Genomic DNA, 144,179 nt, shown 5'->3' with positions numbered 1-144,179 from the left:
AGGCTTGGGATGGTTTTGGAAACCTCTGGAATATTCTGATGGTAGCAGCACCCTTTCTTGTTAGGGTTTTCTCACAAATGTTAGAATATGGTTTCTAATTGGGCCAACTGGGTTTTGTTTGTGTATGGGTCAATGTAATTTAGGAAATGAGCGTGGGTTTGTTTTAAATGTAATTCTTGGGTTTATGATTGTAATCGGGTATAATGGGGTTGTTTGAAATTATGAGTGCAAAGGTGTTGTAAATCTTGTAACATGGGTCGAATGGACTCTAATGGACCTTTATTGTATGGACTTGAATATGGATATTTAAATGGGTATTTAATTTGGATTTGGTTTAAATGAAAAAGGTTAAAAATATGTGGGACAAAATGAAAATGTTCAAAATTTCTTAAAGCCTGTGATTAATATCCCACTCATGCCGCCAAAGATTAATCGATTCAATTTGACGCTCTTGCGCAAATAACCTTCAAACCACATTTAAATGTTTTCAATCCTATTTGATCGCCCCAAAAATTTTTTCAAACACCTGGACAAAATTAGGGTATTATACTTAAGATGTTTCCAGGTTATATACCGTTGGTACAACATCCAACTAGCATTTAAAGTGTCCAATCACTAGATTGGGTATATATGGATAATCCTTATTCTATCACACAATCGTCATACAAGTGACTCGGGTGTCTTCGTCGTTTCCCGATCATCATACAAAGGCATAAGTCTTATGTAATCTTAAATAGTTAAGATCTTATGTTATCACGTAATTTATTAAGGTTCTCACTTGTAAGCTTATTAAAAGGTTTCCCTCAACCCAAGACCGCTTTTTCATCTATCCAAGTCAAGTCAAGTTAGGTTTATGGCCCCAAGAATTCACGATGGTACTGATACTCCCTCATGGTATCGGTATTCCCCTTCCAAGGTATCAATACTTCCCCGAGTATTGATACTCTCATGAGTATCAGAACCAAAATTGTATTCAATGTTTTTTAAAAATACCTTGGTATAAATACCCCTACTGGAGTATCAATACCAAAATTGCCTACCAGAATCTAACCCTTGAGTATCAATACTAGGCTTCCAAGTATCGATACTTCATTACTAGTATTTGTACTTCTTGAACATATATCAATACTTCTCTCCTAAAACCCTTTGAATTTGTCCATCTGATACGAACAATATATCGATACCCTTAGCCCAAAAATCTTTGTTTCTCTTGAGTAAAGACCCCCCAAATCACTCTTAAAGTATACCTAAGACCCTAAACCAATGTTTAAAACTTATTTAAGGTTAAAGGGTCATGAAAGGTTAATTATGTCTGCATGAACAACATAAAATACCCATTTTCATGTTATTAACCCAAATGCACCCCAAATGCCTTATACACACATACAAGCATCTAAACTATACATGTTGATATACAAGCAGTTTATGTTACCTTACATTTAGAAGATGAAGAATCAACCCAAGGCTCACCCAAGCACCACTTTCTCTTTTCCTTTGCTTTTGGAGTCTTCACCCACTTCTCTCATTAGAATAATGAAATGAGTTATTGGCTCATCTAAAAACTTAAAAAAATGTAAAAATGAAATTTCTAAAGGTTAGGGATGATTTAGAGTCACTCACAAGCTCTAAACACCAAAACCCTTCATAAACCCAACTATAGCCAAACTCTAAGTTCGGGTGCTTAAAATGAAGTTTAGAGGATGGAGATTACTAAACGTATCTCTAGAAATTCGGACTAGGAATGGGCACCAACAAAGTCTTCACCTTCTTTTTATAATACCAAGAAAGAAAGAAGAAAATTTGGATGAGGAATGAGACAAATGGTGAAGAAAAAGAGATATGAGAGTGTTACCCTTGTTTTTATGTTTTTTGCCCCTTCCGTGACCTCACCATTCATAAAAGGAAATCAACCTTTGCAACTATCAAGGGGAAATTTGTAGCTTTGGTCCTTACTAGTTAAACCCAAATCAAAAATACCTTTTTTATAACTATTTGGGCCCAACCCAAGCCTAAATCACTTCATAATTGGGCACAACCTGGCTGAAAAGTTCTTTGAAATCTTGCCTAGGGACCTGATAGCATCCCTTAGCAACCAAGCGAGCCTTATACATTTGAATCGTCCCATCAAAATTACGTTTTATTTTGGATAGCCATTTGCAACCGACAGTGGACCGTCCCTCAAGCAGATTTACAAAAGACCATGTACCGTTATTTTGAAGTGTAGTGAGCTCAACACGAATAACTTCTTCCCATTCCTTGGATTTCATGGCTTCATCGATAGTAGCAAGAAGAGACTCATCCAACGAACTAATAAATAACTTGGGTTTGAATATCACACATTTGCTTCTTGTAAGCATATGATGTTGATTTCCAGAAGGTACATTCTGCTCGGTGCAAGTTTGCACATCAACAATACTTGAATTTTCAGGCACTTCAGTATGCAACTGTGGGAATGGACACTCAAAAACATTAACATCAGTTGCACTATCTTCCGTAGCAGAACCAATACCACCTTGCATGGTAGAACCAACATGTTCTTCATGAGCATGCGACGAGGTGCTAGGGTGAGTTGAGGAACCAGACACAACACCTGTTCTTACAAGCTCAAGAATGACCTGGAAATGAGCTGACCACCATGTACGACTATTATGTGCACTTTTAGGATGATGCATATCTGCAAAAGGTAACACATCCTCATCAAAAACATGTCTCGAGATAAAAATACGACCATCTGCACCAAGACACTAAAAACCTCAATGTTGTGAGCTATAACCCAAGAAAACATAGGGCGTGGATCGAAACATCAACTTATGTTGCTGAAAGGGCCATAAATGAGGAAAGCAACGACACCCAAAAACCCGTAGCGTATTGTAGTCAGGCTTTATACCAAACAACTTTTCAAACGGCGACACCATGGTTGGAAGCTGATTTATTAAATGTACAGTTGTAGCAACTGCATATGACCAAAACCGGAATGAAAGAGCAACCTGAGCCAACAACACGAGAGCTAACTCAACCAAATGATGATGTTTATTTTCTACAACTCCATTTTTCTCGAAAGTATGAGGAAATGTGACTCGATGGAAAATGCCTGCACGAGTCAGCTCACGAGACAAACTCTTGTATTCGTTTCCCCAATCGCTCTGAACAGACTTGATAGATAAGGAAAATTGGGTGACAAGCATGCTTTGGAACAAATGAAATGCGTCAAGGTCCTGAGACTTATCTTTTACCATATATACCCAGGTATGGCGTGTACAAGCGTCAACAAACGATATACAATAACGATAACCTCAAGAAGAGATATGAGCAGCACCCCAGAGATCGGTAAAAACAAGTTGAAAAAGAACATCATACACAGTGGAAAAAACAATCAAAGGGTAACTTGTGGCTTTTTCCCATGTAACAAGCAACACAAGTTGTATTCATACTCTTGGAAATATTAACATCGATTGAATGAAAACCAACTTTCAAGATATAAAAAGTAGGATGGCCTAACCTCCTATGCTAAAGGTCAAACGTACTATAACCAACAACAATATTGACCTCAGCTTTACTACAAGAAGAAAACCTAGAATCCATAGCAACCTTAGAATCCATAGCAAATGTATAAAGGTCATCACGTTGTTGCCCTTGAAGAATCACATTATCGGTCACCTCGTCACGAACACAATATTCATCAGCATGAAATTCAAAGAATATATTGTTGTCCCTAGCAAGCTTTGAAACCAAAAGCAAATATTTTGTTATTTTTGGCACATGCAATAGACCACTTAGCAATAAGGTTTGAGAAGAATAGTGTAATACATATTTACCAATCAAATTCACTCCTAGTGACACACCATTACCTACTAGGAGGTTACTTGGACCAGTAAAGTCAGTAGGAAGAAACACGTTGGAGGCATCTGGAGTTACGTGAAGAGATACATCTGAATCAATAACCCAATGTTCACCCGAAGTCACATGTTCTAGTGGTTGACTAGAAGAACATGCATCAGTCTTAGTACTGCAACAAGAACACCCTAAAGATTCAAAGGTGGCACAATTTGCAGTACCATATTCATCCTGAGATTGTGTCGAACCAGAAGATGCATTGACACCAGAAAACTCACGATCAAACCGAAACCAACATCGATTAACAGAGTGATCATTCTTATCACATAACTGACACTGAAGTCAAGCACGACCATGACCTCGTCCTCCAGATCAACCACCACGATTTTAACCAGTCGAGCCATCCATTGATCTTCCTTAAACAATATGAGCACTCATTGAAAGATTCTCAAGTTGAGAGTCAAACCCAACAATCTGTGTTTCAACATCAACAAGCATAGAATAAGCCCGATCTAGCGAAAGAGATTCACGCGTAGTAGTAATCACTACCATGAACGGCTGATACTCCCACGGTAAACCTTTGAGAATACTCACAATATGTTCAACCTAAGAAACTGGACTTATGCAAGAAGCAAGAGCGTCATAGATTTCTTTAACACGAGTTAGGTAATCCTTCACATAATCATCGCCTTTCTTCATTGATTGAAGTTTGTAATGTAAATTCATAACCGCAGTTGTCGATCAATTTGCAAAAAATTACAAAACCGTATTTCAAACAACAGCAGCTGACTCAGCACCAACGAACTGTGGTAATAGCGGAGCACTGATCGTGGATAGAAGCCAAGACGCGAGAGCACTATCTTGTGCGACAAAATCTTCATAAGCTTAATTAATAACTATTTCACGATGCTCATCAACAACCGTCTCCGACGGAACTGGCTTGGAACCATTTAGTAACCGTTCAAGACGATGGCTACGAACAGTAAGAAGAATTTGTTGCTTCCATAAGAGGAAGTTCATCTCAGCAAGCACCACATTTACAGGCTTGTTGGTAAACATTCGGGCTTGTGAGGAAGAACAATCACCAAATAGAGTCATCACAACTAGCAAAAAAACTCCAGGACTGAAAGCGAAAGACACCATGTTGAATAATGTAGAAAGAATGAAGAAAATATAATAAAGAACGAAAAAAATATATTCTTTATTCAACTAAGAAAACTTACTTCAAGTACAACCTATGACATGATTTTATAGAACTCAATGACAACATATTCAGCTACTCATAACATCCTAACAACCTAGCTGTTAAGAAGCTGTTGAGAAGTTGTTAAGAATTCAAGGCTAACAATCTAGGCTAACAGACTAACTTCTAGAACACCCTTATGCATGAACCTTCATGTGTACAATAACATATATCATCTTTCAACAAATAGATTTTGTAATTTGATTTAAATACCACATATGGCATTAGGTTAAAAGCACATTTAAATCAGATATAGTTACCATATATATTAACATTTTCATGTTTTTGCAATTAATTGAAAGAAATATTTTAAATAATTTTTTGGAGGCAATAAAAATATATTTATTTAAGTGTTTAAAAATAATGTTAATAATATCTTCATTCAAAAAGTTATAATAAGCTTGTTCATTTGTTTGATTCACAATCAAATTAGATGTGATATAAAATCTAGCGATCTGCATTAGATGATGGATCTATAATTCCATCATATGTTTGCCAAGAATCTCTCTCGGAAGATATTAGATGAAGAAATCCATATCAATTATATATGGTTATAAAAATCATTTAAATTAAAACCAAATAATATTATAAATATTTATAATTAAATTTTAATAGAAACTCAAAATTCAATTTAACTGGAAAAATATTCAAGTCAACTTCGAGTTATAAAATAGAGCTCGTCAACTCGAATAACTCAAAAAAATTTTACTTGACTCAATCAGTAGCTCACCTCTCATTTGTGGCATTTATAAGACACTTAATCAAAGTGACACAGGTGGGCTCATAACCCATAGGTCCCGGATTGAAACTTGGATTTGATAATTTTTATGAGAAGGCTTCCTTTAGTTTTTGTGATTTTCATTTCACTAGATTTCACCGGAGCTATATAAGGAGAGGGAGGGGCTCTTGTCCATCTCAAAAATTTTACTTTAATAGTATTTTAGGTCCTTATCAATTTAAATTTAATTAAAATTAGACTTTTTCTCCTTTAAATTTTTAGATTAAATATATAATAAGTCTTTATTATTTTAAAATTAAGTATGTTGTATAATCGGGTAAAGAAAAATGGAATGAATACAAGAATTTTAACGAGGTTCAGCAATGTGCTTACATCCTCGGTGCCATAGGCGACGCTAGAATTTTTTATTCATATAAAAAATGTCTCATAGGTTTAGGTTACATCTCCTTTTATAATAAATAAACTCAGGTACATACTTACAAAAATAACCATATACCGTACCGCGAGGGCGCACCCCCAACCCACATAATTGTAACCCCCACTACAAGACTTTCTTTGTAAGGACATATGATGTTCTCTTTGCTCACTCCATCCTTTTTCCTCTTTACCGATATATTTATGAGTCATACCTAACAAATCTTACCTTGGTTAATATCCTTTCCCTTAGAAAACATTCAATGTGGGTTGGGTTACCTTACTTATTTAACAACTCGAAACATTCAACAAGTCCAAGCAATGCATGAACTTATCTGTTGTAACTAGCTTAGTGAACATATCAGCGGCATTCTCATCAGTATGTACCTTCTGAAAAAAAATCTCTCCAGATGCAACCAACTCTCTGATCTTTTGAAACCTTACATCAATATGCTCAGTTTTAGCACGATATATATGATCATTAGCCAAGTAAATAGTACTTTGATTGTCACAAAACAACTGAACTCCACCTTGCTGAACACCCAACTCCTTCACTAAACCAGTAATCCATAAAGCTTCTTTTGCAGCTTCAGCCGCTGCCATGTATTCAACTTCAGTTGTAGATAATGCCACAACAGATTGAACAATAGACTTCCAACAAATAGGCCCTTCACCAAGAGTAAAGACATACCTTGTCGTAGATATTCTATTATTCAAGCCACTTGCATAGTCTGAATCCACATATCCTATAACCAAAGGACTATCTCGCTGACTACCAAAAATAATTCCATGTCCCACAGTACCTTTTAAGTACCTAAAGATCCACTTGACTACTTCCCAATGTTGCTTACCAAGTTTAGACATGTACTTACAAACTTGACTAATAACATGAGCTAAATCAGGACGAGTACATACCATTGCATACATCAAGCAACCAACAGCATTAGAATACAGAACCTTTTCCATATCTTCAGCTTCCTTATCTGTCTTTGGGCACTGTTCTGATGAGAGCTTAAAGTGATTCACCAATGGAGTGCTCACTGGTTTTTCACTGCTTATTGCAAACCTTTCTAGAATTTTCTCAACATAACCTCGTTGAGATAGCCATAATTTCCTTGAGTCTTTGTCCCTGCAAATTTCCAATCCAAGAATTTTCTTTACAGCACCTAAATATTTCATATCAAATTCCTGACTCAATAAAGTTTTCAAACCGATAACATCATCCATGTTCTTCGTATCAATTAACTTATCATCAACATACAATAACTGAAAAATAAAAGAACCATCATCAAGGCTCTTAACATAGACACAACAATCATACTCACATCGCTTGTAGCCAATCTTGATCATATAGGAGTCAAACCATTTGTACTATTGCCTTGGAGATTGTTTCAACCCGTACAACGATTTCTTCAATCTACAAACTAAATGCTCGTTTCTAGGTTGAGTGAAACCTTCAAGATGCTGCATGTAGATCTGCTCCTCTAAATCACCATGCAAAAAGTAGTTTTCATATCCATCTACTCTAAATGCAAATCCCAACTAGCCACCAATGCAAATACTGCTCGGATTGAAGTGTGCCTGACCACAGGAGAAAAAATTTCATCATAATTAACTCATTTCTGCTGTGAAAAACCTTTGCTACCAAACGAGCCTTGAACTTCTCCCCTTCTTTTTCTGTTACTGCTGGTTTCTTCTTATACACCCATTTGCAACCAATAGGCTTCTTACCCTCAGGAAGGCGAACTAACTCTAATGTGCGATTGTGTTTCAAAAACTCCATCTCCTCAACCATGGCAGCCATCCACTTGTCGTTTTCCTGACTAGTAACAGCATCATGAAAAGTAACTGGATCATAACTGCTAACAATAAGTGTAAAAGAGACCAAGTCTTCAAAACCCAATCTGTTTGAAGGCTTTATATTCGTTCGTCTCACCTTGTCTCTAGCGAGACTATAATCTTGCAAATAAACCGTAGAGGAACCACCAGAAGTCAGTTGAGAAGTTTTTGTTTTCTCAACTGGAAACTGCTCGAAATCCACCATCGTCGTGTCTTTCTTCTGCTGCAACATGGGTTGTTTATCAAAAATAACATCTATACTTATCACAATTTTCTTCACAACTGGATCCCAGAACTTGAATTCTTTGACACCTGTCTTGTAACCCAAAAAAATACGCTCCTTTGATTTTGGATCTCTCATCAGTATGTACATACACATAAGCAGGACAACCAAAAATCCGTAAGTGATCAAAAGTAACATCATGACCAGTCTATACCTATTCTGCAACTTTCCCAGCCAATGATGCCCTTAGCGATCTATTTATAAGATAACATGCCATGTTAACAGCCTCATCCCAGAAGTGTTTAGGAAACCTTGCGTTCAACCGCAAACATCTGGCTTTTTCATTTAACGACCTGTTCATCTGTTCCGTAACACCATTCTGTTGTGGTGTCTTACGCACTGTAAAATGCCTCTTAATCTCATGCTCCTTACAGAAGTTTAGAAACTTTGAATCTGTGTACTTCGTACCATTTTCAGACCACAAACCCTTGATTTTTCATCCTGTTTGGTTTTTTACCTCAACTTTCCACAGCTTGAACTTCTAAAAAATGCCAGACTTCTGTTTCAAAAAATACACCCAAACTTTCCATGAAAAATCGTCAATAAAAGTAACATAATACCTAGATCCACCCAAAGACGATGTCATAGAAGGCCCCTATACATCAGAATGCACATAATCAAGAATCCCTTCAGTTGTGTGCTTCCCAGTCTTGAAACAAACTTTAGTCTGTTTACCAAGAACACAATACTTGCAAAAATCGAGCTTACAACTTTTAATACCATGCAACAGATTTCTTTTATGTAATTCAACCATACCATGTTCACTATGATGAGCAAGACACATATGCCACGATTTGGTAGTAACATCACATGACTCAACAGAATAAACTCCACCTACAACGGTACTCCCTAACAATTTGTAAATATTCCCTGCAGTCATATTTCCTTTCATCACAGTTAAAGCTCCTTTAACAATCCGAATGGTTTCCCTATCCTCATAAGGTTTATGGATAAAATTATTCTTGTGCAAAGTGCCCAAAGAAATCAAATTCTTCTTCAAATCCGAGATATACCAAACACCACACAACATCCGAACAGAACCATCATACATCTTAATTCTGACATCACCATTACCAACAATATTGCAACATCAATCATCACCCAAATAAACATAACCAGAATTAACAGACATGTATGTCGAAAATCATTCCCTATTTGGCGTGATGTCATAAGAACATCCAGAATCAAGAATTCAAGCATCTTTCAATTGATTCATTAAAATAGAGAGCATATCACCCTCACTGCAATCAGAATTGTCATCCTCGACCACATTCACAGACTTGGATGAGTAATCACGTTTCTCATCAGTCTGCTTTTTCAACTTCGGACAGTCTCGCTTCATATGTCCCACCTCCTTTCACTTGTAATAGTGAATTGTCTTCTTATCCCTAGATTTGGATCTAAAATTTTGCTTCCCAGACCCTGCCTTCTCTGGCTTCCATCCACGGTCTCGATTACCCTTGACATATAAGCTATCAGCTTGAGAGCTGTCCCCTGCATTCTACTTCCACTGGTTATGAGCCAACAAGGCTACAATAATCTCCTCGACTTTGATAGTCTCTTTCCCATATATAAGAGTAGTCAACATGTGTTCGTAAGAGAGAGGCAACGAACACAACAGAATCATCGCTTTGTCTTCATCCTCAATTTTCACATCAATCCAAGCCTAATCAGAAACAATTTGATTGAAGACATTCACGTGTTGCACCAAATCATGATCATCATGTATCTTCAGCCCATACATCCGCTGCTTTAGATACAGTTTAGTCATTAAGGATTTGGACATAAACTGACTTTCCAACTTATTCCAAATTTCATCTAGAGACTACAGATGCATGACGTGATACATTACCTCGTCCGCTAAACATAATCGTATGGTTCTTGTCGCTCGCTGCTGCAATTCTTCCCAATCTTCCTCCTCCATCGATGTCGGCTTTGTAGGTCGCAAAGCCTTCAGGATCCCTTGTTGCACCAACAGATCCTTCACCCTTGTTTGCCATAATCTGAAGTTACCCTGACCATCGAATTTTGCATCTTCGAATTTGGCTCCTGACATCTGATACCAATTGTTGTATAATCGGGTAAAGAAAAACGGAAAGAACACAAGAATTTTAACGAGGTTCAACAATGTACTTATGTCCTCGGTGCCCTAGGTGGCGCTAGAATTTTTTATTCAATTAAAAAATGTCTCATAGGTTTAAGTTACATCTCCTTTTATAATAAATAAACTCTGGTATATATTTACAAAAAAATAACCCTATATCGTCCGCACCCCCAACCCACATAATTATAATCCCCACTACAAGACTTTCTTTGTAAGGACAGATGATGTTCACTTCGCTCACTCCATCCTCTTTATCGGTATATTTATGAGCCATACCTAACAAAGTACTTTTCCACTCCCAATATTTGATCATGGTTCCATCCCTATTCACCGGTTAACTTCTCTTGTGTATTTGGCATTGTATTTTTCACTGTATGTAACATGCAGAAAGCCATCTGCATCGTTCTTTTCACCCTGCATGGTTCACAAGTCAACAAAAATATACAATAAAGTAATACAATCTAATAGTTCATCCATTAATATATAACAGAATAACAAAATCCAACAACTTAAATCGATGCGATTGATTACAGAAATATTTTAGTTTTTATAATCTACAATTTATTATTGCAAATTAAAGTAGAAGAGCAACTTCTCAACTTCATTAGTACAGTGATAAATTTCAGAATTAGACCATATTATGTTTTTATAAAATACAATAAAAATTGTTGGTAATTTCTAAACAATTCATTAGAGTGGTGTAACGGAAGCATGGTGGACTCATAACCCATAGGTCCAGGATCGAAATCTGGTCAAATAAATTCTGATAAATTTTAATTTGTATTTAAAAATAAATAAGATTTAAAGTGACTATTTATTTAAATATTTGGGGACTTCTTTCATCGATGCATTTAGCATCCACCATTGGTACGATGTTAGAGGGTTATCATTCCGACATCGGGTTGCATGCACATTTGTGAGTTACATTTTAGTTTTTATAATGAACAATTTATTATTGCAAATTAGAGTAGAAGACCAACTTCTCAACTTCATTAGTACAATGATAAATTACAGAATTATACCATATTATGCTTTTACAAAATACAATTATAATTGTTGGTAAAATTTGATCGACTAATCAGAGTGGCGTAGTGGAAGTGTCATGGCTCCATGACCCACAGTTCTCAGGATTGAAACTTGGCTCTGATAAGTTTAGATAAGTTTTAATTTGTATTTAAAAATAAATAAGAATTAGAGTGATTATTTAGTCAAATATTTAGGGGCTTATTTCATCGTTACATTTAGCATCTACTATCGGTACGACGTTTCAATCTTCTTAAACTTTGATATTTTACAATTTCATTTTATTATAAAATATTTTAAGGGCCTCATTTTTAAAAAATAATACATAACCCACATATCTTTTGGGAAGAACCTATTACAATGTGGACACATGAATTGACACTTCATGTCACTATAATATGCTTCATGTGTCGATACACATATAAATTGAAAAATAACTTTTCATCATTTAAACGTTATTTTTCAAGAGATTTATATGTAAAGGTTATTAGGATATCAAAATAGAGATATATTGTAATACCTAAAAAAATTGCAAATAAAACGACGAGAAGAGAAACGACTCCATAAGAAACTATTTTATAACTATTGAGAGATGAAAATAAGAGTCGGTTATATGGAGATGATGAGCTAATAATATTCAAGTGTGATGCGTATTGAGTTTTGTATTGTTGAACTTCTAGGACATTTTTAATCTATTATTGCATTAAAATTATGCACAATGTTAGGTGGTGATATTACTTGCCAATTGTGTAGAAAAAGAAAAAAAAAAGTAAACTATCTAGTAGTCCCATTTGTTTTTGGTCTGGCCGACTTCATCGTTTTTTTTAATTAAGTGCGCTTGATCCCTTACGTTATTGGTTCGTCCGATTTAAGTCACTCGGTCGTTAACTTTCGTTAACTCATTAACAAAAATATAAGTTGGCAATTAAAAAATAAATAAATAATCAAAATAACTCATGTGTCTTCTTCTTCTTCTCCTCGTCAACACACTTACTCTTTCCTCCTCTTCTTCTCATAAAAAAACCCACGTGTCTTCCTATTCTTCTTCTACTTCTTATTTTTCTTCTTCTTCTCCTCTTTTTCAAATCAACACCCATACCTTTTTCACGTAAAAAGTCACGTGTTTCTTCTTCTTCATTTTCCTTCATAAACCTGACAAAAAGGATAATAGACAATTAAGCAGCCACCAACTTAGATGTAACTAGCTGTTACCGAAAACTTAAACAAAAAGTTGAACAAACACAGAAACTCAAGCGACATATACATTGTAACACCCGACCCGTATCCGACCTGAATACGAATTTGAGGTGCCACATTGACTTTTCAAATCTTTTAGTTTTTAACAAACAGTTGACAATAAAAATTTTCTTTTGAACAATAGAACATTTTTTTTATAAAAGATATAGAGTACAACTTTCCAATTCAACTGAAAACATCTAATAATTCATCATTTACATAAACACCATAAAATTTACAATTACAAAAACTGATCAGAGCATTTTTATTTTAAGCAGGGATACATGCCAACAAAATGTACAAAACTTAATAACCTACTATTTCAAATGTTCTGATATGATCTTCACTGCTTATGCTGCCCTCTCCTACTCTTCACTCTTCTGATCTCTTTGAACCTACGTGGGAAACAATCCACACGCTAAGTCTTTGACTTAGTGAGGCAATAAATAACATACAACATCTCAAAAACGTTTTCCACTTGAATATATAAAACCTTTAATACTTGAATGAAATTTGGTTTCTAAACTTTCATTAAATAACTCTTTATTTACCTTACAACTTTATTCTCTTAGCCCAATGTATAACACTGAGAATTTAGGATATCTGAGTACACTGAGGTTGGCACAATTGCTGTCACTACAGCTCATACAATTTGCACTGAAGTGCCACGTAGAATTTGTCCCGAAGGACCACGTAGAATTTGTCCCTAAGGACCACGTAGAAATATCCCGAAGGATCACATAGGTTGTCCCGAAAGACCGCGTAGAACCCTCGACTCTTGGTATGCCAGCTATACCCCTAGTTCTCACATATACACCTTGGGCTTTCACTTATAATTATTTTAATTTTCACCATTTAAAGTGTATCTTATTTGCATACAGAGCATTCTCGTAGATAATTTACACGTAGCCATTTCGCATTTACATATCACATGTTCATATTCAAAATAATTAACCATAAAACTTACTTTAACATATAATTGAATAAAACATCATAAAATATTGCATAAAAGAATTAAAAATAGTTTTCGATCGAAAACTTTGAAGTTGGCTTATCACAAGCCATCCTCAAATCCACTATAAAACAATTTAATTGCCCTCATTTTTGTCTCACTAAAGTCCTTTACTCTTATGTTCGAAACTTGTAATATCGAGTTGTCCGAAGGTTGATTTTGTTCAACGTCCACACAAAACAATCAAAAAATAAATATCAGAATTTGAATCACTTATCATAAATCATAATAACTTAATCTGCAAGAAATACTAAATTTTCTCATTTTATACTTGGTAGTATCGGTACTCCCTCAACAGTACCGACATTTCCCTTTGTTGGCATATACCCCCTTTGGTACCGATACCATTTTTACATACTGGAATTTAGCTCCTAAATGGCATAGATACCTTACTCTTGGTATCAATACTCCCCTTACGGTATCGGTACCCCAACAATCAGTACCGATACTGATTCTTAATCAATTTAGCCTTGAAGTATCGGTACTGTTCTTGTAGTACCGATACCCTTGCCCATATTTCATTTTTTTCCACTTCAAATTTATCCCAAAAATCATCTAAATCCTTTACTTTTAACTCTAATCATTTCCTTAATATCACTAATACTCATACTAATCACTTATCTTCAATAATCCTCTTATAACATCCCAATTTTTCAATAATATTCTTAAAACTAAGAATCATAGTTTCTCTTCTTTTCCAAGCTTTCTTAATCTTCTGTACCTCTTATAGCTTCAATATAAACCCATAAATTAAAGAAATTATCTACTTACTATAACTTACCTTAAACCAAGAAGTCACGAGCCCAAGAAGAAAAATAAGAGAAAAATAGCCGAGTCTTCAAAATAGTTCTTATCTCTCCCTTATCCACTTAATATATCTTAATATAATATGGATAAAAATCCATATGCTGTAAAAGACCATATTGCCCTTCTTCTCTTCCTTCTTTGAAATTAACTCCTAACACAAACTATCCAACCATTAGTCCTTGAACTTATCACTTATTCCAATTACACTACTAAAATTTAAATTTCTTAAATTTCGATCAATGACCCGATGTTTGAGGTATTACAATTCTCCCCTTAAATAAAATTCGCCTTCGAATTTTCACTGAACAAAGAAATGAGGAAACTATCGTTTCATGTCCTCTTTACTTTCCCATGTTGTCTTTTCTACATTATGATTTCTCCATAATACTTTAACCAATGAAATCCTCTTACTCCTCAGTTGCTTGGCTTCCTGTGCCAAAATTTGTATTGGTTCCTCATCATAGGTCAAATCATCTTGGACTTCTATTTTATCAGAAGATTTGATATGCGAAGGATCTGATATATATCTCCTCAGCATAGATACATGAAAGACATTATGAATCTTCTCTAGTTTTGGAGGCAAAGCCAACTGATATGCCACAGGTCCAACCCACCTTAAAACTTCATAAGGTCCTATAAATTAAGAGGCGTTTTACACTTCCTTCCATATAACGCTTCATGCGGTGCCATTTTAATACTTGCTTGATAATTATAATTATATGAAAATTCTACAAGCGGTAAATATTTTTCCCATTATCCATTAAAATCAATTGCACATGCTCTTAACATATCTTCCAGCACTTGAATCCTCTGTTCTGATTGACCATCGGTTTGAGGGTGAAAGGCAGTACTAAAATTCAGTTTAGTGCCCAAAGCTCCATGCAAAGATTTCCAAAATCTTGAAGTAAATCTTGGATCTCTATCGGATATTATTGAGACTGTCACTCCATGTAATCGAACTATCTCCTTGAGGTATAAAGTCGTATACTTATCCATCGAATAATCTTTTCTGACTGGAAGAAAATGAGCGGTCTTAGTCAATCTATTTACAATAACCCAAATTGAATCCTTCTTGCTAGGTGTCAAAGGCAATCCAGTTACGAAATCCATGGTAACTTTTTCACATTTCCATTGAGGAATAGAAATCGGTTGCACAAGTCCCGAAGGCACCTGATGCTCAGCTTTCACTTGTTAACAAGTAAGACACTTTAACACAAACTCCGTCACGGCTCTTTACATGCCTGGCCACCAAAAACGCTCTTTCAAATCTTGGTACATCTTGTTTCCCCATGGATGCATAGTTAATGGACTATAATGTGCTTCAGAAAATATATCTCGCCTTAAATCCTCATCATTGGGAATACAAACTTGATTTCTGAAATATAAACATTCATTTGACTTAACTTCAAAGTTCTTGCTTTCACCATTTTGAATTTGCTTGAACCAAAGTAAACATTTATCATCATTCATTTGTAAATCTTGTATTCTCTATAATAATAACGGACTTAAGTTCAATTCAGCCAGTAGAGCACCATTACTTTTCAACACAATTTAAGCATTTAAGGCACGTAAAGCGGCAAAAGTCTTCCGACTCAGAGCATCCACTACAATATTAACTTTCCTGGAATAATAGTCTATAATCGCATCATAATCCTTAAGTAGCTCTATCCATCCTCTTTGCCTTAATTTAAGCTCATTTTGAGTCAACAAAAACTTCAAACTTTTGTGATCAGTAAAGATGAAACACCGCTCACCATATAAATAGTGGCGCCAAATCTTCAGTGCAAAGACTACTGCTGCTAACTCTAGATCATGAGTCAGATAATTATTCTCATGAGGATTAAGTTGTCTGGAAGTATAAGCAATTACATTTCCATCTTGCATCAAAACACATCCCAAACCATTTAGAGAAGCGTCACTATAAATCGTAAATTCTTTGCATGCTTCTAGTTGCACTAGCATTGGAGCCTCAATAAGAATCTTCTTTAAAGTTTCGAAACTCTCCTAACATCTACTTGTCAATGCGAAAATCACATCTTTCCTTACAACTTGGTCAAAGGGGAGGAAATAAACAAAAATTTCTTTAAGAACCTTCGATAATATCCCGCCAAACCCAAGAAAATTTGCACTTCTGAAATATTCCTTGGAACTTCCTAATCTAAGGTAACTTTTATTTTTAAGGGATCTACCCGAATCCCATTTGCAGAAATCACATGTCCTAAGAAAGCTACTTCTGATAACCAAAACTCACACTTAGAAAGTTTAGCATACAGCTTCTTGCCACACAATGTCTGAAGAATCACACAAAGATGAGCCTTATGATCATCCGTATACTTTGAATATACTAGAATATCATCAATAAAAACTACCACGAACTGATTAAGATAGGGTTGAAAAACTCTATTCATCAGATCTATAAACGCTGCAGGGGGCATTCGTTAATCCAAATGCATTACTATAAATTCATAATGGCCATATCGAGTCCTAAATGCCATTTTTGATATATCTTTATCTTGAATCTTCAATTGGTGATAGACTGAGCGTAGATCAATTTTAGAAAACACAACAGCTCCCTTAAGTTGATAAAATAAAATTATCGATTCTCGGGAGAGGATATCTATTCTTTATAGTCACCTTGTTGAGTTATCGATAATCAATACAGAGGCGCATCGGCCCATTCTTCTTCTTTATGAATAATATCGACGCACCCCACAGTGATACACTAGGTCTGATAAATCCTTTATTCAAAAGCTCTTGTAAATAAACTTTAACTCTTTTAGTTCCTTCGGGGCCATCCTGTAAGGGGTCATAGAAATAGGTGTTGTTCCCGTCATAACTTCAATTTGAAATTTTACCTCCCTATCTGGAGGTAACCTTGGTAATTCCTCTGGAAATACTTTTGGAAATTCTCGAAGAACAGGAATATCTTCTAATCTTCTATCCTTAACTCGATCATCAATTACGTTTGCAATAAAAACTGGACATCCTTGTAGTATCAATTTCTTGGATGACATTACGGATGTTAAATTTGCTAAAGGATTGAATCTTTCACTAATTACCACATCAGATCCCTCAGGACTTGTCAAAATTACTCGCTTCAATCGGCAATCGACATTGGCATGATACCGATATAATCTACCCATCCCCAAAATGATCTTAAACTCATCAAAGGGTAATTGTATCAGATTAATAGAGAATTCAATTCCCTGAATCTTTATGGGACACCCTTGACACAACTGATTTACCCGAGCACTATGCCCCAATGGGTTAGACACTAGCACCTCATTGCTTATAGTTTCTAATGGAAGTTTCAGTTTTTTAACCAAATTACTACAGATATAAGAATAGGTTGATCCTGGGTCAATCAAAACCAAAAAGGTTTATCACATAACTGAAAAGTACCTGCAATGATCTCCGGATCATCGCGATCTTAATTAGTCTTGAGGTTGTATACCTAAGCAGTTGAATGAATTTCAGGTTTACTGATCAATTCAGACTGATTCCTCCCGCTACCTCATCCTCTGCCTCTTTGAGATATAGCAGCAGATCTCTCAGATGATGCAATTTCTCTAGTCATTAATGGGCAGTCCTGGATAAAATGTATCGTATCTCCACACTGAAAACATGCTCCATAAGCCACTATATAAATGCCACTATGTTGTTTGCCACAATACTGACATTGACTTGCTCTTCCTGCTCCGGATTCCACTGATTGATTCTGTCTAGCTCTTCCCGAATTAGATCCTCTACCTGAGGATGTAGCTGACTCAGATCTTTTTCTGGGTCTAAAACCTGACCCTCGTCTTTTCTTTGATTGCAACACACTTGATGAGGCACCGGTTCTCTTTTTCCACCTGGTCTTTTGTTCCTCGATTCTTTCATTCTAAGCTCGCTCCAAAGCTTTAGCTCTATTCACCACTTCTTGAAATGTAGAAAGACTCAAAGCTAACATCAATTCTTTCAATCTAGGGCATAACCCTTCCACAAACCAGTCACAAGAATCTTTTTCTGATAGAACCAACTCGAAGGAAATTAACTTAGCTTATTAAATTCACACTCGTACTCATACACCATACGAATCCCTTATTTCAAGCTCACGAACTCTTGTTTCATCTGGCGAATAAATTGATCCCCAATATACTTATTCTTGAACTTCACCAGGAAAAATGGCCATGTCAATTGATCCCTCGTAGCTCTCATCGACACATTTTTCCATCATATCCGAGCTTTTCCTCTTAGTAACGATACAAATCCATCTAACTTCTCCACTTCAGAATAGTGGAGACCCTCCAACATGATCTTTATATCATTCAGCCAAAGGACTGCAGCCACATGACCTTCATCAACTTTACCTTTGAACTCCGATGCTCCTAATCCTTTCAATTTCTTGGCCACATTTATCTTAGGAGTTCAATAAGCAGAATGTTGGAAATGCTTCAGAATAGCGTCCAACTTTCTGAAAAACACTCCCTGATCTTGCACAAGGACCCCTTGAGACGCATGTTCTCCACCTTGCCTAACTGGGGCAGGCGAATTACTACTTCCTTCTTGACCTTCTCTCGCTTCACTTCGGGAGCCCTTAAAATCCGACATCTAATAAGAGGGAATTACTATTTTATCAGTGAGGACAACATAATAATTTACCTTATCATATCTTAAAATTTTTCTTCTAGTTGGCATGTACACTGTTTTAAAACAAAACTACTTCATTTCAAACTTGATACCAATAAATGTAACACCCCAACCCATTTTCGACCCGAATACGAATTTGAGGTGTCACATTAACTTTTCAAATCTTTTAGTTTTTAACAAATAGTTAACAATAAAATTTTTCTAGAATATTTTTTATAAAAGATATAGAGTACAACTTTCCAATTCAACTGAAAACATCTAATTCATCATTTACATAAAAACCATAAAATTTACAATTACAAAAACTTATCAAAGCATTTTCATTTTAAGCAGGGACACATGCCAACAAAATGTACAAAACTTAATAACCTACTATTTCAAATGATTCTGATCTGATCTTCACTGCTTATGCTGCCCTCTCCTACTCTTCACTCTTCTGATCTCTTTGAACCTACGTGGGAAACAATCCACACACTAAGTCTTTGACTTAGTGAGACAATAAATAACATAAAACATCTCATAAACATTTTCCACTTGAATATATAAAATCTTTAATACTTGAATGAAATTTGGTTTCTAAACTTTCATTAAATAACTCTTTATTCAGCTTACAACTTTATTCTCTTAGCCCAATGTATAACACTGAGAATTCAGGATATCTGAGTACACTAAGGTTGTGCACAATTGTTGTCACCACAGCTCATAAAATTTGCACTGAAGTGCCACGTAGAATTTGTCCCAAAGGACTACGTAGAATTTTCCCTAAGGACCACGTAGAATTTATCCCTAAGGACCACGTAGAAATATCCCGAAGGATCACATAGGTTGTCTCGAAGGACCGCGTAAAAACCCTCGACCTTGGCATGCCATTTTTACCCCTAATTCTCATATATACACCTTGGGCTTTTACTTATAATTATTTTAAGTTTCACCATTTAAAGTGTATTTTATTTGCATATAGAGTATTCTCGTAGATAATTTACACATAGGCATTTTGCATTCACATATCACATGTTCATATTCAAAACAATTAACCATAAAACTTACTTTAACATATAATTGAATAAAAAGTCATAAAATATTGCATAAAAGAATTGAAAATAGTTTTCGATCGAAAACTTTAAAGTTGGCTTATCGTAAGCCGTCCTCAATTCCAGTATAAAACAATTTGATTGCCCTCACCTTTGCCTCACTAAAGTCATTTACTCTTATGTTCGAAACTTGTAATATCGAGTTGTCCGAAGGTTGATTTTGTTCAACGTCTACACAAAACAATCGAAAAATAAATATCGGAATTTAAATCAGTTATCCTAAAGCATAATAACTAATCTGCAAGAAACACTAAATTTTATCATTTCATACTTAGTAGTATCGGTACTCCCTCAATAGTGCCGATATTTCCTTTAGTTGGTATCGATACCCCCTTTGGTACCAATACCATTTTTACATACTGGAATTTCAGCTTCAAAATGGTATCGATACTCCCCTTACAGTATCAGTACCCCAACAATCAGTATCAATTCAGATTCTTGATTCTTGATTCTTAATCAATTTAGCCTTGAAGTATCGGTACTGTTCTTGTAGTACCGATACGCTTGCCCATATTTCATTTTCTTTCACTTCAAATTTATCAAAAAAAAACATCTAAATCCTTTGCTTTTAACTCTAATCATTTCCTTAAACTCACTAATACTCATACTAACCACTTATATTCACTAATCCTCTTCTAACATCCCAATTTCTCAATAATATTCTTAAAACTAAGAATCTTAGCATTTTATCAAACATGATATAATTTATTTCTAACACATTAAATCTCTTAGCTAGGACTTTGACAAGTCAATTCTACCTTTAGAATCCATTTATCAACCAATTTATAAATTTTCACTTCCAAACCCAAATTATTCATTCCCTAATAACTTCTTATTAACTTAGTTTCTCTTCTTTTCCAAGTTTTCTTAATCTTCTCTACCTCTTATAGCTTCAATATAAACCCATAAATTAAAGAAATCATCTACTTACTATAACTTACCTTAAACCAATAAGTCACGAGCCCAAGAAGAAAAATAAGAGAAAAATAGCTAAGTCTTAAAAATAGTTCTTATCTCTCCCTTATCCACTTAATATATCTTAATATAATATGGATAAAAATTCATATGCTAAAAAAGACCATCTTGCCCTTCTTCTCTTCCTTATTTGAAATTAACTCCTAACACAAAATATACAATCATTAGTCCTTAAACTTATCACTTATTCCAATTACACTACTAAATTTTAAATTTCTTACATTTCAATCATTGACCCGATGTTTGGGGTATTACATACATAATCAATGAGTAATTTGTTTTCCTTTTTCATGTTTTACAAAGTATAAAGCTCATACATTGATGGGGTGATTTGTTTATCTATATAACACCCATTACCTGTATACGTCCCCGTATACGAGTTAGAGATGTCACATCAATCGTATAAAACATCTACTTTGCATAAACCGATGAAATTTTATTTCTAAAAAAAGTTCCAAATCCGCCTATTTATTTTGAAACTACTAAATTGTGCAAAATCATAATTTAGTATTTTAACATCAAAATTGGATCCCATTTTAGGCAGCAACTAGACATTTCACTATTGTTTAATACATAACCAAAACTTCCAAATTTAAACTTAACTAATTAGCATTTAAAACATAATTTATAAAAAACTATTCATTTTTACTACTAATACTTCATATTATCATATTTAAATAGTACTATTTTTTACATATCAAAACCATATTTATAATCTTCATATCAGAGCAGCTTAAACATCTATAATATGCATGCCACTATATAGTAAAAAAACAACATCGTAAGATGTTTTTATTGATACTGGTCAGGTGTGATCCACAAGAAGTTATGCTCGCTTATTTGTACCTATGTGTGAAACAATCACACGCTAAGTTTTCACTTATTGAGGCAATCAGAGTAACTAATAAAACATTTTTGTAATATTGTATAAAACATGTTTCATAATATAAAACATCGTATAACAACTTTAATAAAATAAGTAAATTTTATCAAAATTATTTTCATATACGAGTAATTCAACTTTTCTTTTGTAAACCATTCAATGTCAAATAAACTTTGCAATAAAAGCTTTACTTTAAAAATTTTAATGAAACACATATTGTTTATTCTTATGTATTGTTCCTTTTTCTTGTAACAATCCTTTTCAGTTCATGTTATAGCCCAACCTATTTTAACTGGAGATATCAGGTACGTGAGTCTCGCCGAGTGCTAAACATAAGTATAGGTATTGTAGAACACAATATCACTATACTAGATATCGGGATGGTAGTACATGACGTGAAAACACCATGAACCCCATAATTATACACGTAGTGTTAGGAGTACACGAATGTACTAAATAGAAGAATATCCAATGGTACTAATATATGAGTGTTGAAAGCACTAATACAGGAGTGCATGAATGCACTAGTCAAGATTGATCTATAACACTCCATCTCATGGCTTGTCAATTGTACCTTAATCCTCAATACACATACACTGGGTTTTCACGTCAAAAATCATATATCAATCGTGTCACAAGAGTATTCAAAGATACTAGCATATGTTCATATCACATAAAAGTGAAGTAGCAAATCATATCTAAAATCATTCCAACATCATTTCATAAAATGATAGGAAAATGTATGCAAATACGATTTCAAGACTTTTCTTTTCAAATCGCTCGAGGTTGATTCATAGCAAGTCTTCCTCATCATATATAAAATAAGTAAAATGCACTCACCCGATGCCTTACTTTGTCCTTCCTTTTAACTCGCTTTGATCTTGTTTTCGGTCACAACCTACACGAGAATCATTTACCCGACATATCAAATTTCAAAATGTATGTTTGTATTCTAACTAACATAATTGGAACATATTCGTATAAAAATTCTAAAAATAGGAACACATATTCAATACTAATTTGTTCCACCTAATTAAAACTAACTTTAACTTCTTCAAAATAACATTCCAAGTCCTCGTAATAATAATTTTTAACAATCAATCACTTAACTTTTCATAATTTCACATTTAGCCCACCAATAAACCTTTCTTTAAAATTTATCCCAATGCTTCGAAAACTTCTAAAATGATCTCTTGTCATTCACTTAATTCCACATCAATCACCATGTTTAACATTCTTACAATATTTTCAAACTAGTACCTCAACCTTTACTTAATTATAATTTAATTCCCAATTTCTCCATGACTTGTGTTTTGGTCCCCAAACTTATACAACCTTCCAAAATGATCCAATTGACCCTTCTAACATTAAATTTTAGTATAGTACATCAAATTTTAAGAAAATACACTTGAACTCGCAAAATTTTCCAAATTATGTGAATTGGTCCCTATAGTTTCACCAAGTTTCAAATTGGTCCAAATATTTTTTTCAAAGAATGTAGAATCTTTCTTAGATAATTTCTAACCCTTGTATAATTTGTAACACCCACAGACTGATGTGAGTGACCCAATCCGATCTGAGGTGTCATATTAGGGTTATCGAAGTGACCCATGGTAAAAATCCCAGAAAAATTTAAAATTTCTGTTAAAACGCTTAAAATCATAAAACAGTTTATAATTAAAATCCAAGTTCAAAAAACCATTAATATATCATAAACATAATTAAAATCGTACAAGTTTCATATCAGTATAAAAATCAAATGTGACCTATATGCCCCTAGTTACTCTCGTACCGTACTCTTCAACCCAAGCCAAAAGAACTCCCATTATAGATGTCAATAGTTCCACTGGGTCAATTCTTATAGCCTGGAATGGAGAGTAAAAGAGTGAGCTTTGGGAAGCTCAGTAATACAGAACTACTAAGTGATGTTGAAGAACATGCAAATAATAGGCAAGTATAAACATTTCCTTATCAATTCAAACGTCTACATGTTTTTGGGATGAGCTATAATTCCACTGATATTTCTTCAAGTAAAGACATGAGATTTCAGTTCAGAGGAAACATTCAGAGGACCAAATTTAGGAGATTGGAATATGATGTCTAGTGTGTTCCAATAAAACAAAGTAATGTATATAGATCCTTTAAAAACATTAGTAGTTTAAAACATATTTTAAAACCACAATAATACCCTTCAACAGAACACCTTTATGTAGTTTCCCCATAATTGTATCCATAAGGACTTACCCTAAGCACATAACAAATAGGCCACCCAAAGGTAATACCTTGGGGCCTATGTGCCTACCCAAGGGTCTCCTTAGGTCCGAAATGAATTACCAGCTTGATCAGAGCTGAACCTTCATACTCTAAAATCCTACTCATACAGTATCCAGTAGAAATTAGATTCAACGGTAAAGAGTAATATCAGGATCGTGAACCAGTAAAATCTCGTAATAGTGATAATGAAATAAACCACTTAACTGCCCTTCACCCGTACACCATATGCAGACCCATGATTTACCCAAAGGAGTGCCTTGGGGCCTCAAATCCTACCTAAGAAAGTTTCTCGGGGCCTCGGAGCTTACCCAAGGGTCACCTTAGGTCCGTAAGGAATTACTAGCTTGATCAAAGCTGAACCTCTATACTTCAGCCTACCCAAATAATACCCCAGTAATCAGTTCATACAATAAACAATATATTCCATGATCCATAAATCATGAACGATTATATTTTTCAGTGAAAACATATAATCATAGAACAATATCATGTTGCCATAGTTCCTTAACGGTAAATCAAAACATCAACAAATTCAAAATTTCAAAAAATCACATTTTTAAAACAGGTAAAATAATTACATGTCACATAGGGAACACACTAGAGGATCTAGTTATTCTTCGGAGGTACTTGGTATTTATCAAGTAGGGTACCATGAAACTTTGGTAACTTAATAGGATTTTAGAATCAAGATCCCTATAAAAAAGGGGTTTGATAGCTAACTGATTCATCAATCATTCAGAAAGTGATTATCAAGATCATATAGTATTTAGATATTTTTCAGAGACAACTGATCGTTATCAAGAAGGAAAACGTATAACTTCTGTAGATTGGACGAAATTTAGAATCGAGGTCCTTGTAAAAAGGGTTCGTTCATTAATAGATCTAATCAACTTTCCGAAATTGATGTTTCAAAAATCATTTAAGATTCGAGTGTATATATATAAAAAGTACTCAGAAACCTTTACATCAGAATTTTTTAAAGACCTAAAGATAACATGAGTGTTTCCATTTTTCAGGCAATCAGGGGTATTTCGAACATTTAAATTTCTGATGACTTCTGTGATCACCATTTTTCAAATCTACCCTATATTATTATTATTATTATTATTATTATATTAAATATTATTATTATTTACAAACCAATAACCTATTTACAAATGGACCCAACCGATCAACCCAACCTGAGACCCAATCAGAAAATAAAACCCAACCGATATCCAACCTAAAACTCTACCAGAGAATAAACCAACCCCCACTTGGAATCCTAAACCTAACCCTACCTTTCTCTGCCCCAATTGAAGAGGAAGCTTTGCATGCACGTCATACTCCACGCAACCTGTAGAAGACACAGAGCAAGAAAAAACTTGTAATAATTTACTTTTCTGTGATGGGTATAAAATCCCAAGCATAAGCAATGTATGGGGGTTCAGATTTTTTGAGCAAATAAGAGAAAACTGTTTCAAACGTATTTTTTTAATTTTTTTCTGGTTCTTTTTAAGATTCGAATAACAAACTAAAAAAAGGGTTCTCTTTCAATTTCGAGCAATAACAAAAATAACCTTTTTTCAGTTTTTGTATAATCGGTAACAACAAGAAAACCCCCTTTTAGTTTCGAGAGTCAGCAAACAAAACATTTTAGTTCCAAAAAACGACAGAAAAATGTTTTTTTAGGTTTCTAATTAACACAACATCCAAGGTTATTTTTACAATTAAAAAAAACAAAAATTAAAGGGTTAAACAGATCGAGGCTTACTTGGGTCATCGAAGGCATCGTCGGAGTCCGAGAAGCCCAAGGGTTTTGGGGGATTTTCGGGGTAATTTTAGGTTGTTTTCGGTGTTTTTCCCCCTAAATAAGACCTAGGTTAGTAGATGTCGATTTTTCGAGCCTTTTGGGTTAGTTTGGGAATTCCTGCCACCGTGTACGGTGACCAGACGGTAGTCGAAGGCAGGGCGAGGCTGCCGGCAGTGGTCAACCGAGGGGAGAGGGGAGAGCTTCTCCCCTTTTTTCTGTGTTTTACGTTAAAATGAAAAAAAAAAGAAAAAAAAAAGAAATGTTGTATATATAGAGCAAGTTTGGAGAAAAATCATGCTAAGGTCCCCCAACGTTCAGCGCGTTTTTGCAAAGTAGTCCTGTGTAGGGACATGTTTCGTGATTTTCCCACTTCTATTTGCTATGTTTTTTTGGTATATTTACTGTTTAGTCCCTGAATTCACACATGTTTTGCATATTAATCACATGTAGGGACTGATTTTATGATTTATCCTTTTTATGCATGATATATATTTTTTGGTAAAATTATTTTTTAGTCCCTGTAAATTAAGTGTGTTTTTACACTTATTTTTTAGGCTTAAATAAATTAGAAAATTGCCATTAGGTCCCTTTACTTTTTTATATTTTGTTTAGATTTAGGCCTTACATTTTAATTTGTTTTAATTTATTCCCTTATTATATGTTTCATTTATTTATTTATTTTGAGCTTGTAATTAGATATCCATGCAATTAGGTCCTCATATTTATGTTTATTTATTTTATTTTATGTTTTTTTTTACTTTTTTATTAGTTGTTATTTTATTTTTTTAAAATTAGGTTTATTAAATGTTTAAATATTTCATAGTTTAAATTCTTAGATTTAATTTTAAATTAGATTAACATTCGAATCAAGATTAGAAATTAGGACAACACATTAGTTATTAATTAGGGAGCAATTCGAGTCGAGTTTTCGCATAAGATGCCCGATTACTCGAATCGATTGCTTAAACTTTAGAGTTCTCACATTTTATTCCTTAAACTTTTCTTTAGAATTTTTTCAATCAACATAATCTATTAGGGTAACAATTAGAGCCTACACATTAAGTTTAGGGTCTGTTTGTTTAGCTGTAATTGGTTTTCCAGAAAATGAATTACTAGAATTTGAATTACTGGAAAATGAATTACTGGAATTTGAATTCTGGAAAATGAATTACATTTCTGTAAAATGAATTACATTTCTGGAAAATGAATTACATTTCTGGAAAACATCTGGAAAACGTTTTATGATGTTTGGAAGATGTTATTTAAACATTTTTTCGGTATATTTTAGTGAAATAAAATTTTATAAATTATATTAATTATTTATTAAAGTAATAGTACTATATTATATTTTAAAAATATTAATTAGTATATTTTAATATCTTTACTAAAATATTATTGAAATATATAAATAATATTATTCATTATTAAATATATAAAAAATTTATTATATATTATTAAAATAAAAATATAATATCTTATATTATTATAATATAATTGATTATTTTATATAATATTAAAAATATAATATTATATTATTATAAATATTAATAAATATATTTTAAATATTTTAATAATTAATATTTTGATGAAAATGATATTAAAATATTTTATTAATATTAAATTCATAAAATAAAATTATTTTGAGTATTTTTGCTTTGAAGTGAAAAGTTCGGAAAATGACTTACGGAAAATGAATCCGTAAGTCATTTTACAGAAAACACAAAGGAAATTCTGTTACTAGGAAAATAAATTACATTCCGGAAAACGAATTACGTGAAACAAACACGGGAAAACGTTTTCCGGAAAACGAATTACGTGAAACAAACACGGGAAAACATTTTCCGGAAAACGAATTACGTGAAACAAACACGGGAATTCGGGGAAAACCAATTCCGTAATTCCAATTACGGGAAACAAAACAGACCCTTAATTTCATCTTAGTCCATTACTTAGGTGATGATTCAATTTGAGTTTTCACAATAAAATGCTCTATTGCTCAAATCAATTATCCGATTCAATAATTGGTTGATAAAATCAATTAGGGTTAATATTAAAGACTCATTTTAGGATTAGTCCTCTATATTCTGTAATTATAATTTGACAACTTTAGGTAGGAAATCTCTTAAATTACTCATATAGTAAAATTAGGAATTTAAATCGATTGTTTGATTACATTTAAAAAAAACCTATGACAATGTTCACTTATTAATGAGTTAATTATATATCCCCACAAGTATGCTCAAGGGATGACTACTGGTGATTTCCGAAGTTGGTTGACATCCTTTTGAAGACTGCATCATGATTTCTTAAATTCCAAGACAATGTTCGATTATTGGACATGATAATTGATCTCCCATATTCATGCTATGGGTCGAATATTATTGGTTTAAATAATCAAACATCATTTTCAACTGTACATCCATAGTGAATTTTTTATTAAATAAAATTTGAAATCAAAATTTACAAATTTCAAAATAAAGTAATCAACTAGATACCAATTTTTGGGCACTGTAAGGGTGCTAACCCTTCCCAACACATAACTGACTTTCGAGCCTAATTTTTGGATTTTCATAGACCCTCAAACTCAATATTTTAATAAAATAAAATATTTATTAAAATCATCAAATTTTTATAGTGTTCTAATCGTACCTTAAATGATTGATGACAACTTCTCACATTTCAAAAAAATTTCAAAGATAAATCTCTAAGTCGCATTAATTTTTTCCCACCCGGGCAAAAAAAATGGTGATGACAGTCCTATCCTAAAATCAAATCATCACGGCTGTCGTCACTCACAACTGGAAATCCTCTCGAAAATACCAAATCCCATTCCCTCAGATGGCACGTAGAATGCACCTTCAAAATCTTATCCAATGAACTACATCTGCATTTCTGATGAACCCATGTTTTATTTTAGTTTTACCATGTTGGATACATATTCAATCGTATTATATTCTTTACACTTTTGGAAGGGGGATGTGGAAGGTGAAATTTCAGGGCCGCATGTTGATACATATTTTCTTTGATTTCGAAATTTGTTAATAGGAAATATTTACCTAAGCTCTTTTCCCTGGCTCGACGCAATTTCTTTAGTTCCTTTGCTATTGCTTTTCTCTTGGAATCTTTCTCTGCCTGTGTACAATATATAAAGTCATCAGACTCGACTCAACAGAGAATATAAAAAATTTCACATTAAGGACCTAAGTTACCAAAGGACAGCAACAACCAAAGATATTTAAATGATAGGGTGTCCCACAAAAGAGATGAAAAGTAATTTTGAAAGAATAAATTCTAAGAAAGTTGGATAAAATAATTCCCACAAAATCTTTCTTTGATGAAGTTCGTGTGCATGGGTGAACGAGAGAAAAGAGTGGAAAAGAGTTGGATAAAATAATACCAAGCAAGATATGGCAAGCATTAAACATTTGAATCACAAAAAATGTGCTTCTATAGACTTTGAAAAGTTCATGATTGACAACTATGCGAATGCTTCATAAGAAAGATAGTTATTTCCAAGAAGTATATGTTTTTTATAGTGAGAAAGAATCTCAAGATCGATAGTTAAGCAAAAACTTTTACCTTTATAGGAAGAAAGAAATATACATACTCAGCCTGCTTAATCGATAACTACTTATATAATTTGAACCATTATCTATCTTATTTTATAAATCAGAGGTTAAGCAAATCAGGTCTCGATAAATTCTTGGTGAACAGTCTGATACACGACCAAGGAAGGAAAATAAAAATACCTGCTTGGCAGCTTAAGATTCCTCCATTTCTTTAGTTAAGGCACTAGGTACTTTAGCAGAACTCCAATCCCACTTCTCAAGGTTTGCTGCCATGAACCGTCTAAACATATTCCTAACTTCTTTTTCACTGGCTAGCATATATGGGGTTCGTCCTCTTTGGTCTTTAATACAGGGATCTAAACCTTGCACCAGGAGTTCCATAACCTTTTGAGCATCTCCAGATTGTGCAGCTTCATGCAAAGGTGTTGAGGAACAAACAACTTCACTATCACTCTCGCTTGATATAGTATCTGCTTTTACATTGTTTGGAGGAATTTTGGAAGCATCGTTACCACTCAAGTTGTCCTCTAATTCCACTTTGCAGGAGTCTAGGTTGCCATTATTATTGGTGCTACTACTTAACATATCTTCTTTGATGCCTGGTGGAATTTCCTTCTCCACTTCATACGAAACTTCTGTAAGTTGGCTGTATATTCGCTTGGCCTCCTTTAAGGTGGGCCTATGAATAGTTAATGGAACGTTCCGAACAGCACAGAACCGATGACTAAAACAAGGTTTATCCCATTGAAGAACACATTTCGATTGCTCGAAGGAGCATGAATAAAAACACATGAGGAAGCTTCAAAATAAGACTTCCAAGAAGCAAGCAACTCTTGAATTTCCTAAATATCTATAATAAGACATGAATTAGTCAACATTTGGAACACAAAAAAAACATAAGAGTAACACAAATAAAACAATGTTACTGAATTAAAACCATGGCGGAGTTCAAAGCACCACCAGAACACTGCTAGGTGATCTTTTGCATGTTTACCTGCAGTTCAAGACAGTAGCATAACACCATGGACGTAATAAAGAAAACAATAATTCAATACCTTCTTCAATGCAAGTTCATTATGCCACCGGAGTGCAGCTTCAGCAGAAAGCAGTCTTCCCGGTTGCATCTTTGGATGACTGTTTCTTACAAGCCTTGGCCCTCCCAACATATCTAAAAAACATCAAATGAGATTACGCCAATCGCTCACTATGACTATGATTCTAACACTAACAGATATATATATATATATGCAGACCTGTGGAATGTTTTGCGAGCCACCACTGAGTTACCGTGAAACACACATCCAGCAAAGTGCCCACCACTCGAAAGCAGCACAATCCTGAAACTTACATTATCCTTGGGCTCTTGAATCAAAGTTCTCAATCTCTCAATCACCTCATTTTCTCTCAAGCACCTGGGATTGTTGGTCCACACTCTTTTATCATTCTCATATAGAACGGTTTCAGATTCGTTCAAAATTAAAGATTTCTAAATTGAAACTCTCTCTCCTATTTGAAGAAGTATAAACAACTTCTTCCTAATATTTTCAATCAATCCCTTATGTACATAATTGTGAGGATAAGCTCCCTTATCAGCTTCATCCTCGGACCCTGAAATACTCGAAACCTCGAAGTCTTTGTAAGAATCCATGGACTCGTCAAAACCTTCCTCCTTTACAGCATCCTTACTAGCAATGCTTAATTTTACCTAATATTAAATAAAACGGGGAAATTAAAAAATCATAGCTTCAATTCATATGCAAATTTTTCAGTGAAATGAAATAAAGCAAATTGAAAAGAAACAATGTGAAAATTTACATTTAAACGATGAATGTCGGATTTGAAGTGGGAGCGCTGGTCCTGGAGGGAGTCAAACTCAGCCTTGAAGGTATTGCAAGTCCATCTAGGCAAAGCGACGCCGGTTTTGGTGCTCCTCTCTTCAATGTTTTCGATATTATTAGGGTTTTCTGAAGAAGAATTCTCAGAGATTGAGAGGGGCTGGAAGAGTGAAGTTAAATAAGGAGAAAGTAAACGACACGAATCGAAGAAGTTGACGTGGAGGTCGAATATCGAACGGTGTCGATTTTCGGGAGGAGTGGCGGCGGCGGCGGGCGGAAGAGGTTCACTCGCCATGGCTGTCGTTTGGTTTGGTTTCCTTTGGTACATCGAAACGATGATTATACCACGTCAACACAACATAATGCTTAGTATTTTACTTTTTTTTTTTATCAATCTCGGTAAGTGTAAGTATTATATCTACAAGCTCAAATCTTTAATATTTATGATTTTCGAATTCAAAACTCAAAAGAATAATATTAATTCTTTTATTATAGGTCACTTAATTTATGCATACTTAGTATTTTATAAATTTTTGATAATTAGCAATTCCTTTGGTTTGATTTCTTTTAGTATAGCAAATATAAATTTATTGTGTCGTAATAAAATAATATCATGTTATTTTTAAAAAAATAAAAAATATCATATCAATAATTTTATTTATTTATTTTTGTTGTCTTCTCAATTTTATGGCTTTATTTTAACTAATCTGAATCGATCCACATTACACACTTGATTTTAGTATGTGAGTCTTTAAGAGGAAATTTTATGTATATATAAGGACTTGAGCTCGACTTGCATAAGTGATATTAAGTTGCTTACAATTGATCTAATATGGTGACTAAAACATAATGTTAAACGTGATTTTGATTAAAAAAAAAAGACATATTGTTAAAATTATTCTCTAACGTTTATTAAAATGATTATTTTGACACATGTTATTTTTTTAAGCATTTTGGCCTATAACATTTTCTTTTGCAGTAAAAAGGTTTCTATATGAATGGAAATTATTAATTAACAAATGATTAATGCTTTAAAATATTTTTTTTTTCACTGTAAGCTATAATGACAAAAATAGTCCTTAATGTTTACTGAAATGACCATTTTGTCTCATATTCTTTTTTTTTAGAGAATTTTAGCTCCCAATATTTCAATTATTTGTCAAAACAATCATTGCTGAATGAAAATTGTTAATTGACTAATGGTCAACACATGTTGATGTGATCTTTTTACATATGTTAAATTACTGATGTGACACGTGTTATATCACCTAAAGTGATGATATAATATGTGTCACATTACTTAAAGTGATGATGTGACACAAATCATATAATCCAAATGATTACGTGACATATGCTACATCACCATTCAAGCACGTGAAAACGTCACATCAACATGTGTTGATCATTAGTCAACTAAAGTTTCAATACAATAAGGTTTGTTTTAACCAAAAATTAAAACATTAAGAGTTAAAATGCTAAAGAAAATAATATATGACAAAATAATCTTTTGTGCAAACGTTGAGGATCAATTGTCATTATGCCTTACCTTAAAATGAATATTGAGGGTCAAAATACTTATGCATAAGGATCAAAGTGGCTACGATTAAACTTTATGGGGGGTTTTACCTTAAAATGAAATGTTAGGGGTAGAAATAAAATGCTTCAAGAAAATAATAGAGGCTAAATGATAAAATTTGATAAATATTGAAGAGTAATTTTGGTATCATATAAAACAATAATTGAGTAACTAAAACAAAACCAAAACCAAAACAATAATTGAATGACTAAATAAATAGTTTACCCTAATAATAATAAGGCTTAAAGTAAAAATAAGTACTAAAACTATGCATTATTTTTTGCTTTAAGTACTTAAACTATTTTTTGGTCAAACTAAGTCATTCAACTATTATATTTGATCATTTTATGTCCTATATTTTTTTAGTTAGAAAAAGATTTTTGGACCAATAAGATGTTGACGTGTCATATACAATTAAATACTTGTTTTGATTAAAACTATAGTTTAGGGGCTTAAAGCAAAAGAGAATAATAGTTTAGGGACTTATTTTGACTAAAAAGTAGTTTAGGTACTTTAAGTGGTTACATGTAATAATTTAATAACTTAATTTGATCAAAAAATAGTTTAAGTACTTAAATAAAAAAATAACATAGTTTGAGTATTTTTTTCACTTTAAGCCTAATAATAATGTAAACTATACATGAAAAGGGTGGAATATTTTAGGGGAAACAACACTAATGGTCATTAATATTTTAGTAAGTTTTCATTTTCTCTATTGAAGTTTTAAAAATGACAAATTGATCGCTAGCGTTATTGATTTGTAACAAAATGGTCACTTCTTTTTCATTTTTTATACATACTTTTTCATTTTATTTTTTCAAGATGAGAGATCGAGATTGTTACTAAAAGAACACAATAAACTACAAATTACAGTATTGTTAAAACAAATGAAGTCAATGCATCTATTTTACTTAATCAAAGAGACTAATAGAATAAAAAAAAAGCAAACAATGGAGCTTCAAAATTTGTTGAAGAAGTTGAAGATTGATAATAATGCATGAAAGAAAGAAGCGTGCCAAAACGAAGTGATGCTTGTGTCTCAAAACAATAAGTTGAAAACACAACAAGAGCAAGAAGCTGCCACAATAGAGTCGACGATCAGAATCATGATGAGAGGTGAAGATCAACAACAACAACAAGAACAATAATGATTTACAAACATTGTGATACTCCAAGTGTTTGCGTTTGTAAGAGAACAAAACTTGTTTTTCTTATCTTAATAATTGTCATTTGAGCTTATTTAATGTTTTATGTAACATTGCATTGAGTGAATGAAAATTATGAAACTTGAAGTTGTGTTAATAATCTTTGAATATTACTAAATCACTAAACTATAACCAAATTTAAGAAAACAACAACAAAAAAATATAAGAGTAGCTATGATTATAATTATGTACATTTTTTTTGTTCTTTTCATGCTTACTCGAGTGATTAACAAGCAACAGGGCATACAATTGGTGGTTTGATAGGAAGTACCATGTAGGTAACTGTAAGTCTGAAACTAGTAGTAGTTAATTTTAAATTAACAAGGCAACCATGGACTATACAATAAAGTAGAAAATACCAACATAGAAATGTCATAGCGCATAAAATGAGCTAAATAATTTAACCCAAAACGACCAATAAACGAAAATATTTGAGTTAGTGATTGATGTAACGTGTTACTAATTTTCATTATGATTATTTGTTAACTTAACCATATAATTAGCTCTTGTAGAGTTCAAAACACAAACATTTGGAGTGACTTAGCGTTTGTAAATCATTGGCGTTCTTGTTCTTTCTTTGCCTTGTTGATCTTTAATTTCACACCATGATTCTGCATCGTCGACTCTATTGTTTGCAACTACTTGTTCTCTTATTTTTTTCAGCTTATTGTTTTAAGACACAACCATCACTTTGCTCTCACGCTCCACTTTTGCCATGCATTTTTATCCATCTCCAACTTCTTCAACATGTTTTGAATATCCATTGTTTTGTTTGTTTGTTTTTTTTTTGTATCTCTTGATCTCTTTGATTAAGTAAAATAGATACATTTGACTCCATTTATTTTAACAATATTGCAATTTATCATTTGTTGCTTTTTGTATCTCTTTATCATTGTTTTGTTTGTTGTTCTTGCAGTAACAATTTCAACCTCTCATTCTAAAAAAATAAAAATGAGAAGGTATATATAAAAAAAAATATTTTTTTAATATTCAATTTTTTTTATTATTTTGTAAGGAAGGTGGTTTAAATATAATGGAGGAGGTGGGATATTTCAAAAAATTTGAAATTAGAAAGTTTTAGGGCAAATTAAATATAAAATCATTGTTCAATGACTTATTTGATGTTTTAGCTATAGTTTAGGAGTAAAAATAAATATTAATCATTTTTTCAACATTGCCACATCATCATTTTAACGGAGATGAAGGTAGAATGATCATTTTGTTACAAATCGATAATATTAGTAACTATTTTGTTATAAATTGATAACGTTAGTAACCAATTTGTCACTTTTAAAACTTAATTGGGGTAAACGAAAGCTTACTCAAATATTAGTCATTGTTGCTATAGTTTAGCCAATATTTTATCCACTAACAGTGTTCCACGGAACAATACAAGTAGAAAAGTGTGAAAATGGATTGCAGTGGAATGACACATACATTTTCAACTAGCAGAATGACCCGAACCTGACAGGGAAACCAGAAACCGGTCAAGTTCGGATTGGGTCGGGTTTGAATGATATCGGGGCGGGTCGGGTATCGAGGATTTTTTTGGGTCGGGTTCGGGGACAGGGCAAGGTATCCCCGCCCCGCCCCGATTATATATATATATATATAATATTTTATATTTTTTTATATTAATTATATATATATTTTTATATTTTTTATATTAATTATATATATAATATTTCGGGTTCGGGTTTGAGTATAATATTTCGGGTAGGTTCGGGGACGGGGCAAAAAAATTCCCGACGAGGTGCCCCGATAGAAAACCTGACAGGGATCGAGTCAGGGTCAGGAATGGATATTCATTTTGAATTCGGGTACGGGGCGAGCAAAACTCACCCAAACCCACCCCGTTGCCATTCCTATTTTCAACCCCTACATGCTCCCCAATCACATCCTTTCCATAATTTCACCTAAATTTATCTCACTTTACATCTGTGCTAACTTTCATATAAAATAATAAAAAAGTTAAAACGTCCACAAATTATTAATTTCATTCTAAATTAATTCCAATCTTTTTATGGTTCCACTTTTATCTTTAAATTATCAATATATATACTAATCACGTCTCAGATTAAACAAACCATTGTAAATTTATTAATTATCATATAATTAATTATATATATTATATGATAATATGATGTGATACAAATAATAATTAATATTAAGTTTAAATAAAATAATGAATTAATCTTGAAATGTATAAATAATTATAAATAGACGGAGAGAGAAAAATAACAGCAAATGAACCTTTTAATTTCATTATAAATAATGATTTAGGACGTGATACACGATTAGTTATCTTTTATGACACATTATATTATTACATATTATATATATGTGTGTGTGTGTGTTTACATGACAACTAATTTTTTTTTAATGATTTTATTAACAGGGACTAGCATATATTGATAACCTAGGAAGAAAACAAAATGTTCAAAAGTTTATGGATCAATTTAGAACGAGGGTTTTCGTTTAGAAATGAAATTGGAATGCTCAAAAGTTAGGAGACTAATTTAATATAAGACATAACTTAGGGATGAAATTGATATATTCAAGAATTTGAAGATAAATTTAAAGTAAAGATAATAGTTTAGATATGTGTGGTGTAATTAACTCGTAATGAAATGTGTTGGACATTTGACCGGTTGATCAAATTACTTATTTTTGTTATCTTATATTTCGTTAGGTAATGAGTTTTAGACCCAATAAGTGTAGTTTTCTTTTTTTCTTCTAGAGTCTTCTTCTCCTTTCCCTATAGGTAATATTAGATTGGGTCGGTTTGAGATGCTTATGGAAATAAAAAAGTGATTTTACATCCTATAAATAATGTTAAACACTCAAAAAATTAATTTAAAAGCATGGCTGGAAAAGAGATTTTCAACTTAACCTCAAAAACTCAAATTTTTAAATTTTTATATGAAAAATCCCTTTTCGATTGAAATTATATTTGTCCTTAAATACTATTTTTTTCAATTTACAATATAATATATAAAAAAAATATTTTATATTTTCAAAATTACTTTTTAACAACAATATTTATACAGTTAAATTTTAAATTGTACCTTTTAAAAATAATTTTTAAAAAACTTTTCACAATAATTTTTTAAATCACTTTTCAAAAGTAATATTGACTTGTTTTATTATCTTATTATTAATAAGTATTAATTTATTAAGGTAAATTATATATTTAGTACCTAAACTATCAATTTTGATCTATTTTATTATCTAAATTTTTGATTTTTTTTAAAATCATACATAAAGTTTAATTTTTGTTTCATTTTAGTACTCCGTTCAAAATTCAACATTAAGTTTTAAAAAATAAAATTTTAGGTACAAAAACAGATCAAAACTAATAGTTTAGGTACTAAGAGTGTTAAGTTTTTGACGGAGGATATTAAAATGAAATAAAAACTAAATATTAGGTATGATTTTAAAAATATTGAAAGTTTAGATACTAAATGCATAGTTTACCCAATTTATTAAGGGATTAAGTGACTAAAATACAAGCACTTTAAAAAGTTAGGGATTACCAGTACTATTTACTCTAATTATAGACCGTGAAGAAAAAGGACAGGAACACGACTGACAGGAATCTTAGGTACGGTTGTTCTGATTCACGAACTCACTGAGTCACTTCTTCCACTTCCTTCTCTTCAACAAAACGAAAACCAAGAGATCTTCAGTGAACCATTGAGAATTGAAATTCAATCTCATCAAAGATCCAAACAAAACCATGGGTCACCTAAATCTACCTCCATCCAAACGAAACCATCGCCACTGGAAGCTTCTGGACTTCATCTCCGCCCTCTTCTTTGCCTTGGTACTCTTATTCTTCTTGTTAGTCTTCACCCCTCTCGGCGACTCCATGGCCGCCTCCGGCAGGCAAGCTCTGTTGGTTTCCACTTCGGATCCCATGCAACGGCACCGTTTGGTGGCGCTGTTGGAGCTCGGCCACCACCATCAGCCCATCGAAGCTTGTCCTGCTGATTCCGTCGATCATATGCCGTGCGAGGATCCCAGGCGGAACAGTCAGCTGAGTAGGGAAATGAATTTTTATCAGGAAAGGCAGTGCCCCTTGCCTGATGAGATGCCTCTTTGCTTGATCCCTCCTCCTCCTGGGTATAAGATTCCTGTTCAGTGGCCTGAAAGCTTGCACAATGTATGGTTTTGTTGGGTTTTCATTATAGATAATTGAACACTAAAATTTGCTATGAAATTTTGTTAGCAATGAACTCTTGAACATTACTTCAATGGATCAGTTACTCTGCTACAAATTTTTAAAGTCAATATTGTAAAGATCTGTGTATATAATAAATATATTCATAAACATAATCATAGTATGTATGCATATATGATCTTTTAGTATATGTGTAATATAAATCTGTATAATATATTCCTATATTTATGATCTTAGATATATGTCAAAGCTATTAAAAAAAGGAATAAATCATAATGAGTAATAACAACAAATGCCCCCTAACATTAGATTAAATAGTCACTCTGGCCTATACCTTTTGAGCATTTTGGTCCTAACTTTTCGTTTTAGGGAAAAAAGGCCCCTCTATTTCAAAATAGGTACATTTTTCCTTAAAATGAAACGTTGGGTGTCAAAATGCTAAAAAAAAAAGAATAAGGCCTAAAGTGACTATTTACTTATTTAGTCAAACATCAAGGGCATTTTTTGCCTTAAAATGAAATGTTGGTGGTCAAATTGCTCCAAAAAGAAGAATAGGAGACAAAATAACTATTTAGTCAAACGTTAGCGATATTTTTCTAGAATTTTGCCTAAAAAAGTACATCAAACACTATAATGGGTAAAATAGTAATTTTAAGACTTGGCCGAGCGGAGCACAGAAACATTTACTAACATTGTATTGCTCCACCACCTGCATTCACTTCTGTTGAAAGAACTTGCCTATTCAGAGTGGATCCCCAACGAAATCCATGAAGCGGTTCGGTTATTGCCATTCCTAAAATTGCTCCCTTCATGCTACCATAATATATGTTTTTCAAAGGAATTCCATTAGAGATCATTAAACACAATTTGCTATAAAATTGATCCTTTGTTATTTCATTTAAAGTAGTATAGTTTATTGTTCTTTTAGAAATAGAAGTAAATTGTTGGTGTTACTTAAAACAGTTCCAATTGTTTAATGGTTAGATATGGCATTCTAATATGCCACACAACAAAATTGCTGATAGGAAAGGTCACCAAGGATGGATGAAAGAGCAAGGTCCTTATTTTATTTTCCCTGGCGGTGGAACAATGTTTCCTGATGGAGCTGCACCATATATAGAAAAACTTGGACAATACATTCCTATAACCGGTGGAACGATTAGGACGGCTCTCGATATGGGCTGTGGAGTAAGTTGATACTTAAGTTTGATTGTATCAATATCATACTCATTATTCCTTTTGCAGGTTGCAAGTTTTGGGGGTTCGTTGTTATCTGAAGGCATTTTGACACTCTCCTTTGCTCCAAGAGATTCGCACAAAGCACAAATACAATTCGCTTTGGAAAGAGGGGTACCGGCCTTTGTTCTAATGCTCTCAGACTCCCATTTCCTGCTTTTGAATTCGACTTCATTCACTCCTCTCGCTGCCTGATCCCTTTTACAGCTTATAGTAGGGTTTTCTTTTTTGAGTGTGTGGAGTGATTTTCTTATGTTCTTATTCTATATTCTTCACCTTCTCTTTGGTCGTAATGTGAAGGAATACGGTTTTTGCAGATGCAACGTATTTCATTGAAGTGGATCGGTTGCTTCGTCCGGGTGGATATTTAGTCATCTCCGGACCCCCTGTGCAGTGGCCTAAGCAAGACAAGGAGTGGGCAGACCTCCAGGCTGTGGCAAGAGCATTGTGTTATGACCTTATTGCTGTGGATGGAAATACAGTCATTTGGAAAAAGCCTGATTCGTGCATACCAAACCAAAATGAATTTGGTATTGAGCTATGTGATGAATCAGATGACCCAAGTTATGCATGGTAATTGTCATGGAGATCCTTAGTTTCAAAGAATTCAAAATTCTAATAGGATTTTCCTTTTATCCTCGGAAAATTCCATCGAGAATTTGACGAAATTTTCTACTTAATTTAGCTGCACGTTGGATAGTTTCCAGATTTTGTTTCCAACTTTTACTAAGTTCAGTCATTGTTTCTAGAGAAGAAACATGGTGTTGCTCTAAGTTTCTCTTCTTTTTTGTTTGTAGGTACTTTAAATTAAAAAGGTGTGTGACTAAAACATCATCTGTGAATGGAGAATATGCTATTGGGACAATTCCCAAGTGGCCTGACAGGCTAAAAACGGCTCCTTCAAGGGCCCTGGTCTTGAAAAATGGGATCGATTTGTTTGAGGTGGACACAAGGCGGTGGGCAAGGAGAGTTGCCTATTATAAGAATACTTTGAATGTGAAGCTTGGGACTCCCGCAATACGTAATGTCATGGACATGAATTCTTTATTTGGAGGGTTTGCAGCAGCACTCAAATCTGATCCAGTATGGGTGATGAATGTTGTACCTGCTAAGAAGCCATTAACTCTTGATGTTATATATGATAGAGGCCTTATTGGTGTAAACCATGATTGGTGAGTTACCATAACATTCTAGCCTTACTTTACTGAAACAATTGTGCCTTGTAAAAGCATGCGGACACCTAATTGAAAGCGAATACATGTAAAGGTGAAATGCTATCTGTTTTGGTGGTTGGTCCACTCAGGGAGCTGATTGTTCCTAAAAATTTGATGCCGTTTTATAAACAACAGTATAATACAGTACCTAGTCTTTTAATTTGTTTGATAAACTTCCACATGGAAATACCATGTTTGTTCCTTTCTGCTAAAAGCAAACCTCCTATGTCTTATTCCCCGTTGATTGAATTTCCCATGGAAAACTATACCAGCATAGGATTTAGGTGATGTCGTTAGATGAGTGAATTTAGTAGTGTTTTAACTTTCAAACAAGATCCCTGGTGAACCCTTATCCTTGAATCTTTTTTATGGTTGCTTAACTTCTGGATTCCTCAATTCTGTTCTTAAGATGGTTTGATGCAAGAATGTTCTTATATTGAAACTCTCTCTGGTTATCTGATCTTGATTGCTGGTTGCAGGTGTGAGCCTTTCTCGACATACCCCCGAACGTATGACCTCGTCCATGTATCTGGCATTGAATCACTGATTAAGGTCCCAGGTTCAAGCAAGAACAGGTAGATACAACCGCTAAATTCATCCTTCCGTTCCATCTTTGGCTTTTCTTGAATTTTCTTAGCACGTGTGAGCAGCACAAGTTTTCTTTCTCCTATTGTTTCAGTTATGCGATAAATTCATCATCGTCTTTAAGCTATTCCACATCACTACTTTTTATGTGCTTAAAATAGCACTATCATTTTATTCTCCATTTTAAGCTTCACCTCGTAAACACAGTGCAACATTACTGCATGGATCATTCTGTTGGTTTACTCTTCAAGTTATCGTCAACTCTAATGTCCCTGCAGGTGTAATCTTGTGGATCTAATGGTGGAGATAGATCGGATGCTGCGTCCAGAAGGAACAGTCGTGATTAGAGATTCTCCTGAAGTAATAGAGAAAGTGGCTCGGATAGCTCATGCGGTCAGGTGGGTGGCTACCATAAACAACAAGGAACCCGAATCACATGGAAGAGAGAACATTCTGGTCGCAACCAAATCCTTTTGGCGGCTAACTTCATCAGCCTCATGAGACGACCATTGTTTTTCCTTCTATGGGTATTCTTCTTTTTTGTTTCATTTCTATTACGATCCGAAGCCAAGTTGTCTTCTCCTTGCATCAAAAAGGTGCATTCTTGTTTCTTGTTCCTTATTTGGTATTCTTTATCATCAAGAAACTAGATTTAGAAAGCATAAGAATCAAAAGACTGCAACTTTATTGTAGTAAACACATAGATTGCAGTGAGAATTTGATGCCATAGATTGTTACTAGGTGCTGTTCTGAAATTACTATTGTGATCCATTCGTGTGCGGTTCGAGTAGTTATCGAGGAAACTTTTAGTTACCAGTAGACGTACCGATCCCGTACATACATGTTTATTAAATTTGTCGTGCTCATATCATGGTCCATAATTATCAGATCTAGCTACTACCAGATTGCCAATGATGTGTTGACAGAGTTGGTATGGTTGAGGAATAGGAATTTCGTGGTTTCATGTTCGAGTTTCACTGATTTGAGGTTTCGTGTAATCGTGTTCGAGTTTCACCGTGTTCGAGTTTCACTATGTGTAAATTATATGTTCTTATTCCTTCGTATGCGAGTAATCTCTAAGATATATCATGGTTCGAGTCGAGAATGCTGTAATGTTTGGTTGAAGTTATAGGATGTTTTACTTACGATTCGATAGATTTTAGCTCGATTCGAAATGCTTAAGTTTTTAATGAAATTCGGAAAGGGTCAAGTTTTTTCTTAATATTGTTCAGGTCAGGTCGAGTGTTTTCCCCCTCAATAAGGGTTCATCAACATTTTTTCCCTCAAGAAGGGTTCATGTTAATGAGAACCTGCCCATCATAAGATAATTACGAATCTACCCTTTTTATGCATCTATACGCTATTAATTAGATTTTGATAATAATATATGAAAAATTAGCATATAGGGCTAGAATTATGGCATTAAATTAAAATATACTTTATCGTACGTTATTAAACTGAATAAACTAGTATTTATTCAATTTTTTGTATTTTGTCAAAAATTATGTTCAATCGAATCAGATCCGATTTCTAAATATTTCTTTTTTCTTTTGAGTTGGATTTGAAATGAATGTAAAGTATTTTTAAAAGTATTTTTTAATTTAAAAATGAAAAAATAGTATATATATTTTTTGAATTGGGTATCATGTAATTTGTGAATCCTTAAAGCTTGAATCGAATTCAAACTTAAAATCGAGCTCATCTAATTTGAATATTAACCAAATTCTAACTATATCTAAATCAAATAACTCATATCTATATCATCGTGACTCTACTTCAATGCACTTGCAAGTTTTCGTTGGAAAGGTGGTGGGCTGCCAACTAAAGATTTTGGTGTGGGATATGCTAAGATCTTTCATGTCATTTCCATCATGCCTCCCATGTACTTCATCATTATCATTTCACATTCATGGACCTTATAATTTAAAAGTTATTACTACCATAATTATATATTTGGGTCCATCCGTGTCGTACATTTAATTTTAGTGTGTGAATCTTTTTGTGAAAATTTTTACGTACACAAACTCGAATCCGTGAGTTATTTAAACGATATCAAATTAGTTATCACTTGAATCAATCCGTTAGTTATATATTTTATCATTTTTTGTGTCTCTAAAAATTTGAATTCCAATTAAATCTTTTTAATTTATTTTAAAGTTGAATTAATATTTAATTAATTTGAATTCAAATGATTTGATGGGTCGAAATTATTGTTTTCTTTGTCAAACAATTCGTGTGAATCGTATGATATTCGAACAAGTATTCAAAGCTTTAATTAAATTTCATAGTTTAATTAATTGATTTTATTTTTAACGTGGCCTAATTATTATATTTTCCTTTTCAAGATTGAAAATATATGTTCACATAGTTTATCTTTGTTATTATATTTGTTTTGGTTAAAATTAGTATATGAGTTAATTTTTTATTAATCTAGATAATTATAAGATTTATTAAGATTTAAATATAAAACTAATAACTTTTCAAAAAGTTAATATATATATATATATATATATATATAATTTATACATTTATATTTTTACATAAAAACATTTTTTTATCATATTTGAATAATTTTCGACATGATCTTAATTAATTAAAGGGTAAAGTATATAAATGGTCCCCTAACTATAGGGGTACTGTTTTATTAAGTACATCTACTATTAAAAGTTATAAAATGGTATTCTAATTATAGAATGTTGCTTTTTTAAGTCATTTGACTATTAAAAGTTATAAAATAGCCACCCGATTATTCATTATGTTCCAAACTCATCATTTTTCGTTAAAAAATTAGCGGTTGTCTAAGTTGAACATTAACATAATGACTGATATATAATAGTCATTTGAGATTCTGTGATTAGATTTTATCATATCACAATCAACAAGTTAATGTTCAACTCAGAGTATCGTTAATTTTTTAACGTAAAAGGATATGTTTGGAATATAATGAATAGTCGAATGACCATTTTGTAACTTTTAATAGTCAAAGGACTTATCAAATAACATTTTATAGTCAAAGGACTATTTTATAACTTTTAATAGTAAATAGACTTAATAAAAAGTATCTTATATTAGGGGATCATTTGTATACTTTACCCTTAATTAAAATTAAGAAGTTTAATTAGTCAAACTTCTGGATTCAAAAAGGTCAAAGGCTGGTCAAAGCTCCCCCGAATATTCCGCGAGGAATATATGTCTTAAAAGTCAAAATCCTCCATGTCTCCGTAAATACTGACTTTATAAAAGGATATTTTAGTCAAAACAAAAGATACCCTCATTTAAGACCATTGGATCTCTCAATGATCAAGAATCGACGGATAGGATCCAATGTTTGACTGCAAGTACAACTTGGCTTTGATCCAGCTTTGACCAAAATGGCTTTAATTAAGGGTGTTTGGATCTAATCAGATCCAAAAAAAAAAAACTGAAAACCGATCTAAAAAATCGATAACCGAAAAAAATCGAAACCGATTTAGTGTGTTTGGTTTTTTTTAAAAACCGATCGGTTCGGTTTCGATTTGAAAATCTGGAAATGATCCAAACCGAACCGATAGTATTTTACAATGAATGGCTATCTCCCTGTGCAGAATGATATCGTTTCAAGTTCAATAAAAAATGCTTTGATATTTTGTCTCCCACCACCGTCCAGGAAGCAATATTTCGAGTGGTTGCTGTAATTTTGCATCTTGGCAATATTGAATTTACAAAAGGGAAAGAAATGAACTCATCTATGTCCAAAGATGAAAAATCTTGGTTCCATCTACAAACTGCTGCTAAAATATTAATGTGAGCAAACTTCACAAGTTTGTATTTGTTAAAATATATATTCTTTTGCTTTTGTTATACATATGTTGTTTTTTATGAAAAAATTCAAGAATTATTTTGAAAAATTAGAATAAAAAAATCGCACAAATTCAAACCGAATCAAGTCGCACTTAATTAGATCAGATCGGATTTTTTTTGGAAACATCCAAACCGATCCAAACCGCCAATATTTATACTTTCGGATTGGATGAATTTTTAACTAAAAACCGATCCAAACTGATCACGAACACCACTAGCTTTAATGGAAGACAGAGAAAATTTATTTGGGAGGAGAAGTTTTCATTTTCATTTCATTTCATTTCCCATTGAAATTATTTTGGCTTATATATATAGAGAGAAAGGATCTCTTATACAATGTAAAGCTTTTCTTTTAGTTTTACATATATTTAAAACTGTCGATCACTGAAAATAAATGATTGAGATTATAAGTATTAAATATGAAGATATTGTATTTTTCCTCTTAGTTGAAACACCTTTCGAGGAAAAGAGGAATGTCATTGTTAGCTGAAATCGTTTCCATTCTGCTTCGATGCTTTTGTTTAGTTTCTGAATTATGTGTTACATGTTTTCTACAACATTGATTGTGCCCATCAATGTGGGTTGATCTCTTGTTTTTTTTATTGAGAATATCCTAATTTTAAGTATATGTTTGTGTGAGGATAATTTCCGGTTCTTGCTATATTATATATGTTTAAGCATTGCTCTTGAAATAGCTCGAGTTGGAAAGAGTCTGTTTTAAAATTATTCTGATTTTTTTTTTTCATTTTATCCAAAATCCAAAAACTCTGTTTTCTTGGCCTTTAGCTTTGTTTGCCAAACCATGATTTTAACAGCAAAAGTCGAAATTTTGAATCTATTTAGCACCACCAATTACCATGATGGTCATAGGTTAAGTGTAGGTTTAGATTATATGTTCATCGAGTTACCACGATGGTGGTTGATGGTAAACTGTGTTTTAGTAGTGTATTTTTTGGTTATGTTGGTGAGAGGGTAATGTGTCAAATCACTGTATAATGGTTCTAAACAAACATCTTTTCCTTGGGATGAATGTGTTTCTGCAGATTTGTTGCATACCTAAATTGTTTTGTTCTTGAAATGTTGATGAGTGATGGATCTAGAAAATTTTTTAAGAGTGGGTACACACATATTAATAATATAATTTTTTTATATTTAGATGGATATGATAAAATTACGGGATGGACATCTTAAAATTTAAGCATGGACACACATATATTAATAAAAAATTTAAACTTTAAAAAAATCGAATTTTATAAATTTCAAAATGTACATTGGCCACTGATGTTGACCCTAACATTAATGTACATCAGTCACTGATGTTGACTGCAGTACGTAATAATGGATCGAATTCTACAAAGTAAAGGAAATTGAATAATTACATTTGACCCTCTACACTGTTTCTTACCCTTTTCCACCGTTACACCTACTGGAGAGTAATTGATCAAATCCACAACTAAAATTGCCGTATACCACTTACTTAGAGCTTCGACGTCTTAAAGTTCAGGTTGGTCCTCTCTTTGTTTTTAGCCTATTTGTTTATCTTCCCTAAACTCAATTGTAATGGATATGGGTTACATAACAAAATGATCCACATAATCTTATGCTAGTGATGGAGGCAGTTTGAATGAGGAGGCTGAAGTGAATGTTGATTTGTAACTTGGGATACTTGACTGTGTCTGTTTGCATATTATTTATGCGATCTGAATTATATTTTTATCATTAGGGTGGGGATACTAGCTCCAAGAGGGCAAAGGTTGATCAAGAATCAAGTAGGGGTCACAGAGAATTGAGTTTAGTTAAAAGGAGTACCACTGATCTAGATCAGAATATGACTTCCACGTCATGGGAAACAGTTGCAAGCACATCCATGGCTAACTTTGTTACTAGACAAGAAAAATTAGGTGTTGATCAGCTCCCTCATGAAATGCATGAAATGAGAATTAGAGACGAGAAATCTGCCAACCATGATTACAAGGTGATTTTTGTTATTTTCTCTTCAAAATATATCTATTTATACATGTTTATTTTTTCTCCAAAAATCTTGTCTTCATTTATGCACACAAACATTCAGACACATGTGTTTATATGCTGGTTTGAGGTTCTTGGGTTATTAATCTAGCTTCTTTGGTTAGTTCTAATATTAGTGTTTTTGGAATGTAACTCACAGGATATGGAGGCTACTGTTATTAGCGGAAACGATACAGAAACAGGACAGAAAATTTCAACTATTGTTAGTGGTCGAAATGGACAACCGAAATAGGTGATTTGTTTTTTAGTTGACTTCTAGTTTTGTATGATTAACTTGTCATTTAAATTGTAAACTATGCTCACCAATCTATATGTGAGCTCATGTTTCTTTATTCCTGTTTTAATTTAGTGTTTTCAATCTTTTTTCCTTCTTGGTAGAATGGGAATAGTTTTTTTCCCTTTCGGAGACCATGTGTTGTAGTTGCTATTTAAAAATGAGTCATGTCGTAACCGATTTTCGTCCGGGCACGAAATATTTATTTGGCGGGAAAAATGATGTGAATAAATGGTTTTGAAAATAATTTGGGAGTTGCCATCGGCCTTTTGGGTCAGGTAGGTCGAATACCTAAAAAATATCTTTTAAAAGAGTTTTTAATAAAACATCAATTAAAAGATAAACTGATCTGCGTTTTAACCAAAAATTCGTTCTTTTTGATAATAAAAAGGGATTCGTGGTGGGTTACGTTTAGGGAAGGATTAGCACCCCTACAACGCCCAAAATTGGTACTTTTTTAATTATAAATTGTCTCTATTATTAGAAATTTAAAAATTCAAAATATATTTAATTTATAATCCTATTATTTCAAAATTATAATTATAAAAAAAATAATTTATATATATTTATAAATAAAATATTTATTTATTTAGAAATATCAGAAAAGGACTTCTAGGTGTCTTAAGACAACTCTTTTCTTCGATATTAATAAATATTAATATAATAATTTAAATAAAATTAAATTATAATTTTTTTATAATATTTAATTTTAAAATACCAGAATAGGACATCCAGTTGTATTAAGACTGCCCTTTTCTTCGATATTGAAAAATAAATAAATAAACATTAAAATATGATAAAAAATAATTTATGTAAAAAATATAAATTATTATTTATATATATTTATATGACTATATAATAATAATAAAAATAATATTTAAATATATAAACAAGTAAAATTAAAACAATAAAAATACAATTAGAACTATATATTTAAAAGCAGTAAAATAAATGAAAATATTTAAAATTAGTGACTAAATTATAATAAAATTAAAATTAAATACCTAATTCATAATTAATTATTTAAAATTATAGGGATTAAACATGCCATTTTCCTTATTTATTAATTTGGTGACTAAAATAAAATTATATAAAATTCAAATATCATATTAAAATAAATTAAAAATATATACTCAGGATTAAAATATTATTTATTAAAACTAAAGGACTAAATACGTATTTTATCTAAAATATTTATAATTACGGTTAAGGGCTAAAATATAAATAAATAAAATTGAGAGACCAAATTAAAAGGATTATAAATTTGATTTAGTGACTAAATTATAAGAATTACAAGTTAAGGGACTGCGGACGGGATTTAACCCTTAGTTAATTACACAAATAGCCCTCCCCGAAACGACGTCGTTCGGGAAGGGCTATTTAAAGCCCGAAACCGGCTGGCCCGAAGGGCCAGCTCTCATTTCCTTTCTTTCCTCTCTCTCTCTTCTGAGAGAATTCAAAATTCTCTCTCGCTTCTCTCTAAAACAGAGAGAAGCACATCGGCCGGCAGCCGTTCGCCGGTGTTGACCCCGCCTTCGGTGGCCGGAAAATTTTTTTTTACACTAAAACGTAGATCGGACCGTCCTAATGACGATTTCGATGTTCTTTTCTTTTAAACAGCTCCCGATCGGAGCAAATCTAAAAAAGTACCTTCGATTTTCGAAGGTTTTTGGTGACGTTTGAAGAGGTCCGACGGTCGTGGCTTCCTCGGTAAGCTTCTCTCCTTTCTTTTCTTTTGTTTTTGGTTGCTGTGTTGCGGGTTTGCTCTGCTTTGTTGGGGGTTTTTTTTGTTCTCCGTTCTTCCTCCTTTTTTTTGTTGGCAGGGGGCTCGGTGGCTTTTATAGCCACCACCGGTGATAGCTTCGGACCGGTCCAAAAGGGGTTCTTCGGTGAGTCACCGGACTTCCAGTGGTGACTCACCGTTTGGGGGAGACGTGTGCGGCTGGAGTGGCTCTTCTAGAAGCCTTCGACGAGACGTGGCAGCGGTGGAGATGATGGGAGCAGCTGCGGCGGCCGCGTGGCCCTAGGGTATCATACCCTAGAGTTTGCATCTGGATGAGTGTGGTCCGTTGGATCTCTCAGATCCAACGGCTGAGATGATGAGGCTGCGGCTAGAGCTAGGGTTTAGAAACCCTAGCTGAAACCATAAATGTTTAAGGTTGGGTTTGGGCTGGTTCTGGTTGGGCCTGGGATTTGGGCTTGTAACTATTATTTTTTTAATAATAATAATAATATATATTATAATAATAATTATAATAATAATAATAATAATAATAAATAAAAATGGGTAAAAAAGTTAGTATCTTCAGCTGCCCCTCTTTGCTCATTCTTGTGTTAACAAGAATAGGGCAAAGACGAAAAGATAATAATTTTTTTATCCATTTGGCTTTACTTGATTATGATGGAGATGTTGAATAAATTCTTCTCTTTCTTCAGATGAGTTTTTCTCATTATGAACTTTCCGATGGGGATGAAGTTGACCTATTTCCTTCTGTGATAGAGTCATTCAAAAGGTTGAATAAGCTCTTCTCATTGTGAACTTCTTCTTCTTCAGATGAGTTCTTCTCATTATGAACTTTCTATGGAAAGGTTGATGCTAATCTATCTCTTTCTGTAATAGAAATATGCAAAAGGTTGAACAAGCTCTTCTCATTGTGAACTTCTTCTTCTTCAGATGAGTTCTTCTCATTATGAACTTCTTCTTCTTCAGATGAGTTCTTCTCATTATGAACTTCTTCTTCTTCAGATGAGTTCTTCTCATTATGAACTTCTTTTTTAGATGAGTTCTTCTCATTATGAACTTCTCTGGAAAAGCTGATCATCAAGTGATGGATTTGAGCAAAAAAGTTGAACAAATTCTTCTCATTATAAAGTTCTTCTTCTTCAGATGACGAGTTCTTCTCATTATGAACTCTACCTAGCAATGTTAATCCATCAAATGATGAATTTAAACAAAAGGTTGAACAAATTCTTCTCATTATGAACTTCTTCTTCCTTCTTCAGATGAGTTCTTCTTATTATGAACTCGAACTGGTAATGTTGATCCATTGAATGATGAATTTAAGCAAAAAGTTGAACAAGTTCTTCTCATTATGAACTTCTTCTTCCTTCTTCAGATGAGTTCTTCTTATTATGAACTCGAACTGGTAATGCTGATCCATTGAATGATGAATTTAAGCAAAAAGTTGAACAAGTTCTTCTCATTATGAACTTCTTCTTCCTTCTTCAGATGAGTTCTTCTCATTATGAACTTTCTGGTAATGCTGATCCATCAAATGATGGATTTGAATCTTTGCTAAAATCTTTGAAATTCCTGTCAAAATTCAACATGGATGAGAATGAATGCAAATGCACCTATTTTTGCAAATGCCTAAATATGATGCATGAATGTTAAGTTATTTGATTTCAAATTGGTGAACTGAGTATTTCTTCAGTTGTAGAAACCCAATAAATCTTTCTTCTTCAAACCAGAGAATCTATCATCTTTGACAAATGTAGATGTAGATATAATGTCACAAAATCTCTTGAGAATAAAACTCAATAGTATAGGCTCTTGAAAAGCTTGCATTCATGCAACATGTTGATTCTGATAACAACTCATCTGATTATGAAGTGATCTTTCAAGATGATTTCACAGATATCGATAGTTCTTTTAATATCGAGAAAATCTTGAATTCTGATTCTGATGAGGAGAGTAAACTGTTATACTTGAAAAGAAATAGGATTCTCAGAGGCCGAGGCTTCAATAGCCATGAAGAGATGTGGTTCAGATTCATCAATTACAAATTTGACAGATTTTATATGTGCTGCTCAAATGGCTAAGGCTGCTAACGCACTTATTCCGGTAAAAGATAGGAAGCCATTATGCAATGATCCCAATTACAAGAAAAGGCGAAACTTGGGCTATGATTTTTGGGAAAGAAATAAGCAGAAGAAGCTTGAAAAGAAGCTTCTTAATGAAAACAATCATGCAGTTCATCTTTTAATTCCAATGATTGGTTCTGTGGTTCCTACCAAACTAGGTCAGATAACTCAAAGAACACTTCCAGAATATGCTATTGGGTCTTCTTATTTCTACTATGAGCACATTCATATTTCAAATCCAATGATTGGTTTTTGGGGTTCATACCAAACCAAATCAGATAACTCAAAGAACACTTCCAAAGATGCTATTGGGTCTTCTTATTTCTACTATGAGCACATTCATCTTGCTCCAATTAATGTTTGGACTGGAATATCATAGTACTTTATTCGATGTAGAGCCAGAATTTGTAGATTCGAAGCATTTTCATGCTACTACACTGAAAATAGGCTATATTCATAATCTGCCAATTGAGAACATATTTCCTCTTATCTTGTTTTCTCCACGCACTATACATGATATTTTTCCACTGACAAAGAAATGATGGCCTTCCTGGGATCCAAGAACAAAGTTGAACTATTTACAAACATGTACAGGAAGTGCCAAATTGACAGAAAGGATATGTAAGGCTCTTGAAGCTTATGACGATGAGCCACCTTCGAGTGTCTAGAAGTATGTTCTTGATGAGTGCTGAAAATGGAATCTGGTATGGGTTGGAAGGAATAAAGTTACTATACTTGAACCTGATGAGGTGGAAATGCTTCTAGGTTTCCCTAAAAACCATACATGAGGATCTGTATAGAGACATGTTCCATGGTGGTATCAATGTCCTGTCTCTTTTCTCTGGGATCAATGATGCAGAGGTTGCCTTTTACTGTCTTGGCATACTTTTGAAAACAGATGTGCAAGAACTAAATGATGATCGGTTGGAGCAATTGATGAGTAGTTTTAACGGACTCGACCTTGTTGGTGGTGGCATCCAGCGTAACAACCTTACTGGAAGGAATAAACATCATTGTGATGGGCTTAAAGATTTTTGTTGGTGCATTTACTTGCAATGATTACTACAACAAACTGTCTCTTATGCTGCTCCAATATATCCCACTTTTTTCGAATCATGGAACGGTTTAGTTGACAGTAAAACTTGTCATCTTCAACTTTTGGAATACTGTAACCAATGTTACCCTATATAACCAGAGTGCAGATAATGACTTGTTCATGGCTTTATGATGGTGATAATTTGCTTATTTTGTATTCCATGCCTTTAAAAGTATTAACATAAAGTGATATTCAGAAATCTTTAACTTATTTCAAAATTATGTTAATCCATAAAAGAATAAATTGAATTTTCGAAAATAAATTGAATCTCAAATAAATTGAACTTGGAATTTATTAATAGATAGAATTGTATTCAAAGTTATGGCAAGCACAAGAATGATAAAAATTCAAATGACTCAACAAATTATTAGCATGAGTATTTCTAAATTAATCAAATCGACACGATTTAGAGCAATGATGTAAGCTTTTGTCTGGAAGATCTCAAACGTTATCAAAATGCTTGTAGATGTGAAGTTTCTCTCAAACTGTCAAAATCTTAAGAGGGTTCAATTGCCAGATGCCTAATATCAATAAGCATTTGAGCCGCCCATTCAGGTTTTCAACTCAAATCCTTCATTTGGTTACAAGATGCCCTTTTCGAGTTTTCATCTTGACCCCTTTTTCTTTTTTTCTTTTCTTTTTTTTTTCTTTTTTCTTTTTTTTGTTCTTTTTCCTTTTTTCGTTCTTTTTTTCTTCAAGCATAATATTTCTTGACAGAATCCGAGTTTATTGGATTTCTCAGAATTTTTCCATCAATTTCTGCCAAGATCAACGCTCCTCCGGAAAAGGCCTTTTTTACAACGTATGGCCCTTCCCAATTAGGCATCCATTTCCCACGGAAATCTTTATGTATAGGCAAGATCTTTTTTAGTACTAGATCACCTTCTTGGAATTCTCTTGGATGTACTTTTTTGTCATGAGACTTCATCATCCGTTTCTGATACATCTGTCCATGGCAAATAGCTTTCAATCTTTTCTCCTCAATAAGGTTCAATTGATCAAATCTAGCTTGGATCCATTCGGATTCATCCAATTTTGTTTCTCTCAACATTCGAAGCGATGGAATCTCAACTTCAATTGGTAAGACTGCTTCCATCCCGTAGACTAAAGAAAAAGGTGTTGCCCTAGTAGATGTTCGAACAGTAGTTCGGTATGTATATAAAGCAAAAGGTAACTTCTCGTGCCAATCTTTGTAAGTTTCAGTGGTCTTTGTAATGATTCTCTTGATGTTCTTATTTGCTGCTTCAACTGCCCCATTCATCTTTGGACGATATGCCACTGAGTTTGCATGTTTGATCTTAAACTGTGCCAAAGTTCGGTCATCATTTTGTTGTTCAGGTTCAGAGCATTATCTATAATGATCCTTTCTGGTAGGCCATACCGGCAAACTATCTCTTTCTTTATGAATTTGCAGACTGTGGACCTCTTAATATTGGCATATGAAGCAGCTTCAACCCATTTGGTAAAATAATCAATTGCCACAAGGATGAAGCAATGTCCATTCGATGCTTTTGGTGTGATTGCACCAATGACATCTATTCCCCACATAGAAAATGGCCAGGGTGCTGTCATTACGTGTAAAGGAGATGGGGGTACATGAATCTTGTCTGCATATATATGGCATTTATGACATTTCCTTGCATAATCAATGCAATCTGTGTGCATGGTAGCCCAATAGTATCCATATCTCATTATTTTTCTGGCCATGGAAAGACCATTTGCATGTGTTCCGCATATTCCACTGTGTACTTCTTCAATGATGCTTCTGGCTTCACTGGCATTTAAACATCTCAATAGCATTTGATCATTGCTTCTTCTATACATAATCTCGCTATCAAGAGAATATCCAGCATCCATTCTTCTCAAGGTTCTTTTATCAATTTCAGATGCATTTTGTGGATAATTTTGATTTTTGATATATTGCAGGATATCATGATACCATGGTTTACCATCTACCTCTTCCTCCACATTATAAAAATGTGCAGGAATTTCATATACTTGCATTTTGATTGGCATCATATCAACTTTCTTAGTTGCCTGAAACATAGCAGCTAATGTAGCCAAAGCATCTGCCATTTGATTTTCTTCTCGAGGGAGATAATTGAAGGTGACTTTCTCAAATCCTTTCACTAATTTGAGGGTAAAATTTCGGTATTCCAACAATTTGGGATCTTTTGTTTCCCATTCTCCTCGTAATTGATACACCACTAACGATGAATCTCCATATATTTTGAGACATTTGATTTTTCTTTCTATAGCTGCTTTCAATCCCATGACACAAGCTTCGTATTCCGCCATGTTATTGGTGCAAAAGAACTCCAGTCTACTTGTAAAGGGATAATAAATATTTTCTGGAGAAATTAACACTGCCCTGATTCCTCATCCCAAGGCGTTGGATGCTCCGTCAAAGTAAAGCTTCCAAGATGCAGATGCACCATTTGTTCCGACTTCTTCATTCATGGATATGCACAACAAATCTTCATCTGGAAAATTGAAACTCAAAGGCTGATAATCATTTGATACATGACTGGCTAGAAAATCAGCTATGACACTTCCTTTTATCGCTTTTTGGTTGACATATACAATATCAAACTCAGATAATAACATTTGCCATCTAGCCATTCTACCTGTCAAAGCTGGCGATTCCATTAAGAATTTCAAAGGATCAAGTTTGGATATTAACCAAGTAGTATGGTATAACATATATTGTCTGAGTCTTCGAGTAGCCCACACCAAGGAACAACATAATTTTTGTATTGGTGGATATCCAATTTCACAATCAGTAAATTTCTTGCTCAGATAATAAATAGCTTTTTCTTTTCTTCCAGATTCATCATGCTGTCCTAGTACACATCCCATCGAATTTTCAAAGACCGTCAAGTAGAGAATTAACGGTCTATCAGGCATTGGTGATACTAAAATGGGGGCATTGGATAAATATTTCTTAATAATATCCAAAGTTTCTTGACATTCATCATTCCAGACTTCAGGATTGTTCTTTCAAAGTAATTTGAACACTGGATCACATTTGTCAGTTAATTGAGAAATAAACCGAGATATATAATTTAATCTTCCCAAAAAGCCTCGAACTTCTTTTTTTGTATTGGGTGGTGGAAGATCTTGAATTGCTTTTACTTTATCTGGATCAATCTCGATTCCTTTTTTGCTGACCAAAAATCCCAAAAGTTTCCTGGAAGTTACCCCAAAAGTGCATTTAGCGGGGTTGAGCTTTAATTGATACTTCATCAATCTCTGGAAAAGCTTTCTCAGATTTTGAATATGTTCTTATTCAGTTCGGGATTTGGCAATCATGTCATCTACATATACTTCAATCTCTTTGTGCATCATGTCATGAAACAAAGTTACCATGGCTCTTTGATACGTTGCCCCTGCATTTTTCAATCCAAATGGCATCACTTTATAGCAGAATGTGCCCCACATGGTTACAAATGTTGTTTTTTCCATGTCTTCAGGATTCATTTTTATCTGATTATATCCTGAAAAGCCATCCATAAATGAAAACCATGCGTGTCCTGTAGTATTGTCTACCAAGGTGTCTATGTGGGGTAATGGAAAGCTATCTTTCGGACTAGCTTTGTTGAGATCTCTGTAATCCACACACATTCGAACTTTCCCATTTTTCTTTGGTACGGGAACAATGTTGGCTACCCATTCTGAGTATTTGGCTGCCTGTAGGAAACCTGCATTAATCTGTTTCATCACTTCCTCTTTGATCTGTAACAATATTTCTGGCCTCATTCGCCTGAGCTTTTGTTGGACCGGTTTATATTCTGGATTGATTGGAAGCTTGTGCATTACTATATCTGTACTCAAACCAGGCATATCTTGATAAGACCAGGCGAATATATCTTTGAACTCTTGAAGAAGATTTATCAATTCTTGTTTTATCTTGATTGTCATAGTAGTACAAATTTTCACCTCTTTCATTTCTTCATCTGTTCCCAGATTTACAGTTTCAATCTCTTCTTTGTGAGGTAGAATTTGTTTATCTTCTTTTTCTACCACTCTTAATAATTCAGTAGGAACATCACATTCCAGTTCATCCTCACACCCATTGATTTCTTCCAGACATATGGGCTGCTCTAAATTTATCTCTCGATTAAATTTAGGAATAAACATGCTATTAACATTGTGACACCTGCAAATTTAAGTCTGACATATTTCCGAAAGAATATAGTAAATTTATGAAATAAATGTAAAATGTAAGAAAATGTAAAAAATGATTGCCATCTGAAAATTTTAAAGAAAATTTCTTATATTTAATATTAGGTTAACATAATTTCCTTTACAAGATAACAAAAAGTTTTCATACTTTTGAGCTAAACATAAAGATTAGTTATGAATATTACTCTGTGTTAATATTAAAAACTATATGAAGGTCTTCAGTGGTCTAATTGTTGAGTGTTTCTCCAGGAAAACATGGGCGAATCCTATCCAAATATTTGCCAGTCTTGTTGTCATTCATGATCATGTTGATAAATAATCCATTCATAGCTTCTTCAACTATGCTTTGATCTTTCATCAACTTTTCTTCTTTAAAGGCCTCAACAAGCTATTGTTCTACATTAATTGTTCCTCCTGATCTGAATGTGGTCTTCAACTGTGGGAAAAACATGTGTTCCCAAAGGATTTCTTTTCCTTTCAACCTTGCCTTTCTGTCTTCACACCTTCTTTTCATCTCTTTGTTCTTTTGCTGAAAATTGGGCTTAAATCCAAGCCCAAAACGATCTTTCTTCATCTTTATACTTACATGAACTGAAATCCGTTGAAGATTCTTTCCTAAACCTTTCCCAGCTTTAGCTCCGATGCCTAAAGTTTGTCGTACCGTCATCTTGGTGCAATCAGATAATCTGGGATATGGAATTTTGCTTCCTTCTGCAATAAAGGTTGCATTGACAAATTCAAGAGCTCGGAAAGAGCATTCAAGAGCATCATCATTGGTTTCAATATATGGAACATCACTTGTTATAGACGCAATGATTTCTTCTTCAGCTCCTACGCATATTAGTTGTCCATCAACAACAAATTTCAATTTCTGATGTAATGAAGAAGGAACGGCTCCTGCTGAATAAATCCATGGCCTCCCTAATAAACAATTATATGTAGGGTGGATGTCCATCACCACAAAGTCAATATTGTACACGACTGGTTCGATTAACAACGGTATTTCCATTTTCCCAAGCACCTCTTTTTGAGTACCATCAAAGGCTCGTACTACATTCTGATAACTCTTCATGTGTGATTTATCCACAGGCATTCTTTGAAGTGTGACTAGAGGCATCAAGTTGAGAGCGGATCCATTGTCAATCAATACTCCTGGCAAAACATGACCATGACAATGTGTAGTGATATTCAAAGCTTTTACTGACCCCATTCCGCCTTCAGGTATTTCATCATCCGTGAACGTTATGTAATTGTCAGCGGCTATATGTCCCATAATTCTGTCAAGTTTATTGAGGGATATATCTTCAGGGATAAAGGTTTGATTAAGCATTCTCATCAAAGCATTTCTATGTGCTTCTGAATTCATCAATAGATCAAGAATAGAAATTCTCGCTTGTTGTTTGTGTAGTTGTTCAACCACACTATACTCACTATGTTTCAGGAATTTCAAAAATTCTTGCGCTTGTTTTTCTGTTACAGGCTCATTGAATGCTGGAGGGGATTCATCATTAAATACCTTTTGGGGTATTACCATGGTTTTTCCTTTTGTTTTCACTTGTTCCGAGGCATTGGATGTTTCGGGAGAGTAACATCTCCCACTTCTTGTAAAGAATCCGACTTCACTCACTGCTTCAGATGTCGAACCCAGACTCTGTATTTTCTCTTCTGTTTTTTCTAGAGAAACAGATCCTCCTACCATTGAAACATTGGTAGTATAATTCCAAGGTACCCTACGGGTATCCTTGTATGGAAATGGTAAAGGAGTTGTGATAACTACTTTCGGTTTTGTTGGTACAGGAATTACTGTAGATGATTTCACATTAATGATCACAGGATCATTTGTTCTTTGACTAGGTTTAGAATCTTCTGATGAGCAAACATCATCTTCTTTTTCCCTGGTTCTTCTTCAAAGAATTCTATCTCTCTGCTATTCATCAAATTTTGCACCAAATCCCTAAACTCAGGACATAGTTGAATTTTATGCCCCTTCTCTTGATGATATTCACAATAATTCTTGCCTTCATTATGCTTTGGCCTGAATTGTTGTGGAATTATACCAGCTAAAGAGAGTTGTTGAAATACCCAAACAAAAGGAGATTTAATTTCAGAAATGTCAGTTTTTGCTTTCTTTCTGTTCTCTTCCTAAATTGCATTCACGTTTTTATCTCCATGATTTGGCAATGGATAATTTGATGTAGATGGTGAATTGAATTCCAACTTTCCAGTGTTGATCAAATTTTGAACCACCCTTTTGAATGCCAAACAGTTTTCAATAGAATGACCCGTAATTCCTTCATGGTAAACACAGTGTGCCTTTACATCATACCATGGAGGGAATGGTGGTTGCATGGGAACCAAAGGATAGGGCCGTATGACATCTGCTTTTAACAGCGAATCATAGATTTCAGCATATGGTACTGGTAAAGGTGTAAAAGACAACCTTTCATTTTCCTTTCGAGATCCTCTGGACTCTACTCGAGTAGTGTTTGTTTCTTCTTTCTTAACCCTTGGCTGGGTTATTGTAACACTTTTCGATGAATCCTTGTTGTAAGAATTTGCATTGTTGACTTCATTCTCTTTTTTCTGGTACATAGGTCTTTTGGAACTACACCCCTCATTTGATTCAATTTTTCCACTTTTCAAGACATTTTCAATGAGTTCTCCAGAAATGACCAAATCTGCAAAATTTCTGGTTGCATTCCCCATTAGATGATTTAAATAAGGAGCTTTCAATGTATGGACAAATATTACTGTGGCCTCTTTTTCTGACAAAGGTGGTTGAACTTGGGCTGCCGTGTCACACCATCTCTGAGCATACCATCTGAACGTTTCGTTATTCTTTTTCTCCAAATTTTGGAGAGTCCATCTATCAGGGACCATGTCTGTTACGTGGCGGTACTGTTCTAGGAATACTTTAGCCAGATCTTTCCAAGATCTAATGTTAGCTTTGGTCAATTGAGTATACCATTTTAAGGCTGGTCCTGTCAAACTATCTTGAAAGCAGTGAATTAACAATTTCTCGTCTTTCACATATCCTGCCATTATGCGACAAAACATAGTAATGTGGGATGAAGGGCATGTGGTACCGTCATATCTATCAAATTCGGGAGCTTTGAACTTGATGGGGAGGATTAGGTCTGGAACCAAACTCAACTCACTAGCGTCAAACCCATAGAATGATTCAGTTATTTCCACGGATTTCATTCGTTCTTCTAAGCTCTTGATCTTTCTGGTCAATTCTTCATTTACTTTTTCTTTCTCATTCAGCTCATTCAAATCTGGGATTAAATGCTCAGCATTAAAATCCCCTATTTTCACATCTGATATAAGTGGATTTTTGCTTGAAGATGCAGGATCCACTTGTCGATTTTCATGTGGTTTGGCTTCTTGAAATGTTGATGTGCGAGCATTGATTTGTATAGGTGTAGTACCAGAGTGATAAATTGGTTCTGGTGGAAAACCTAAAGGATACATAGGTTCTTGGTCGAAAGATACAGGATTTTCATACATTTTTCCAATGATAGCATGCTTTTTAAACATGTCTTCTATTTTCTGCATCATGCTGTCTTGTGAATTTGCAATACTGGCTTCAATTTTCTCTAGCTTCATTCTCATTTCTGCTTGTTCTTTATTATGTTGTTCCTCAATACGTTGTATTTTATCCTCCATAATTCTCTTAGTAGCTTGTCTAGTACCGTAGTGATGTTGTATTTCTCTTTTGGCCAGAATAACTGCGATTGAAAAATCTTCTGATATTATTATATTTTTTTTCAAATTTTAATTAATGAATTTTATCTTAATAATAAAAATTTTACATAAAGAAAATCATGAAATGAATAATGAATGTAAGCAAAATGTATGTATGCAAAAAGGTATTGATCCCAAAAAGTTAACTGTCATAGAACAACTTTCATCGGCATACAAAAGTTTCTTTATAATAGTTCATAACTACAGATAAGGCTTAGCTTTCCTATTAAGCTCTATAATTTCTTTCATTAACCATGACACATTCTTTCCGAACTTAGAAACTGGATCAACGTGATGCTCAATTATTTTAGCTTCAACAGCTAGTTCCCCAACATATCTAGCAACTTCGTTCATTTGTACCATGGCTTCGAATACCATATTACTTCTTTCTTCACTTCTTTCTACATAGAAATCAGTTGACTTTTGCCATTGTTCATTAGTTCCTTCAAGAGTTTGCTCTAACTCAGTGATTCTGACTTGATAATTGTACAGAGTTTTTTCAAGATCTCTAATGCGTCTTCGCAGTGAAGCACTTTCCTCATTACTTTCTTTGAGATCATTAGGTCCTAGATGAACCTTTTCTTGAAATAATGACTCTTCAAGTTGCAAAATGTAAGCGTTAAACTCTGAGTTTTTGTTTCTAGACCGATCCAGATCTTCTTCAAATTTTGTTCATGCTTCTTGCGTTCTTTGATTAAGCTTCTGGATTTGAACATTCTTGTTTCTGCATCTTTGCATCCAATTGCTAGCCATTTCTTGCTCTACCTCAAGTTTGGTGTTGAAATTCTTTCTTTCCAGCTCCCATTTTTCTTTTTCAATATTGAACTCTTCAATCTTTTGGCCTCTGACTTCAAGTTTGGCAATCAGCTGGTTCATTTCAGATTCAAATCCCTTGAACATGATATTTTTCTCATCTTCAAATTTATCAAAGATGTCATTCTTCATCTCCTCTAAATCTTTGGCTCGATCCCTTTCTCTTTGCATTTCATTCATGATCTCGCGATGTTCAGCTTTGTGTTTTATAATTCGCTCTCTTCTGTCAACCTCAAAATCTTCCATTTTTCTTTAATGCTCTAAATTCACCATCAACTTTTTCTTTGTTTTCTCTCAACATTGCACATTGTGATGAATGAAAGTCAATGTCAACACCCAACATAGCTTTATCTCGTCTCATTTGCTCTAATTTTCTCGACCAGCCTTCTCTTTCTGCTTCAAACTCAGCTCTCAGGATTTCAATCTCTGATGGAACCACCTTAATGCGATCTTCCATAGAGATATCCTCATTTTGATCTGGTAGATGAATATTTTCATTTTTCCTGACAGATCTCCATTCCTCATAATCAGGAGTTAGCATTTCTTTTGCTGCTTTAGCTCGGATACAAAAAGTTGTTTTCCAAGCTGTAAAAGCGTCCATAATATTTATTTTATAATTTTTGCTGTGGAATACGAACTCAGACGAATGTAATCCAACAGTGACAGGTACAAATTGACGACCTTCATACTGTCTTATGACCAAAAGTGGTGCATATCCAATTCCTCCCCACAATCCGAGCATCATTATCCAATTGTAATCACCACATTTGTAAAAGAATTCTCTTTGGATTTTCCATGGGGCTCGCCAAACAATGTCATTGCTTTGCATATTTCGAAAGGCATTAATCCACATATCTTCTTAATTTCTTTCGGCCATTCTTGCTCCAGAAATTCTTTTAGTGGTGAGTAATCCGTATTAAAGCGCCGGTATGAAACCTTTTCTATTCTCCAAAAATGGCTACGGATCCAAACATATAACAATTGGGTACACCCTGAGAATCGTCCACCTCCTAGCTTTCTACAAGCATTTAACGATCTGAAAGTCTCTGCTAGAATTGCAGAAGAAGGATTAATCTTTTTTGGTAGTTGCTCAAACAAATCTACTACTGCAGCTTCAATATATCCCAATACTTTTGGGAAGATGACCACACCATACATACCCAGAGCAAATAGATCGAATCGTACTTTAGTGTTTGGATGACTCTGAATAAGTTCTTTAATGTTAGTCCAAGCAATGCCTTTGCTTTCGCCTTTTTGTTTTGTACGGGATGCCACCCATTCTTCTCGTACTCCGGCAATCTTTGCTAATTTAACTCGAAAGGGTTGAGTTTTAATTGACTTTGAATAAATTTGCTTCTCCAAAGCCCCTTCTATATGTAACAAAGTTGTGTATTCTTCAATAGTAGGGACCAAGTCCTCTTTATTGAGAGTGAAGCAATTGTACCCGGGATTCCAGAATTGAATTAGGGCTCGAAGTAAGTCATCATCAACTTCAACATAGAGCAAATATGGGATGTCTCCGTAAGTCTGATAAAACTGCAACTTTTTATTTGAGTCCCAACTTTCCCAAATGCTTCACAAATCTTGCATATCATTTCTTTTTAGCGAAACTGGAGCATAACTGGCCAAGTCCGATACATAGTCATCTTGCAGACTGTCTCCTCCTTGTCTTTGTAAGTCCTCAGCCCACTGTCTTACTTCTGAGTTTAGAATTATTTGATTTGAACACTTTTTATCCATGGATGAAGGCTTTCCAATGAGACAATTAACACGAGGATCAATGTCTTTTATCCTGTAGGATGCTATGCAAACAGAAGAAATAAAGAACACACAAACAGAAATGAATTAGTTTACATAATAAAGAAATTTAATAATAATGTCTACCTAAATATCCTTATTTAAACATGCTTTTTTCATAATTTAAATTCACATGTAATTTAATCAGTAAGAAAATAAATAAATAAATTAAAAGGAAAGTTAGAATTCATTTCTCCTGTGTGTACACCTATTTTGGACAAAATTTCGGCATGGCTTCAGATCGGAAGAGTTTCTAAGGTTTATTATATGCAGGGTTTCAGATCTAAGAATAAAGGTACCCGAACTGTCTTTGTTGATGCCCCCTTGGGCTATCAAACCCTCAATCCTAGTCCATTACAGACTTTAAACGAATCGAGTTCAATTCGAGGTGACACATTTCTCTATGCCTGACACGGAGAATAAATTCTCACGAAGACATAGAGCATATGAATCATGAAAGTTACTTGCTAGGTCTGACACGGAGAATAAATTCTCACGAAGACGTCTCTTTCACTCCCACTTAAAAGGGACAAACTCAATTATAGAGCTTTATGTTATGCAATGCAAGTGTTGTGTGTGAGGAGAAATGTTCAAACCTTTGACAGAAAAATAAATAATAAAATAAAATACTTGCAAATAAAATGAAATATTAATAAGAAAATATATAAATGCTATGAAAATAATAAGTATATAAAAAAATTTGAAAAGAAAGAATTATAAATCAAATATATGAATTTTTAATTTATAATTAATAGAGACAATTTATAATTGATTTTAAAAGTTTGACCAGTCCCCAGCGGAGTCGCCAAGCTGTCGTAACCGGTTTTCGTCCGGGCACGAAATATTTATTTGGCAGGAAAAATGATGTGAATAAATGGTTTTGAAAATAATTTGGGAGTCGCCATCGGCCTTTTGGGTCAGGTAGGTCGAATACCTAAAAAAATATCTTTTAAAGGAGTTTTTAATAAAACATCAATTAAAAGATAAACTGATCTGCGTTTTAACCAAAAATTTGTTCTTTTTGATAATAAAAAGGGATTCGTGGTCGGTTACGTTTAGGGAAGGATTAGCACCCCTACAACGCCCAAAATTGGCACTTTTTTAATTATAAATTGTCTCTATTATTAAAAATTTAAAAATTAAAAATATATTTAATTTATAATCCTATTATTTCAAAATTATAATTATAAAAAAAATAATTTATATATATTTATAAATAAAATATTTATTTATTTAGAAATATCAGAAAAGGACTTCTAGGTGTCTTAAGACAGCTCTTTTCTTCGATATTAATAAATATTAATATAATAATTTAAATAAAATTAAATTATAATTTTTTTATAATATTTAATTTTAAAATACAAGAATAGGATATCCAGTTGTATTAAGAATGCCCTTTTCTTCGATATTGAAAAATAAATAAATAAACATTAAAATATGATAAAAATAATTTATGTAAAAAATATAAATTATTATTTATTATATATATATTTATATGACTATATAATAATAATAAAAATAATATTTAAATATATAAACAAGTAAAATTAAAACAATAAAAATACAATTAGAACTATATATTTAAGAGCGGTAAAATAAATGAAAATATTTAAAATTAGTGACTAAATTATAATAAAATTAAAATTAAATACCTAATTCATAATTAATTATTTAAAATTATAGGGATTAAACATGCCATTTTCCTTATTTATTAATTTGGTGACTAAAATAAAATTATATAAAATTCGAATATCAGATTAAAATAAATTAAAAATATATACTCATGATTAAAATATTATTTATTAAAACTAAAGGACTAAATACGTATTTTATCTAAAATATTTATAATTACGGTTAAGGGCTAAAATATAAATAAATAAAATTGAGAGACCAAATTAAAAGGATTATAAATTTGATTTAGTGACTAAATTATAAGAATTACAAGTTAAGGGACTGCGGACGGGATTTAACCCTTAGTTAATTACACAAATAGCCCTCCCCGAAACGACATCGTTCGGGAAGGGCTATTTAAAGCCCGAAACCGGCAAGCCCTAAGGGCCAGCTCTCATTTCCTTTCTTTCCTCTCTCTCTCTTCTGAGAGAATTCAAATTCTCTCTCGCTTCTCTCTAAAACAGAGAGAAGCACATCGGCCGACAGCCGTTCCGATGTTCTTTTCTTTTAAACAGCTCCCGATCGGAGCAAATCTAAAAAAGTACCTTCGATTTTCGAAGGTTTTTGGTGACGTTTGAAGAGGTCCGGCGGTCGTGGCTTCCTTGGTAAGCTTCTCTCCTTTCTTTTCTTTTGTTTTTGGTTGCTGTGTTGTGGGTTTGCTCTGCTTTGTTGGGGTTTTTTTTTGTTCTCTGTTCTTTTTCCTTTTTTTTGTTGGCAGGGGGCTCGGTGGCTTTTATAGCCACCACCGGTGATAGCTTCAGACCGGTCTAAAAGGGGTTCTTCGGTGAGTCACTGGACTTCCAGTGGTGACTCACCGTTTGGGGGAGACGTGTGCGACTGGAGTGGCTCTTCTGGAAGCCTTCGACGAGACGTGGCAGCGGTGGAGATGATGGGAGCAGCTGCGGCGGCCGCGTGGCCCTAGGGTATCATACCCTAGGGTTTGCATCTGGATGAGTGTGGGCCGTTGGATCTCTCAGATCCAACGGCTGAGATGATGAGGCGGCGGCTAGAGCTAGGGTTTAGAAACCCTAGTTAAAACCACAAATATTTAGGGTTGGGTTTAGGCTGGTTCTGGTTGGGCCTGGGATTTGGGCTTGTAACTATTATTTTTTAATAATAATAATAATATATATTATAATAATTATAATTATAATAATAATAATTATAATAATAATAATAATAAATAAAAATGGGTAAAAAAGTTAGTATCTTCAAGTCCAATTACATGCATGGTATATGGATGGTATATGGTTTCTCTCTTATTATAAATGTATGGTTGAGTAGTGAAAAATATTTAACAATACATTTTTTTCTTGTGTCTTACTGTCTCAGACAATCTCATATATGGTGGAGCATGTTGTTGGTACCGATTCATTTGGTGTTGTCTTTCAGGTACAAAGTTATCATGATGTAGCAATCTTCATGTCTATTTTCTCTTGGTGTTTTCATTTATTCAAAGTTTTTAACAACCTTGCCTCCCGCCCCTGCCCTTCGAGTTTTAGTAACATTTTATGTTATGATGTAGGTTAAGTGGTTGGAGACAGGTGAATCTGTTGCAATAAAGAAGGTTTTGCAGGACAAAAGATACAAGAACAGGGAACTCTAGATTATATGTATACTTGACCATCCTAATGTCATCCAGCTGAAGCACTATTTTTTTCAACCACAGAAAAAGATGAGCTCTATCTTAACCTTGTTCTGGAGTATGTTCGAGAAACCATTCATAGAGTTTCAAAATACCACTACAGAATCAACATATGCCCATTGTTTACGTGCAACTGTATACGTACCAGGTAACCTTGATCCTTTCTTGCTCTAACTAATCGTAGTGGATTACAAAAGTCTAGTGATTTAAGATTTTAACACTTTTGAGTTTATATTCTTAGGGCATGCTGTGACGATTTATATTGCTTCCTTTTTTTTTTTGTAGATTTTCTGTGCTCTAAATTATTTACATAATGTGGTTGGTGTATGTCATTGTGATATTAAACCGTAGAATATACTAGTAAGTCATTTTTACATTTTTTTTAAATAAGTTGGAGGTTGATGCTAAGAATTTTTCTTGAATATCTTGTTTAAAGGATGTTACTCATCAACTTGACAATTTCTCGACGTTTTTGAGTATGCTGATGTTATAATGTGGTTTTTTTCTGCAAAATTTGGTTTGCTTTAACTTGTCTTTGCTTCTATTCTTCTTCTTGTTCTGTTAATTGTTTGAATATTGAATGCCAAGGCATATTGGAGCTAACGTCATGAGATATTCACAGGTAAATCCCACAGTCACTAGGTGAAGATATGCGATTTCGGCAGCGCAAAGAAGTTGGTATGTTCAGCTTTTTACGAAATTCGGAAGTCTTTCCTTTTCTTGTTTGTAAAACTTACGAGATTTCTCTACAATCTTTAGGTCCCAGGTGAACCCAACATATCATATATATGCTCACGATACTATAGGGCTCCGGAGCTTATATTCGGGGTGACGGAATATACAACTGCTATTGATATGTGGTCTGTTGGTTGTGTGGTGGTTGAGCTTCTGCTTGGACATGCGAGTTTATACAAACAGATATCCGATGCAGCTTCGATGTCGATCTATTATTTTTCCGAATGTATTAACATTCATGATAAGTGTCATTGTTATTTTTGCTTTCGGCATCTATTTCTGCACCATGCAAGGATACAAGGTGTAGACACTAATTTTTTGTCCATTCTTTTTATTATTCTTTTTTATTATTATTATTATTAAATAATAATAATTACAAATAAATATTACAGGCCCAATTGATAACAAACCCGGAGGCCCAACAGAAACAAAATACAAAGTCCAGACCCGATTCGGCCCAGACCACTCAGTAGGACCCAAACCTGATTAGGGTTTGCATCATCTTCTCCAGCACCCGCCAGCTCTATCAATAGTTGGATCTGGTGGGATCCAACGGTCTAGATGCATACAACAGAAACCCTAGGGTTTCATTACACCCTAGGGTCTATTCCGGCTATCGCCTCCACGCTCTACTCCAGCCGCTGCCACGCCTCCGTCGACTCAACAGAAGCCTCCAGAAGATGTAAGGACGGCCGCACACCTCACAACCCTAGGGTGAGTCACCACCGTAGCTCTAGTGACTCACCGAGGGCCACTCATTAACCGGTCCGAAGGGAGTTCCATGGTGGCCTATAAAAGGCCACCGAACCTGCAAAAGAAAGAGGACACGAGCAAGAGACAACCCACATCAGCCAAACAACAAACCGAAAGAAGGAAAAAGAGAGAAACTTACCCATGATTGTCGGAGATTCCAAGCGTCGTCGGAGAACCGAAATACCGAGGTATAAACTTAGATCTAGGAAGTTTTAGGGCTTTTTAGGAGAAAATGAGGTCGGATTCGAGTTTAGGAGATCTTGGCCTTCAATTTGGTGTATTTTGATATTTTTCGGCCACCGTGATTGGTGGTCGACGGTGGCGATCGATGACGGTAGAGGTTACCGGCCGGTGACCAATTTTCCTCTGGCGAGGGAATTTTTAGAGAGAATGGAGATCTTTTAAGCAAAAAAGAAAAATAAAGGGAAATGGCCCTTAGGGCTGGTTTTTGGATTTAAATACCCCTCCCCGAATGGCGTCGTTTTGGGGAAGGGTCTGTGTGTAATTTGGGAATAGACAAACACGTCTATAGTCCCTCCGAATTTGTAACCTTTACGTTTTAGTCACTGGAATTGATTTTATGTGTCTTTTAATTCGATATTCGCATTTTATTTTATTTATAATTTAGTCACTGCCTGTATGTTTAAATATTTAGGATAAATACCAGATCTAGTCCCTTAGGTTTTAATAATTTTTATTTTAATCCCATATAATTATTTATGGTTAAATTACACTAATAGTACTTATATTTCATAATATTTTGAATTAGGGATATTAATTTATATATTTTGCAATTTAATCCTATAGTTTTTTATTTTGGTCACTGTTTAATTGCAATTTTATTTTATTTTTATTATTACCCTTTATGTTTCAATATTTTAGATTTAGTAATTTAATTATTACTTATTTTATTTTAGTCATATGAATATATATACATGAAAGACTCATAGGTATAATTTGACTGATTTTATAATTTAATAAAAGGATAATATTTATTTATTTTTAAATATTAAGAAAGGATTGTCTTAAAGTAACTAGATATTCTATTTTGATATTTTAAAATAAATAAATATCCTATTTATAAAACCTAAAAGATCAAATATATCTATTTTAGTCTAAAAAAGTTATTTTAATCTTAAACGTTTGGGGAAAATATTATATTATTTCAGTTGAAAAGAGAAATATTCATCCTAAAGTAATTTAGGGATTATTTTCTCTTCAATTGGAAATATTGGAATATTTTCTATTTTCCTTAAAATTCTCTTTAAATAAAATTAGGCAATAGAATCTGGAATAATAGGATCGTAAATTAAATTTATATTCGAATTCATAGATTTCCACTAATAGAGACAATTTATAATCAATGAGTACCAATTTTGGGCGTTGTGGGGTGCTAATCCTTCCCCAAATCTAATCGATCCCGAATCCCTTTATTACTAAAAAGAATGAACTTTTGGTTATACGCAGATTGATTTATCTTTTAAATGATGTTTTCTTAAAAGATGATTTTTAGGTATTCGACCAAAAAATGATGATTTGTATCTGGAATGACAAAGGTGTGACTTTTGAAGTCATGCATATGGTGGAAGGTAGTGTTATAAACAAATCAACTCTACCCGAGAAGATAAACATATGGATTTGATGTCTCAAAAACAGGTAGAGGCATTACTTCAGAGTCTCAGATAAATGTAAGGTCAAAATTTGGTTTTGGTAAGAACCAAGAATAGATCATGTAATTGTATTTCTGGCGTTGTATGAGATATGAGAGGTATAATTTTACCACTTGCAAAAGATATATAATTCTTGAAAAATTAAAAGAATATTTAATTGACTTGATATTCAAAAAATATTCAAGATTAAAATTTGATTCCTTGCTCATAACCTTAAAAAGTAGCATAAGTTTATTTAAATATCCTTACAAAAAGAAAGACGAGAAAGAACAAAAAAAAACAAGTTCAAACAAAAAGCTTGAAAATGAGATAAAACACTATGACTGATGAAATGATCTCTTCTTTGATTAGGATGCCCTATATTCCTAGAATGTTGGGTTTATAGTTGGACTAGAGTCTTTGTCCTTGACAATTGTCGTTTCGGTGTCAAATAAAATTCTTTCTTCTTGGACAATAAATAAGGAAATTCGCAGTATAGAGAAGTAAGGGTCGAATCCACAGGGACTTAGAAAATTATAAACTTTTGTTCGGTTTGTTTACACCAGGCGTGAAAGTATTAAATGGGGGGGTTGGTAAAAAGATATTTAAATAAAAAATGATTAAATAAATAAAAGCAATTTAAATAAAAATAAGAGAATAAAGATTGTGAATAAATACGGTAAAATAGCCTCATGCCTTGCTTTGTCTCAATTTTATTTTGATAATCGAATTAGATTTTCCCTTCGGGATTCAAGTAGATTATTTTATCTACAAGGGCAATCCCCGTGACTCTATCTTGTATACAGAATACCCAAGGAAATCTTTGATTTCGGGTTCGAAAATTGATCTAATCAACATCAATTGTCCTATATCAATTACTGTTTAAGTTCGTGGTGACCGACTCGGATTGTTGCTTCAATAATCGTCAATTCCGATCTCAATTCCCTCTTGGCGAAGCCATCTCGCCAAGTGTGTTCCAGGAAGTCGAATTACTTTCTATAAGCCGAATCTTCCTCCCACACATTTAATCGCAACAACCTCTTTACCAAAGTCAATCTTTGATTTTGAAAACTGTTTTGATTTTGAAAAATAAGTGCAGAGATTGAGAGAGAAATTTCGAAGATATTAAGGGCCTGTTTCAATTCTCCCGTTGGAATTGAGTCATCGCGTCAGCTCTCGGCTTATGAAAAATTTAGCTAAGCATGACAAAAGTCATACTTAGCATATTAAAAACAAACTTGAAAATAAAAGAAAAATAAAAAGAACTTGAAAATAAAAGAAAAATGAAAAGAACTTGAAAAGTAAAAAGAGAAAGCTTTTATAAAACCAGAGAGAAAAGAAGATTGTAATTTCAGTGATAAGTTTAGGCTTACCCCAAGTGGGTATTTATAGCCTCTCAAAACTTAAGGATAAACAAAGAAAATAAAATAAAATAATCCTAAAGATAATTGTTTTTTAATTTAAATTCAAACTTAAAACTAGTCTCCTAATGCAACTCTGCTCGTCCATCTTCCAGAAGGCGTGCAGAGGAAGTCTTCTAGAAACCGTCACTGACTGGACCTTCTAGAAACCGCCACGTCAGATCGCGTCGTGCCAAGAGTCGTGCCCATGTCTCCAACCGTGACCTAATAATAAAAAAATGCAGAATGAGCCCGTTTTTTCACTAATTCTGGAAAGTAATGACCTGGACAAAAACAAACATAACACGACCAAATCAGCAACAATAATTCCACAAAATCGAAGAAATAACGAGAAAATATTAACGATTCTGAAAACTCATCAAATTCCCCCTCTCTTATCTCATGCTTGTCCTCAAGTATGATATAATCAAATTTGTCAAAACACCATTTATCGTTCTTTGTCAAGTTTCACATTCAAGGGAAGCAAGATAGAGACCACAAGAAATATTCAAGTCGAGGCATCAATCAATTGAATATCACCAACTGGAACAAGTCAAGTGCAATTGTAATATCTATTCATTTATTAATCTCAATGCTTATAACTCAATACCTTACCGGGATTCACTCAAATCACTCAATGTGTTTAGGGTAAAGAAACGCTCAACGTCAGAATTGACACGATATTACCATAGGCCTACAAGTAAATCAAATCTCCACTACTAATAAGAACAAGATGCATAAATCAAAGGGTCTTTTATTGGTTGTAACGGGGCTTAGGTAAAGGTGGGGAAAAGGCTAAATATATGGCTAAATATTCAAGGCAAGGAACTAACAAATAATAATTTCAACTCCATCAAAACAAACATTAAGTGCAACAAGATAAAAAGACAACCTATCAAACAACAAATTTCTTTTCGAAACACTAAATTTTTTTCTTGTTGTTTTGTTCTCCATTCTTTTTCACGTCTTTTTTTCTTTCTTTTTTCGAACATCTTTTTTTGAACTGCTGTTTTTCTTTTTTTTTTGCTTCGATAGAGCATACAATGGATTAACGGTTCATTTTCCCTGAAATAGGTAGAAAAGAGGGACAAAATAAAATACTCGATTTTATAAATATGGTGAAAACAAAGAAGCGGGAATAGGCTCAAACGTGGTAAACTAGGGGGAAAATGTATGGGTAGGCAATTTAGTGGGGAAACAGAATGGTTAATCCTAAGGTGCCCAAATCATTTTTAAACATCATGTTCATGTGTAATCTCGACAGTATTTAACATGCATGTTCTAGAATACCAAGGTCAAATTCGACACACTCAATCCAACAAAATGAGAGCGAAAATGATATGCTCTTAAAGGCTCAAATCTCACCAAATTATTTTCATGCATTGAGCTAAGCACATTTCAACCAACAAAATCATGGAATATCACAAAAATACCAACTTGATCACAATTCATGTTATTCGCTATCAAGAACATACTAACTTAAACAATCATGTGTTCTCAAACAAGCATATCATTCCAAAAATTCTCAACAAGACAAAGAAATTCAATGAAATTTCCGACAAATCCAATCAACACATACTAGCATCAAAGCATAAAGATAAGCGAAGGGAAATTTAATCCTACACTCTACTCCCCATCACTTAAAGCGTTTTGCCTCAAAACGTAAAATTAAAGTGCAAGAGAAGGAATAAAGTACTCCATGGATTTTGCTAACGTGTGTCGGTCTCCTTAGAAGTGTGCTAACGTGCGTCGTGCTCCCTTAGGGGTTTTGCTAACGTATGTCGTTTAATGAGATGGTGTGCACGGCTGTGGCATTATTTTTTTCTGCTTTGTTCGACTGTTCACTGCTTAGTAGTCTCCAAAATTAGCACTGCTCGAGTCATAATTTCGTAAACCTTCTTCATTTAAGTTTGAAAAAAAATATTCAGTTCTTGCAAAATAAAAATAAAAATTAAATAAAACATGCTCAATTGAAAAAAATAAAAATAAATCAAAGATAAAAATAAAAATGTAACGGAATTAAAAATAATGAGTTGCCTCCCATGAAGCGCTTTTGTTTAACATCGTTAGTTCGACCACCTGATTCAGACTACAGGTTCCATGACAAACACTTCCACTTCATTCGCTTTTTCCAACTAAGAAATTCCTTATGAGAAATTCGAAAACTCTTATAAAGACTTCTTCAAATATTTCCCAATTTAAAAATCTTGTCGAAAAGAATGCCCGTTAAAACATCTTTTTAACCAAAAATTAATTTCCCAAACGATTCCTCGATGGGTTCGACTTAATTTTTGGTGCCTGAAAAATAGAAGGAAGAACTTTAAACTTATAAAGAATCAATTTTAAATCGGCACAATCTGAAAATATATTTTTCAATTTCCTGATTTCCTCATCATGATCTTCTAACTCCCTGCATAGATTAAAAGAAAAATCAGTTTCTACAAACTCATTTTCCAAAGGATCAATAATACCGACATAATTTATGCTCGCCACTTTGTCTGGGTGTTTCATTTTCTTATATACATCAAATGTAACAATCTCACCATCAAATTCCATGGTTAAAGTCTCGCTTCGTACGTCAATCTTTGTGTGTGTAGTACTTAGAAAGGGATGCCCCAATAGAATATCGGAAGAAGTACTACTGTGATAACTCTCCATGTCAATTACATAAAAATCAGTAGGAAATATTAAGTTGTTTACCTCCACTAGCGCATTTTCCAAGAGTCCTTCCGGATAGATTACAGATCTGTCGGTAAGTTGAATTGATATCCTTGTATCCTTCAAAGGCTCGTTAGAAATCATATTGTAAACAGAGAGAGGCATTACATTAATAAAAGCGCCAAGATTACACATGGCTCTTTTTATCCCAACTTTACCAATTTTACATGGTATTGCGAACATACCTTGGTCTTTTAATTTCGGTGGTAACTTTTGTTGGAATACAGCTGAGACATGTTCGCCTATATTTACATTCTCATTCCCGGTAAGCTTCCTCTTTGTTGTACAAAGATCCTTAAAACATAAGCATATCTTGGAACCTTTCGAATAACCTCAAGGAGAGGTATATTGATTTGCACCTTTCGAAATACGTCTAGTATTTCATTTTCCTCAGCTTGTTTATCCCTTTTAATTAATCTTGATGGAAAAGGTGATGGCACATCATAGGGAGATGGCGTTGGATCGTCTATTTGTTCTTTATCATTCTTTTCCTGGGATCCTAAATCATCAATTTTCTTCCCTGATTGTTTCATCTTTTGGAACAGGTGATGTCACTACTATACCACTCCGAAGAGTGATGACGCTAACATTTTCCATTGGATTTACCTCGATTTGGGATGGAAGTTTACCTCATGATTCCAAGCGGCCTATGGTTTGTGTCAGTTTGCTTATCTGTTTGTCCATTTCTTGGAAGTGGACTTCAGTACAAGTCTGGAAATTTTCCTGAGAAAGTGCTAACCTCTCGATAATTGACTCTAGTGATGTCTTCCGTGGTTGTTGTGGTGGTGAAGGTGGTCTCGCTTGATAACCTTGATTTGGTCTTGAGTTCTCAGCATAACTGAAGTTCGGATGATCCCTCCATCATAGGTTGTATGTATTACCGTAGGGATTATAAGTTCTTTAGGGAGGTCCCAGAAAGTTCCCGACTGCATTAACTTGAGCTTCCGTGTCATCTTAAATCAGTGGATAACCGTCTGTCGGATGATCAGGTAATGCACATATTCCACATAATCTATTTGGTCCTATCTTTCCTGCAACAAAAGAGTTGACGACTTCAGTTAGTTTATTTATCTTATTTTCTAAGGAAGTTGAACTTATCTCATGAACCCTTTGAAAATGTTCATTATTTGTGCGGAATTGTTGGGAATTTAAAGCCATTGTGGAAATTAAATCCCTAGCCTCAGTAGGAGTCATATTCACCAAGGCTCCACCGCTGGCATCATCGATCATCTTCATTTCCAGGGGAGTTAATCCTTCATAGAAGTATTGAAGGAGTGTTTGTTTAGTTAACCCATGTTGTGGGCAACTAGAACATAACTTCTTAAACTACTCCCAGTAGTCGTAAAGTGACTCTCCATCAAGATGCTTCATTACAAGTATTTTTTTTTTGTAGTTCACTTACTTTCGCCGCAGAGAAAAACCTATCAAGAAAAAGACGAGTCATATGAGCCCATGTAGTAATATAATTAGGGGGAAGATAAAATAACCCCTCATTAGCTGAAACGGCTAAGGAAAAAATAAAAGCTCTAAGTTTGATTTGATCCTCGGTTACTCCCTGTGGTCTCATACTGGTACAGACCATATGAAATTCCATGAGATGTTTGTGTGGATTCTCGTTTGGCAACCCGCGGAATGTAGGGAAGAGATGAATAAGTCCAGTTTTCAACTGGTATAGAGTTTCTCCTTGTGAAAAATCAATGCACAAAGGCTCTTGCTCAGTGGGTGCCGCGGCTAACTCCCGGATAGTAGGATCGACCATCAGAATTGTATTAACGGATTCACCTGAATTTGATTCTTCTTCTGGATTTAATTATTGTTTCCTTCTTTTCCGAAGCGTATGTGCGTGGAGTCTCCTAGCTCTGGCTTCGATCTCCGGGTCATACTCCACTAATGTGCCCAGATTAGTCCTAGTCATAAATCAAAAGCAAATAAAAAATTAGTAACTTTGGCGAAGTCCCCGGCAACGGCGCCAATTTGACAACTGTCGTTTCGGTGTCAAATAAAATTCTTTCTTCTTGGACAATAAATAAGGAAATTCGTAGTATAGAGAAGTAAGGGTCGAATCCACAGGGACTTAGAAAATTATAAACTTTTGTTCGGTTTGTTTACACCAGGCGTGAAAGTAGTAAATGGGGGGTTTGGTAAAAAGATATTTAAATAAAAAAATGATTAAATAAATAAAAACAATTTAAATAAAAATAAGAGAATAAAGATTATGAATAAATACGGTAAAATAGCCTCAAGCATTGCTTTGACTCAATTTCCTTTTGATCATCAAATTAGATTTTCCCTTCGGGATTTACGTTGGTTACTTTGTCTACAAGGGCAATCCCTGTGACTATATCTTGTATACCGAACACCCAAGGCAATATTTGATTTCGGCTTCAGAAATTGATATAATCAGCATCAATTATTGTAGATCAATTACCGTTTAAGTTCGTGGCGACCGACTCGGATTGTTGCTTCAATAACCGTCAATTTTGATCTCAGTTCCCTCTTAGCGAAGCCATCTCGCCAAGTGTGTTCCCAGTAAATCGAATTGCTTTCTATAAGCCATATCTTCCTCTCATACATTTAATCACAACAACCTCTTGACCAAAGTCAATCTTTGATTTTGAAAACTGTTTTGATTTTGAAAAATAAGCACAAAGATTGAGAAAGAAATTTTGAAGATATTAAGGGCCTGTTTCAATTATCCCGTTGGAATTGAGTCATTGCGTCAGCTCTCGGCTTATGAAAATTTTAGCTAAGCATGACAAAAGTCATACTTAACATATTAAAAAAACCTTGAAAATAAAAGAAAAATGAAAAGAACTTGAAAAGTAAAAAGAGAAAGCTTTTATAAAATCAGAGAGAAAAGAAGATTGTAATTTCAGTGACGAGTTTAGGCTTACCCCAAGTGGGTATTTATAGCCTCTCAAAGCCTAAGGATAAACAAAGAAAATAAAATAAAATAATCCTAAAGATAATTGTTTTTTAATTTAAATTCAAACTTAAAACTAGTCTCCTAATGCAACTCTGTTCGTCCATCTTCCAGAAGGCGTTCGAAAAAGTCTTCTAGAAACTGTCGCTGACTGGACCTTCTAGAAACCGCCACATCAGATTGTGTCGTTCCCAGAGTCGTGCCCATGTCTCCGGCTATGACCAAATAATAAAAAAGTGCAGAATGAGCTCGTTTTTTTTCACTAATTCTGGAAAGTAAGGACATGCACGAAAACAAGCATAACACGACCAAATCAGCAGCAATAATTCCAAAAAATTGAAGAAATAACGAGCAAGAATTAACGATTCTGAACACTCATCATTCCTCATTTGCCCCCCATTTTTTGATCATTTCTCTTATCCAAGCTGATTGCAGCTGTGATTGGCGTAGTATTCGTCATGTTCTCTAAACTGCCCAAAGCCTCATCTGTCCCCAGGAAGTCTGATATGGGTGTTTGAGATGTTTTCATGATGGCATCTTCCCAGTTTATTTTTAAACCTATGGGTCAATTTCGGATTACATCCATGGGAGCCATTTTACTTTGATTTCCTTTCCCATTTTCTTGTGACCGATATTCTTCACAGGATTTGATCACATTAGTCTCCATTGAGGTGACTATTTCTGAGTATTAAACCTTAACCCCTTCTTTTACCTTGCACTTTTGAATTGCTTGCTCTAAAGGATCTTGGAACTTCCCCTCAAGGTTAATAGAAACCTTGGCTGAACAATCTGGAGTTCCAATCTGGTTTATCCAAGGAACCTCCTTATAGGTCTATTTCTCATTTAGAGGCCACTGTGGCTGGATAAATTGTGGAGTTGTTAATCCGGCTGAGAGCATTTTTAATGCAATTTTCACCCGAAAAGTGGAAATGAGTAAATTGAAAACCCTGCACATTCTTTTTCTTCTTGATTAGCCTTCGCCCCTTTTCTATGCCCCTCTTCTTTGAGTAAAGCTTAGCTCTCACAAGGGTACCTTTATCTCTCATCACTTCTTCATTCATTGTTGATCCAGTGGGACCCTTTACGACCATATCTGATTTTTAGATCTGGCTTGAGCTATCTTGCTTCTTAATAGGTCGTTGATCACCTATTACTGTTATTTTGACTTCACTATTGACATTCATAATCCCATTCAAATCCTTTACAACAGGATCTTCTGAGGGTTTTTCTCCATGGATCATAATAGTCATCATATGCATCAATTTAGACATTCGTTCTCTTGACTCGTCTTGGAATTTATTTGTTTGATCAGTCATTTCTTGTTGAATCTTGATAAGTTGCTCTTGGAGTTTCTTGATTCTACCAACCCTTGCTAAAATCTCATTCATGGCTCTTATCATTCTCTAGGAAGACCAAGTTAGCTCCAATTTGATTTTGAAAATTCTGTCATGGAATCTTCCACGAATTATTCCCATATTTTCGTGATTTAATGCATGTAATAATTTGAAACAAAATGCAATTAAATGTAAAAAATGCAAATGCAAACATAAAAAATGAAAAGGTGAGAATGTAAATGTGAGAATGCAAAATGAAAATGCAAATGCAACGAAGGTGTTGATTCCAAATTAATTGTCATAAAAAAACTTCCAAAAAATACACAATGTCTCAATAAACTGAGGCAAACGGAAACTATAAATTACATCACACTGCTCGACTTCTTCAATTTTGATCGAATATGTAAGAAAACAATCTTCTTTTATCCTTGGCTTGATGGAAAAATCCAACGCTTTGACTTCTTTTCCAGAAACGCATTTGTTGAGCAACTATATGCGACTGCATCATCCATTGTCTTGTGCTGGTTATCGTTGTTGCTTGATGGCCTCAAACATATTATTTCTTTTTGGCTAGTTGTATCAACATCATCTTAGCACCATTTAGAAGCTCGTTTTACTACATCATTTGAGCTTCATCTATTGATGTACCTCTTCAGCTGCTTCTTGGAGCATCATTATGGACCAATGATGTATTTTTGCAGTCCTATTCTACCTCTTAGAGTGACATTTGTCGTATTGAAAGCCTTTTAATGAGACTATTAACTTGGGGATCAATACCTTCTATGACATGACATGTATGAAACATGTGTTAATCTAAGGTAATTATCCTAGAACAACTTTCAAAGAACTCACGACGTCCCAATATGTCAAAGTAGATAAAAATAAATACCCCTTCGTTTGGTGTTGTCGTTTTAAAAACCTTCTAATTTTGATAAATAACTTGGATATTAACAACATGTTTATGCACAAAATAAAACAACAAGATAAGGAAAATATGTTAGCAAAAATAATATTCAAAGAGAGAAAATGTGTTAGTGAAATATGAAAATATTAAATTCAAGTGATAAATAAACCATAAAATACAGTGAATAAAACACACATAGGAAAATAAAACCCTAACCGTATAATTTCTAGTTCTCTTATGGTATCCGCATGGCTCTAGAGAGGCAGACTTGCTATATTCTCTATATGATGTTTGGTTCTAGAAGTAAATGTACTCGAATTGTCCTTGTCGGTGCCCCTTGGGTGAGCCAGACCCTCAAACAACAAATCGGTTACGACACAAGGTATGTGCTAATGCATATTCGCTATTATACCATTGGCAACCAATGTTTTCCGGCGAAAGCGGAGTTGACCAGCTAGTGGAAATCATTAAGTTATGTATCTCTGGTTTTTCTGTTCTCGAGATTTTTTGTTTTCTCTGTTTACTCGTCTCTTAACTTCCGTTTTCTTTTTCATATCAGATACTGGGAACGCCGACGAGAGAAGAAATTAAATGTATGAATTCGAATTACACCGAGTTCAAATTCCCTCAGATTAAAGCTCATCCATGGCATAAGGTATACTCTGATTGGATCAGCTCCTAATTGCCTTATATGGTATAACGAAAAATGGAAATCTTACGCTCCGTATGTTTTTTAGTTATTTCACAAGTGAATGCCCCAGAAGCAGTGGATCTTGTGTCTAGGCTGCTCCAGTACTCACCGAAACTTCGTTGTACAGCGGTAAGAATCTTTCTCATTGTTGTTTTCAATTTAGTTGCATATGCACTCGTGCTCATGTAGTAACGATTGAGTCATGACCGTGTTCTTCTTGTTGCATCTAACCTGTGCATCGCTTTCTTGCTTTCAGTTGGAGGCGTTAGCGCACCTCTTATTCGATGATTTGAGAGACCCCAATGTGAGCCTGCCAAATGGACGAACACTACATTCTCTATTCAATTTCACAGCTCAAGGTAGAGCTACTTCAATGTTTTTGCATCCTTTTTCCCCTTGAAATTGTTATGGTCCACAATTACTCATGTCAATGGCTATGCAGAATTGGCTGGCGCGCCTGATAAACTACGGCAACGTCTTATCCCCGAACACTCAAGAACATAAGATCCTATGAGATGGCATCTGTAGGCATTGTAAATTGGTTTTGTGGTCTGCCATTAGCGACGAGCTACACCGCAGACTAGTTCGGGTCCGAATATGATAATCTTTGTTCGTTGATTTAATGGTTACAAGCAATGAGACCCGCAAGCGCCAGTCTCGGAGGGTTATCCAGTCAAGCAGTCGTTAAATGGATACGCCGGAGAAGGTTTTAGGTGGATAGCCATGGGGTCTTGGGATTTTTCTTTTTAAGTTTTATTTATATATTATTTACGATGTAATGTGTTATTTACAAAATAAGCCATTATGAAAAAATCTAATTTAATTTGTTTTATTTATAATGTCAATATTCAAATTCTTAATTTTATTTAGAAGATATAAGATTAACTAGTAATTGAATATTAAGAGAGCAATGGAGAAGCAAAGTAGTAATAAAATTACCAATGAACCTTAGTATCATCCTACAATGCATCATCATGCAACACACAATGATAGTATCCGGTGTCGCAAAGACGTAGATACCATCACACAAACAATGAGTAGGCATCATGGTGTAGTCGGAGGGTCACTTAGCATCTCAGGACTCACACCCCTCTATCCTACCAAAGGTACCCTAGATAAGACCCGGGTCCCTTAACATCTGAATCCTCATCTAGAAGGGCCCTCATTTCCTAGTACCTAGGATGCCTCTGGGTCACAAAGCATCGAAGCCTACGTCCTACTAGATTACTAGGACGCCTCCAGGTTACACAACATCGAAACCTATGTTGTGCTAGTTTACTTCTCAAAGTACTTAGGACGATTCTGAGTCACACAACATCGGAGCCTACGTCCAACTAGCGACTGAAGTGTTGTCGCACTGACTCGGATATATCCTGAAATTCTATACACACAAGACAATCGTCATACTATTAAAGTAACTCAGGTATCCTTTTTATTTCCCGAGCGTCATGCAAAGGCTAGTCTTATGGAATCTTACCTCATAAGATCATTATGATTATCACACAAGTAATATTATTATCACATGGTTATCTTGTCGTTATTATCAATTACAACACAAGAAGGTGAGATCGCTCTCTCACTTACTACTATTTCATTCGTTCTCTCTCCTAGAACATTATGCAAGAGTTTAATAGTACTTTAGTGTTTTATGCTCTTTAAGGCAATTCATTTTCATTGCTACCCTCTTAGTATATTTCAATTAGCCTAACAATTGATTCGGGTATAGTTCATTAACAACTACTCCTTAGTCGTACTCGTCGCACTTTCCATCGGTTCTCCTTTGAACTAGTAGGACAACTCCCTCATCTTTGATTATCGGTATCATGTAGTATTCACCTTCCATTATCACTCTAGTCACGTCGTTCATCGTCTCACTCGCTAGCATATATTTCGGAACGATCATCCGTTCACTATTAATCAATACGTGTTCGATTGAAGAAACTCAAAGGAATTATGCTTGGTATGGTTACTTCGATTGTAACCCACTTCTATGAGTGTTTATGGGCCCCTTTGGCCATTTACGTCCTTCACGGACTAAGTTATACTATTATGAATCATCATTCACTCTTACGGGCCTTAAGGAGATCAAAACTAACCATCCAAAGTAGGTAGTATCGATACTCTACGTGATACCCCTATGAGTATCAGTACCAAAAATATCTTTGATGTCCTGAAAAATAGCCTAGTATCGATACCAGACACCCTTAGTATTGATACTATAGGGGCAATATCGATACTCTCCCCAACAATATCGATACTCCCTGCTATAAAACCCTAAAATTCATCCCAATTCATCTAATATCGATATTCAAACCCTAAAATATCTTATTTAGGTTCAAAAACACTAAAAACAATTCTCCCAAACACTTTAGTTTGGTCCCAAATCAACTTCTAAAGCTTAAGGGATTTATTTAGGGTCATTTAGCACTATAAAAAAGCTTTACACTAAGAACGTCATCCACAGTAAGATCAAGTAAAACCTCCAAATATGCTTAAATACCTAAATTCCCAACAAGATATCATGTTTAGGAGTTTCATAACATAACACAGGATTATAAATACACTTCCTTAACTTAGGAATCCAAAATGAAGTTCCTTCCTTCAACAACTCTTGTTTTTTTCTTCCCCATTTGTATTTGAGCACTTTAAACCCATTTTCTCTTGCAAAATAAGAAACTCAAAGCTAGAATCCTTAAAACAAGGTTGATGGAATGATCATGGACGAATTTGAAGTATGAGAAAGGCTCAAACTTACATTTGAGCTATGAAATTTGGAGAGGAAGAAGGAATAAATGAGAAAAAGAAAATGAAGAGAATGAGACGAAGGAGGATATAAAACTCTTATCTTTCCATAAGTAGAAAAATTACACTTTAGTCATTCACATTTTTCCATGTATTTAAAAATCCCTTTTTTATAATCCTTTTGGGCTCAATTCCAAATCCAATTTTGCCCAACTTGGCCCAATGACTTTAATTATGAACTTTACAAGGTCCACAAGTCTCTCGGGTAAACTTGAAACTACTAACCCGAAATTTGGGGTGTTAAACTAAGTCCTTGGTGCGAGGAATTTAATCGTTAAGACGGATGCGAAGTGGACAGTTGATTCCATCAACAGAGAGAAGACGAATGACGCAGATCGTTTGAAGTTGAAAAATGAGGGATGGATAACCAGTGACGGATCCATAAATATTTTTTAGGGTGGATACATATGTACTTATAGTAGAAAATTTTGTATGAGGTTGGCACCAATAAAATTTTAGGTGGGCACATTCAGTAAAATGAACAATAAATATAAAAAATTTCATATTTCAGAGTGGACACAATAAAATTTCAAGATATACACAATCAGTAAAACGAACAACAAACATAAAGAAATTCAAATTTTAAGGTGGACATATACACACCATGAAATATACATGCATCCGCCGTTGTGGATAACAAAAAAAACCAGGAACATTTGGAGAGAGGGTAACCGTTGTGCCGACCGATTAACTAATTTGACACTTGGGATGGAAGAGGGAACACAGTTTCTGTCTGAACCCCACCAGATCTGATTCCCCTTTTACAGACGGACGCGAATGGAGAAACAACTTTAAGATTATAATCTATCAAACGCAGTCATTTCACGTTCCTTTGTACCAAAAAAAAAAGATTAACTAGTAATTTGATATTGTTATCGTTTTAATAATTTATTTAAATATAAGGGAATAATTTATTTAGTTCTACGTTGATTTAATTTATTAAATGAACATAAATTAAGTTGAGATTAAAAATTGAAAAGAAGAGATTTTTATGCATAAAAATGGTTGATAATTTTTAGATCATAATCCTTAACTATATTCTTTAAAATATACCATTATTATATATATTTCATTCTTTAAATATTCTCTAAATATGAAAAGTAATATAAATTTTATTATTTACACTCTAATATTATATATCTAATTTTCATATGATATAGTCATCGTATTAAAAACATCATAAAATTAAAAAAAAAATCAACATTAGAATTCAAATCCGGTCTGTATTTTGAAATGACCTAATTTGCCCCCCCCCCAATCTTTTTAGGGTAAATTACGCATTTAATATATAAACTATTAGTTTTTGTTCGATTTAATACTTAAACTTTCATTTTTTTCAAACCGTACCTAAACCTTGGTTTTTGTTTCATTTTAGTATCCCGTTCAAAATTTAACATTAACTTTTGAAACCATCTCGAAAGTTTAGGTACTAAAACGAACCAAAATTGACAGTTTAGGTACTAATCGCGTTAAGTTTTTAAAGATGGGTACTAAAATGAATCAAAAACTAAAAGTTAGGTATTATTTTAAAAAATTAAAAGTTTAAATGCTAAAATGGATCAAAACTGACAGTTTAAGTACTAAATGCGTAATTTATACTATTTTTTAATATAAAACTTTTATCCAAACTCTTTCTAACATAGATCGGCCTTTGGACTTAGACGAAAAATGTAGAACTTGAATAGATCTACCTTTTGAATATGAATGAGAATGGTAGATTTGGCCAAACCCACCAACATCTATCCTAGACGATAACTTTGTAAATTTGGACCAACTTGGCTCAAATTACTTATGTTACGGATACATGTTGGGATTGTTCAACTTTGAATCCAAAATGGCAACCAAAACTTGTAAGGAACACATGTATTAAATGCTATAAATAGGTCACTCAATTAATCAATTGTCACAACATGTTACTTTATCGTCAAGTGTATTATAAACATTAATCTTTCAACTATGATTGAGTGATCTGACAATTGATAAATTGAGTGATTTGATTTTTACAACCTATAATTTAAACGACTTTGATTATTACTAAAAGTTAAATGTTCGTTTTATTTTGGTTTAAGGGTCACTTTTGTCTCTGTAGTAGATCTAATTTATCATTTTCGTCCATTTTATATTTCTGCATCAATTTTGTCCTCGAATTTGCTCAATTGCATCAATGTTTAAAATAGCTACTATTATTTAGGGTTTTAAGTTAGGGTTTAAGGTTAATGGTTAATGGTTTAGGATATAGAGGTTAAGGGATGTGGTTTAGGGTTTAAGATATATAATTTAGGGTTTTGAGTTAGAGTTAGGGTATACGATGATGAAATTAAACAACTTTGAAGGCTGAATTGATGCAAAAATACTATGGGAGCGAAAATGATAAATTGAGTCTATTACAGGGGCAAAAGTGACCCTTAAGCCTTTTATTTTTAATTGTAAAGTGAACTATTTGTAACAATCAATTAATTCAATGATACATTTATAATCTTATTAATAAATGAATGGCATTTTATGCATTCATTGTTAATTGGTTAAAAAAGTTCTGAACAAATGTTACATTGTAATCACCCTAAACTAATCAGTTTTTTATTTAAAACAAATCCACAAAACATTATAAGACATAGTTGAAAAGAGAAAAAAATGGGTCTCCATCCATGAACAAATCTAATCATGTACCATTACCACCAACTCTAAATAGCAAACATTATTCTCTCATTCTCATTCATCCAAAATTTAACCATGAAGTAGTCAAAGAAACACAAACCTTATTTCTCTCAAATTCAAAATAATTTCATCCACATTTAGGTATCTCCATCAATCACCAGCCCAAAACAAAGTAACCCTTTTGCAATATGAGTTAAAACAAAGCAATGTTCCCAATATGTTGTGATTATTAAGTGATAATTAAAACAAAGCATTTTCAAAAGAGTTTTATTTGGGGTTTAAAGAAATAATGTCATTCTCGGGAACATTAGACAAATGCAAGGCTTGTGATAAGACTGTTTATGTGGTGGATTTGTTGACTCTCGAAGGAGTTCCATACCATAAAACTTGCTTCAAATGCACCCATTGCAAGGGTAACCTTGTGGTAATTCATGATTCTTTTCACTTTTTCCCCTTCAAAATTTCATTTCATGTTCTAAACTTTTAATTTGTTTTCAGACACTGATATGCGTTTGATAAAGATATTCTTGATCTTTTTAGTTGAGTTAGGATTCTTACATATATATATATATATATATATAGGATTCATCGTAAAATTTTGGGTAAACTACACGTTTAATATATTGATTATCACTTTTGTTTTGTTTTGACCATCTAACTATTTTTTAAAAGATCATATCTAATGTTAAATTTTGCTTTTATTTTGGTCACCCACAATTAAAAAAATAACAAAACTACTGAAGTAACATTTAAAAAAAATTCTCAATGATGATGTGGCATTACCTTATGATGACACATCAGCATCACCGTTAATTCTTTAACGGAAATTGACCAAAATGAAGCAAAAATTAAACATTAGGTATGATTTTGAAAAAAATAGTTGGGTGACCAAAACTGAACAAAAATGATAGTTGGGATACTAAACTTGTAGTTTACCCTAATTTTTTTTGAAGGGTTGAAATTGAATTATAAATTCTTGAAGGGGTCAATTACCTAAATTTGAATATGTTAATTAATGGTATTTTTTTGACAGATGAGTAATTATTCCTCCATGGATGGAGTCCTCTATTGCAAAACTCATTTTGAGCAACTTTTCAAGGAATCTGGGAATTACAACAAGAATTTTCAATCAGGTCTGAAGCATATTGCTCATGTTTTACTTAATTCACAATTTAGCCTTTTAGTATATTAAATTTTCACTTTATACCTTATATTATTTTTTGTTTCATTTTGATCCCTAAAGATCACTTATTTCTCATTTTACACCCTGAATCAATTTAGACCAATCAAAACATGTCACGTGCAATGAGTTGATTGGCCATATTGTTCTAGAGTGTAAAATGGAAAAATAAATATACTTTAAGGGTCAAAATGACCAAAAAGGTTCAAGGTGCAAAGTGGAAATACAAAAATGCTTTGAGGAGATTTATGAATCAAGTTTTTTGGTCTCTATTTTAGCTTCTAAAGCATACCCCTTTTTTCTATTTACACACTAGAGCAATTTAGACCAATATAAACACGACATGTGTCGTATGAAAAAAAAAATCCAATTGTCACGTGACATGAACTGATTGACCAAATTGCTCTATGATGCAAAATAAGAAAATAAATATACTTTAAGGGTCAAAATGAAAAAAAATTAAGGTGCAAAGGGGAAATGAAAGTATATTTGGAGGACTAATTTATGAATTAAGCTTAATTATAAAGATAGGAGATTGTATAATTTTGTTGACACATTTTTAATTTCTTCTTGTGACCACTTTTGCAGCAAAAGAGAAGCAAAATGACTTGGTACGTCTCGAATATTTATCGGATATATATTTAAATCTAACATTCAATTTCGTGTAATAAACATATTTTCGATCATATTACGTTTATCGGACTATAAAAATAATAAATATTTACAGAATATATTTACAGAATAAGACTCCCAGCAAACTTTCATCCATGTTCTCTGGACACAAGATAAATGTGCTGCTTGCCAGAAGACGGTATACCCATTAGAGAAGGTAAATACATTTTACCATCTTAGTTAGTTTGCATTATTATAATATTATGTGATGCATATGTTAATTACATATACAAATCCAAATTAAATAATTTTAATATTCACATTTTAACTTTTAATTATTTTCTGTTAAATAATAAAATTATAAAATATAATTTTTTAATTTATATACATTTTTAAAAATTCATAGAGATTGCACGAACCAATTTATCTCAGTGGTTAAAGGAATGATTGTTATTCCTAGAGGTTTCAAGTTCGAGCACCAGATCAGATTGCAGAGGGTATTTGAATATTCATTGTTAAATAATTGAGAGTTTTTAGAATAAATAATAACACTTGTAAGCACCCTATAGTAATAGAAAAAAATATCATACATATAGGTTAAGGATCGTTTCGACGTAAATAAAACACATTTATATAATATTTTAAAATCGTATATAACATATATACTATGAATTGCACTCTTAATAAAATAGTGTCCTCATGTCACGAGTTAAAAAATAATAATTTAATCAGAAAAATGTCAAAATAATCAAATTTGGATAATAATGTAGAAAATGAAGATAATGTATAAACGTAATTCAATATTTTAGGTTAAAATACATTAAGTGATTTCAGTAGTAAAAGAATGTGTTATTTTTTTATAAGTCTCAGGTTCGAGCAATTGCATTTGTAAAATATACACACGTTGTCAATAATTAAGAAAATTTTTGAACATATAATATTTTATAATCATCCCATACTATTATTTAAAATAACTATAATTTATAATATTTGTGGGTTGACATATAAGTTATCGCATGCATCGTGGAAAAAATGTAATTTAATCAATTTTTTTTATTACAAATACAATAATTTAAATAAAATTTAAAAATCAAATTTAGCTTCTAAAATTATTATCAAATTGACCCAATATATAAATTTAAAATATATCATTAAATATCAAACCAATAAAAGCACCATTAAAACATCAAACTACGGTTGTTATTTATAACTTCTTTTATACAATGTCTGGATCATCTTGACAATTTTAGTTTAAAATCTGTATGTTTTCGAATTGATTTGACCTCAATTTTATATTTTTTGAGTCGATTCGAATTCTACTCAATTTGTTTACAGCCCTAAGTAGGTGCAGGGATGGACCCAGAGGTGGTTGAGGATTGTCGTCCTTCTAAACATTTTATATTATTATATATTTTAAATATATTTTTATTGATAATTTATTTCCATCCAATTAGAATTTTATAAATTCTTTCCTAAAATTCTAATTTTTTTTGGGTAAAATCTAATCTCCGTCCTAATTAGGTGTCCATGGAAGGTGAATGTTTCCACAAATCATGCTTCAAATGTGCTCATGGAGGTTGTCACTTAACACTCTTCATACGCTGCTTTAAATGGAGTCCTTTACTGCAAGCACCATTTTGCTCAACTCTTCATGGTCAAAGGCAGCTACAACCACGTTCTCGAGGCCGCTAATAAGAAAACCAACTTGAAGACATCGGCCGAACCCGCCAAGAACGGAGCGGAAGAGGGTCCGGTGGCTCAAGAAAACGACTCATAAGAAAAGAAATTATACGACACCGATACGATATTGTTCTCCCAATTTTCTCGCTTTTATGTTTTTTTTTTGGTATCTTTCTATTATTATTTTTTCAACACAACTTGATTGAGTGGCAGACAATCTCAGCAAAGATGAATCTATTTTGTTCACATCTTGTTTATGTAATTCATACAAACTCATTATCTGAATTATATTACATTGAATTGTTTCAACTAGCAACAAGTAATAAGTATTGTCAAAAAACAGTTTGCATTGAAATAATTAGGTTGAAAAATGATTTTTTATTGACGTAATATTAAAAAATACTCCTAAAATTTGACTAAATAATCACTTTGATCCCTTTTCTTTTAGCATCTTGGTCCTATTCTTTTTTAAAACAATTATGAAACATTATAGAAATCTAATTGTTTTTTAAAAGCTATAAAAGCTAAAATTTATTTCAAGTACTCTTAAACAAATTAAACTTTTTAGAAGGTCATGAATTTAATTTTCATGACCATCAAAATATATTATTTTTTAATTAGTAGAGTTAACAACACATTAACACATGATGAAAATGAAATGATACGGATAGTTTGAAGACCGTTACATAACTTTTTACATTTTTAGGAATTAATTTAAAATAAAATCATAATTTAAAGATTGATATAGAATATTTTAATGCTTGGTGAGTGTTTTAACTTGCATTTATTTTGTTGATAAATATTCCTCGTTGTTTATTTCATGCTACTGATTTCGGTTGTTTTGGTTTATTTTTGTGTATGAGCTTATTTTCCAGAAAACAACACTAAAAGTGATGATTCTGTAGTTTTTATTGTCGACAATCGTTTTTATCCATACATTATTATTATTAATATTAATATTATTAATATTAATATTAATATTAATAATATTAATATTATTAATATTTTTATTTACAGGTTACATAACCCAACAACCCAAAGTGGATCCAAATACAAACCAGCAAGCCCACAACCAGGCCCAATTACAATAGGGCCCAATTGGCCTAATGCAAACTCTATCCAATTAGGGTTTTTGAAACCCTAATCTAACACATCCATCACCAGTCGCCGCCGCCACTCTCACACCAAGAACCTGTCGTGCCGCTGTCAATTCGGCCAAACTCATGACCTCCAACGTCATCAGTTCTCTGCCAAGAGTCACCCAACACTCAAGAAGTAGAGAAATGAGGACAAATAACAAAACAACAAAAAGGGAAATCATTTTCCTTACCTATCAAACCCGTGATGGTCTCTGCAAAACTTCCCCAAACACGCAAATATGAAGCATAACGTGCAACAAATCTAACATAAAAGGAGACATGTTAGAGAAGAAAAAGGGAGTATTCGGAGTTTGTAAGAAAAAATATAGAAAAAGAAAACAAAAGCGGGTTCGGAAAAAACAAAAAGAAACAGAAAGAGCTTTCAAGGTTTTGAAAAAACAAAAGAGGAAAAACAGAGAATAAAATTGAAAAGGAAAAAAAGAGAGCAATAAAAAAAGGAGAGGAAGATAAGACTTACCTTGTTTAAATGTTCACTGGGAGGCTAATCGTTCGTCGGAATACCCAAGCACCGTTGAATTTCAAGGTTACCCAAGGTTAACTCTTTAGATCTAGGATTTTTCATTTGGTTTTAGTTTAAAATAGGGAGGCAATCATGTTATGGGTTGAAGGATGAGTGTTTTTGGGGTTTGAGGTGAACTACAACCACCGTTAGTGGCTGTTGGCGGCGCCGTCAGACGTCTTCTTTTTTTTCGTTCGAATGAGAAAAAGTTAAAAGGGGAGAGAGAGATTAAATACGATTAGAAGTTGAAATAGGGAAGAGTTCAGCCAAAAATCATATAAGAGGGGGTATTTAAACCCCTTAAAATGATGTTATTTAGGGGTTTAGGGTTTTTTTGATTCATGCACAGGGGTTAATCACGTAACAGGTCACCCAATGTTTGTAACCTTTTCAATTTAGTCATTAAATGCAACTTTTTGTTTTTTATTTCGAGCTCCTTATTTTATGCATGTTCTATTTTAGCCATGTTTCATGATTTATGAAGTTTTTGATTTTGTCTCCTAATTTTACTCATGTTGTATTTTACTTAAATTTTGGTAACGCATACCGCAAATTTGTTGTTTTAATTAAAATGAATGTCTTTTTAAAATGACAAATACTTTTTTGGTGTCCAATCACACTCTAATCAAAGATTGGTGGCGACTCCTCGAATCACGCTTTATCGTTAACTAGTCATCAAGAGTTATTTTAAAACGAGACCCCCTTTCTTTTTAGAAAATTATTTTGACAGATTGGTGACTCCGCTGGGGACTTTTTTTAAAGAGTCAGGCCATTAGTCGACTAATTAATTATCTTTGCAAATAAAAATTACAAGTCCGTTCTAATTTTATTTTTTGATCCCTTGTGTGGTTTGAATAGATTTTTGTTTACAGTTTGATTAACCACTAAATAGTTGTACTAATTTGTTTGCTAATGTTTTCAGAGTAAATAATTGTTCAAAATTTTGAGTTTTCTGTTTGGTGTTGCTTGCTTTGTTTTCACTTTTCCTCACACACTGCACAACTACATTTGCATAACATGAGCTAAAACCCCGCTCTGTCCTATTTAAGTAGGAGTAAGAAACTACTCCCTCGTGTGGTTTTCACCTCCATATGGGATAGTGAATCTCTCCTGGGGCTCACGTCTTATAGTCCTCGTGATGGTTTTCACCTCCGTATGGACATAAGGAGGTGTGTCCCCTTGAATTGAACTCGATCCAAAATCCTGTGATGGGTCAGGATTAAGGGTTCGATAGCCTAAGAGGGCACCGACAAGGAGAATTCAAGAACCTCTTATTTTAGAATCGAACCCAACATATAGTGAACCTAGAATCTAGATAGAGCCTTACCCATACCTTAAGAATCCCGTAAGGAGAGTACACAAGGAAAAGCCTTTTTGAGTATTTTAATTTTTGTAGTGTAATTTTAATTTTTGAATAAATTTATGCGAACTAGAGATCATACGGCTAAATTCATTTTTTTCAAACAAGCATGTGAACTAGATGGCATGAGGTTAGGATTTATATGCAGGGGGGTAGAAAACATGTCTGGATAGAATTATTATAAAAGTATGTCAGAGTTGATACCATGTCGGGTAGGATCTTTTTCTTCTGTTTTAAAATTTCTTTTGTTTTATCTTATTTTTGTCTGTCTTATGTTTGCATTTGTATTTTCACATCATAACCAAACAAGGCATTAATTCGCAAGTGATTGACTAAGTAAAGATATTGTTCATAATGAAACAAGAAATTATTAGCCATGCAGTCAAAAATAGGAGATCCAAGGATGTTCTATGGTGGTCGCTTTTGGGAATTAACACCTTGAGTATTTGTTTTTGCATTTGCATTCTCGTTTTGTATTATCTTATTAATTTATTTATTTTTTTATTTTCTTCTATAGTTCTTTTCATTTTGTTGTCTTATTTGTACTAACTTGTTTTTATGTTGCTTTTTTTCTTCTTACATCGCATGATCATGACATAATCATGGTGTTGATTTGTGAGTGGTCATCAGAGTAAAAGGTTTTCATAATGGACATAGGGTTTCATGATCAAGTAAACTATAATACAGCTAGGGAATGGCATATTGAGGAAACTCCAAGAATAGTAGAGAGTTATGCACCCAAGGATCGTGTATCTGAAAAAGAGCAAAAAGAGATAAGAGAGCAAATGTCTAAGATAAAGGATAGAATAGATGCTTTGGCCAAAGGAAAAGAGACTTCTGCAAAAGAAAGGGAAAAACTCGGTGAAAATGATCCTACGATGTCAAGTACACAAAGGACTACTTTAGAACAAGCTAATCCTAGCCAATCTGAGAAATCACACATAATCACCATTCGTATCAACAAGTTGTCTGAGACACCAAGGAAATGGTGACAACTGTAGAAGTGAAGAAAGAGGAAAAGAAGCCATGCAATCAAAACTCGTGGTTATTTCAAAGTATACTTCCAACATTAGGGGAAATAAGCCTGAAAACTCCAATTCAATCCAAGCCGAGAGGTGGCTCTCATTTTGATCCTATCCCTTTATCATATAAGGAATTGTATGATAAGTTTTTAGAAGCTTGAGAGGTGGCCCCACATTATGTGAAACCTTTGCAGACTCCATATCCAAATTGGTATGACATCAATGTTCGTTGTGAATATCATGTCAGAGCTCAAGGACATCACATTGAGAATTGCACCGTATTCAAGCATCGATTCCAACATTTTTTGGATCATGGAATCTTGGAGTTCGAGATGAAAGGTCGACCTAGTTTGGTAACTGATTATCCTGTTAGGTTAGAGCCAAAAGTGTTCAAAGGTAAGGATATCAGTGGGGGTATCCAAGAGGAATAAGATTTTCTAAAGTACGAAGCTCAAGTTCGTCATTTGAGAAATGAAAACTATAAACTGAATAGAAAGATGAAAGCCATACATGATGATTTTCATATGATCAGTCAAGCCTTTAAAAATGCTGGTATACGAAATACCCATGAGGAGTGAATAACAGGGGTCACTAAACTGAAAAACGATGCTAAACACTGGAGATACAATTGTAAGACTCATGAAGGTTGAGCCAATAAGTTTTCTTATGATTTATATATTGCAGAAAAAGGCGAAATATATATGTTAATGATTTGGGAAGATGTAAAGTAGAAAATCAGTTATTGAATATGTTCATAGCCAACATAGAAGCTTCATATCAGTGCCACAAGCGTAAGATTGATGCTAAGCTAGAATCCACTAGAGCCAGGAACAAGACATTGATGAGGATTATAGATTATTATGGAGATATTGCATAAGAGTTTCATAATAATGAAGACTTTCTTACGAGGAAAAATGAACAACTTTGTTTATAGCTCCGATAATTGACACATAAGATGGAGGAAAAAGATGACGACATGAAAAAAGCTATGATCCAAGCAAGCAATGTCGCTCACAAGTTGATTGATTTAGCTGGCTTTGTAAGAGAATTGAAGCATATTGACAACTCAAAACTCGATTATGAGTGGAAGTTAACTTGGATTTTTAGAGAGATATAGAAGTTAGAAGTTAAAGCTATTCCTTATATGTAAAGTTGTTTGATGTATCAAAACCTTTGTGTTCAATGAAAGTTGTTTAAGATGGTCACTCTGGAATAACACCTTTTGCATACATGCATTTGCATCACATTTGTTTATTTAAGCATTTTACATGCATTGGTTATGAAAACATGAAAATAATTTATGGAGGGTTATGTGACAGTAATACCAAGATCATTCATTCATACTACTTCCTCATCATCATGAACAAAAAATAAACAATGGAGAAATCTCAGGAATGATCACAAGATCGGTTGCAAGAGTAGTTGGTCGGGTTACAACAAAATATAAGGAATCAAGCATCAGTTCTCTGCAATATGTACCAAATCAGATAATCAAGGTGATGGAAACCCAAGGCTACTAATAGAGAGAAGATAGTTGATAAAGGATATACGTGTTATCAGACTAATATGTCGAGAATGATAACCTAACTTGGAGTATCCCACTCACACCTAGGGAAGAGCCTCATTATTCATGAGCAATTTGAAGATAAATTTAAGCAGTTGAAATAAGTAATTGAAGCTATTAAAAATGTTAATGCCTCCTACAAACAACTAAAAGCGAGAGAACTCAGCTTGGTCCTGGATTTGGTCATCCTATATGAATTTAGGGTGCCTAATTTTGAGAAATATGATGGCAACAGTTGTCCCCTAATCCACCTGAAAATGTTTTGCAGAAAGATGAAAGAGTGCTTAAATGTTGATAATTTTCTGATTCATTACTTCCATGATAGTCTTGTTGGGCCAGCTATAGGATGGTATAACCGTTTGGACCAAGAAAAAATCAAGAGGTGGGTTGATCTAGCTGACACCTTTATGGGGTAATATCAATATGTTAAAGGCTTAACCCTAAAACATTAAGATCTTCAAGAAATAAGGAAGAAAGCCACTGAAAGCTTTAAAGAATATGCCCTAAGATAGAGAGGAGTGGCAACACAAGTTCAACCTCCCATGTTAGAAGAAGAAATATTATATACATTTTATAATTCTCTCACAGATCCTTTCTTTAAGTTAATATTGGCAAACTCAATAGGGGACTTCAAGGATCATGTGACAGATGGGGTATTAATTGAAAATGCAATCAGCAAAGTAAACTTAAAAGTCGCTTCCAAAAGCTCAACTGATCAAAAAGAGAAAGCTGATGATGTAAATGAATGTCGCATCCAAATCCCCCATAGCCGTAAAAGAAAAGGAGCAGCTAATCGTTCGGACCGACCAAAGAAAGTCTCACGATTAAGAAATACTTTGAAGGTATTCCAAGCTTCTATCTCAGATCTATACCCCATTTGATTAAAGGTCAATACCTCACATCGAAGACAATGAAAGTGCCACCAAACTCTTCTGCCTACAGCTATGATCAAGATAGTGTCTGTGATTTCCACTTGGGGGCATCTGGGCATTCTACGGGGAATTGTAGGCCGCTGTTAAAGGAAATAGAGATGCATATTGAAAATGGGATGTTGACACAAGAATTGGTGGAACAGCGGATGACGAACTCTAGTAGGGCATCAAAGCATAATATGTAGCATCCGATTGAGTCAAGTATCACTGCATTAGATGAGTAATGTGGTATCATAATTAGGAAGAGATAATTTTATCTGTCATGGAGCTTCATTCCATTTTCAACATCTTGTTTGAATTTTTTTTTGTCATTTCTCAGTTTTTTATAGGGATATTTAAATGACCTTGTGTTACTTTAAAGATAGTGAGCATTGAATCAAATTTGCAACCTAGAAGTTCTTTGAATATCAACTAAATTAAAAACTCTTTAAATGATTAAAATTATGGGTCTTTGACAAAGTGACAAGATTAAAAATTGATAAAACAAGAACCCTGTACCTTGCCTTAGAAGATACACTCAAACACCATACCCTTCTCTAGCATGGACCAATATAGCCTTCTCATCTTGTAAGGAAATGAACAAGAGGCTTGGTATTTTGGTATGCATAGGAGAAGACAACATGGGGCATCTCTTGTGTATGACATTGCAAAACTAACTAGACTACACTTCTGTTGAGAACGTTTAGTGATGATCTTAATCTTCACAAATAGAATGATGGAGTGGATGAATTTAGTATAGGTCAGTTGTTTGGGAATTAAACTCTAGATATAGGATTTCTTGACCATCAAGAACACATAGACTATAATAGGTTCTTCTCAATGAGCTTAAAATTTTTTTAAATCTGAATACTCAAAAGGTTAATAAATTGTTATTATATATTATTATAAAATAAAGTTGAGTTATTCTACTAAATCAATTGGTTATAGAGGAAACTCAAAAGCCCTACTTTATGAATAGATTGCATTCAAACCATGACATTGCTCGGATATTTGGCAATTCGGTGCTTGTTCCACTGCGATTGTCAAGTTGAAGATATTGTGATGAGATGAACCCTTCAACTAGCCCAATGAAGGTGATTATAATATATATATATATATATATATATATATATATATAATAAAGCTGAATTCAGCTAGCCAAACAATGGAAAATTAAGTCAAATTTATCTAATAACGAGTTTCAGTAAATGGACTAAGGGAGTTGAAGAACACCTGTTATAGTCGACCTCACACAAGCACCATGAATTTTATATTTAGACTGATGTCTCTGCATTATCTTTACTAAGGAAGTTTGCGAAACTTGAACAAATGAAAGATTTCATAGAACCGAAATCGAAGTATTCTAGAAAGTCTAGTAAATTTATTATGCTAGTTACACCATTTTGTCAGCATCCAATTCAAATACCATGCTAAGAAAGAGGGGTATGTTATAATGTTCACAAGGACCAAGGAAGAAAGGATATCTTTGATGACTGAAACCTTAGGAAATATGAAGTCAACCTGAAATCGACCCATCAATTTTGACACTTTTCAAAGAGCTATAAACTTTAAAAATACTAAAAGAGTTGTTGATTCTTTTGATATTTTTTGAACTCATGTTTATGATTTGCTTTAATTGTGAGACTGAATTAAGGGGTAATACTTGACAAAATTCTTTCGTTCTTTGATTTCTAAAATAAAAGAAATGAGAAAATCATTTTTAAACAAGATAATCTCAAATGCAAAAGGTCATTGAAGTGAGTGAGGCCCATTTTGCCTCTATTGGAGAAAGAGAATAAACGATGCCAGAATAATGAAGCATTCCACAATCTTGAAAGAAAGTAGTCCGAGAGATTCGAAGGGATGGATGATAGAACTTGTAGCACTTCCTTGTGACGTTGTAGGTAACCTATCAAGAAGCATATGATCGCCTTATTTGAAAGGGGAACATATCCCAGCGCATAGCAAAAATGCAATAGTGCGACCAGTCAAGGATTAGTTTTGGCATCCAAGTAGGGAGGAGCCTTGAAAATACCCACCTTAGGGAATGACCAAACAAAATCATGTTGAGATAACATGGTTTAAGCCAAGAGGATATTGAAAATGAGTCTCACAACTTGGAGTGTTAGGGGAAAACCATGAATTTGAGCAGAGCTTACATTGTAATACAAATCAACCAAGCATCAACTAAGGGTATAATCCTGGAATAATAAGTCTAACAGCACAATTGAGTTAAGGACAGAAGGGGCATCAAGATCATATTACTGTCCCCAGCAAGAATTCAAGAAACATTTCTTCTGATACTTGAACGCATATAAGAGGCAATGAAGACACAAAGACATAAGATGATCAGATGGCTTTTCCAAAAAGGCAAGCTTGAAATCATAAGTTGCTACACTAATATCTGAGTAAACCATGGAGAAGAGTGATCTAGAGGAAAAACACATGGTTCTCCACTTTGGAGTCAAAGGAAAATTGAATCAACATTTATGCATGCATGAGAACATCATTTGTATAAAAGAAAATGCATTACATTGTATTCGTATTTCACACATAAACATATGTTTTTTATAAATATTTCAATGAAAATAGAAGATTCATGATAACAAAATCCCAACAAGTGAAAGTTATAATTCAAACCTCAAGTGTAGGGAATCATGTTTAGGGAGAAAGAACCTAAAGAAAAGGGTGGGCTCAATCCACAAAGGAAGCATTACTTTGAAGTGGGGCATGTTGCCCAACCAATGAGTCGTTTTATAAGTTAAAAAGTGAGAAAATGATTTCCAAAGTTTCTTGCTTAGTAAGTCATTTGGGCCAATAGTCAGTCTTTCAAGCATGATGACTAAATCATTCGGGTCATCTATAAGCCTTTCGAGCAAAATGATAAGTCTTTTGAGCCATCCACAAAACCTTCGGGCAGGATATTTTACATGTTTTTGGAAAAATGAGAAAAATTTCTCATTTAAATCTAAAAATTGATTTTTTTTAAAAGAAAGGAAAGTTTTTACCTAGTAAACTATTTCCAAAATTATTAAGTCCTTCGGGCCATCCGTAAGTCTTTCGAGCATGATGATTAAATCCTTCAGGTTATCTATAAGCCTTTCGAGCAAAATGATAAGTCATTCAGGCCATCCACAACACCTTCGGGCATGATGTTTTCACATGTTTTTCAAAAAATAAGAAAAAATCTTATTTAAATCTGAAAATTGAAATATTTGAAAAATAAGAAAAGTTTCTTACCTAGTAAACTACTTTCAAAATTGGTAAGTCCTTCGGGCCATCAGTAAGTCTTTTGAGCATGATACTTAAATCGTTCCGGCCATCTGTAAGTCTTTCGAGCAAGATGATAAGTCTTTCAGGCCATCCACAAGACCTTTGGGCATGATGTTCTCACATATTTTTCAAAAAAAGAATGAGCAAAGTTTCTCATTTAAATCTGAAATTTGAAATTTCTGAAAAGTAACAAAAAGTTTTTTTACCTAGTAAACTATTTCCCAAATTGGTAAGTCTTTCGGGCCATTAGTAAGTCTTTCGAGAATGATGCTTAAATCCTTCGGGTCATCTGTAAGTCTTTTGAGCAAGATGATAAGTCCTTCGGGTTATCCACAAGACCTTCGAGAAGGATGTTCTCACATGGTTTTCAAAAAAATGAGAAAATTTTCTCATTTAAATATGAAAATTGAAATTTTTATAAAGTAAGAAAAGTTTCGTACCTAGTAAAATATTTCCAAAATTGGTAAGTCATTCAGGCTATCAATAAGTCTTTCGAGCATGATACTTAAATCCTTCAAGTGATTTGTAAGTCTTTCGAGCAAGATGATAAGTCTTTCGGGCCATCCATAAGACCTTCGGGCATGATGTTTTCACATGTTTTCGAAAAATGAGAAAAATTTCTCATTTAAATCTGAAAATTGAAATTTTTGAAAAGTAAGAAAAGTTTCTTACCTAGTAAACTATTTCCAAATTTGGTAAGTCCTTCGGGCCATCAGTGAGTCTTTTAAGCATGGTGATTAAATCCTTCGAGTTATCTATAAGCCTTTCGAGCAAGATGATAAGTCCTTCAGGCCATCTATAAGACCTTTAGGCAAGATGTGTTTATGCAATATTTTTATAAGTAAGAAAGCAATTTCCAAAGTTTCTTACTCAGTAAGTCATTCGAGCCATCAATAAGTTTTTCGAGCATGATGATTAAACCCTTCGGGTCATCTGTCAGTCTCACTTGAGAAAACACCAAGATGGAACCGGACAAAATGTGTTGTCTATATGCTTATTAACATAAGAATAGACAAACATGGGAAGCTGTTGACAATCGTTTTTATCCCGACATTATTATTATTATTATTATTATTATTATTATTATTTACATGTTACATAACCCAACAACCCAAAGTGGGCCCAAATACAAACCAACAAGCCCACAGTCGGGCCCAGTTACAAGAGGGCCCAATTGGCCCAATGAAAACCCTACCCAATAAGGTTTTTTAAAACCCTAATATAACACAGCCACCACGAGCCGCCGCCGTCACTCTCACACCAAGAACCTGTCGTGTCGCCGTCACTCCAGCCAAACTCGTGACCTCCAACATCATCAGTTCTCTGCCAAGTGTCACCCAACACGCAAGAAGTAGAGAAATGAGGATAAATAACATAACACAAAAAGGGAAATCATTTCCCTTACCTGTTAAACCCGTGATGGCCTCGCAAAACTTCTCCAAACAAGCAAATGTGAAGTAGAACATGCAACATATCTAACATAAAAGAAGAACATGATTAAATCCTTTGGGCCATCTATAAGCCTTTTGAGAAAGATGATAAGTCCTTCAGGCCATCTATAAGACCTCCAGGCAAGATGTGTTCATGCAATATTTTGAAAAGTAAGAAAGCAATTTCCAAAGTTTCTTACTCAGTAAGTCCTTCAGGCCATCAATAAATCTTTCGAGCATGATGATTAAACCCTTTGGGTCATCTGTCAGTCTCACTTGAGACAACATCAAGATGGAACCGGACAAAATGTGTTATCTTTTTATCTTTTCAATATGCTTGTTAACACAAGAATAGGCAACTGGGGTAGCTGTCGACACTCGTTTTTATCCCGATATTAATATTATTATTATTATTATTATTATTTTATTTACAGGTTACATAACCCAAAAACCCAAAGTGGGCCCAAATACAAACCAACAAGGCTACAACCAGGGCCAGTTATAAGAGGGTCCAATTGGTCCAATGCAAACCCTACCTGATTAAGGTTTTTAAAACCCTAATGTAATACAACCATCACCAGCCGTCGTCGCCATTCTCACACCAAGAGCTCGCTATGCCGCCATTACTCCATCCAAACTCGTGACCTCCAACATCATCAATTCTCTACCAAGAGTCACCCAACATGCAAGAAGTAGAGAAATGATGACAAATAACAAAACATAAAAAGGGAAATGATTTCCCTTACCTATAAAACTTGTGATTGCCTCTGCAAAACTTCCCCAAACATGCAAAGGTGAAGCAGAACATGCAACAGATCTAACATAAAAGGAGACCAGTTAGAGAAGAAAAGGGAAGGATTTAGGGTTTATAAGAAAAAAACATAGAAAGGCAAATGAAAATAGTAGGGGATTAAAAAATAGAAAAATAAAAGAAACATAAAGAGAAATAGAGAGAGCTTTCGAGGTTCTAAAAAATAAAAGAGGAAAAATAGAGAAAAAAAATAAAAAAAAGCAGTAAAAAAAGAGTAGATGGAGATAAGACTTACCTTGTTTAGGTGTTCACCCGGAGGCTAATCGTTCATCGGAATACCCAAGCGTCGTCGGATTTCAAGGTTACCTAAGGTTAACTCTTTAGATCTAGGAATTTTCATTTGGTTTTAGTTTAAAATTGGGAGGTATTCGGGTTATGGGTTGAAGGATGAGTGTTTTGGGCGTTTGAGGTGAACTCTGACCACAGTTAGTGATCGTTAGCGGCTCCGTCAGACGGTATATCTTCTTTTGTTCGAATGAAAGAAAGTTAAAAGATGAGAGATGGGTTGAATGTGGCTGGAAGTTGAAATGGGGAAGAATTCAGTCAAAAATCACATAAGAGGGGTACCTTAAAATGACATTATTTTAAGGGTTTAGGGTTTTTCGATTCTAGTATAGGGGTTAATCACGCAGTATGTCACTCAGTGTTTGTAACCTTTTCAATTTAGTCATTAAATGCAATACATGTTCTATTTTAGACTTGTTTCGTGATTTATGAAGTTTTTGATTTTGTCTCATAATTTTACTCATGTTGTATTTTGGTCATTGGGCTTAGTTGTTTCAAGTTTACGCTTGTTTACACATTGGATATGTTATTTTTGGATTGTTCATTTTAATCCTTGCTTATTTTATATACTGTTATGAATGAGGTGGTTTATTAGCATGTTTTGTCCTTGCCCTTTTGTCTTTTATTGATTTAATCCTTATTTCGAAATGGTTCAAATGTATTTTAATCCCTATACTTTTAATTGTTTTATTCTTTTTTATATGTATATTTATAGATATGTATTTATGAAATATATGATTTTGTATAAATATATTTTATTTATTTATCTTATTTTTTAACTACTATATATTTATATACATGTATACATATATTTTGTATTATATATATAATGTAATTATTTCTATCCTAAGATAAAATATATGTAAATAGATAAAATTTATATGATACTTTTTATGATTTTTTTTTCACTTATACATGTATACTATATTATTAATTTTTTCTATTCAAGCGTAATATACTTTAATAAATAATATTTTATACCTTTATTTTAATTGTTTTATTATTTTATGTTATGAATATAAATGAGTAATTTGGTTTTATTTTAAGTTAGTTTGTATGACAGCCTCATGGACATTTCTCAACTTGAATCAAAATAATTGGACTAAGGGTATTATTCGTTCATTTTAATATTGTCGTAGAGTGACTGCCTTAAAGTTAATTTCGATCATTTTAAAATGAAAGTCTATCCCGTTAAGTGACACGAATTAAATCAAATCCATTTTTAAATTTGGGGATTGAGAAAAAGATCGTGTTCTTTTAATTAAATTCACCGAGAAAATATTGTTAGATCGAATCTAAGGTATCGTCTCGAGGTATTTAAATAATTGAACATCCTTATTCTCATTAAATACTGGTAAAATAAATAATTAATTGTATTTTCTTGGGGTATGCTTCTTATTTATTCTATTTTTGCATGTGTTTTCCAATGGATTTTCAAAATAGTAACACTTAAATCGATATTGAAAATAGTGACATCTCTTCGTTTTAGTTGGAGTAATAAATGGCTTCTTTAAGGCATGAAAGATCATTTATTCTCGATTGAAAATAATTATATATTACCGTTTTTTTCTCAAAATAATATTGATTTTTAAGACAGAATAGTGATAACTCTTCATTTCGATTCGAGTAATAAATGAATGCTTTAAGGCATAAGAGTTCATTTGTTCTAAATTGGAAATCATTAGATATTATCGTTTTCACTCAAATTAATATTGAATTTAAGATGAAATAGTGATATCTCTTCACTTCGATTAGAGTAATAAATGACTGCTTTAAGGCATGAGAGATCATTTATTCTCGATTGAAAATAATTAGATATTATCGTTTTCTCTCTTAAAATTATTTTGGTATTGTTATTTTGAATTAATAATGAACTTTAGAATGGAATTTTAATATTTCTTTATTTCGATTGGAGTAAGAATCGATTGTTTTAAGGTATGAGAGGTTGATTCTTCTCGAAACGAAATAATTAAATATTATTGTGCTTCATCCTAAAATTAAAAGAGTATTACTTGTAGGGGATCTTAAATTAAATTAGACTCGAACTCGTAAATTTCATTGCAAAGACAACTAATTAATTGACTAGGTACCGATTTAGGACAATGTGGGGTGCTAATCCTTCCCCACACGTAACTGACAACTGAACTCAAATTTTGGTAACACAGACTGCAAATTTATTGTTTTAATTAAAATTAATTTTTTTAAATGACAAATACTTTTTGGGTGCTCAATTACACCCTAATAATCAAAGATTGGTGGCGACTGCTCGAATCACGTTTTATCGTTAACCGGTTATCAAGAATTATTTTGAAACGAGACCCCCTTTCTTTTTGGAAAACCATTTCGACGTTTATTTTCTGGAATCATGATTGGACACATGGGTATGATCTGGGCCATGACACGGTCTGACGTGGCAGATTCTAGAACGTCCAATCAACAGTAGCATTTTCTAGAATCAAATCCGATCTTAATTTCCCTTAGCAGACCGCCGTTAAGTTTGTTATTAGGAAGTTGAATTTGCTGCCAGTCGGTTCTTCTGCCCAACTTTAAATTAGAACAACATCCAGACTAACTTTGACTTTTTGAAATGAAAGTGTTAAGACTTTTAAAGAAAATGTCAATTGTCAATCTTGGTCTTCAAAAAACTGAGAATGATATCTGAAGATATTAAGTACTTTTTCAATTCTTAGAATATGAATTGAGTCATTGCTAAACAATTGGATAAATGAGAAAATTAGCTAAACATAAATGCTTATAAACTAATTTAAGATGAGTTCATAATTTGATTTGATATCTCATGTTTTAATATTTGTATCTATGAAGCTATTATATGTTCATGATTCGTTTCTTGCAAACGTGATATAGATAATTGAAGATGAAATCATTTTAAGGAGTTAGAAGTCAAAGTTGTTTAATAAGGATTTGTAACACCCTTAACCCGTATACGTACCCAATTACTAATTAAAGATGTCACATAACATTTTAAAAATATTTCATAATCAATTACCGGAAAATTTTGTTTCTTTTAAAATTACTCAATTTAATATTTTTCAAGAAAATAGTTTAATCGTGTAAAATCACAATTTAATATTTTGACAGCCAAATGAATTCAGTTTCAGACAACAACTTAGCAGTTCAATGTTGTTTCATGTAAATAGTAAAACTGCCTAATTTAAAACTCATTTTAATATCATTTAAAATATAACTTAATAAATTACTATTCATTTAACTACTAATTATACTTAAAGATGACAATTTAACTTGAATCCGATGGGTTCTGAACCGACTTGATCCGATAGGTTTAGTTTTTTAAAAAATATTTGGGTTCAGGTCGGGTTAGTTTTTTAAGGGGTGAGGTTGGGTTTGGGTCAGGTTGGAATTATAGGTGGAGGGTAAAAAACTCTGACCCGACCCAATCCGAGGATAATAATATAATTTCCTGAAAATTTTTATTATTTTTTAATCAAGTCATTATTTTATATCATGTCGGTTCTGGTCGAGTTAGATTTATACTCCAAAAATTTGGGTCGGGTCGGGTTGGAGGATATAAAATTTTCGAGTCGGGTCGGATTGGGTTAGTTGGAGGATATAAAATTTTCGAGTCAGGTCGGATTGGGTTAAGGGTGCATATTTTCGGGTCGGGTCAAGTTGACAAAATACTCGACCCTAACCCGACTCATTATCATCTTTAACTATACTTAATATCATCCATATTAAAATAGTGTTAATTTAATATTACAAACCATTTTATAACTACTATATCAGAGCAACTAAAATATTTATAATATACATGCCGATAAATAAGTCAAACAACATGAGATATGTTCTTACTGATACTGAAATGTCGATCCGATTCAAAAGAGATGCTCTCAAGGCTCTTTACTCCGTAAATTTTTTTTACCTACACGTGAAACAATCACAAGCTAAGTAATACTTAGTGAAGCATTATTATAAATAAAATAATACAATTTAAGATATGAGAATAACATAAATAATCAAAGCACTATAATTTATCATATAAAATAATTGAACTTGTAAATCAATTTAATAAAATCATTTCCTTATCATTTAACTTGTAAAACCAATATCTCACATAAATAATGAATCATGGCAACCAATTCCAAATCAAATAATCGGTAAAATATTCACTATCATTCAATCACATATTCGATTATTATAATTTATACTTTCATACTTTCAAATTCACAGACTAATGTACATTTAAAGAGAATACAAGGTACGTGAATCTAATCGAGTATGCGTAATATGCACTCGTAAGTGCCTCATATATCGATTGCATTCAAAAGTGTCTTATCAGTAATATGCACTCGAAAATGCCTCATATAAATTGAACCATAAGTGCCACATGTAATGTACATGAATGTACCTCGTATAATGAATCTACATATACTATATAATCACTCCACCTCATGACATGTCAATTGTACTTAAACTTTCAATGTAACATATAATGGGCTTTATAGTAAAATCATATTTCATTTACAAATCCAATATATCCATATTTGATATCAACATATCCAAATCTCATTAAACATAAATCAATGTATTGGCCAATTTATACCCAAAATCATCCATAAAAACCATTTAGAACCATCTAATTAAACATGTAAAATATTTTTGATAATTCACACCAAAAAATCATTTGAATACTATTTTTGTAAACAATATGAAAATAAATCAAATACGATATAAATTCATTTCTTTTTCAAATCGTTCGAGGTTGGCTCATCACAAATTGTCCTCATATCTTATATATATATATATATATATATATATATGTATGTATATATGTATATATATAATAAGTAAAATGCACTCACCTTAATTGCCTCACTACCAAACTTTTAGTGTCGATATCCTTTACTCGTGTACTTTTTCCTTTGTTTTTGGTTTGCTTCGATCACTTTTTTTTATCAAAATCTATACAAAAGTCACATTCACAACACATACATTTCAAAGTATATGTTAGTGACATACTAACATAGGCGTATTTCTAATAACAATAATGAATAAAATTATTCGATATTTAAATATACGTCACGACATCAATATCAACTTAAACATTTCGAAAATTGCACTTCAAGTTCTTAAATATTCGTATTCATCCAATATCTTCCAAACTCAATCCCAATTTCATAATGTAACCATAAAAATGAATTCCTTTATAATTCATCCTAACATTCTCAATTTATTCAAAATGGTTTTTTTATCATTTGATTTAAAATTTAAGTATCATATGACACAATCAAACCTTCCAACAATGTATTCAAATCCTACTCGTCAACTTTATACCAAATTCCAATCCAAATCCTCAATTTATATAATTTTTGATTTAATCCCCAACTTTACCAAACTTGCAAATTGATCCAAATCAACATTTCAACATTAAATTCAGCATTCAGATACTCAATTTCAACATGGTATATCAACTATTGAACAATCACACTTAAATCCATAAATTTCTTAAAACATGTGAATTGGTCCCTATACCTTCACCAAGTTCCAATTTGGTCCAAACAACTTTCCAAAGCACGTAGAATCATCCCTAGATCATTTCTAACCCTTGTATAACTTTTCCATAATTTTTCTCAATTTCTTTCACTTAGGTCGAATGTTATAGGGTAGGAATTTCATGATTTCCATCTTGATTCAAGCATGAATTCAAGCTCTAAACAATATTTTCACGCAATTCCAATCAAATTCCTATAAAAAACAATTCAAATTCAATTTTTCCTTAAACCCTAGGTCATGGTTGAATTCTTCTCTATGCAATTCCAATTGATTCTAATCATCATACAAGTTTGGAAACAACTCTTCAACAACAACCACATAAAAACTCATCATTAAATCATCTAATTTCAACTTTTTCTTCATCCAACCAAATCACCAAACCAATGATCCAAACAAGAAAAACATGATTCATTTATACCAAATGATAGAGAATTTCATGTAGATTAATTCTCTATTCCACATCTTAATCCAAAAACCTACTAAATAAGCTTGAAAATGAAATAAAAAATTTCTCACCTTTGGGTGTGGAGGTCTCGTCTATGGGAAGAAGATGGATGAAAAATTCTTGAAATTTCTCTTAAAATATCTATTAACACTTGCCTTAAAACTAATTAAATGAATTTAAAATTCATTTAATGTTAAATTACCTTTTTACCATTACTAAAACATGATAATTTCCACCTTGCCATTACAACATGACATCATCTTCAAAGTCAAACATGAAAAACTTATTCATACTTTCCACTTTATCCTTGAAATTTTCAAAAATTACAAACTTGTCACCATAATTAAACAATCTCGGTTTAACATGGAAAATCGATCTTAATTCCAATGATCCATGTTAAATTTCACCATTATAAAATATGAAAATAATATTTTTAACCTTTTTCTATAATCCTTCAAAATTTCTCAAAATTCTGATTCGATCCGATTTTTCAAAATTTATATTGGACTTTACTGCCTTGTAGCCTTTTATACAAATCCTGAATAAAAAATCCGATTCCCATGAAAGCGTCATTCTTGGGGGTGAACTATTTATTTACGGGGTCAAAATACATAACTTTTGGAAATTACATTTTGGTCTCTAAACTTTTCTAAAGTTTATATTTTGACCACTAAACTTTCAAAAATTACATTTTGGTCACTATTTAAAATTTGAGGTATTAAAGGATTATTCTTGTATTTTTATATTTTCTAAATTATTATGTATGTAATTTTTCTGCAAGAGTTTTACACGTAAACTTTTGATGTCTATTTTATTGCATGACCACTCGAGTGTCGTTATATTTTAACACCAATAAAAATAACTTGTAATAAATCTTTAACATTGTCCAAAATCCAAGCATATGTTTATCGGTTCGAAAATTTGAATCCTCTGATGATGGTTCATTTGAAGTTGCCCATATTTATCCTCCATGAAGGAGTAATTGTTGGGTAAATTTGGCTCAATAGGTCATGCAGATAAAAAACTTGGTTCATTTGGTCTCTAAAATTATTTTGAGATCTACAACATTTGCTATAGTGACTTGGAACTTATCACATCGACGTGACGAGTTTCAATAAAATATAATTTTTTATTAGACCTTATCACCTGGATGTAACAAATTCTAATAAAAATTATATTTTATTGGATTTCGTCAAGTTAATATGAACAATTTAAATAAAAATATTATTTAGATAAACTCGTCATGTGGGCGTAACGAGTATGTCATATACTGTAACATTTACGGTAGATCCAAAAATAAAATTTGGTGAAGGGGAAGAAACATTATGCACCAAAATGGAACGAAATGGTAGGCACCAAATTGGAACGAAATAATTTCTTATTTTTCAGAAATTATTTTTAATATTAAAAAATATGTCAGGTGACATTTTCAATGGGTTAGCGGCTAAACTTAATGGTCCATCACGGCTTGACTCATTTCGAGTAACGAAATGAAACGTTAGGCACCAAACTTGAATGAAATAAACGTTAGGTACTAAACCGGAAAAACGGGCATAGATTGAGCACCTTTTGTATACTTAAGCCTTATTAAAAATAAGAGTAAATTAAGAGAACGTCTAAATAATATGGATCACATGTGTGATTATACCAAAATATTTAAAAGTCATGTCACCTAATCTATTAATGGTTAAAAACAGTTAACTCATGGTGACCACGTCTTAATTAAATGAAAATGAAAGGGATGATATATTATATTTTTTTAAAACGGTGAGAAAAAATAAATAAAACACAAACATAAATGATTAACTATGTAGTTAACTCATCGTCTTTTTGGACATTCGAATCTAAGTCAAGAGTTGGGCACAAGGCTTGATCAAGAGTTAGACACCTTACTTCAAAAGAAATTAGGTAGTTGACCAACCATGAATACAATAGTGTGTATTTCGAATTCATCGAAATCAATGAAATTACCATCTAAGAAAGATGCATGTCCAAACATAACACAATAAAAAATTATTAAACAAACAAAAATAAGTAATTTAATTAAATTATATTTTTTAAATCCGAAGCGACTATAAATTAATATTTGTTTAAAATATTTTTTTAATCATAAATAATATATATACATTTTACAAACGAGACTATTCAAACCTAAAATCTTGAGAGAAAATAACATTTTTTAAAATATTAAAATTATTTAATAAATTTAAATTACTACGTAATAATAAACATTCTTTTCCAAATAAATAGATGAGCCACGGGTCTAAAATTAGGCAAGCAACTTCAGGTATTTGTCCAACCATTAACACCTATTATAATAATATTTTTTTATTATATTTATACTTGTTTGAAATGGACATGTGACCTATTATAGATAAGAGTAAACTCTTAAAAGAATAAATATATACAAGGTCTGTAGTTGGTCACATCAATTTTTACAGACAAAATTCGATCGTTGAGCTTTAAAGTTGAAGGAACTCGACATAATTAGCCAGAAAGTACGAGTGACATTCCCTCATAATTAACATAATTAGACAAAGATTTACTGGTTTGAGTTTATGTTTGTTCAAACCTACAAGTATGTGTTTGTTGGTGTATAAAATCATAACGATTTTTAGCCTATTTGTAACACCCACATACTGATACGGGTGATCCGACCCGATCCGATCTAAGGTGTCACATTAGGACCACCGGAGTGACCTATTATATAAATCATAGAAAATTTAAATTTTTGTTAAAACGTGAAAAATCATAAAATAATTTATAAATATAAAGGAGTATTTAACAATATTAAAAAATAAAACAAATTCCAGACTCGGATATAAAAATAAAATACAAGCTACATGCCCCCTAATCACATGCACCGTACTCCGCAAGCAACGCCGATAGAACTCCTTTATTGATGTCGATAGCTATATTGGTTTGATTCTTTCAACCTGAAATGGTGAGTAAAAGAGTGAGCTTTGGGAAGCTCAGTAATACAAAACTAACAATTGATGCTACAAGACATTCATATAAAAATAGAACAATAAAATTTCCTTGTTGAATCAGACGTATACAACTTTTCGGGATAAGCTGGGGTTTCATTGGTAGTTCATTAAGTAAAAGTTATGAATATCTCAGTTCATAGGAAACATTCAGAGAACCATGTTTTCAAGAGGTTGGAATAGGATGTCTAGTGTGTTCTAACCCAAAACCAATGAAAAGATATATATATATATATATATATATATATATATATATATATATATATATATATATATATATATATATATATATTTTAAAACACTAACCATTTAAAACATGTTTTCAAAACTATAGTGGAACCCTCCAACCGAACACCGTTATACAGTTCCCATGAACTGCGTCCATAAGGGATTACCTAAGCACATAACAAAGGGAGCCACCCTAAGGGAATGTCTTGGGGCCTAAGAGCCTACCCAAGAAGGTTACTCGGGGCCACAGGGCCTAACTATGAAAGATCTCGGGGCCACATGGCCTACCCAAGAAAGATCTCGGGGCCTCGGAGCCTACCTAAGGTTCACCTTAGGTCTGTAAGGATTTTCCAGCTGGATTAGGGTTGAACCTCCATACTCCATAATTCTACCCACATAAAATCCAGTAGAAATCAGTTTTAACATTAAACCATAATATTTGGATTGTGATCCAGTAAAATCTCGTAAACATGATAATGAAACAAACCATATAATTGCCCTCCACGTGTACACAATATGTAGTCCCATGATTAACCCAATGGAGTGCCTTGGGGCCTGAGAGCCTACCAAAGAAAGTTTCTCGGGGCCTCAGAGCCTACCCAAGGGTTACCTTAGATCCGTAAGGATTTACCAACTTGATCAGAGCTGAACCTTCAGCCTACCCAGATAATGTCCCAATAAAACAGTTCAAGAAGTAACTAGTGAAAACATAAAACCATAGTTCATAAACCATTAAATTCCATGATTCCATAAATCAAGAACAATAATATTTTTCAGTGAAAATCGTAATCAGAGAACACATACCATGTAGCCATGGTTCATAAGCAGTAAATCAATAATTTCAGTGAAACATATTTCAAAACATATAAGAAAGTCATGTAGTACATGGGAACACACTAGAGGATCCAAGTAGTTTTCAGAGGCACTCCGTAGTTATCAGGAATGGAAAACATGAAGCTTATGCAATTTGATCGGATTCCAGGAACGAGGTCCTATTGAAAGGGATCGATTACTAACAGATCTATCAAACCATTAAAATAGATACATTATGACTCATTTTTTAATCAGGTGCATTCAGGAAGGTGTTCAAGAACCTTTATATCAAAATAGTTCTAGATTCAGATTTACTGAGAGTGATTCCATTACTCAAACAATCAGGGGTATTCAGGATTATGTATTGAATTATCAGAATTTTGAGTCCAAGTGAACCATCGATCCTAACTCTGCAATACTTGTCAATCATTCAGACTGTGATACTTCATTATTATTATTCACTTCTTATTACTGACTACACTAGTTGATATGCTCAATATCAGAATCATCCATGATCAGTTCTTAAGGAGACGAATATGTATTCCAGTGGTATTTATTTCTTTTATGTATTGCAATGATATCAATAATGTCGACTTGCTTGATTTGGGGTTTAAAACCCTTGAGGATGATACAACATATAAGTTCATCAGCGTTTCCAGACTTGTCTGAGTCATTCACTTAATTCTAGGTCTTTGAAGGTACTTAGGTCATTTAGTAGTTAAGTCTATTTCAATCACTTAGAAGCTTCCATAGTAATTCAATCATTCCCAAAATTCGGATGCATACAGTTCTTCCATTCAGTTCAACTTAGTCATATAATTTATTTATTTCCAGAAATTCATACATGTAAAGTACCTTCGATAATTCAGTCTTCGGGTGTTATCTCAGAAAATATAAATTCTAGGACATTTGGTATTCGAGGTTGATTTATTCATTTTAGAACTGGAGGGTATTTAGTTATTACAATGCTTAGACGTTCTTTGGGTCATTTTACACTTCAAAATATTCCAATATAGATCCGGAATTTAAATCGATGATTTCAAGGTTCAAGCGGATCAAAATATAAGTTCTTAGATTGTTTCCCTTATCATAGTCATCCACAGTCCTTTTTACACTTTAAGGGTATTATTATCATTTCATTCAATTCTGTTAATGGCATTACTTTTGAAACTTAGGTTTGAAAGTATTATAGTTTCTTTAGAGTTCAGGGTATTTGTTCCTTTGATCAATGGATGTTATTTTAGTTATTACAAAGCTCGAGGACATTTCAGTAATTTCTTTTAATTCAATCATATGCAGTGTTTCAGATAATTGGTCAAGTATGTCCTTTCAGAGTTATTTTCACCATCTGGGGAAGTCTTGGTCTTTTATAGTACAAGGGCATTTTTATAATTTTACCCTATAGGGATTTTTTGGTAATTTCTTATCCAATATTCCCGAAATTTAACCTTTAACTAGATTAATCATAATTTATGAGTCTTGAGATTGATTGATTTACTAATTAAATCATTGAACTTTGATTTGTTTCTGATCGGTCTACCAATTTCTCTTTTTTTGAGCCGTCTGAGTCTTATACAGTGTTCTGTCTTTAATGCAATTTACGTCTGAGTCCAATGATAGTTAATTACATATAATGGACCAATCATTTTCATTCATGCATTTATCATTTATCAGTGGATTTCGAAAATCATACAAAAGGTAGTAGAGTATTACCTCAGTTTTCGTGCCATATCGATAGACCATTTAAACTCCATCCGATCAACCTCAAACTTTAATTCCACATCCCATTATGTCTCGGATACATAGCAACCGAATTTACGTCAGAAACTGAACTTAATCAGAAAACCAAATTTGATTATAAAGATAAATAACTGAAAAACGGCTTACCGGGTGTGAATTTCACAAAACAGACTTCGGATTCATGACATCAAAAAACATAAAATAGGACATTTTCGAAAAACTTGACTTTTTGTGTCAAAGTTAACGACCAACGATTAAAGTCAATTGGTTGACTCGGATGAGTTGACTTAGACGGGTTGAGTCAGATGAGTTGACTCAGACGAGTTGAGTCAGACGGGTTTATCTCAGACGAGTTGACTAGAATCGAGTTTACTCGGTCGGGTCAAACATAACCGTTTCTACTGGGTTAACTAGTTTGGGCCGGTCCAAACCGGTTGGATTGGTTCTAGAATATTTTCAAGCCAGGGCAACAAGCTCCACGCACACACGATGGCACGTGGCGGCGAGTGGCGACGGCGGGCTCGGAGTTACCGGCCGATTACTCCCTGTTCAACCACATATTCCAATTAACCAATATCAACCCAACAATCACAATAAAATTCTCCAAAATCACCGAAAACACAAAAATCTGAGGTTACCCATGGCGGACGGCGAGAACGACGACAGTGTGGCGACCCACAGGTCAGGTTTTGATCAAAACTGGCAATGGAACACATTGGTAACAGTGTTGATGTAGGACGATCGTCGGATAGGCTGGAATTGACGGAAAATCGAACGACCGGGGTTAGGGATTCATCGAATTTTTGTGAGCTCTCCACGGAAAACGGCAGCAGCTCGTACTGATTGACCTTGGGGGTTTTGGTCGAACGGCGTCGGGGCTTCAGATAGAGGTGGCGGTGACACTCACCGGCGACCAATTGATGAAGTAACAATGAATAAAATAACGAGTAAATCGACAACTTCTCTTTCTCGATTCGGCAAAACGGTGGTCGATTTCGGTGAGCTAACATATAGGGTTTGGTCACGAGAGGATTTCGGAACTGTCCAAAAATGGTTGGAGATGCTCGAACGGAGCTAGCAACAGAGAATAGTTAAATGAGTTTGGGGTTTTAGGTTTCACTAAGAAAAAGGGTTTATTTTTCACTGCCAACTAAAAATGGGATAATTTGGGTTCAAGTCCCTAAACTTCCCACAAGTTCCCAAAATAGAATTACAACTTTTTAAAACTTACAATTTGGTCTTCATCTTTCCCTTGATACCACTTTAATTCGATAATTTAAATTATTAAAATCTAGCCCCTAAATTGGGGTGTGACATTATTAGGGACGACTTTTTCGATCCAATTTGCTCTATACGCAAACGTCAGTATTTAAATCTCTAACTTTGTTTAAGGAGTCTAGTATCTCATCTCCGTTACACCAACTGGTTCTTGGTTTTTTTCATCTAATTTATTTTATTTTTTTAAATTAAAATAATTTTAGAATTTATTTTAAAAAAAATATTTTCATAGATCATATCAAAACTATCAAATTTGATTTACTTTAAGAATGATCATGGATCAAATCTAGTTGAATTTTTTACAGATTCAAATCTGACCTAAACAATACGCCACTCCACTCACATCTCATTCGACCCGAATTTGAGAAGACTTTGCTCGAGTTAATTCAAATCATATTAAAACATATTAAATTCGGGTTAAATGACTTGTATAGCCCAAAAAAGTACTTGTATCTTTGAAATAGACTTATATAACAAATAAATACTTAAAATATTTTTTTTATTTAAGTATCTAAAGTAGTTTTTGTTCAAAATAAGTATCTAAAATTATCTTTTTGGTTAAAATAGGTACTTAAAGTATATTTTTAGTCAAAATAGGTACCTAAAGTATTCAAAATTTTCATATAAATACCTAAAGTATTATTTAATTAATATCACATGTCAACCTTTTTAGAACTTAAATTAAAATTTTTAAATAATTTAGGTACTTTAGATACTTAAATAAAAAAATAAGATATACTTTAATTACTTATTTGCAAGCCTTTAAAATATGTACTGATTATGGCCCACTAAATAGTAATATCTTAAACGTTGATCGTCATACAAGATCCATCAAATAATAAACGAACAAAGAACAATTTGTATCGAAAGGATACTCTACACGTTTCCGTATGGTATAGCTTTTTTAGTACAGTCCCTCTGGCAAGTTTGCTTTGCTTCTCTTCTCTTTCACGAGCAAAACGAAGAATTCAGGTTTCCTCAGAGCTCGATTCGCCTCAAGAATCGAGCAATTGAAGGTTAGCAAATCACTTTTCCCTGAACGATTTTACATTTTGTTGGGATGCTGAGAAAATAAAAGAAAATAGAATTGATCGGAAACTTCTGAGTGGATGTTTGGCCTTCAAGCCTGTTATGCATCTGAGTTTGAATTACTTATCATCTAAACCAACTTGCGAGGATACAGTCGGATTTTAACTTTTCTTTTTATTTTTTTTTATCTTTTTTTTCTTTCGCTTTCTTAGCATCCAAACAGAGATTTAGGGCTAGTTCATGTTTCACATTTAGCCGTGTCTAAATGCCATTCCAATGATCTAGTTTTTGTCACATATCGTCTCATGCAACTGTCATTGGCTTGTTTAGATTTAGGTTTTACTGAGGCATTAATATGTGTGAATTATTTGTTGAAAATTTCCGATTTGATTATTGAGAGTTGTTTCTGGTTTCAGTTGGCTACTCAGGATTCGGTAGATTTTCACTTCTTTGGAGTATGTGAGTACCGCTCATTTGATTAGTTGCTATAATGGCTGGCATTAGGCTTTCACGACTGAGGTCACTTTCTAATTCCTTGTACTCATCTTTAAAATCGCCATCGTCACCACTATACAATTCGTACATGACGAATGCAAGAATTGCTGATCAAGACTATTTCAAATCATCTTCTGCTTATGCGGATAATTATTATGACAAAAGAAAAACTCAATCTAGTGCGAAGTTTATGAATACTCGTATTAAAGTTGCAGCTTCTTATCCTTTGGCTGGTACCTGTTTCCGCAAAACGAATTCCGTGTCTGCATTACCCTCGACCTCATCAACATTGGGTTTCCAGAGTGTTTTTCCTTTCGTTTCGGCAAGTCTAATGTTGAGACATCAGTCAGGTTTTCTGTCTTTCAACAGCAAGGCAGATAAATCCACGGACTCTTCAGTTTCAGCAGCCTCTGGTGGAGAGGGAGTAGATGCAAGTAACAGTGGTTCTATTGGCAGTGATTGGATTGATAAAGTCAAAGATGCTTGGCAGAGTACAATGGATGTTGTAGGTTATACTGGGGTAAAGGCTAAAGAAGCCTCTAATGAACTGAAGCCACATGTTGAACAGTTTCTTGATACCTATCCGTATCTTAAAGATGTGATAGTTCCAGTTGGTTTTACTTTGACTGGAACAGTATTGGCTTGGGTGGTCCTGCCCCGGATTTTGAGAAGATTTCACACTTATGCAATTCAAACTTCAGTCCTTCCATCTGGAAGCTTACTTGGGGATCAAGTTCCATATGAGAAAAGCTTTTGGGGAGCTTTAGAAGACCCAGTTAGATATCTAATTACCTTTATGGCATTCTCTCAAATGTTAGTGGCCCTGAATTTTAATATTGTACTCTTTATCATCCTTTTATTCACATGTTTCTGCAATTTTTTTGTCAAATCATGATCAATGTGGTACCTTGACTTGCAGCGGCATGATGGTGGCACCAAGTACTATTGCATCAGATTTCATTGCCCAGGCATGGAGGGGTGCTGCTATCCTTTCAGTTGTCTGGTTTTTAAATCGTTGGAAAACGAATGTACTTGCTCATGCACTGGCTACTCAGAGTTTAGCAGGGATTAATCGGGAAAAGTTGTTAACTCTGGACAAAGTTTCATCCGTTGGCCTATTTGTTATTGGATTAATGGCTTTAGCAGAGGCGTGTGGGGTAGCTGTACAATCTATTCTGACAGTAGGTGGCATAGGAGGTATGTGTTTTCTGCTAAGTGCATGATGTTCTCTTATTTATCCGTTCATTTACGATAATTAGATTTAATGGTTTTTGAGAATTTCTTCAAATTTAATGTTGCCAATGTCGATTTCATTTTCAAATATATTTTGATGGTAATAGGTTTCTTGGCATCGCTTACTAGGTTTGAATTTAAAGCAGCATTTCTGTTATCATATATTTTTGACTTACCATATTCCCTCTTATATTTTCTTCTGTGTATGCTTGTCTGCATGTTTTAAATGTTTTGCTTGTTCTGAGCTTATAGCAGAGACTAGACTTAAGTATATTGATAATGATGTGTATTCTGTTAAGTACAATTTAGATTTGAATATCTTTCTGTAACATATTCTTTAACATTTCTGATCCTGCCATAAATGTGCTTTTGCATGCTTGTACTATTCTAAGTTTATGAAGCAGCGGATTTCTTATGATTCATTTAAAATATATGGTATAAATCATAAGTGCTCTTATCTATTATATCTCAAATAGAATTTTTCTTGTGGTATTTTTAATTATCAATCTTTATTCTTAGAATGATTTTGAAGAGTATGCAAGGATTACAAGTGCTATTTTTTTTCGTGTTTTGATGCTAAAATTGGATGATGCCTAGTTTCTTTTCTTGAAACTTCATATTTCTACTTACTATAAATTCATCTTGTTATTGATTTTGAAATAATCATATAACTGACTCAATCACCTTATAGGGGTGGCCACTGCTTTTGCTGCCAAGGACATCCTTGGTAATGTGCTCAGTGGATTGTCGATGCAGTTTTCAAAACCTTTTTCATTGGGTGATACAATAAAGGTAACACAAATCAGCTGAGATTTTTCGTTCAGTGTAGGAAAAGAATTTTTAATTATAAATTTTCTTGCTGCAGGCAGGATCTATAGAAGGTCAGGTGGTGGAAATGGGACTTACAAACACAACATTACTCAACTCTGAGAAATTTCCGGTTCTGGTTCCAAACTCGCTCTTTTCCAGTCAGGTGGTTTTTTTGTTAGAAACAGAAGAATCATTGTTTCGCAACTCATTGATTCTACTGACTACTGAAAGTGCTATTTGATTATTGACACATCATATTAGTCATATCCAAATCTTTCTGTCTTGGTTGTTTGCCTTGTAAATGTTTAGGTTATTGTGAACAAATCACGTGCCCAATGGCGTGCAGTGGTGACCAAAATTCCCTTGCAAATTGAAAGTCTGGAAAAGGTTCCCCAGATATCGGATGACATTAAGAGCATGCTGCGATCAGACTCGAAAGTTTTCTTGGGAAAGGAGGCTCCGTACTGTTTCCTGTCTAATGTAGATAGTTATTATGCAGAACTGACTGTTGGATGCAATCTCAGGCACATGGTAATCTCTCATCCTCGGTTCGTTTTTTCAGATGCATTTCGTTTGAGTTAGATCCTGCATTGCGTTACTGGTTTCCGTAATCTCTTTATGAGTTTCATATTAAGACTTAATCCCACTTAGAGACCCAAAAAACCCGATTTGTTATGCCCCACTTGCCATTCAAAATTCTATTTTACCCCCTAAAATAATTCATGTATCCCTTTTATATTTTAGTTTATACTATATACTATTTAGTTAAATTAAAACTAATTAGAAAAAGATGGGGGTGAAATAGCTATGGATGTAATCGACGTCCTTGGAGGGAAATGGTTTAAACATTTATGCAAAGAGCGGAGCAGATATGGATAAGGTAATCTTTGCCTTTGGCCGTATCCCTTGCCTTCCCTACTCCCACTACATAAAACAGATTCGAAAATGTACCTCGACTTGTTTTCCTCTTCGATTTTTGTCGGGAATGTCGGGTGCTCGGCAGCATCTTTTCTAAAATTCATCACTTCAGGTCTCACTTGTGTTTTTAATCGTAACACTGATATCCCCATTGATGTTTGACATGCAATTATAGAGCAAAGATGAATTGTACACTGCACAACAAGATATTCTTCTGCAATCAGTCCAGATTATTCGGAATCATGGTGCTCAATTGGGGAGTGCCTCATTCCAAGGTACACCCACTCAGTGATAAGAGTCCGAACCGTAGGAACTACGAGATCACCTGACCGACCGGCGCCGGAGGTAGCAAAGGTTTGTGGAATATCCATTTCTTTTTCCCGTTTTCATCTAGAAGACAAAAATCATGGAACTCAGTGGAAATAGGAAGTGGGAACATGTTCAGTTTGAAGTGAAATTTTCACATGGATTTTTGAAGAAATGGCTTTTGACTTGGTGAAATGTATTTGGCTGAACACAGTCGATTTTTATCAGACTTTTTTTAGCCTATGCAGCTGACTTTTTATTTGCAATTTTTTAGTGAAAACATTTGAAAATCTATAAATGGTTTCTTTTACTTGATTGCTGCGTGTTGTGCTATTTTTGGGTAAACTACACATTTAGTCCTCCAAAGTACCGCATTATCATTCAACTTTTCGAACTTATCATCTAACTTTCGAATTTCGTTATTTTGTCATTCGACCATTAGTGATATTAGAGTTTAGACTGTTGTTGGTCATTATTTATAACTCAACTAATATCAAAATTTTATCTTTTCTCCATTTTTTCCATCTTCTCAGTTTAATTTTTCTTAAAATTCTCTTGAAATCGATAAAATTTGAATCAGAGGTTTAATATTTGAATTTATTATTTGGATTCGAAAGATGTCAATGAATCAAAGAGAGTCCAAAAAGTTAATGTTGAGAGAAAAGTTTCGAAAGTTTATTTTATTGCATAAATTTACTCATGTTTAATAAAATGATGGAATGATAATTTTTTGGGTAAACTATACTTCTAATGCCTAAACTATCACTTTTATTTCATTTTAGTACCTGATGTTAACTTTTTGTTTCATTTCAGTACCTAAATTTTTAACGGTGGGGTACTTAAATGAAATAAAAAATAAACGTTAGGTATGATTTTGAAAATAATAAAAGTTTAGGTACTAAAACAGAATAAAAGTGATAATTTGGGTACTAAATATGCACTTCACCCTAATTTTTTAAACTAAATTAAAAAAAAGAAAAAAAAAATTAAAGTTGTATGATGAAAACATTTATATGATACACATAAAATGTATTGTGCTATTCTTAAATACAAATGCAATAAGTATAAAATGTATTGTGTTATTTATCAAAATCTATGCTAATCTAAAATCTCTTACCATATGGGCTCAAATTTTCCGAGCAAAGGAAACAAAAATTAAATAGAGAGAAGACGGACATGCGGTATGAAGACTGAAACAAAAATTGCAATGGCATTATTTGCTCCTTAATTAATTTGATTGAAGTAAAAGCTGAAGAATCCTGATCTTGTTTTAGTCGCTTAGGGACTCGTCGGCACCTGGTCATTGTTCCGTGTTTCTCTTCTCAGGCTCAACAGCTGCTTCGGTGGCCGCGGATGCGACGCCATCTAAACCCAACTTTTGCAGCTCCTGTGAAAGCCTCCGTGTCTTTGGGATTCATTTTGTATGGGGTGTGCGAAGAACCGGGGAAAGTAGGAAACCCAATTTGATTAAAAATAGAAAATTTTATTAAATTATATTTCTATTTTATTTAGTTTTCTTTTGTAATCAAATATCTATCCCTATATATAGATACTAAGGGTCAATGTTAGATATCAAGTTTTTCTTTCACCAAAATAATCTTGTATTTTATTCCTTCATATTAGTGAAATTCTTCTCATTTTCCCGTGGTTTTTTCTTTTTGGGTTTTCCACGTTAATCTTGGTGTTCTTTGTTTTTCATTTTCGATCGTGTTTATTTGTTTGTCGATAATCATCATTCTGATATTATAACAAATTGATATCAGAGCTTTGGATTCAAGATTATGACAACAATGAAGTATGATATTACGATATTGGATCGAAACACTAGGTTCTCGCTATGACAGATGAAGATTCGGGATGTTATTGGATAGTTAGATCTTGACGATGCAATAGAAATATTTGATGAGAAGCCAGTAACACAATGGACGAATGAGGAAAAACGTAAATATCATAAAGCTCTTTCTTAGGTTCATTTACACTTATAAAATCAAATTTTACAGGATGTGTTGAAAGAAAAAACAGCTGCATCTTTGTGGGCGAAATTGGAGCAACTTTGGATGCAGAAATCATTGACATGCAAGTTGCACCTAAAGCATTGTCTTTATTCGCTCAAGTTGGCGGAATGTTCGTCTCTTGAAGAGCATCTGACCGTATTCAAGGAATCTGTCTCTGATCTAGAGACTTTAGAAGTGAAGTATGATCAAGAAAACTTAGGATTGATCATCCTATGTTCGTTGTCTCCTTCCTACTCATCTTTCAAAGATAAAATTTTGTACAGTCACGAAACACTCACTTTTGAAAAAGTTTAAAATGGCTTGCACTCGTTTGACAAGATGAAACATCTTGTATCTGGTTCCGAGCCCCAAGCAAATGGTCTCGTGATACAAGAATCGACTAGCTCAGACAATGGGAGAAAAGGCAAGCGTTCTTCTGATAATATTGGAAGGGATAAATCAAAATCTTCCAACCAATGTAAAACCTGTCACTATTGTAAAAAGAAAAGTCATGTTAAATCGGAGTGTTACAAGTTGTAAAATAAAATCAAAAGAGAAGCTAAAGAGCAGAACTTTGGGAAATCTGGTTAGATCGCAAAAATTAAAAGGTTGAATAATTGTTGGAATAAAGCAAATGTAAATATAGGACTGAAATGGATAAAATTAAAATGCTTATATTAAAGGAAACAAAGGATAAAATTGCAAGAAAGTAAAAATGCTAGGGGGTTAGGAGCAGAATATGTCAGTGGGTTAGAATAATAATTAATAACGTTAAAGGGTTAGAAATGCAATAAGAAAAAAATAAAAAGATGGTGATCATTTTGTAAAAACACGCCTAAAGTTTAGAGACTTATACGTGATTGCTCCTAAGATTTATCACCCAACCCACTAATAGAAACAAAAGTGTAACATAGCAACACAAGGACATGCATTTCGAATTAAAGCTAAAAGAAAGAAAAATTTGGTGACCAAATTGGAGGAAAGCAAAGAAAGGGACCATATATGTAATAAACAAAAATTTAAGGACTTGTAAGCTGATTTGACCAAAAATCCCCAAAGCACAAATGCTCTAGGGTTCACTCGTGAAACTTCGTTCTCTCCTTTTATTTTTTTTTCTCCCAGCGTCGTTCTCCTCTTATTCTTACCATTTCTTCCTCTTTTTTTTTACCTAAACACAAAAGAAACCCAATCCCTTACAATTTTTTGATCAAACAGAAAACTTGGCCAATTTCTTCACATGTTCATCAACTAAATCCTTATTTGACTCGGGAAAACACGAAAACACCCTTCATGTATGATTTTTCGAATCAAAGCACTAAAACTAAACAACCTCAATCCATGTTGTTCATCTGCTTCCTCTACCAAATCTGGAGGTAAATGACTACCCTCCCTTTCTCTGTTTGGTTTTCGAAAGAAAATAGAAAAAATAGTTGCTTTTTCCTTTTAAAAAATAAGCTGAAACCTAGATAAATGAAGGTAAAAATATCCTTGAAATGTTTGTGTTGCTTTGGATTTCAGAGAAAAATTGAAGAGAAATGGTCTATCTTACATTGTTTCTTGGGGGTTTATATAACCCATATTACAGAGAAAAAAAGGAAAAAACTTTATTTTTACATTTCATTTTTGTTTTTAGGCATGATACATTACATTCTTCAAAAAATTATAATTCTTTGACATAATCCTGACAGGCTTCATGTGATTGACATAATTGAAATCAATTAACAAAAAAGTTATCATGCAATCTTAAGAATAATCAAAGACAATAATGAATGATGAATGCAATATTTTATGTTGAAAAAAAATTTAAAATATTAAAGATGATCGAATTTGTAAAATTTAAAAAAAAAATATATTATGAATGGAAAATATAAATAAATATTTAAAATATATAATAATTTAAAATTTTTACGAGCGGCCTCTTCCTATCTATCCATGTGAGTAGTTGTGATCATAACCTACAACAAGGGCATAGTTTTATTGGGGCCCAAAGAGGCTTCGACCTCTATAAAAAAATTTATATTTAATAGATTTTGATATAATAATATTTTAATTTATGTAAAAATAAGTATTTAAATTTAAAAATACAAGAATTTGTTAAATATTTAATCAATTAGAAGCTGAACTAAAGATTGATAATCCAATATTCTCGATGTTTTCGATCTAATAATAATTTAGGTCATTGTAAGTTTAAATATTATACAAATTAGACATTGTTTTCTAAATTTAAATTTTAAATACCTAATAAATCACTATATTTTTCTTAAAAAATTCAATATTTTAGCCACTACCAATATCTAATTATGGTTTTGTCCCTTCCCTACAAGTGACACCCCAATTATATAAACTCTTATGACCAGCATAAAGGGAACGTGAATCTTTATCTTCTTCATCAATTATTTTCTTCCTATACACTTCAAAAACCATGTGACTTTTGTATGTAATTCCACCACGAACAATCGAGTAATTATCGATAAAATAATTGACCTATCATTTACTGTCTTCAACTCATCATTCCTCCAAAAATCATCGCTTGCGATTCTCCGTTCAAATTACAAAAAAGAGATAAATTACCTTAAATTGTTAAAATCGAGGGCGACAATGACTCCACCTTAAAGGGTAGACAAGGCTACTTCAAATGAGCCATCATTAGAGGCTTCGAATTCTCCAACCGATAAGCATATACTTGGATTTTGGACAACGTTAAAGGTTTATCACAAGTTATCTATGTTGGTGGTAAAAGATGACGACACACCGTGATCGAACAATAAATTAGACATCAAGATTTTATGTAAAAAATTCTTTCAAGAAAAATCATAGACATAAAAAAGATTTTCACTAATTTAAAAATTAGAAGAATACAAGAGTAATACATATTAAACAACTTAACTCCTAACTCTAATTTCTAGTATGTAGTTATAGAGATAATTACTTGATTAGAAGGAAAATTTATTTAGTAGAAATCTACTTAAACTAGTATTTTTTTTACTTTTTATCAACATAAAATAGAATATGCTTCGCACTTTCAATCAAATTATGTTTTCCATTTTCTTAATTTTATATAGTTAAATTATGTTTCTTACTATTATAGTGGGTTTTTATTTTTCTCACCTGTAAATATAAGTATAATTGAATCACATTAAATCTTATCTCTTACATATGCCTTATTTTATGTTAATTTCGCTATGACTAGTTTTCTGCTTACAAATTTCTGACACCAAGAATTAATGTAACACATATTTCTTTAAATATATATATATATATATATATATATATATATATATATAACTTGTACGAACCAACTTACATCAGTGGTTAAATAAATCGTTGTTATTGTTAGAGGTCACGAGTTTGAATACAAGCTCTTGTAGTAGGGGAGTGGTGGAAGCCTCTCGGGAAAGGTAAACTGGTAACTTTGTTTGTTCAAAATCTTCCACCTGCAATGCAATGGAGTGGCATGAGACAAGTATTTGGGAGACATGGCAACATTGTTGACTCGTTCATTACAAGTAAGTTGGATAGGGTAGGAATTAGGGGGTGTAAACGAACCGAGTTGAGCTCGAGTACTACCGAACTCAACTCGAACTCGAAAACTTTAAATGTAAACTCAACTCTACTCGAAAACTCATAAGCCTAAAATTTTCAAGCTCGACTCAAACTTGAAATATAATATTAAAACTCGACTCAAACTCGAAAAGACTCAAACTCAAAGAAAATTCAAGAGCTCAATTGAAACTCAAAACTCAAGCTCGATTTTAAACTCGAACTCGATTGAAGTTTGATTTTAAGCTCGAACTCGATTGAAGTTTGATTTTAAGCTCAAACTCGATTCAAGCTCAAACTCACCCATTACCACAAATTATAACGTAGGCTCTCCAATTGTGAGGATACCTAAGGCGAGCACTCCTCCCAAGTGCAATGGAGGTCGCTTACCTAGGCCATGAACCTTGATGATAGTCCATTGACCCGACCAAATAAGTATGTTGAGAGGAGGTAGTTGCCTTTTATTTATAATGCCAAATAAGTGGTCCACTCATGTGCTTCCCCAATGTGGGATATTGCTTCAGCATAAAATCACTCTTTACTCAAACTACTAATGGTTTTTCCCATGATTTGCCTATATTCCCACCTGGTAAGCTGCAATTTTATGCATGTTGGATTAGTTTTCTGCTATGCATCCAGAAATTTGTATGCTTAAGACCTTGAAGTTGATCTCTTATCTAGTTTTATTGTTGATGCGTATCATATTTGTTTCCGTAAATTTATGAAAAATCGACTATAAAAGAAGCTCTGCAACTGGCATACATTTGGTCGTTCTGATTTGTTGATTTTGATCCAAGTTTTCAGAGGACTTATAATCTGCGTAGTTTTAATATGATGGAAAATCAACTAATGATTTTCAAGATCATGATATGATTTTCCATCATATTGCTTGAATATCAATCTTTCTGTTTTCATGAGCTTCATGATAGAAATTCATAGGCTGTTATCATCAAGTGCAACTGCCAATATTTTTTCATTTTGATTACTCTTTTCAACCAGGTCCGAGTCACACACAAACATCCTTTCTTTAAGAGAACTGAATGGAGTAGTTTAAGAGATCAAACCCCTCCTAAACTTGCTTTAGACAGAGGGGTATGATTGCAGACATGTTTTTAGTCATTATTTACAGTGGAATCCAGCTTCTCTTTGCATCTCGTATTTCAAGAGTTTTAGAGTTTTGTTGTTATCTAATAATTTTAGGGTCAATCAAGTAAGGGAAAAGATCGTCATGATACTTTAAGGACTCCTTCGCATGTTAGAGCTGGTTCGGCTCGACAAAATGACATAAACGTTGGCACCTCATTGCAAACTGAATCACCTGGCCGTATACATGGATCTGCCTCTATTGAGTCCTTCGACTCGAAATGGTATTTATCAATACTCTTTTTTATATTCTTAGCTCGTGTTCTTTAATGTTAGAGCTGAATCATACGTATTTTCAACTCGGCGAAGCAAGTGTAGAGGCGAAGCAAGTGTAGACTGAACATAATCGATTTCACCATGAATCATTCAGTTGGAAATAATTGTTTGCATATGTGTAATCGGGTTTAGGGTAACAACAATTTATAAAACTAGTTATTAAAAATTTTATAAATTAATTTCATTAATTTATCAAATTAACCCCTTTCACATAATTAGATTTATGGTTTGGGGTTTAGGGTTTTAAGTTTAAGGTTAGATTTTGGGTTTTAAGGTTTTGAGTATCGGATTTAAGATTTAGGATTTATGATTTAAGGTTTATTGTTTATAGTTTAGAGTTTAGGTTTTAGGGTTAAGGTTCATTACAAATACATTAATTAATCGATTTGATATCGATTTATGAGGTAAGTATAATATAGTATCTTGATATTAAATGCTAAAATTAAAATTTGAGGGTAGTTGTATTATAAATTTTTTTAATATATTTTTAAAATTTTATAATTATTCAGTAATGTATTTTTATTATATTTTTAATAATGTAATTTTAAATAATATAAAATTATAATATAATATTTTTTCGAGCTGCTCACGAGTTTTTCGAGTCGAATATCGAGTAGCTCGTTTTGGCCCGTTAAGAACTCGAGTCGAGTTCATTCGATCCGAGTATTTATCGAGCCTTAATCAAATCGATCTGGAGTAGCACGAGATTTGGTTTTGTTCGCTTTACTAATAGAACAGATGTTTTCAGAGCAATGGAGAGGTTGAATGGATTCAGGTTTTATAACTTTCGGTTATCGGTGACATTAGCAAAGTACAATGTTATAGAAGTGGAGAAAGTCCGTCCAGTTTGATAGGCAGAAGCTGAAGAGAACCGAGTCGGATGAAGGCTATACGTTAGCAGATATCATAAAGGAAATATTCCAGGGCCTACTGGAAACTTGAAGGTTAATAAGAGTAAGTCTGGTGTTAATAGTCATAGAGATCTAAGTGCGCTTCAAGAGGCGAAAAGAAGTAGGATTATCGGGTATGTTGAGGAGGAGGAGCTATTGAAGATGAAGAGCTGTCAGATTGGCGAGAAGTCTGTAGTGTGTAATAATCGGAGTATAAGGGATAGGTTGCATAAATGGGGTCTTGGGGAGGTTAAAATTTATCGTATGGGAAGAAAAACATTCTTGATAGTCATTGACGATGAAGATCTTTTCCTGATGCTAAAAAAGCTTGACTGGTCGTATCTTAAAGAAATTTTGCAGAGGTGAGGATGTGGTCCGAAGTGCTGTATCAAGCTCCAAGGGCTACCTAGATCGACATTTTTGGTTTCCCTCTTCACTGCTGGAACCAAACTACGTGTAAAAGAATAGCTGAACTTTGGGGTTTCTTCGAAGCCCTAGGGGAAAATGGGTTTCACACGATAGATTGTGAAAAGGTTTCGGTGCTAATTACTACTGCTTTTGAGAGAAGAATTGAAGAATTGGTTGATATGAAGATTGATCACATCATTCATTCGGTTCGAGTTTTGGAAAAAGGATTCTCAGATGGTACAAATGATATCTGAAAGGGAGTCGAATTAGTGTCAAAGTCTGCAAAGAGTGATATCAACGGTGAGGAGAGTCCACTGAATTCTTCGTCAGAGGAGGCTGAGGATGATCAGAGTCCGTCCGGTATGGATAGAGAATTAGTTGAGGGAGACAAAGATGCTTCGATTTTCAAAAAAGGGTCTAGAAAATTTTGTCAGCCCAGCTGGTGGCTCTTTGGACAATTAGAGTTTAAGCACAATGAGTGTTGAATTGGAGCAAGTGAAAGGTGATGTGGGTGGTTCCAGAAATATGGAACGTCTAATTGAAAACAATTTTTTGACTGTAAGCTGATGGAGAATAGGGTGGACCTAAGAATGAGGTAAATTCTGAAGAAAATCTGCCTTTGGGTTTAGAAGGAGAGAGCCCAATATGGTCTCGGGCTCAAGAGGATATTGATTATATGGGTTTAGGAGATGCTAATTTTCCCCCTTCCTTAAGCCTCTGCCAGGGAGTCTAGAGGCAAGGGAGAACGAGAACGTTATCGGGGGTGTCTCCTTTGAATCATTTCTTTCAGAATTAATTACGGTGGAAAAAAAAAAAAAAGAAATCCAGGAAGTATGAGTCCTTACTAGAGATTCAGGGTAAAGCTCTGTCGGATACGAATCGAAGGAAAAGGGACCGAGTGATCAAAAAACATAATCTGGAGATAAAGTATTTGGAGTCATCGGTGTAATCAGGCAGGTCGCTTTCCGATTCAGATCTTAAGGTAAGGTGGTTGGCAGGACAAAAGAGGCTGAGAGGACTCTGTCTTTGGGGAAAAAAATAGCGATCCAAATTATTGGTGATGAGTCAGAGGCAGTGAAGGAGCTGGCCTTATTAGAGTTTGATTGTGCTTGATCTCAAATTCTCGTGTTTTCGATGGGAGGTATGTGTTTCGTATCTTGAAGACTCTCAAAGAGGTTATGTTGTTGCTGTTGGTGTCGTTGAAAGAAGCTTTGGTTGTTATTGATTTTGGTTTTCTGGGTTGTCGTGGCTTTTGTTTGCTGGGCGATTCAAGCATTCGGGAGGGATGCTGTTTTAAATCAGGTGGAAGCTAGTTTTTCGGTTCCATTTTTCGATTCTGTTTGGTGGCCTCCTTGTTCTGGGGTTTTAAGGTATTCTGTATTTCATGATTGCGCTTTCCTTGTTCTATTAGATTCAAGTATTTAGATTTTCCTGGGTGTGAGAGATGTTAGGTTTTGTTTTAGCTTCTTGGTGAGTCTTGGATTTAGCTCACTTTATTTTGGGCAGCATTCTTCATGTTTTGTTTTCGTTAGCTTCATTTGTGTGGGTCGAAGATCAAAAGTAGCAGATCGATTTTTTTAGTAGGCTGCATTTCTGTCTAGGTGTATATGCTGCAGCATTCCTAGTCTTCTCTTGGCGGTTGTCATCAAAAGTTTTTGAGTTTTTGTGTGCTGTTCAAGGTTTTAAATTCAAGGTGTATGGGTAATCGCTTGTTTGTTGCTTCTGGAGGGGTGAAATTTATAGGTTGGTCTGTGCTGCTGCTCTATAAGGTTATCTATGTTAATTATTTATGGGTGTTTATTTCTTAGGGAGTTCAGGTGATATGTGTCGGGGGCCTTGCGAAAATGAGAAGAAGAGGTGGTATTCATGGTTGTTTTGATCGTTTGTTTGGCAAATTTTCTAGGGAAGAAGCTAATCGTATAATTTGCATGGGAAGATTCCATGGAGGTTTATTTGCAAAGACAGATGTAATGTTATGAATCTCCATTTCTGTTTGTTTGCTTCAGGGGAGTGAAGTGTTGCAATCTCTTGAAGAAGGCTGGTTAATGTATGCTCTTTGATGGTGGGATCTAATCTATCCTTTGTTTTGCCGGTTTAATACTCTTGTCCATTGGGGTATTGTCCGGTGTTTCTATTTTTTTCAGGAGAATAAGTTTGTTGGGAGTGGTCCTATTGCTAGGGTTTTCTTTTTCTATTTATTGATATTAGTGTTTGATTTCATTTCAGTAGGTAGAAGAGTGTCTTGTTTGCAAGGTGGAGAGTTTGTGGAGTATTCATACTAATTGATATTTAGGGTCGCACCTAATCAAAATGCAACAGTTACTTTGAGAAGTTTGATTAGTAATAAAATTAAGAAAATAAACTTACCTTTGAAATAACGCATTTTAGTTCGACAATAATTTTACGCTCAGTACAATCATAAACTGATTCATTTTTGCATCTGTTCTCCTCGCAATAGAACTCATCATCAGAATTGTAATCATCTTCTTTTGAGTTCAAATCATGGTCAAAATGAGACTTGGTGAGGATTAAAGGATGAAAGTGGGATTTATGGGTTGTTTTTTTGGGTGCTGATGGAAGACATTGCAGATGGATGTTGAAATTACATGGCATTCATCGGAGGACGAAGGTGGTGCAATTTACACCACAATGATGGCAAAGAAAACCGGGTGTTTTGTCATAGAGAGTGAGAAGGTGTTGATGGCCCTCGTAAACAAATGAGGGTGAGAGCTCAGCACAATCCAAGTGAAGAGTAAATGCACACTGGTCACTGGAACAATCGTATGCAAAGGGGGATGAATGTGAATCAATGCGCCAGCAACATGCACCACGTCGGGGTACGAAATTTAAGTGATGTAATGGTGAGTTGGTGTTTGGGATGATAGGGATGGTGATGAAGGCGAGATTGATGAGGGAAATTCATAGCGCATGATCTGTATAAAAGGAAGTATTGGGTGCATGACACACGTCAATAATAGTGAGAAGAAGGGGCGATCCAAAAGGATTAAGGAAGTTGTTGATGTAGTTGTTCTTGATCTAGATATAGGCGAAAATTAAAGATTAAAATGGGGAAAGATTGAAAGATTATAAGGAAAATAAATTAAATTAAATGTAAAGAAAAATAAAGTAATTAAGATAGAACTTATGTGGTAAAATCAATCTCAGGCTACCACTTTATCTCAAATTTCGTCGATCATCGAATAGGATCTTGGCTTTGGATTCATACCGTTTACAATCTACAGTATCTAACCCCTATAACTTATTTTTCTCTCAATTTTATAAAACTGAAGTAAGAAACAAAATAATTCGAGATATGAGAGATGATGATTTTGAGCTTACCCCGATGGGGTATTCATACTCTCCTCAAACCCTAAAAACGACATTCAAAATAAAAGATAATTTCTTGAATTTGTTTAAAACTAAATCCTAAAGATAATTCTCAAAATATAAGGATAATTCTTAAAATATAAAAAGAAAATTAAAAGATAATCTTAATTCCAAATTTCAATTTGCGGCTGAGTTTTTTGTTTTCACAAAAACGCTGACTGGATTTTCTAGAAGATGATGACTGGATGTCACATCAAATGTGTCATGCTCATTAGTCTAGCCTTGATTTCAAAAAATAAAAACCGTATAATTTTACCCTTTTAGTACTGTTTCTGGAATCCAATGTTCTGCCAAAATCAGCAACATAATCTGATCAATAAAGGAGTAATTAACAACAAAATATTATCTATTTGAATCACTCATCAGTGCATGATGATTCAGTACACCTGAAAGTTGGTATGGGAGGTAAACAATTGTAAACATGCTGCACAGCGAGGTTGGTTTCCATATTGTACATGGTTTTGGATGAGTTCAAGTGGATGTGGGTGGCTTACATGTTGGATCTCATTGGCTTTCTTCAGATCCTGCAATACAAAAAACATGGCTTGTAGAAGAATACTTCGCCGAGACGATTTGAATGACATCTAGCGCACACACACACACAAAAGAGAATTAGAATGAATTTTGGTGAATGCATGGATGGATGAGATGATTGATCAACTTTGGTGGAACGCTGGCCATGCAAGAAGAAGAAAAGCTGAGCTCTTCATAATGGCGCAGACAACTTCATCTTTTAGCTGTTTGAAAAACTTTATTCTCTTACTTTTTATTTATGCTTAATTCACAACTGATTTTATGCCGAACTTGACATTACAAGCAAAGAAGACATTAGAGTGATTCCATACATAATTGACGCTCAAATTTATTATATCGAGTTTAAAATGTTAATTCAATTTAAAAGTATTCGATCGTAACTAAACCAAAAAAACTAGTGATAACTCAGATTTTCAAAACATGTACCCATCATGACTATTTTTAAACCACCTAAAAATTGTTTTAACACCAATATTTATGGTTGATTTCCCAAATTTATATACGTACTGGCTTACAACGAGCTAATTTATGAGAATAATACTAGAAACATTTTTTCGAGAATGGAATCCATACAAATTGTTTTTAATGAGAGTATCACCCTTTCGAAAAAGGTGCGCTAATGTGGAAGTGCCCTTTAAAAGACACGTTTTGTAGGGTACTCTTTTACATACGTAACACATTTTTTTGGATATATTTCTCTTACGCCGACGGGAAGTTTTGCCGTGAGACGGTTAAAATATGCTAAAAACGGCGTGATTGGTTAAACAAGTGATCGGTTAAAATCAATACCGAAAATGTTATATGATTTCACTAGAAATATTAATTGAGTTGGTAATAAAAATGATAATAACCGGTTATGCTATCGTCCTATGTAAAATGCGAAAAAAAAAAATTGACGATAACATAACCGGTTAATTACTAGAAACATTATCAAGCATAATAACATATTAGGTAGCTCTTATGTAACGTAATAAGTAGTGCCTTTTTAAAGCTGATAGAACTTTGGAAATCTGACGAAAACAAAATAGGTTAATTACTTAATTTGTTATTAGTATTATCAACATATTAGGTAACGCCTAAAATGTTACCAAAGTTTAAGCTGATAGAACCTTAGGAATCCGACGATAACATAACCGATTAATTACTGAAAACATTATCAATCATAATAACATATTAGATAGCGCTTATGTAACATAATATGTAGCTCTTTTTTAAAGCTGATCGGGCTTTGGAAATCCGACGATAACAAAATAAGTTAATTACTTTATTTGTTATTAGTATTATCAACATATTAGGTAACACCTAAAATGTTACCAAAGTTTAAGCTGATGGAGCCTTAGAAATCCGACGATAACATAACCGGTTAATTATTGGAATCATTATCAAACATAATAACATATTAGGTAGCACTTATGTAACGTAATAGGTTGCGTATTATTAAAGTTGACAGGGCTTTAGAAATCCAACGATAACAAAATATGTTAATTACTTAATTTGTTATCAGTATTATCACCATATTAGGTAACGCCTAAAATGTTAACAAAATTTAAGCCGATGTAGCCTTATGAATCCAATGATAACATAATTGGTTAATTACTTGATTTGTTATCAAGCTTTATCAACATATTACCATGTACATTGTTTATGCATATTATCATGATACTGATTGACTTTAACCGTTTTCATTGGAAATTAATCTATTGCTTTAAAGTAATAGGTTTTGAAATTATAAGTATGTAATATATATATATATATATATATATCATTACATTTTACGTGCAAATTGTTTGAGACTTTATGTGGAATTAACCAAAGTTAAAACTGATGGAGCCTTAGGTGGTGTTTGTTTTTGCAGAGGTAAAAGGTCTGCAGTCTGCGGACCGCATCTGTAGTAGAAGAGCTGGACCAAAAGTCTACAGTCTGCAAGAAGAAGACTGTTTGTTTTTTAACGTCTGCAGACTACTAAAATAAATTGAAATATAAATAAACTGATTTTTTAAACTTAAAAGAGTTTTGCAATACTGAGATTTAAATAATTTTAGTTTTACAACACTGAAATTTAAATAATTCATACAACTACAATAATAATTTTTTAGAAAAACAAACACCACCTTATTAAGTCTATTATAAGTCTCACATAATCACATATATTATTAGTTTTATAAGTTTTATAGAATAAAATTTATAAATGATCATTAAATTATATGATTTTTTTTTAAATATGCAATTATGTAATACTTTTAATTTTTTTAAATATATATTCATAGTTTATTTTTATAATTATATGATATTTTTAGAAACTATTTTATAATTTATCAAATTATTTTATGATTATTTTTTATTTAATTGTGATTATATTTTAAAATTTTAAAAACATAATTTATAATTTTTTATATTTTAAAATCTTAATTATCAAACAATGAAATCATTTTTTATTAAGCAATGTGGTTTAAATACTTACATTTTGTATAAAAAGTTTAAATATAATTTAAAAATAACAAATCAAAAAAAAAATATTATATTTAAACTTAAATCAACATAGTTAACATAAATATAAAATTTTAATAATATATAAAATAATTTATATGATATAAAATTAAATATCTATAATATAATATTAAAAATTTAATATTTAATTTATTTAAAAAATTAATATTAAAATTAATATCTATAATATAATATTAAAAAATTAATATTTAATTTATTTAAAAAATTAATATTAAAATTAAAATCAAATATAATATAAAATTAAATATAAAACCTCTTTGAAGAGGTTAGAAGACGTCTGCAGACATAAAACCACGTCTGCACCGTGCAGACCATGCGCAGACGTTAGAAGAGCTTCTGTCTTCTAAAAAATAAACGGTCTGCGAAGCCCAATGTCTGCGCGTGGTCTGCGTGGCGCAAACATAAGAGCTTTGCAGACCTTACACAGTAAAAACAAGCACCACCTTAAAACCGACGATAACATAACCGGTTAATTACTTGATTTGTTATCAAGCTTTATCAACATATTACCATGTATATTGTTTACGCATATTATCATGATACCAATTGACTTTAACTGTTTTCATTGTCAATTAACATATTACTTAAAAGTAATAGGTTTCGGAATTATAGGTATGGAATATATATATCGATACATTTTGCGTGCAGATTGTTTGAGCCTTTATGTGGAATTAAAGTATCGAGACCGATATAACAAAGTATTGATACATATATAAAAGTTTAGGCTATTATCATTATATCGATATAATTTTACCGTGTACCTTGTAAATTTAACTATTACTTCTACAATGCTATTTATATATGGGTTATCAGAATGTTAGATTTACACATAAAGACATCTACAATGCACTTGAAAGAGGTAAAGCAAAGGAAATCGTCATTGGGGTGTCAATGCACTAATTTGATTCTAGGTTCGGTCTTCATGCAGAGTAGAAGCTACCGCTCTTGGTAAATCTTTAAGTGCCAAATTTCTTGTCTTCTGCCTCGAGGATATAGGGTACTGCATGCATGCTACTTATTAGTTTCGAAACGTGAACGAATATCATTACAACTATCCTTATATACAATGAAGAACAATTTAATATCTGAATACAACTATTGTATGTAATGTTCAATCATGAAACTATTACCTGGGAGGGGTTAAGTCCCTAAACCCTCAAAGGGAGCTTATCTTACCAATTCCTGGCTTACCATTTGGACCCTGCCCTCAGGGTTTTATTGGCTATGCAATCAACATGATTACCAGCTTCCTGCACCTTTTGGCATTCAATCATACTGTCAAGATTTGAAATTGTTAATAAATTAAAAGTTATTAAATACTTTAATTCAATTACCATTTTAAGAACAATTACAGAAATACATTGATACTTACTAGAAGTACATATATCCACCTAGTGGTTGCTTTCGATTTTCTTCAATGTTGATACTCTCAGGCTCCATTTCAAGGTCATCATCTTTGCGAACAAAGATTGAACTTTCTACCTATAATAGGTCCCAAATGCTTCTTTACTTTAAAAACCCCAAAATAAAAAACCTAACCCATATTTTCAAATACTGCAATACTAAAAAAGTAGGGTTTCGACAATATAACTTTAAATTCGATTGCATCAACAAACAAACAACTACACTTCCAAAAATGCGCCACTACTATTTCACAACAACTAACTTCCGACGATCTCTAAAACTACGACTGTCTTCTATCTATTTCTTTAGTTTAGGGTTTCCTTTATAATTGAATATGTTATTTATATTGAATACTCTTACCGAAGTGTCGATACTTTTGTGTAAGGTATTGATACTTTCGAGACGTTTTGTTTTTGTGTAAATTGGCATCTTTTTACCTGTTTTATCATATTGAAACCGTTTTATCAATTTTCAATATGGTATATTGTCATGTATCGATACATGTGTATTAGGTATCGATACTTTCTATTGCATCTAGTTTGGGAAGCATACTGGAAATAAAGTATCGATACATATACAAGAAGTATCGATACTTTATGTTAATGTGTTTTGTCATTAAATTGGTATATTTTTACCACTTACATTGTAAATTTACCTATTACTTTAAAGTAATTTGTTTCGAAGTTTTAAGAATCGATACTTTTAATAAGTGTATTGATACTTTATAGGCTCAATTATGGAAACTGGTTTTGTCAATTTTGAACCTGTTATGTTATTTATATTTAATCGATACCAGTACTCTTACCAAATTATTGATACTTTTATGTAAGGTATCGATACTTTCGAGGCATTTTGTTTTTGTATAAACCGGTAGTTCTTTACCGGTTTTTCATATTGAAACCAGTTTTGTCAATTTTTAACCTGTTATATTGTCATGTATCAATACACGTGTCATAGGTATCGATACGTTCTACATGCATGTAATTTGGGAAGCATACTGAACAAAAAGTATCGATACACATACAAAAAGTATCGATACACATACAAAAGTATCGATTCTTTATGTTAACATATTTTGTCATTAAACCGGTATATTTTTACCATTTACATTGTAAATTTACCTATTACTTTAAAGTAATTTGTTTCGAAGTTTTAAGAATTAATACTTTTAATACTTGTATCGATACTTTATAGGAGCAATTATGGAAATCGGTTTTGTCAATTTTGAACCTGTTATGTTATTTATATTTAATCGATACTATTACCCTTATCGAAGTATCGATACTTTTGTGTAAGATTTTGATACTTTCAAGATGTTTCGTTTTTGTGTAAACTGGTATCTCTTTACCGGTATTGACATATTGAAACCGGTTTTGTCAATTTTCAACCTGTTATATTGTCATGTCTCGATACATGTTTCTTAGGTATCGATACTTTATAGGCGCAATTATTGAAACCGGTTTTGTCAACTTTCAATCTGTTATATTTTATCGATTTTTTCAAATTTTAATCGGTTTAGAAATTCTAAGTATCGAAACTTTGTTGTCGATATTATAAAAAACGATACTTTTAATAATGTGTATCGATACATTTGCACGCATATTGTTGTACAAGCATATTGAAATTTAGAGTGGGTGTACAATACTTTAATAACTAGTATTGATATTTCAACATTCCTCAAATATAAAATATAGATACGTGTAGTATGTGTATCGATACAGAAATGTAAGTATGGATATAAAATTCCAACCAATCAACCAACAACGCTTCGGAGATCAAATGTCGTGATATATTCGGAGCAATCAACCAATATGAAACGTGAGGGAAATCCCGACCATAATAATTTTGAGTAACAATCTAGAAGATTAGAGATGTGAAGAATGCCTTCTGAATAGTATCCATTTCATTCAGCTCATGAAGATAGGATAATTGTAAACTGAAACCGTCTAAGAGAAACATAGCTAATGTAGAAACAATTGCATATTTAAATTCTCGAAGGCGGTGCATTTGGTTATCAAACATTTAAAGCATCAGAAGTATTTCAGACTTATGATTTGGGTGCTACACGGGAAATGCAACGACATGCAACCAAAAAATATCGAGAATTGAACGATACATCTTTTAATAATAATGTTAAATAATGGAAGATACACACGTAAATAAGAAGTATCGGTACTTGGAATTTCGAAACCTATTACTTTAAAGTAATATGTAAATTAACAATGTAAATGGATAAAAGTGTTCTGGTATAATGAAAATAGCAATAAATGACAAGTAGCGATACTTGTCATCTACGCCTATTATCATTACATCGATAGACTTTTACCGTTTACATTGTTAATTTAGCTAAGTATCGATACTTTATACATGTGTATCCTTTAATTCTTTTTATTATTATTACAAGTTGTAGCCCTCAATTATTAGGATTTTTAGTTGTCCTTTGTTGCATTTCCCGTATACCACCCATATTATAAGTCTGAAACGTTTATGATGCTTTAACTGTTTGAGAACCAAATGCATCACCATTGAGATTTTAAATATGCATATACTTCTACATCAGGTATGTTTGCTTCGATGGTTTTGGTTTAGGGTTATCCTATCTTAATGAGCTGGCTGAAATAGATAATATCCGAAAGGCATTCTTCACATATCCAATCTCCCAGCTTGTTTCTCAAAATTATGATGGTCGAGATTTCCCTCACGTTTCATGTTGAAAAAAAATAATAGAAATTAGGATTAATCAATGATAACATGAAAATTGTCATTGAAAAAGGTTGTTGTTGCCATACAAATGGCATTTGATGTTACCTCACGATGCAATGAGCATGTTATTGTTTGAAGGGAACAAAGGATCCAACTCATATTTATAGTAGAGACGAAATTGAAATTGAAATTCAAACTTAAATTAAAATTGAAATTGAAAATGAAAATGAAATTCAGTCTGAAATTGAAATTAAAAACTGCATAAATGATTCATACTATTCAAGTAACATGCATTATATGCCAAAAAGCCGGGAAAGACAATATTGATTCAATTCAAAGCTGAGTTTATGGGGTTATTACATGGAAATAAAGCAATCACATGGAAATAAAGCAGTCACATGGAAGACAAGATGAGATAGTTAGATTGTTTTCTTTACACTGCCCATTCGAATGAAATATTTACTGTGTAAGTCACATGTTCTACTATGGAATATTAAAATACATAGTTTTTGTTTTATATGTTTGAGTACATTTAAATTGAAAATAGTGCATTATGCGTATGAAATGAAAATATATACATAATATAAGTAAACCAAACATACATACAAAACAATGTTATACATAACAATGTTCAAATAGTTTACTCACAACGAAATTAATCCGAAGAAAAAGGGTTATTTCTGACAAAGTCTGGAACATTAGACGCATTCAACAAATTTTTCAAATATTCGCGTATGTTTCCGCCTTTTGTTGAGGACATATATAAATAATTGCAATTATCAAACTAATCATGTGCAATTTTACTAACAAAAAACCAATTTCGTATAAGCAGGTATAAATTTGTGTCATACCTAAAGCATTATCCTCCCAATATGAAGCGTCAAAGGGATGTGGACATATGTAACTGTATTGCTATATAAATACATAAATTGTTAATCAACCAATGTATGAACACCTGTTTAATAGAAAACACATATGGCAAACATGTAACTTACCGGATTATAAATCATTTTTATTGGTGAATCATCGACCAACAGTGTATTTAGGGCGTTAAATTGAGGAAACACATTCAAAACATCATGGAGATCTTTACAGTAGGTAACACTATATTTTGGCACTTTCATTGATCTCGTTTATACAGACAGTCGAACATAAATTTCTAGGAATCATAAACAAATAAAAGTAAGCAAAGTTTAATGACATTCATCTTACCCAAATGAATATAAAGTGGTCACACAATAAAGGTAGTTTATGAAGTACACGATCAATGTTATGCCTGAGATTATGAACAATTTTGAAGATTAACGTCTAATTGTAGATTATCCATTTTTCTATAGTAATTCAATTGCTTAATAGTGATTACCTCATCTTGGAAGACCAAATGGAAACAACAAAATTTTCTAAACAAAAATGCATAAATTCATATACTCATGGTCTCAGTATAACATCTACAACATGAACAAAATGACATTAAAGTAGCACGCTTATAGGTTAAAATAATTGATACAAATGAAAAAAATGAAAACCTTTTAAATTTGTTGAGAAGTAGGCAAAAACTCCATTGACATAAAAAATGACAAGTTTTCTTGCCTGCGGTGTTGCAGACACGATATACTTGTTTAGATCTTCATCGTCATCATCATCATCTGTAATGTTATCATCTTCATTCAGTAATTGGTTATCCACCACTGTTATAAGAAAAAGAAAATACATTTTACAACATGTAAATGTTTAGAACATAAATAATGAATTACCTAACTCGTTTGATGTCGTTGACAGAATTTGCTATGCAACCTGGAGACTTAATCTCGCAATGATGAAATATCGACTCACATTTCCCCTAGTTGGTTATTAATGTGACCCACACGAGAATCAAAATGCTCCCAAAAAATTCACCATGTATTTCATCATTATCTTCATTATAATATCCTCTCCATTTCTAGCATTTTCTATTGTTACGTCTTCCATCGGTTGGTGGTCGTCATGGCCAATGGGGTCCAATTGCTCATTCTCTTGTTCTACTCCAATGCCATCTTTTTTTTCTCCAACCGACAGTTTCAATAAATTTGTATCTCGCTCTAGTCATGGATAACATATCAATCTTGCGGGATAATCGAACAAGGGAGTCAAGCGAAAAATTAACTTTATTATTCTTCAACAGATGGAAAATGACACATCCATATGGTAGTGAAGTTGTGATAGATTCTCCCTTTTTGACTATATTAACAATTGTCTGAAATATCAGTTGAGTAATGTTTGGAGCGGTTTTGGAGCTATACTTCGCTAACCAGCAATAATCGCAATCTCAAAGTACGAAAAATTTCCCCCATAAGGCCGAATAAACCAAGTGAGCATTTTGTGAAACACTCTGGCCTCCACATATAGCTGAATGGGGTTATTTGTATCAACACGTTTTATTGTAGGATCTATATTTGTTTCATCTGAATCACCTTTATTCTCGACACCTATACCCGTAGTAATAGAATCTGGAGATATATATATATATATATATATATATATATATATCCTTCCTCGTGACATGCGTATAAATTCCGATGATGTTATTCCTATTAGGCTCACTTTCGAATGAAACATTATTGTAGAAGACTCTAACTATTTTTGAGAAATATTTTGGTTCTACACCAAGAAATTCAAGCCAACCCCAAGATGTAAATATCAATTTAAAACTAAAATTATATTTTTCATCAAACATGAAATCCATGTCAATAACACGTTTGGGATGAATGTTCTTTACTTTGAAACACCGATGCCATTTTTCTTTCTCCTTATCGGTTCTGAAGTTGTTTGTATCAAACGACCTCATTTGGTCAGAATCTCTTACATGAGAAGAGGAGCTTGGTCGAGAAGAAGGTTTTTGTTGAGAAGAACCGCGCCTATGATGTTTTAGAGCCATTTTTTATGTGTGGATGCTGTTACATGGAACACAAGCACATTAAGGAAAAAAGAGTCGATTTCGTAAATCAATCAAACCTTAATCTAGGGAAAAATATCAATAAATTTACCTATAAATCTTATCGTAATAGTTGCAAGGGAGAATTTAGGAAGATTGAATGGTGTAATGTGGAGGAGTTCTTTTATGCTTTTTAGGTTTAGGGTTTTTGATATAGATGGGATGATCGATTCTTTTCTCTTTTAAATAATGAAGGAAAAAAACAAGCGTGACCTGTTTGTTTATATGTTAACAGTAATGAAACCGATTAAAAATGTTAACTTAACCGGTTAATATCCTAATATCGGTAATTGTGTTGAAAGTATAAGTGTTTTCATATTGGACCAAAAGTATCGATACAAATACAAAAAGTATTGTTACTTTATGTTTATGTATTTTGTCATTAAACCATTATATTTTTACCGCTTACATTGTGAATTTACCTATTACTTTATAGTAATCGGTTTCGAAGTTTTAAGAATCGATACTTGTGTCGACAATAGTTTTCGTCCGAGTCTGATTCGTTATAATATTATTATTATATATATAATAATAATAATAATAATAATATTATTATTATTATTAATTATTATAATTTTACATGTTCAAATGAAAAATGGATTTAGCCCAAGGCCTATTTACACCCGAATACCAGACTACAAGCAAATCTTAGCAAACCAGGTCCTGTTTCAGGCCCAGACTTGACCCAAACAGCTCAACAGGCTTGAGGAGCAAACCCAAGTTCGGGTTAGGGTTTCATCTCATCTCTAGCACCATACAAATCTCAACCGTTGGATCTCTCTAGGTCTAATGGCCCCAAGTGAGACCAACAGGAACCCTAGGGTTCTCATTACACCCTACGGCTCTTCTGGCCGTCGCCATAGGAATGATGATGCCTCCATCGTCGAACGGTCTAACCAGAAGATGCCACGACTCTACCACGTTGTCACCGGATCCGCGAGATCTGGGAGCATTTAATGCACCCAGCCCCTCCACCGCACAGCTCACAGTCCCCTAGGATGAGTCACCAACGTAGCTCCAGTGACTCACTGGGGTTTCTTCTTTTAACCTGATAAAAGGGTACACCAAAGAACCCTATAAATAGCCCGATCCGACAAGGGAAACAAAAAAGAGCAAGCAAGCACCCAATATAAAGCAAACAAACCAGAAAAATAGTAAGAAGAGAGCGAAGAAAGTCTTACCATCGTCGGAGCATCTATGCGCCTTCACGTACCACCAGAGAAGACTAAACATTGAAGGTATAAATCTCAGATTTTCTTCGATTGAGGACTTTTTAGGGTAAATAGCTTTCGGTTTAGGTTTTAGGGGGAAGAGAGGAACATTTTGGGAATTTTCTCACCAGAGAACGACGATGATAGACTGCCGACCGGGGACGAATTCCCTCCGGTGAGGAAATTCTAGTGAGAAGCGAGAGCTTGTCTCTCTAAAAGAGAGAAGCATAGAAGGAGAAATGAGGCTTTAAGCCTCTTCAGGCCTAATGAGGCCTATTTATACCCCTCCCCGAACGGTGTTATTTTGGGGAGGGGCATGTGTGTAATTTTGGGTAGGGAAAATTATACTCGTAATCTTGTAATTTTGAAATCATTCAATTTAGTCACTGAAAGCATGTTTTATGCATTTTAATTTAGTCTTTTAATTTTATTTATTTATGTTTTGATCACTACTGTATATATATATATATATACTTTAGGGTAAAATAATCTATTTAGCCCTTAAATATTAATAGTTTATATTTTAGTCTCAGATTATGATTTAGGTTAAATTACATTATTAATACACAATTTTAATAATATTTTGAATTAGGTTAATTAATTTTAATATAATATTTTTTAATCATTAATTATTATTATGAGATTAATTATAATGTTAATTTTATAAGTCAATCTATATAGTTTTAAAATTCAATATTATAATCAAGATTTTTTTTAATATTTCTCTTTAATATCATTATGTAGTTATATTTTAAATTATTTGTAAATTAAAATTAAATACAAATATATAATTTATTGCAAAGACACTAATTAATAAACACCGATACCAATTTTTGGACGTTGTGGGGGTGCTAATCCTTCCTCACATGTAACCGACTCCCGAACTCATTTTTCTGGTAAGCAAGCCCTATGTTATATTATTTTACTATTATTCCTAGGAATTTTATAAGAATAATATAACATTTTGGTGACCAATCTGACCACATTAAAAGATTGGTGGCGACTCTACAACATAGTGTTTCATCTGATTCAAGGAAGATAAACACTTACTTTTTCGAGACTAGTTACACCTTGGGTGTATTATTTGCACTCTCCGTCGCCGGGCAGAGAAACGTCTCGATAGTTTGGCGACTCCGCTGGGGACTTTTTAAAGAGAGAGTCAAGCCAGCAGTTTATTAATATTTGTCTTTGCAATAAAATATAAATTTGTTTTAAATTTAGTGTTTTTTCTTAATAATTTTATTAATCATACTAACTTTTGTTTTTTTATGTGTACAAATTTAATTATAGTCTTTAGAATAAAATAAGTTGGGTGTACATTATTTTATTCCTTTTATGCTTTTCCTCACCCACTATGCAATGCATTCATGACATGAGCTAAAACCTCGCTCTTATCCTCTTTAGTTCGAATGAGAAACTATTCCCTCGTGTGGTTTTCACCTCCGTATGGACATAAAAAAGTGTGTTCCTTTGAATTGAACTTAATCCACAAGTCTGTAATGGACCAGGATTGAGGGCTTGGCAGTCCAAGGGGACACCAACAAAGGACAATTCGTTGACCCTTTTATCTTTGAGCTAAAACCCAACATATAGTCAACCTAGAACTTGAATCTACCTAACCCGATTAAGTATTTTAAGATTAGAACATAAGGAAAAACTTGTTAGGTCTTTTAATTGTTACTTTGTTTTTTTAATAAATGCATGCGAACTAGAAATCAGGTGGTTAAATTTATTATTCAGAATAAAACATTGAGTTAGATGGCATGAAATTAGGATTTATTGACTAATTATTCTTGATTAATTCTATGCCTCATTTTCATTTTGCATTTTGCATTTTGCATTTTCATACCATGGTGTTGATTCATGATTGATTTCATATAGAAAGCTGGAAATATGGAACAAGGAGTGTAACATGAAGTAGAAGACAATGCAGTTGTTTTAAGATGGTATGAGCAGTCTCAACTTATCAAGGGAAATAACTTATCATCGGGGTACGTGTCAGACTTGATCAGATATACACATATCAACGTATGCCAAAACAATTTGAAAGAGTTGAAGGAAATATGGGGAAAGTGGGAATCAAATGACAAGCAACTATTCTACCAACTATATGGAGACATTGCTTATCTTTTGGACATTCCTATTGACTGAAATTTGTTCAGAGCTTTATCACAATTTTGGAACCCTGCCTACAGTTGCTTCACCTTTGGCAAAGTAGATTTGACACCTACTGTGGAAGAATATCGAACTCTTATTCGCTGTCCGAGATCCTATGAAGACATGGTATATATCAAACCACCTAATAAAACTCCTTTTAAGAAGAAAGTGATCTTACTGATCGGAGTGAAGAGTGGGCCACAAGAAACATAAAAAAGAAGGGTGAAAGTGAATGTATCACTTGGACTGCCCTAAGAGAAGTGATCTAGCACCATCTAGACAAAAGAAAGAAGATTGATATGATGGCTTTAGGTATATATGGATTAGTCATTTTTTCAAAAATC

The 144,179-nt window shown here is 33.3% G+C and overlaps 1 protein-coding gene, 1 long non-coding RNA gene, 1 other non-coding gene and 4 pseudogenes across 3 annotated transcripts; 5 read left to right on the top strand and 2 right to left on the bottom strand.

Moving 5' to 3' along the window:
* Positions 1-29,050: 29,050 nt before the first annotated feature.
* On the bottom strand, positions 29,051-49,494 carry LOC120129813 (annotated as a pseudogene).
* LOC120129814 lies at positions 37,988-47,852 on the top strand (annotated as a pseudogene).
* LOC120129770 lies at positions 46,337-80,366 on the top strand (annotated as a pseudogene).
* Positions 80,367-85,348: 4,982 nt separating this feature from the next.
* LOC120129622 lies at positions 85,349-103,818 on the top strand (annotated as a pseudogene).
* A 10,987-nt stretch (positions 103,819-114,805) lies between these two features.
* LOC120129649 (mechanosensitive ion channel protein 1, mitochondrial-like) lies at positions 114,806-118,937 on the top strand. Its single transcript, XM_039147103.1, has 7 exons — positions 114,806-114,934; positions 115,364-116,255; positions 116,362-116,639; positions 117,367-117,467; positions 117,541-117,648; positions 117,795-118,016; positions 118,579-118,937. The coding sequence occupies exons 2-7, from the start codon at positions 115,438-115,440 to the stop codon at positions 118,693-118,695; spliced, it is 1,644 nt and encodes a 547-aa protein (XP_039003034.1). The 5' UTR covers positions 114,806-114,934; positions 115,364-115,437; the 3' UTR covers positions 118,696-118,937.
* Positions 118,938-124,524: 5,587 nt separating this feature from the next.
* On the bottom strand, positions 124,525-124,682 carry LOC120129841. Its single transcript, XR_005516788.1, has one exon. It is a non-coding gene; the product is annotated as a U1 spliceosomal RNA (small nuclear RNA).
* Positions 124,683-126,313: 1,631 nt separating this feature from the next.
* On the top strand, positions 126,314-129,033 carry LOC120129634. Its single transcript, XR_005516762.1, has 2 exons — positions 126,314-128,330; positions 128,769-129,033. It is a non-coding gene; the product is annotated as an uncharacterized LOC120129634 (long non-coding RNA).
* Positions 129,034-144,179: the final 15,146 nt, after the last annotated feature.

This window comes from Hibiscus syriacus, unplaced genomic scaffold (genome assembly GCF_006381635.1).
Source record: "Hibiscus syriacus cultivar Baekdansim isolate YM2019G1 unplaced genomic scaffold, ASM638163v2 tig00110503_pilon, whole genome shotgun sequence".
Classification (NCBI taxonomy): domain Eukaryota; kingdom Viridiplantae; phylum Streptophyta; class Magnoliopsida; order Malvales; family Malvaceae; genus Hibiscus; species Hibiscus syriacus.
This window is presented reverse-complemented; position numbering and strand designations above follow the sequence as displayed.

Bases quoted from the DNA above. Each gene is read 5' to 3' on its own strand.
- LOC120129649 (XM_039147103.1), top strand. From the start codon at position 115,438: ATGGCTGGCATTAGGCTTTCACGACTGAGGTCACTTTCTAATTCCTTG. The intron at 116,256-116,361 runs GTTAGTGGCCCT...CTTGACTTGCAG, and splicing joins TTTATGGCATTCTCTCAAAT to CGGCATGATGGTGGCACCAA. The intron at 117,649-117,794 runs GTGGTTTTTTTG...GTAAATGTTTAG, and splicing joins ACTCGCTCTTTTCCAGTCAG to GTTATTGTGAACAAATCACG.